Genomic DNA, 144,179 nt, shown 5'->3' on the forward strand with positions numbered 1-144,179 from the left:
CTCCTAAAATATAGAAGGAGCAACAGAACCAACAGATAAGCACCAGTTTATCACAATTTAGGCACAATTTTAGAATTGGCTCCTGCTGCATAGTGGGCCAAATCCGAACCTCCCAGATATCTGAATCCCCTAAAACATCCCAAATCCATGCTTCCAATCAGTATAGCTGCATGATTGTATCTGCAGAGTTGACCAGTACTAAAAACAACCAAGTCCATAAGCAGTAAGTTATAATATTTTTTTTTATTCATGTTAGAATTTCTATCAGTGTTTGAACATTAATATTTAGAGAGTTTGTAAAATTTCCATTCAAAGTTTAAAATGAGAACCACACTAGATCACAAATGGTAACTAAAACACAGTTCAGAATTGTATGAATATTCACACTCTCTTTCTCTCTTAACACTGTTAAACACTTTCTTTTCTGCCAGGGGGTTTACAAGGAAAAGTGTGCACCGTAATCACATCTCAGCAGTGTTCCAAAACATAATGGTATCATCATTACATATAACTCTTTAAAAATATACTTCTGTCAAAAGACTTGATGACTACTATGTACACTACAAAAATAAATTTTCATATAAATAAATTATATGGCATAATTTTATCTTTGTAACTGAAATGACACAAACCCACTCCTACCAAAACAGGCAGGCAATGAGACCCAGTTTGAATATTTTTTTTTCCTTTTAACTCCTTAACGCTAAAAGCTACAACGAGTCCTTAATGTAAATGTTATATACTCTTTCCTATTTAACATTAGTAAGCACTCTATACAAATAAAAATCCATTAAAAAGTAAAAACATAGCTGTAATAGTGTTTCCAATAGAAATAAAATCCCTGCATTTTGTTTGTTATAAACTGGCATGACAAATACTGTAAGAAAACATTCTTATGATACAAAAATATAAATATCACCCATGATTAAAAAAAAAAAAAAAAAAAAGTTTAAGACAAAGCCAAAACAGAACAAATGTTGCCAGCCACTGAGTTCAACCTTGGCCAATGTGACTACTGGAGGAGGCGGCGCACACCGTGCACGAAGCAGCAGCGAGCTCACCCTGCGCGCAAATGCACGGGGGGTGGGAGATGCTGAGGCTCTCGCCGCCGCCTCGCCTGGGAGGAAGAGAAGGGAGGGAGGAAGGCGAGGTGAGGCGAGGCGGCCTGCTGCGGCCATGCCGGCGGCAGCGTCAGTAGGAGGGAGCCCTGCTGACCTCTGACACAGGAGCGCGCGCACTTGGCAGTTGAAGGTAGCTTCCAATTAGTATCATACAGTTTTGTTGCAGAGTTTTCATGATCTGAGGTCACTATGCTGCTAGTGCTAAACTGGGGCCCCTCGTCTTTTTGCCATTCAGAGTTTTCGTGCTAAGACAGTGAACTGGACCAGTAGGCAGTTGCGACATTAACCCTTAGTGTACGTTGAAACAGTAGCTTATGTATCGCGGGAACAATACCAGGCTCTCACCTGCTCTTCGAGCGTTCACATTGGAGATCTGTAAACAAGTGCCTCATATCAAAGTGTTTTCAAGTGAGCAAAAAAAAAAGGCATGGAAATTTGTGCATTCTAGTTATCCCCATTTGCTGCACTAGGAAGGTCTGTGGGCAAAGATAGACTCCCTGAAGCCACTGGAGAAATACCCTTTCCCATCAAAGAACCAGCCACTGCCCTTCAGGCATCGTACTGGAAGAAAAGCCTCACCAGTGCTGTATTCAGAAACTGAATATTGGTTGTGTTTACGTGGCTCCGAACACACGTTTGCGCTTCTACCTGCTCTAAAAAAACAACTTGTAGAAGGGCAGAAAAAAATAATGGAGAAAGCGGAGGACAGAGATAATGAAAACTTTTCTTCTAGTATTTTAATCTAAGGTTCTCCATACTTAGGGTTTGTTTCCAACCAGAACACATATTGTTGTGGTTTTGTTTTTCAGACCCTTCACCTGCAGCAATCCATCTTTAGTTAAAAAATAATAATACAAAAAGCTAAATTAGTTTTGCAAAGAGATCCCCATTTAGCTGTTTTAATTAAAAGTGCCAATGCAGCATGGGAAAATACAAACAACAGAGAAAAGAACACCCCAGGTCTTGTGTGTCATTAATTACAGTCCTGGACCCAATAGAAAGCCATTTATACTTAATAAGTGAAAACAGAAGTTTTATATATATATATATATATATATATATATATATATATATATATATATATTTATCCTTCCATTTGATTTTTATCACTTACTATTAACTTCTTTCCTGCCATGAAAATAAGGTGACAGAAGATACTGCTTTGAATGCTATAAGGACAAAGCTGAGCTGTGGCTCACCATCAGACAACTCGATTATTCAGCTTCTAATGCCACTCATAGTTATTAACAGCATCAAAATACGGCATATGCTCATTGAATTTCTGTAACCACCAGCACCTCTCAATATCCAGCACCTTTGGAAGTGACAAAATAATAGAGTTTTTGCACTTACCTGGCACCTTTTAAAAAAGTATCAAAGCACTTCACGAACAGTAATTAAGCCTCACAACTCTCCTGGAGGTAGGTAAGTATAATTATACCCATTTTACAGAACGAGAAACTGAGGCACAGGGCAGTTAAGTGGCTTGACCAAAGCCACATGAACCAAGTCATTAATAGTGTGGGAAACAGAACCACAACACCAACACCCTGACTCCCTGTCTTCTCTTCTATTTTATCTTGGGCCTTTGTTGATGGCAGTCTATGGTACATGTTGGTAAACAATGCAGCTTTCAGTACTGCCTGCTAAGAGGGAAAGGCAGACTCACATCAGCATTAGTGGGCTTACAAGCCCACTAAAGGTTACCATACAGTATAAGAGAAACTACAGCACATCAGGAACACACATACACAGGCATGCGTAATTCCAGATGCACACATGGATACACACAGCAAAACAAAACCTGCACATAGCTAAATCTATTTAAGCCTCCAAGATTAACGTGCTTTTCTTCATATCTGCTTATTTTAAAGAATTACCACGCATAGCGTGTTTGAAAGTTAACAGTAACATTTCATACTACCACAGGGTTGTGATATGCAAACTTAAAATATTTTAAACAGACATGTACCTTTACAAAAAATCCTATTACATAAGCAATATTTGCATAGAATTATACAAGTAAATTATACAATATTTAAGCAGCAGCAACTTATGCTGAAATTTAGAACTAGATTAAGCTTAGTTGTGGCACAGAGATCAATGTACAATAAGTACAGAGCACAAACAAAAATGTCCCCACTCTATTGTCTGAAGGCAAATGACTCCAGATTATACTACTTTACATTGATTTTTTGTATATTACATATGTGTACATCTTTTAAATACTTAAAGAAATATTTAACAAAATAATACAATAGGTTACAGTAACAGTGAACTGTTGTCCTGATGCAGCATGTCCTTTTCTATAACTTCAAGCAGTTCTTCTCTTCAAGCAGTTCTGGAAATACAGTTTTCCATCTTTGGCCTCTTCTTTGCTTCAGTTATCACGCTCTAAAAATAAAGGGGGGGGGGGAAACAAAACAAAACAAACAAACAAACAAACAAAAATTAAACAAACATTCATTACAGTTCAAGAAAATCAAGCAAATCAAGATAATCTAAAACTCGTTTCATGGTTCTTATGGTTACAGTTAGCATTCAGGAAATGCGGGCTCTTCTTTCATTTTAGTCATGAACTTCCTGGTAAAAAGATACTGACACCAATTAAATAAAATGTGGATGCTTTCATTTCAGCGTGCACAGCTTTAGGTACCTGCCACAAATTTAGTCAAAACCGATGGGTGCTTCAGGGAGTAATAAACTGTATTGGATATTGAGCACAGTTAAGACTCTTGTATTAGCTTGCAGTTAAAGCTGGAAAAGCTGAGCCCAAGTATTTCCTCATTCAATACTATTACTTGCAGTGTTTCTAGACTGTCAGGCTAAAGGCATTCAGGGCTATTTGAACTTTGAGATGCTTGGAGATAAATTTTATAGATCAGAAAGCAGTTTTATCACGAGCCATCAAAAATTTTCCGTCAAAACTCTCTACTTATGTGTGTGCACACAAAATATTCTACAGCCAAAATGAAATGGCTTGCTCTGGTCACACTAGTGTCTGTCCCCCTGAAAGCTCTGAAAAGAAAAGTGAGACAAAAGGAATCCACTGCTAGCAATTTAACACTTCCTCTTCTCCCCAGTAGAGGAAGATTGAGTTAAAATACCGAGACATAGTTTTGAAGCCACAACCGAGTTTTTAAGTAAAAAAAAAAAAAAGTTTTCTACTTAAAAAGTAGAAAGAGTTTTTAAGTATAGAACTCAATTACTTTCTCCTCTTTGAAGCAGCACTCCCTGTGAGATTAGCGTAACATTTTCAAGAAAATAAACAGCATTTTGCCTCCTCAAACATCTGCTAACACATCTTGTCTGTTCTAAACAGCAATATTTCCTGCAACATTCTCTTGCTAGCTTTAGGGGGACGATGATATAAGTTTCAAGTAACACAAACTCCTGGGTGAATAAGGGGAATATTGTTTCATGGGGACACATTAAATGCCCTTGAAGGTCAGCTGTGAGCTACACAAATCTGTGACAGCCACTGCAGCTACCCTGGCAGGAGGGAGAGCTTGGCTAAGGAACGCCTCCAGGCTGTGAACGGGCAGGGCAGGTCCCTGAGCACAGGGAAGGGGACACCCCATAGCTCAGCAGTGCACTAGGCAAGGTTAGGCCTTTCCACCTCCCTCATTCAGCCCATCGCCCATCTCTCTTAAAGTAGGTAGCAATTTTACACTCTCCCAGACAACGTCATTCAGTATTATGTTTTAAAAGGCAGATGATTCAGTAATCAGAAGACAGGATCTGTCAACAGTAAACGTAATCACACAGCTCTGAACATAACACAACGTATCTGCTTCATTTTCCTCATCTGGGAAACTGGGACTGTATTATATACTTACCCCTTCGCAAGGTGCTTGGAAATAACTCATGTCTGGACACCCTATAACTTCTTAGGACTGCAAAGTGCTATCTCATCCGGTGCAAAATGTGCTATCTTCACACTCAGCAGATTTATGATGAAAAGGAATCAAGAAGTACACCTACCTGAAGGTAAGGTACTTCAGAGAACTTTTCTCTTTCCCCTTGCTTTTGCACACCATTGCACAACACAGGCAAAGCTCACAGCTACAACAGACAGACCCACCTTTACACTGAGCTTTTGCCAGCTGTCCTTTCCTCACATTCGACATCTTGAAGCTCTATAACTTCTACTTTAGAATTTCTTCTTTCACACCGCACGTTAAAAGGCACATGGGGGTCCTCGAACATCCCATGGTCAGCTTCATGGTACCCCTCGTAGGATGGAAAGCTTCCTCCCCGAGAGCTGTGGCTGTGCACAGCAGGGTGGACAGCGACAGTCACTGAAGCTGAGGCAGTCACAGTAGTGATCGGCTGGCAGTACGCTGGTCCCGAGGTGCCCATGGCACCGAACGCTGGGCTTCTCATGTTATGAGAACGAGCCCGGTGGCCCAGGCGATCCCTATTGCTGGGTCCTGAATGCCCTTCAGTAGAAATTTCAAAAGCGTCCCTGCGAGGGCGGTAAGGAGGTGGTCGCAGCCCTTCCCTCACTTCCCGTTTGGGTTGCCTGCCCTGACGCCACGCCTGCTGTGTGCCGGCCTCCGGGTTTGATTGTAATCTGGGACTCGACTGGTGCCTCGTCTCTGGCTGAACCACCTGGAAGATAGATGCACAATCAGGCCTCTGAAAAAGCAAGGGAAGCAAATGCCATGCTTGCTTACATCTTACGCTAGGAAGACTTGTAAGACTGCTGTCCTGGCTCTGCAAAGGTCATGTTCTGCAGTCTTGTAACTGTAGACTTTTCCAAACAGTTTTTGTCTGAAGTTATTAAAAACTGGGAAGTATAACACCACACAAACACAGGACTACTGCTGAAAATATTATTATAGGCTTCCTACATACTGATCTGTGTTTTTCAAAAGGATGGATAAGAAGCGCTTCATCTTAACTGATTCAGCAAACAGAATTGCAGGCATTTGGAAAAGGCTCTGTTCCGTGCAGGGTACATACACAGGATGTTAGCAGGGTAGTTTGTATAGACTGTAGGAATCTGTTTTCTGATTTCTGTAAAAAGCGTGAAGCACAGCAGCCACATCAGTCAATAAACCGTGACCAACTTCAAATGTGGCTCTGCTTGTACCTATTTCTAGGCCTCTACTGAACAAAAACAGATCCACATTGCAGCTCAGCATGCAGCATCAGCAGGGGTAGGAGACAAGAGCTTTCTCACTTTCCTTTGAAATTGCAGTTATGCCAACCCAGTAGCAAGATGCAACGGGCCTGAGATTTGGTACAAGCCTGAAACTGCTTTTTTTTCCAGGCTGTATTAATCTTTCTCCCCAAAGTTTGCTGTCAGAGAGAGGTATATGAGGTGGTGATCCACGAGGAGGTGCAAGGAAGAGGTTTGGATCTCTTTATCTCTCCTGGCTCTTAAGAGGTCATCTAGAACAGTCATCAAACAGACTGAGAGCTCTCTCTTGTTGTTACATCATATTGGCACCATCCACAATTGAACATGCCAGAGACCTCAGCTCTGGTACCATCACCTTACACCGAGCTTGATTCTAAAGTGAGGATAAGAAAAGCCTTCAGTCCCTGTTTATAAGCACTCTAAGTTTTGGCACAAAATCATGAAGCATAGTCAGCCAGAAACATTAAAAGCTCTTCCACAAAAAAATAAATACATTTAAATAAAAATCCCCAAACACTCTTCTTGCCCATCCAGCAGCCAATATTTGAGATACTTACAGTAGATCTCGCAAAGACAGGATTCTCAGTGGCTTCCACTACTACTTGATGGACTGGTGCCCCGGGACCTTGGGTAGCCTCATAATGATGGAGCTCTTCACTGATGCCTGACACTGTGGTTTGAGAGCTGTACTCTGAGTCAGAGGAGTCTGATCCATTATTTGTGTGCCCAGGCGGCAGAGCAAACCTCACGACGCTGGGTGGTGGCTCAGGAGATGGTGTGGGTAATCTGTTTCGTCCATTGGCTGGTGAAACCTGGTGATGACAATGCTAATTATAATTACAAGCATTCAAAAAAATATGATTAGCATTACCCTTTTCATTGGGATTGCTTGATACAAATGTTCTTCTGCCAAATATACCTTTCAATGCTCTGAGAACCCTAGCACTAGTTTTCTGATGAACATCTGTACTAATCTGGAAAACATGCATGAAAGTGAGACATGATCTCCACCTGAGGATATGTATATAAACAGGATGACTGAGGTTCTTCTAGGTATTGTTGTTTCAGCACGTGGATGTATATGTACGTGCATGTGCTCTTGCACTTAGAAAGACAGAAGTCCCTCTTCTGTGGGCTTCCCTCCCCCTGCAGCATACACCAACAGTGATTTTATAAATTGTCTCCAACATGTATGTATAGTATAGTTTGCTAAAAGAGACAGGTACACACTTAATAGAACATAGTGGTAATAACATGTACAAACATATTGTTTGAATAAGGGACAGGCTGTGCATACTACTGTGAAGGTAAGAGATGTCACACTTGTCAAAAATGTTTTACTAATTCAAAAAAATACATCTCACATCACTAATGCTACATACATACCTTGTGTTCTACTTTTATACACACAGATACAGAGACAAACGAAGCGTGGCACACTTATTCTACTAATGCATAACAAAGATTACCCTATGTAACACAGTAACTGTGTTATCGAGAGTGTAGGTAATGAACAATCAAATACAAATTTGATAGCTGTGAATCCTTTTTTTGCTGGACTTAGGCTTCGTACTGTAAAGTCATTGACATTTAAGTGAAGCCTTCCATCCATCAAGAACCTCGCTTGAGCCAAGAGCATTCTGCAGGGAGGGGCAACTGGACGGGGGGACCTTTTGGCAGACTTCTGGTCATGGCTATAAAGGTGTGGTCTGTGGACCACCACTGGTGTGTGTTGGCCCACACAGGCCTTCCTGGTGGTCTGCTCAGTTAAATATTTTGAAGAAAGCGACAGAGGCAGTGAGGTAGGAAAGGAAAAGGTATGTGTACAAAAGGAACTGTCTTTTGTGAAATATTGAGGAAAAGCCTAATTTTACAGACTAGTTTGTATATCACGTTATGCTTTTAGAAGTGTACTTAAACCTACATTCGTATCTAGTTTGCTGACAACCTCTAAAACAATACTTATTAAAAACATACTTTAAAAATATAGGAATATTAAATAAATAGGAAATAGCAAATTTAATACAGATTTTAAATAAAACCTGAGCAAGAAACTTATACATTTAAAAATCCCCACAAATTTTTAAAATAAAGAGTTTCTAGAAAAGGGGAGTAGTCCTGGGAGGTGGGGTTGCAAAGACAATGTTATTATTTCTTCTGTTCTCTATGAGTTTTACTGACCTCAGGGTACGGTCCAAAGAATGAAAGAAGAACAGGAAGCAGCACCAATCCATTGAGAACTCCCAGAATGGTTAAGATTGCCAAAACAGCAAAGAAATACCTGAAGTGAGGTTTCAGGGATTGGGGGGAAGAAAAAGGAGCCACAAATATTGTTAGTAATAACGTATTACAAACTACTCTTAAATATATTAAAATAATACATTTATAAAATTAAACCTCAAGTATTACTAATATTGTACTAAATAACTGTATCACTTTCTACATAGAGATATAGAGTTTTTTTACCTTTTGTATTAGAGAAGCTACATTCCGCAACCGAAAGTGTTAGTTCATAAAGGAAAGAAAAAAAATTACATTTGTTAATTTCCCAGAATCTGGAAGCATGCAATGTTATTTATGAATGTGTTACACAAACACAAAAATATGGAATGTGCAGTGAATAGCTGAATGGACTGAAAGCACAAATACAATGAAAAGGGGCCCCCATTAGTGAAAACCCAGCAGAAGCAAACAAATGAAGTGAAGGGTGTAGAATTTAAACAATTTAGCCTAGAAGGAAAAGAAGCCCTCTTCTCGCAGCAGCTAATCCACTGTGAAATGCTTCTGCATCTTACAGCAGAATCTCTAATTAAATCTCTAGTGTATCAGGTAAGGCTTTCCCTTGCTGTTCATTAATCACAACTTTCCGCCTAGAATTCTGTGAGTTCCAGTTTTACCAAATAGCTCAAATTGCAACCTTTTTACAACACAGGAACCCGCTTTCTGCAAAGAAAATGCTGCCCATTCTATAGCGAGCTTCAGCATTGTACTGAGTAAGAGCACTCCACAATGGCAGAGCTGCATTGCAGGCTAATCTTTTGTTGAACAATTTAGCATCTCTGAATACTCTTGTTTTGCGTCAGCCAATTCAAACATAAAGGCTGAAGTACTATGGAAGAAGAGGAAAGTGCACAAGTGGTTGTCCTTTCCCACCATTGAGGGCTAAGGTCTGGGATCCTTCATGAATACCAAGGTAAACCTGTCAGTAAAAGGAAAGCCTTGCTAGTTGGTATTCGGCACAGCTGGGGCTCAGACTAAACTTAAGGCTGTGTTGTAACTAATGATTTCAAGGACTCGGTCTTGGTAAATTCCTGGAGGAGAAGGGCTAGGAGAAGAACTGAGGGCAAGTTTGCTACTAATGGGTCTGCTGATTACATTGTCTAGCTGGCAAAAAACTTTACTGCCTCCGCCTTTCCACATTTGATCAAATATATCAGACTCCTGTAAAACTACAAATATCCCACTATTATAAACATTTTGGAATTTCTGATCTGCATTAGCAAAAATCAGCAAACCAATCTACTCTACTAACATAAACCACCAGAACTTTATACTGGGACAGAAATCAACAACAGGCATTAAAAACATTTGCATCTCATCCATCTAACACTAGGATAAACAGCAGGATTTTAGCTCTGACCACTTGGTGTATACAATGTCTGTTAATTTACTTAATCTTCCACATTGTTGGACTAATCTATCCCCTTCCGGAAGTTTGGGATCTTCTTCACCCACTATAACAATACTTGGGCTCTGATAGTTTATTTTACTGTATTTTTTTTCTAAACAGGGCAAACTAAAGTCAGATTGTGCTAGAAAATGAGAAACTGATGGCCCAAAAAAGTAAAATAACATAAGTTGAAAGGTTGAAAGGCACATTTTATATACTAAGAGAATGTCCAATCCAAATTTGGCATGACGGGCTGCTACAATCATCCATTTGCAATGACACAAAAATATTCTTGCCAAAATCTGGTCTGTTAAGTAGGAACGTAAAACACCAAATGTACCCCTGTAAATTTAGGTTAAATCTGTAAGTAACCTGTATGTCAAACACCTCCACCTCTTACAAGATCAGCTCCTAAAAGAGTAATTCTAACTTATTTCTTCAACACCAATAAAATAAAACATCCTGACCTCAAAAAAGGCCTATTATACTTTAGGAGATGCGGTATCTCTCTAACAATAATCCACATGCAGGTTTCATGAGGTCCAACTACAAGCCTCCTGCCACCTTGCTTTCTTCAGATCTCTTACAAACATAAACAAAAAATCTTAATGAGATTTAGCAGCCATTCTCTCAGTTCCTGCTTCTGACATTTTGTTCCTGTTGTCAAGTGGATGTCAGCAACGTCTGGTCATCTATCCAGCTTACGTCTACCTAAGTAGTTTTGTCAACTTTAAGACAACTTGTATTTGGCCTGGTTCTACCTCAGTTCTGTTTTAGGTCTTAAAATATATTTTTTTTCATGCTGTAGTTTGCCACAAAGAACCTGTGTTACTTCTAAGATTAGCCATTTTGCAGAGTTCCACAGGTTGTTTGGAATAGAATAGGATCTGTTTCACTGCACTTCTCAAATTCCCCTCAGAAGAAAAACTTGCTCTCCTCTCATACTCGACGAATTCACATTCTTAATTAAATCCACAAGAAACAGTCTGCCTGTAGTTCTAAACAGAAGGGCCTTCAGGCTTTGCTTTACAAAATTTTAATATGAAGTTCTGTGTTCATACTTATGGTTCCCTAGCTCCCAACCAGAGCTTTCTTTCTCTCCGCTTTCGGCACTGCTGTAAGCCTCATATAACGACAGAAAGAGAAGGCCCAGAGAGCGACGCTTGCAGCACAGTTGCAGCACGTTTGTAGGTTCATGTGTCCTTTCAACACAAATTTTTGTGCATACAACAAGTCTGGAGGATCTAAAGGTTAAAGGTCAAACCCGGCTAATACCAGACAATACTCGCTATTTTGAACTGATTCAAATCCAGAATTAGCCAACTTTGCTAAAGAGGGCCATTTTTGTTTCCTTTCATGCTGGGAGTCAGATTTTCCTGGAACAGATTTTAATACCAGCAATGGAAACACTACTATGTCTAGCATGCAACAAGGAGTTAATAAAACAGAAGGAAAGCAGGACCATGATGTAAGCATGCTTGACACACCATGCATAGTAATAAAATGACAGATACACTGAAATGACTAAATATTAAAAGCATACTTATTTTTATTTTAAAAATAAAGTCAAGACACACGCAAATGCTTTACCTGACAATAAAATCAAACTCTGATCCTGCGAGCATTAACACTCCAAGCAGAGTGGACACAGCTCCATCCAGCACTGGTGCAAACATATGTTCCAGGGCAAGGACAGCCCTATGGTTCTTGTCTCCTATGGCAGTTAAAAATGCCTGTAAAACAATGAAATTCATTTCATTACACAGATACATACAACCTGTCAAACAGTCTCTCTCATAGCATGCACAGTTTTTTGCCAGTTAATTACTTCAGTCTACAGTTTATGAAAATATCTCTGTAGCTGGCTAACCTTCAAGACAGGGTCTGAATCTGCAGTCATAGCACATAGCTGCTGCTGAAGTTACACGACCAGAGCAAGCACTGATTAAAGAATCAGAGCCCTAGCAATAATTTTTTGAAACAAAGCCTGCTTGCACCAGTAGACTTTTCATGTTGCCAGCTTTGCTTATTTCCACCTGGAAAGAATTCATTTCATGGTGAGAGCACTTCAGGTGTAAAAATTATAGAGCTACTCTTCAAACTCTCAAGGGGGCATGGCTTCCATTTCTATCACGGGAAGTTTGCTGTAAAAATAGCCAACACTGACTGAAGTTTTCCTGCACAAACCTAAGACCAGTAGCCCTTGTTCAGTTACGTCCACCCATGGTAGTATTTATCAGTGAATCAGGTCTTTCCGTCATATGCAAAGAAGTGTCCACTGGTACAGTGCATTTCTTCCTCACAGGTCTGAGGATCAGACATCACAGGAAGGAAGCACCCAACTGATGGAGAATTGCCAGTGTATTCAGTGGGATTGGCATGAAGTAACACTAGACTGTGTGCTGTTTTAACACTTCTGTTTCACTCAAAATTAATGTTTCTTGCAACTTTTACTACTTCAAAGGTAGCAGCCCTATACATAAAATTGCTGTAGGAATAGTACTGAACAGAGTAGTGCATGAGCAGCAATATAACTCATGAAATGTCTTTCTCCCTAAGTCTCCTTAGTGAACAAGCTGCATCAAGAACACTCAGATAGTGTTTCTTATGAATTGGTCTCCTCATTGTATAGCATAACAGTTTAAGAAAACAGCAATCTGATATTCTCCCTGTGATTTATAAGGTCTCTCTCCTAGGTGAATTCTCTTGTACCTACTAATATATGTGCTCACGAAGCTACCTTCCTCATGGTCCTGGTATTTAAGTATCCTTTCTCTGGCAGCTTATTTTCACTCACCTGACAAAATTTGGCTGAAATCAGTCAACATATTAAAAAGTTATTTGGTGGAACAAACAGACCAAAACCAGGTACTTATACATGCGGAGTGAGATTCCCAACCCTCCGTTCTGTAGGAAGCCCAAACATGTAATATTAATCTTTAGTATTGGACTAACAATGGTATATGGAAAATTAATGTGTCTGGGACATTTTACATCCCATATACACAAATGGATCAAGAATCCTCATCAGGGTAAAGGCAGCTGTCAATGAGATGACTCTCGTGAATGGCAACTATGGGAGCTGTGGGATTTAATCCACAAACATACTAACACATTATCTAAACCACATACGTGTATGTGTGATTTTAAAGGATGTATAATACAAGGGTCTACTACTGACTCAGAATTTACTTGCAGGAACTAAAAAAAATGAAGTTACAATTCATAGGTGACAGCAGAGAACTGAGCCACAAGTGGACTGTGAATTACTCTTCAACAAGTTCAATCCAAGTTCTGTACCAACAGTGCTTTTTTTTTAAATGCACGACTGGTGTATATTCATTAAGTCCTGTGAATATACTGCTGACCATCATCGGAGGTCTACTAAGCATTTACGTCAAAGCCTGTGTTGGAAAGATTTTGACACCAGACTCAATGTGAAAAAACACCATCTTAAATTCACTTGGCACTTTAGCTTCAGCCACAAGTGATTTTTATTTATATATAAACAGTAATGTAAATTAAATTGGTTTATTTCCATTTAGAAACAAACAAGTGTTTTGTACTTCTGTATTCTAATTTTCCTGCTTTAAAATGTCACTTCTATGAAACTGTGATTTCTTTCTTCCTCTTGTGCAGCTGGTTTCTAAAACTTCCCAATGTATCAAGTGCTGGCGAACACGTTTACCTCCAAAAGTCTAACTATCCATAGTGTAAGGGGAAAAAAAGCGTCACCACTTCAGGGATCCGGTTGCTCTTATTTAACCTCCTTCCCCTACAACTTTCCTTAAAATTATTTTTTTATCATCCTGCCACTTCTTGTGCCCCGATTTTGTATACATGTCTCCAGTGTGCTAAGATCTCCTTCAGTTCTCATCTCTTTTTGCTGAGTGTGCAAAGTATTGGAAAGTTCAGCGCTGACACTATCAAATGTGAACACAGAAAAATAGCCCTTTAATCTCTTCTTCATCATTAAATAAAGCAAGATGAGTTTTGCAGATCTTGATCGCCCCCTTGCAAGAGCTCTGTCATTTTGCCACATTTGTGCAAATCAGGTTGACTAAGCTGGGTGAATAAGTGCACTCTCAATTTGGACACTTAACTTTGCAAAAGTTGAAAATGTTTATATAAACTGCATTTCTTTTTTCCTCTGCTTCTCCTCATCACATTGGAAAACTATTTTTCTACGTATTTCATACTTGTGCCCAACAGTTAATGGGTTCTGAAAAGAAGGTGCAGATTTTTCATGTGGAATATGAACCTGAATCCATTCGAATTTTAGTGGCTTGGAGACATTAAATGACAACGTGATTTTGAAAATCTCCTTTCAAAGGCTGCTATTCCACAGGATACAGAATGTACACGCAAGAAGAGTTTCTCAGCACTGAGGCAACAACAGCCACACTGCAGACAGTGACCCGGGAAGTCTTATAGTGACCATGAGGATTTGTGATCTGAACATAGCCACAACGTTATTTTAAAGTACTTTGAAATGTCTCCTAGTTTTACATACCAAAGCAACATGAACAGTGAATTCCACACCAATCCCAACAGAAGCAATCAGGATAACCACAGGCACTGCACTCAGTTTTATTCCGATTAGACCCATCATGCCGAAGAGCTCCACAGTCATCAGAGCCAGCACCACCACCTAGATGATTTCAAAGAGCTGTTAGTAACTTCTCATACTCTAGGCAAATGAAGAGAAAGATATTTCAGAACAACATGGTGACTATAAAAGCAGTCCTCTATTGCCAAACACAAAGTAGTTTTCCTTGTTTCACTGTGCTCAATGGCAATGACTTGCTAAAGAGCTGGTTTAAATTATACTTCTAAGAATCAGTTACTAGAGCAAGCATCAATTTTCTGTTGACTACAATATAACAGTGATGTGAAAAATAATTTATTCTTCTTAATTATGGTTACTCATCAAAACCTACATTCTCTTTTTCACCTGGTTCTCCAACTATCTTTCCAGAAAAAGTAATTTTCAACTATCTTTACTGGAGTTCTTTTTGTAGAACTGTGTATGTAAGTGAGGATGGCTCTTGAGAAGGTTTAAAGCCCACAAGAAAGTGAATGCTGTAATCAGCTGATGAAGCTCATGTTACAGAGGGGCTTTGAGCTTTTAAGATACTTGGAGGGATTGACATGAACAAAGTGAACAGTTAAATCTAAGGGAAAGCTTTATTTTTCTTTCATCTACCTTGTAAAAAAATTGAGGAAAAGGGAGGGGAGGAAATCTGTAGAATCAACTTTAAAGTTTCTAAAACCAAGCAAGAAAAAAAGATTGACATACTTATACAAGCAGTGGTAGACTCTGAAAATAAACCTCTTTTCTAAAGGAAAAAAAGTATGCACTACAATAAATGATTTTATAAGTTAATGAATCAAGAATAATAACATAAATTGCTTGATTAAGTGCTATGAAAAATATTCTAGACTAAACATTTACCTTTTAACATACCTGTCGTATAAACGTACATTACAAAAACTAGTAACCATTTTATGCTTTTCTACTTCTGGCATTTTATAAACCATACGATAGTTTATGGAATTTAAACATAGGAACCTCATCATTCAATTTAACTTGAATGTTTACTGTGAGACTTATGGTGCCTTGCAGAAAGCATGGAGGAGTATTCTCTTCAGTTTAGAGTTTTATGACTCCTTCTCGTCAATAGCCCAGTTACACTCCTTCCACAGTGTGCACTGTACAGCCTAACCATTTCAGCTTTTCCAGAAAGACTGCATTCAGAAATTAGGAGGAAAATTTACAGGCAACCTAGTCACAAGCAACCGCCTTGAGAACTAACATTGTTTGATAAAAGAGGAGAAGGAATAAATAATTATAAGCAACTTTAACAAAATTCTTAATTTTCCTCTGTCTTTATCTCCCATGTTAGTATGCATCTAAGCAAGGGCAAAAGTTTATGTGCCTTTATAAGAAACCTTTAAAGCTGCAAAAAAAGTGGCCAAAGGATTAAGGTTATTGAGGTTTGTACCTTTAGCGTGAACCCTACCCCCTCAAGTTGAATAAATATATAATGAATGATGCAATATACATACTCCACCAGAGGCCCAGACATAAACAAAACTTCCCGACTACAGCAAGAGCTATGCTGAAAGGAATTTGACTTCAACAAAGACCCTTATAATAAACTTACAATGATCCCAGCCGTCCAGGGGTTTAGGAGGAAGAGGGCACACACCAGAAACGTGCAAGCCAAAACCACGCTAATGGATAAGAGGAGCCAGTGGCGAAGCCCAATGTACTGCTCCCAAAATAGAAACGGGTAACCATTTGGGTAGCTGGCGATCCCCAGGCTGGTGTAGTTACTACAGATAGCTCTCACTTTCTCGATAGCTTCCACAAAGTCAGAAGTTTCACGCAATCCATTGAGGTAGAAAGGAAACTGAGCGTATTCTATGGGCTCAGCTGCTGGAACTAAGAAAAGGATAGCAATGTTTAAATGCATGTTTGGGAAGAAGATACACTGAGAGCATGATTAACAAAACACTTCATTCTCCATAGAAAAATATTTAAAGGTGTTGAATTTAAATTTTATATCTTTGGAGCAAGCAACATTTTAAAAACTCTAAATACAGGAGATGACTATATGTAAAATTGCAATACAAGGGGAGGAAACCAGTCTATATTAAGTTCCCTAACAATTTTATATAATTTAAGAGCAATGTGTTTAAGCTTCCTCAGTTATATAGTGCTTTTTACTGAATAGCTTGCCAAAAGTCCCTATCTGCAACAGAAAATAGAAGATCACGTCACATTAAACATTTTATCCAAGTGTTTTATGCAAGCGCGGTTCCTTTGAAATCAAAGGTCATTTCCCTGAGATTGATTGAGGTCCACTGACAAAAAAAAATAGAGGAAAGTGATACTCAGTCAGGTTGGTTGGCTTTTAAGATTTCAGTTGAATACTTTGAAATTCAGATTCAGAAATCCATGTTTTGTTACTGATGCAAATGACTGAAAAAAGCCCTAATATAAAAGTAATGGTTTAGTGAGGAAATACATAACCTTTTATCCTTTTATAATTTGACAAACCAAAGCTCTCCATGCTTCTTTTTGAGCTCCGTGCTAAGTCTACTGTACCACAGGAAAAAAAAAAAAAAAAAGCTTCCACAACAAGCATTTCGTTACTGCCGTTGTGTGTTCCAGACCCTGCAGGGTCATTCAGTTGACTTGCTAAACATGATTTGCCCTATTATAATCTCAACTATAAATTTTCATTAAGACAAGACTTGGCTGACTGCCACAAAGCTCTAGGGTTCAGATCCACTGAAGCACAGCTAGCTTGTTACCCAATCACATTTCCAAGTGCACCAGGCCTCCCCCACATGCCCTCTCCACTTCCCCACCGGTGTCCAACTAGCAATCTTCCCAATAAATTCAAAGCTGAAGCAAAGCAATGCAACCTAGCACTACTACTCAGGAAAAAAACAAACAGCATGGAATAGGACTGCTCCACTACCTAAGCAGCTCTTGTACAATACCAGTACTGGTAGCTTAGACATATGAGCTAACTTGATAAAATCCCTTGGCTATTAAAAACTGAGGACAAGCATGATATAATCTGAGTGATAACACTTTGGAGCGACACAAGCAGCAATTTCAAGCAATCTCCAGGTTTCTCTCACAAAACTATCACGCAGCATTAAAAAGCAATTCTTATTACCAGTTTTTAGAGCTTTAAGCTGTTATAAAACTCATTTTTCAACATGATAAAATCCTGCAGTGGCATCACATTTGCAATGGTACATTTGTCTCTCGAGGCTACAGAGTAACACAATATATTGTTCTGTTTATGCTTCTGAGCCCTGTACAGCATCAACCAGCTCGAGAGTTACTGGTCCTTGAAGGAAGGAGGGGGGGCACTTATATAAACTGTAAGACATTAAGATGAAATGTTACTTACTTCTCAGCCTTGTTTCTGGCATATAGTCTGCTTTGTCATGGACCCATTCTGGGCGGTGAGGCCGGATGTTGGCTTGAGAGGCAGCATAGGCCACAGGGTCATTGCTAACCCAGGCTGTCAGGTAGATGTAGAAAGCATTTGGGTTAATGATTCCATCTGCATCCACCAGACGCTGTTTAGTCAACTGCAAAATGGAAAAATTAGAAGCCTTTCAAAATGGGTTTTGTTTTCGGGGCTCTTGCTGTAAAACTTTTAACGAAAAGACACATATATATAGGAGGGGAAAAACAAAGAGCATGAGCTTTCAACTGCAGTGACTTATCAGTGAACTGTTGTTGGGCAATATAGAAGAAACCTAAAAAAGAACTAGTGCCAGTAGAAAGTGGTTATTTATAAATTAATACTCAGATAGAATTTACTATAACCACTAAATCAGCAGACGGTTCCAGAATAGACTGAACCAATTAAACCTGAATTCTAAAAGCCTGCAGCCAAGAGTGAAAAACAACCAAGTTGGAGACACATATTTAAAGAAAGGGAAAGAAAATCTGGCAAGAGTCCCTATACACGTCTGTGTGCAGTTAACCTCTGTTGTTAACACTGAAGGAAATGCCACCCAGTAAATGGAGGAGAGCTATAAAAATAAAACAACATCTGTATAAATTTTGCTAACACTTGCCTCCTATGACCTATGTATTCAGAAAATGCCCAGCATCAAGAAAGCAGACGAGTGCCCTATGCTATTTGGGTCACTGTGGGCAACTGTATCTGTGGGGTAAACAGCAGTGGTACTCTTCGAGGGTTCTGAAGCTAAATGCTGCACAGCTAGGGCTCTGACAGAGGACTCCGTGGATGAAAAGTATTGCTTTTTTGTTTTGTTTTGTTTATTTAAAATTCTGGCTGGGCTCCAGCTTCAGGTCTTTTTAATGAAATGAAAAACAACAGTGACAGCCGTTAAAAAAAAGCTGGATTCCAAAGATCTGGATTCAATTAATCCACAGGATATGCAACAACTGTATGTCTTCAAGCTGTCTTTGGAACTGCATAGTACAGGGCTCAGCCCCTGTGGGTGCACCACACTTTTCTCCCTCCCAGGCACAGGAAATTATATCAGCAGCTGTAGTCCAATCGCATTTGTTCCACCGCGTACCTGGTACACACTGCTAAACAAAACCTCACCAAAGGTTTTCTCTTCAACCCCCTTTTCTTTCCTTAATTCATAGCTGAAGCTTCATTCAGACCTGACAGCATGTTGCTATATGGCCCTGTGTTTTACACACCATAGTAACTTTGAACAATGTACTCTGTAAATCTTTCACCTTTAATGCCAGCAAAAGAGAGAAAGACAATAAGCAGATCTGCCAGGACGCTCATTAGAAAGACTGTTTTTTTGCCTAAAAGCACAGTGGGTCAATAGGGATTCTAGGGCAGGAGAAGCTAGATTATTGCAGATTTTTTTCTTTGAGGTTTTAAGTATAATTTTAGCTAAAGGAGTCAAACCTAATGTGTTTCCACCTACCAATGGCTACAGCAGTTACGTCCTGTGATGACCCTATGAAAGCATGTCAGACATATTCTATTTAAGCAGCTCAGCCAACTGCCATTGCTGGTTCTACTACAGTATATCTGTATTTAGTGATGACAGTACAAGAACGTATTATCATTCATCAACATCCTTCTTTAAAATTTAGGTTTTGAATAAACTGGTAGGAACTAAGCAAATGATTAAAAATGCTAGATGCAAAACCACAGCAAAAGCTGAGCAAAAAATGACCCTGTAAGGAAGTTTGATTCAAACCAGCAGCAACGCCTCTTAATGCAACAAGGCTGATGTTGTCTCTGTGTCTTACATAGGACCAGGCTCCATCTATCTATGGATGCTATGGATGCAGCAACTCCACAGCTCCAGTGAGAAGAGAGAGTATGTTTGAGACGGGAGCAGCATTTAACACAATTTGCCCAGTAATTACCAAGGACAGGCATTCCCAGTGTTGACTTTGAACAACCTGCGACACAGGCAGCTAATACTTAACTCTAGCAAAGTCAGCAAGACCACACAGAATGGTGTAATTGAGGTATTTCAATTCTTAAAGATGAAAAAGCGACTATGACATGCTTTTTCCATCTCTCCCCACTCCTGATGACTTGTGCATTCCTGTATAAACCAGTATGGACTCTGATACAGTACCTGGCTGATGTCAATGGGCTTTGCTCTGTTGCCTGTTTGTACCAAGAGTTTGTAAGCCAGAACAGCATCATCTGATCCGTTTTTATAATTATTGTAAGTGATCTTCCCAGTTTCCCAGTCGCTGTCAAATGCATCCTGAAGTCCTGAAGAGTTAAGAAAGTCAAGAAGAAAACAGAACAAACAGGTAAGAAGTCAATCAGAAACAAATTTCAGTAGAAAGAAAGAATGACTTTTTTCAATGTAAACTTTGACCCTGTATAGCTGAAGCAGGAAGCAAATTATCCTTACTCACTCACTCACAGTCTTGTAAGGTAAAAGTACCACTTCCATGTCCTGTCTTGTGCAGAGAAAGGCAGGAAAACAAGGTGTAAGGGAGAAGCCTCAACACTCTTCCCACATTGTGCTGACCAGCAAAAGTGAATTAGCATACCACAGATGCAATCTGTGCTGGAGTAACCATCCTACCCTCAATGTGTGGAGGAGATCTGAGGTAGGATTAGGACTCTCAGGTCAAGAGTCCTTCTCAGAGACTTTCTCAACTTTGCATAGCCTCACCATGGCCTGACAGGAATGCTAAATGTGACACAGCAACCTCGCACTCTGCTTGGAGAAATATGTTGAGAAGAATTAAAACTAAAATAAAAGTGTTTACCCTCGTGAATGACAATTCCAGAATCATTACACACAAAATCCACAACTATATCTGATTTATTGCCCCCTTCACATACACCCTCCTCAAAACAAAGCTAACAGGGATGGTGCCAAAACAGAAGGGTCCGGGTTCAGCCCTCATTTAACATCACTGCCTACCTGAAAGATAAAAACAGAGGGGCATTTAGTCCATTATCTGGAAGAGAAACACTCTCTGTGCTCCCCCCTCCCTCACCAAAATGCTGGCCAAGAGTATTAAGGCACAGAGGAGGAGGACACACACCACTCTCATTAACTGTTTTGGGCTACTGCAGAGCAGAGGCAACAGCTCCTACGATATAACCAGAAATTCCACTACAAGGGGAAAAAAAAACACACTCAAACTTTCAACTTCAAACAGCAACTCAGCTGCTCCTCGAGCGCAGCGTGAGTGAACATGATTTTGTCAATTTGTTCCATCTGTTCAACTTGTGTAGCTAATACAAGTCGTGGGATCTGCTGCCAGCACATGTAAAGATCACAGCCAACACCTATTCACTCTCAACTGTTATTTTCCTCTTTGCCACCCTTTAAGGGGGAGGGAACACCTCATGGCACAAATTTGGATCAGATTTAGAACAGGAAGCCGCAGCCCGGTACAAGGAGGCTCTGTGCGAACAGATGACAAACCGCATGTCCAGGGAAGGGAAGGAAAAGGCCAGGGGGTGGTGGTGGTGGTGGTGGTGGTGCTGGAAATCACCAGCCCACCTCACAGCTGCAGCAAGGAGCTGTAATGAAAACCATCATTACAGATCTGATAGGTTAGCTACAGCTGTAAGAAGATAAGAGCGCTGGAAGAGAAAACAGGCCTGGCTGACACCGCCCCCGGGCCTGAGTACTTGCTCCCGTTGACAAAACGCTTCCCCCACTCCCTGAGAAAGCTGCCTCCTGTGTTGTCCTGCAAAATTGCACCCTCAAAAAAAAAAAAAAAAAAAAAAAAAAAAAAAAAAAAAAAAAGCCAGAAAGTGGGGAACAAAGTCATGCAGAGGGCCTGGCAAATCTGCTGCTGTGGCACCTGGAGGAGGACGGTTCACCACCAGGCTTCCTGACACTGCCAAAGGAGCTTCACAGCCCTTCTCTAAAAAGCACTGCCTACTGGTGCTCTCGCAGTGAGGAAAATGCTGTCAAAGACATGCAGAAATACAAACCCGTCCCTCCAGAACACAGCTTGACTCTGCCTCGGTCTCTGAGGAAGTGGCGAGGTGAGAGCATTTCTGCTATCATCATCATCGCGTAAACGGAAGGACCACCAAAGAACAGCTTGAATGTTAAGTTACAGCAGAAATGGTTTCCTTCAGAAAGAGGAGCACACGAACTGCTGTGCTAGACAATATTTGGGGTGGAACTTCCAGACCAACGTGCAGCTCCTGTCATGGGGCTACACTGACACGCAATACCCAATACACTCCTTTGAATGCAACATTACCGATTTGTGGTTGCAAGGTATGTTAAAAAACAGGCACGTACATTTTATGTTACTACAGTGGATGGAAATTCAGCTCTTTCAAGTCTCCCCCTTTCCGCCCCTTTGCTGTTCCTACAAGTTTGATCATCCTTCAAAGCCTGTTCCCTGTTATGTCTTTATTACGCAGATGGCTCAACCACCTTACTGCTTGGGCCATTTTATTACTGACCCTGCTGAAACTGAAAGTCTGTGGAAAGAGTATCAAGAAACCACACTCAGTTCTGTCTCATTTCTAAAGAATTTCAAAATTTCAATAATTAAAATTTACTGTAACTCTTTGAAAATAATAGCAGAGTCGCTGCTTACAAAACAAGTAATACATTTATTATATATTGTTTCCACCAATGATTTAAAAGGCCTTTAATCTACTGTAAAGATAACTGAGATTACTGAAATGTTTCTGGTCAGAAAGATAAAAGTAATTTGTTGACACTGTTCTGCAGAGAAGTTTTAAAAAATAGTAAGGGAATTTTAAAAATGCTATATTACGGGATTTTTTCATGTTAGCAATGTCTTTTGCTTAATACTTCAGAAGAAAGCAAAATCCTCCAAAATTACGTGGGATGCTGGAATGCAGGTGACGAAGCAATTCCTACCTACCCATGTGAACAGCTGGCACCATGTAATGTGAGATAAGATTACTCTTTGCAGAAGCAAGCCTTATGTCAAGCCAGGAAATTCAAGCTACCTCATTTACATTCAGTCACTTACAAAAATAATGCCAACATCCCCAGTTTAAATGAACGATCGTATTAACTCTCTTCTGTTGCATTTTCAGTAGCAGAAAATATGTTAATATGACTAGACACCAGGAAGCCAAATACAAGGGAACCTCTGCCAAAGGAAGTGTGTTGGGCTGATGGCACTCAACTGTACAGAAACTAAGTGTATGGCTAAACCAAGGATGCTGTCTTCATAAAAAATGCTTTTGTTCATACGCTGTTGCTTCCCTCCAATACATTCTGTAATCTGCTGGACAAACACATACATGTCAGAAGGCCACCTTGAGCCATTAATCTCACTAGAGTACTCAAGTACTGAAGTACTCCAGTGAAGTCAGTAGGAGTTTGCCATTAAGTTCAAAGTTACCCCTACTTCAATTATTCCACTCTCTCCAGCACGTAAAAATGCAGCAACAGAACTGCTCCCATCCCATAAAGGATCCTCCTTGGATCCAGCTTAGAACTGCACTCTGTCTGCAAATTCTGTTTTCACCTTCCCTTCCATTACTCCCTTGGGTTCAGTACCATTATGACCATGTATCTTTCTGTTAATTAGCGTCTGCACCTCCAGATAATCCCATAACTATAATGGAATTGTTTTACTATAATAGTTTAGTTCCCCTTTTACATTAATGCCCTGTACCCTTCTTCTTTACTGCTTTGTAAATGCATTATCTGTAAAGACAGCCCTGAGTCATTACAAAGCAGCTAACTGTTTTGTCCTAATGATGCCTTCTCCTTCTCAGGGGAGGTAGCGAGCAGTGGTAAGGACACAGGCCTAAGTGCTGAGTAGTAATCATAATGATTAATTTGAAATTTGTGAGCGATCAGCAGGCAAAACAATGTGCCCTCGGTCACAGAGCTGGCACGTCCACTTCAACCACCACAAGCCAACACGTCCATCCTGGGAATGCTCCTGACCATGCCCACGTAACGTTTTAGCTCTGGGCACCCAGGGTAGTAGGACAACCACAGCTCCTCTAATGTGGGAACAGCAGAGGGCAAGGAGGGAGGGCCTGCAGGCTAGTATGGACCAGGAGGGGAAAAGTAACCACGGGCAACATGGAGAGAACAGGAACACCCCTAAGACTAGTGTAGACTTGAAAAGGTCATTTATGAACATGTACATGCAGCACAGGGAAGGAGATGTGTAGGCACTGGGTGGTGGGGCATGCAGGCAGTCCTTAGCACTAGGAGGTGATTATGGAGAGGCAACCAAAATGGAAGAGATCCAGGAAGGTAAGTGGTAGGCCTGGGCGAGGAGGCACACAGCAACCCCTGGAGCAACACCAAGTGGGCTAGCCTCCAGAGTTTCACTGTGAGCAAAGAAGCAGATCCAAGGGCACCTTTTCCTCATTTTATCATTGGCTGGCTATGCTGAGATTCAGCACTAATACATGAAGACTGTGAACACAGTCTTCTCAGATTCCTACCTACCTCACAGGTTCCACAGGGGTGGGACCAGACACATTTTTCCCTAATGTTCTGGACAACAGAAAAAATAACCACAAAAGAATTACGATAAACAGAAGCATTATGAGAGTTTGGAAAAGCATGTAGAAAGATTCTTGCTTACAAAGCTATAAAGAATATTAAGGTTCCAATCCAGAAAAACATATAAGCTATGTTGAATTTTCTTTCTGCTGGTCTTGCCTTCCCTTGCAGCTCAATATGCTTATGTGAGCAAAATATTTCAAGTAAAACTTACAGTACTTACTGTAATGAACAGATCCAATACATGTAATAAACACTAAAAAACAACAGAACTAGTAGCTGAGACCCTGCTCTGCTTGATTTTATCAGTGCATTGAACACCCAAGAAAATTGGTAACTTTGTTTATTATGCATGTCACTTAGATGCCTCTTCTTTTCTAATACTGCCTAGGATATTTTCAGAAGGAAGAAAGTACCCCAAATACTGGCAGCTATGCAAATGTTTTCTAAGCTTCATTGGCTACATTGGTTATCTGTGGACAGTTATGGTTAAAATTTATATTTTCACTAGATCAGCATAATTTATTTTTCTCTTGGCAAAAAGCTTCCTGTAAATTCTTCCAGCAGAAAGGCAGAGGTAGGACAGGCATATTTCTAGGCAGAACGTGTTTGCTTGCAGCACATAACTGTTAAATTTGCTGAGATGTAATTGTACCATTTATTTTAAATACAAAATAGTTATTTGTCTCAACACGTGTAATTATAATATCTTTAATATATTTAATAAGCTGACTTCAATTTAATTATCATCATAGTACCTGAAAGACCATGCCTCCTCTTGTCTCCCCACAACCCTTTACCATTCAGCTCAGAAAAAGCAGCACCACAGAAAGAGTGAGGACACTTGACTGGAAATCTAGAATGTGTGGTGCACTCCCAGTCCAATAAAACGCCTAAGCCACACTGAATTTTCTTCATGCCAGCAGTCCCAGCTGAAGCCAACAGGATCACTCGTGCTGAAAGTTAATCCTGTGCCAAAATACATTGCTGAACTGGGACTTTTCATTTACTGTTCTCAAATCACTCAGCAAACATTTATTTTCCCAAGATACTGGGCTGTATTTAGTCATTAATCAGAAATCAGAACTCCTCACTAGCTGCTTAGAAATTAATGGCATGAGATGGCCTCTCAAGAATATAATCTTTACAGCTTCAAAACTTTCTTTACAGGAAGTAAACTTAGCCACAAAGAACTGAACTTTTGGAGAAACAGCCAGACAGCATCCAAAATCAGATCAGAACCTAGATATGCTCCTGATGCAAGCAGCCTTTAACTGTGTGGTCATACTGGAAGAGAGGAGCATTACTACATTGAACAAGTGGTTGCTACTGTAAAATGAAGAAAGGTTCATGCAATTTTCCTCTTACCTTGCAGCCAGTCTCGAAAGTAGTGCAACCACATTTTGGGAAGCTGCCTATCCTCTTCCAACAAAACGTATGTCACATTGCTGAAACTTTTGTGAAGCTCATAGAGTAAGTGCTGGACATTTGGATAGTCTGCTTTCTGTGTCACAATGTACATGTTGTAGAATGAAAAGTACTTGAACTGTGCGGCAATAAAGTCATATTCCCGTGTCTCCCGTGGTACAATGTCTGTGAGATCTAGTCCATCTCTCACCCGGGTGGTTCCATAAAGGCTGAGCCCAAGTAAACCCAGGAAAAGAAAAATAACCACAATCTGCAAGAAAATATGGAAATGCATTTGGTGTTAGGTTTTTAAAGAAACTAGCAATTCATAACAGCACGCTGCGGAACCAGGATCAAATTTAGCACCCATCACCATACTTTTAAAGTTTCGTTTCTTTTCATATACACATACAACAAGGCTAAACTGTGTTTTATTGAAGGGGCTCTATATCACTGATGAAAAACTTACACAGTAACAAAGTTAAAAAGTGGCTTTAGTTTCACAGTTCACAAGCTTATGTTACTGAAACAACCAACACCCTGAGTCACCAACACCCTCTCTCTTAACTTATACTTAAAAACTATGTCACTACATGGCTAGCAAGATAAAAATTTTAAGGTATAAATACAGCTTTAAATTATTATGAATTATTATTCCAAAATAATTCTATGTATTCCTTATACTTATTATTACTGTCAGGATAATTTTCTTACTAGACAAGACAGAAGTCCATTTTTGAGAAACAGGTAAATTGTTCTCTGGTTACCTTAGCTTTTGGTTTCAGGAGGAACGGAGCATAATGTTTTTCTGCAAAAGTTGAGAGTGTCCACTTTGTACAGGGTGGCTCAAGGCAATGCATACTGGAGTCTGAAAATTGGGAAAGCAAATCCCTCGTCGAGCTTGTGCTTTCTGGGCTCTGGCAGCTAAGATTATCTTGAGTCACTGTCACAGGCTGTACAGATATTTCTGAGCGCGGTTCTGCTGTGGTGTAGTACACCTGCGTATGGGGATCATATTCTGTGCGCAACTGCACTGTAGACTGCATTGTAATCTGGGTTTCATGTGCAAAACTGTGACTGCTGTATGGGGGTGGAGGACTGTAGCAAGTATTGTCATTTTCTGCATATGCTTGAGGCTCAATCTGAATCACTCTAGTGACACAAGGACTGTAAGAGAAAAGAAAAACATCTGTTCACATCCTTATTTTAATCAGACTAGATTGGATAATCTGCTTCTGCCTGAAAATGCTTTTATTACTATTAGATGGTTTAAGTTAATTAAGCGTCGTGCTTTCACATAAATTTTCATCTGCACCTCTACATGCAGACGCTTCTTAGACATGGTTCTAATTGCAGGCCTCAGAGAATATGTGCACGTTTTTTGTGCTCAGCAAAAAAGGAAGCAGTATTTGTCTGAAGACATTGACATCAACTCATATAACTCCATTAATTACACATGCTAATCAGGTCAATAGCTAGGTAGTCATACACAGTCTGAATGCACAATGCATGTGTGAGTTTGCATCCATGTGCCCATGCTGAGAATTAAGCTATTTAGATCAAAATGTAAACACATGACATACTGAGTTCTTCTGTTTAGAACTATTAAAGTAACTGTTAAATAATATTTGGGCCTTCTGGATAAGATCTCAGACTTTTGGGAGGCAGCTTGAAACCTCTTGCCATACACTCACTCAATGTTTTAAAAATGAAGTAAACATATGCAAGGATTAATTTCCAGGAAGGATGGGCTACACAAAGAGCCAAAATTACAGAAGTATTTCTTTGAAGCATTCCCTTTATTTTAGTCTATATGCAAGAACCTAACATACACCTTGTTTATTAAAACAAACAAAAAAACAAACAAAAAACACAGAGACAAACCTCTTCCTTTAATAAGAAATGACAAATTAACAACAGAAAACACTATCAGATATTTTTAATCAAGTGAAAAAAATCCACCAAAAAATGAGGAATTCAGAATGTTTCTTGCCTATACAAAGCGTTAGCTGAATTGCCTCTTATCTAAATGGCCAAATTCTGCAACATTTGGTGCAGCTGTGGATAGGGGAAAAAAGGGAAAGCCTGATTGTCTGCTACTTCTAGGAATTAGGCCTCCAAAATCCAAGGACATTCGGGCATCCAGTGAAAGCATCACTGAATCAGAAATAAAAAGCGGGACTACTCTCTTGTGATCAGTTCCCTGTTCTAACCACTCCTGCAGAAACAAATTTAGGAAACTGCTTTCTCTCTTTGATATCAAAATGAAAAAGCCAAATCATGTCTGCTCCTAGGTGACTGTGAAAAGCAAAAATGACGCAAGGTGAGAAGAGAGAGAGAGAGATGGATAGACTTACTTTAACTTCTCCCCTCAGGTAAAAAAACATAGTAGCAAACACAGTTGAGTCACTAGAAATCAAACCATGACAATAACGCACAGACCCTGCTGCAATGAACTCCCACTATTGACCAGGGAGTTGACTGGCAACAGTGGCATTGACTGGTGACCACAACAAGAACACACCTCATCTATCAATCTATCAAACATTCTCACCTTGTGAAACAGCAGAATATATCCAGCCTCCTGTCTTCTCGACGATAAAGGTCCATGCTCAGGATAGCAGGAAATATTAGCAGAACCATAGCAAAGTTGAACACCACCACAACTGCTGCCTAGAGATCAATCATAAGAGAAGCAGTGTCGTTACTAAGTTCCGTGTAGGGCATCTCCTTTACAAAGCGTAAAACATCCTTTCATTTCTCATCTATCCACCCATTTATCATATCAATCTGTCAGATGCTTTCAAGCTTCTCCCTGAGGGAACTGGGAGGTATATTTTCACTTTCTAGTGCCATTGGGGTAGTACTATTGTTGTTATTTAATTCCTTTTAACATTAAACTTCTTATATTTTAATATGTCTGTGCCTGGAGATGTGGTTGCACCGTGATTTTTAAAGCAGAAAAACAAAGTTAATAAATCACCACTCCTTCGTATGAGATTGTGCCCTATTCAGAGTCTCACGGTAAAAAAAAAGGAAGCAAAAGCAAAGCTGGAACAAGGATTGAAGTTTAGGGATCTGAAGTAATTTAGACATTAGAATAACGTTAAAGCACATTATTAAATCAGTAATGAAATAAAGGTTTAATAAAATTTTAATGAAACCGCTCTATTTAGTTTAATATTATGCACTTGATGTACTTACTTAAAAGTCTAGCCAGAAAGAGTAACATTTTGGGATTATCTGCTATTGTTTTCAAAGAAGAACCAAAATTAATTTAAAAACACATAGTAAATCTATGTATTAACATGCTTAACTGAACTTGATTAATGACCAAGGCTACCAAATGGAGTCTTAAATTGGAACAAGAATACATCTTAAATTGGACACACCCACCTTCAAACCATACTTCAAACCCTTCCCACACAGAGATTCACAGAGAATCTCCATAAACACACATGGTGCAGCTTCTATTATTATTATTAACAGCATTTATTTGTAATGCAGAATTGCTAAGAGAACTAACCCTCAAAAAGAGGAAGCCTGGGCACAGATGGGACTGGAAGACAGTAGTAGGGTAGGAGACACACTTAAAAAACAACATGTATTGAGTCATCATCAGGTTAAAAAAAATGAAATCCTTATATTTTATCCATTAAAATAAGCAATAGGCATCTCAGAAGCAGCCCAATTTCATGTTGGGGAAACCATACAAACTAGCAGTCAAAAAAAACAACAAAAAAAAAGAACTAACATTGGGCTACAAGAATGAAGTGGTGGACCTGACATAAACATGCCCTCCTTCTTCAAAAATAAATAAATGTCTGGTTTTGATGTTGAAAAATCGGGCCTCAAAATTGGCAGCTGAATATATGTTCATGTTTTAAAAATCCATGACTTATGTGTCTCTAAATTAATGCAATTTTGGTTTTTCCTTTACCTTTGAATATCAATTTATTAACCTACTTAATGACTTCGAGAGTTATGAAGCTGTGAAGTATAATTAAAAGACTAGGTACTATTTTCAGTTTTCTGAGAATGACAGAATCACTTATGTAAATATTTTCGTATTACTTCAATCATATTGTACACCAAAGTGGTGTTTACTGGTGTTTCTTTTTTGTTGTCTCCAGACAGCTTAAAGTAAAATTTTGGTTCTGCTGATTGTAGAAATAACTACTAAAACAGAGTTTATCTAGCACTTAAAACCTAATTAGCACTTAACCGTCTTAGAGAGAAAAGATCCGATAACTATTTCATGTTTTATAAATATCCACACAGAAAGGTATGTAAGGTCATAGCCAAGACTGAGATAAAGCAATTTCCTTTTGATCTGCTCCAGAATAAACTGAATCTGTCAGAAAAAACAAATAGCTGTTGTTGCAAGCAAGGTGTTTGCTGGACCTGGTTCACACAAACACTCCTTTTATTTCTGCTAAACCACAGAAAGTTCAGTCACCCATACTACATGAATAATTAGTTGGGTCTAACAAAGATCTTCTATCAGCTGAATTTTACTGAGATGTTCAAAAACCACAGCTGAGGCCCGACTCTAGTTCTTACTTCTCCCTGCATGGCCGAAAAACTAACATTAAGTCCTCCAATCCTTCTCTGTACACTTCTACAAACTTCCTATATATATATATATATATATATATATATATATATATTTTGCAGGCTTTCTCTCCCTCACCCACCTCACCAGCATTTCAAGGTTGCACCAGTGCTCAGTTTTCACAGTTGAAGACAATAGTTGAGATATTGCTCTTCTACTAATTCTTATTTGTTGGCTCAGCAAAAGTCACCCTGGTAAGGTGGAGTGTCATGCCTCCCAGTTCCTGCTGCACATCCCCAGCTCCAGGGGCACCTGGAATAGCATGACACAGAGCAGGCCAAGACAAGACAAGTAGAGATGGACTTAGGGACTGTTGTGGGTGACCCAGTCTATGAAGGTGAAGCACTAGCTATTACCTCACCTTCCCTGATGGCTGGGAATGGGAAGATATGAAAAATGTGATCACGGCAACATCACCTATCTGTAGTGATTACACTTACTGCAAAAGCACCAACAAAAATCTGTGGTAGCAGAGCCTCCGGCGTATGGGCAATCTGTTAGCAATACCCACGCTGAAAGCATGCTTAGGATTTTTTGAAACAGGGCATCTGCTCTTGCCACTTAATAGAAAAATGATCAATTGCAAGGGGAAGGGGCATTAAACTTTCTTCTTGAGAAACCAACAAAGGTAAGATTAGTACTAGAGGGGGAAAAACAGGGCCTACCCAAGGGTGGTAAATGAGGGCATTCAATGAAATGAGATCAGAAGGAATTAAAAAAAAAAATCCACTTATCATGAAAAACATTGGTCGTTTTCTGACAAACCTGCTCTGATTTTGCATCTTTTCATAATGCAGAGCCTAAAAATATGCTTGCTGCTGCAACTGTTAACTGAGACAGAAGAATGGCAGTCTGTGCTGGAGGCAGCAAGGGAGAAGGGAGCCAAGCTGGTAGGCTGGGGCCCTGCTGAAGGTATGTGCTGCTATTTGCCATTCCTGGCAGCCCACCCAAGGAGAATGGGTGTGCTGTATAGCCAGAGGTGATGAACAGACGAGGAGGTCTGTCAGGGAAACTTCCACCCCACTGCTGCCTATCTGCAACTCCCTCCTGACAGCACACAGACTCACTTCCCCCTCTTGCGCCCCCCCTTCTCTTCCCCTTAGGCTTTAATTTTGCTTGTTAAATTCTCATGTCAGGAGCAGGGTAAGCTAAAAGATGTGGGTAAAAGGAGGGGGACAAACAGCTTCAGCAGAGTAAGATAATTGAATGAGCTTAAAAACTTACATTCTTTCTGTCCACAAACCCACCATCAGCACCTGGTAATGCACTTTTACATTTACAAAAAAAATAAAATAAAATAAATAAACTTGTCATTCTTACTGTGAGGAAAAAAGTTACTGCTACGACTTAATGGGCAAAGTTTCACTTCTGCTCATTACTAAATCTACACCACTCCTCTGTTGTTGGGGAGGAAGTTTGTGGTGCAAGCAAGCAAGTTATGTGAATTTTTCATGAAACCATGCCTTCTCTTTTTCTGGGTGGAATTTATTCCACAAAGGTGTCTGGATATTCTGTCTGAGGAAAGAATTCAGACCAGTGGTAGTTACATTCTACCATGCCTCCTTTGTTTACACTTAAAAAAAAAAAAAAAAGTACTATGCTTAAGACATTCCCACAGCAAACTTCAAACACTTTCAGTCGATTTATTTGGTAACCTCTCTCCCACCTAACTCCCAACTTTAAGAGATGACATGCATCAGAAAATTCAGAACCTACTCCTTCACAGTCCTGAGCACTCTCCTACGGGTTATTCTTGAGACTGAATATTTTGGATACATGCAGCTTCTCAGAGCCTAAAACTGCTTAAATAACCGGCTAATGAGATCAATAAATGAAAAAAAATGCAAACGTAAAAAGCTAAAATAGTCTCTATCCACATAACAATTCATTTTTTAAAATCTCACTTTCAAAATGACCGATTTCCATTTTTTTTCTAACTCAGCAAGAGCTAACCCTAGTGGATTCCAAAAACAGCAGCAAACTTGCAGTGCTTAAGTTCCGTGAAGTAAACGAACAACTCAGAGGTATCAATGAACTGCTTTAGCTGGCAGAACAGGACAGAAGCTGAGAAAGAACAAAGCATTGATATGTAAAATGTGAGTTTCTAAATAAAAGTTGGACTTGCACATGCAGGAAACCATTTAGTCTCCTTCAGCAGCTGGGTTATTTTACAGATACTGGGCCTCAAAAGTTATGGAAACTTTGACAATTATCTTGCAATGTCTTAAGGAAAGTGTATGAAGAGCAAAATAAGGTCAAGAGCAATCCTTTTTTAAGCCCATCTGTTAAAAATTCACTATCTAGATGAGAAGAAGGCAGCATCTGTGGAAAGTAAACTGCAGTATTTCATTGCTTTCTAAGTCTTGCTAGGGAGCTATCAAAGACAGCAAAGAGTACTTGTTTAAACAAGGCTGAGTAAGAGGGAGAGGGAGGAAAAAGACTGTAAATAAAGAAATCTATATATAAATACAGACCACTCACCAAAACTTGCCATGGTTATCTGATTCTGAATGTAGTAATTAATGCATAACCTACAACTGATTTTACCTGGTGAAGATGGACAAAACAAGTAGCAGATGCTTTGGGGATGTCATACTAGCTTACCTACATATATTGCTCTATTTCCAATAAACCCTCAGTACAGGTCTCCAGCTACCCTTTTTTTTGCACATTTCTGCATCTTTAATATAGATGTGTGTCATTGCTGTTTGTGACCAAAGACAGACTACAGATGCAAGTGAGGAAAGATTGAGCAACTCAAACATCAGTTTCTGAACACCCAAGTGCTCCTACACAAAAATTCCATATTAATCACTGCCTTAAGAAGAACTTTGATCGTGATGTTTTTATTCTGAATAACGTCAACATGTTCATACAGGAATATGTTGAAATCTCATTGAGAACTTTTTGTTTCTCATTTTGTTTGGTGGATTTTCTGAACTTCCACTGATTCAGCCTACATGGTGGCAGCAGGCAAGATGACTCTTGGAAAGGTATATCTGACTTATATTCAGATTACATTTACAGCTGTTGTCTCCATTTATTTTCCCAGGGCAACCTGTCATGTTCTGATGTGAAGAATGAGAACAGAGACAGGCTGAGCAAAATTTCATCAGAGAAGAAAAAAAATAATTTTGGCGGCTGTCACTTGACAGCTTAGCAGTATGTTTAGGTCAAAATGGTCAATCACTGTTTGGGGATGTCATATTAGCTTACCTACATATATTGCTCTATTTCCAATAAACTCTCAGTACAGGTTTCTTACAAGATGTGTTTAGGCTAAAGTAACTACTGCAAAACTCTGTTACTACAAAGCTAGACAACAGGAAAACAAGACTCCTCCTCAGACTCTTAGAGAAGATCTCCAGTATTCTGTTAACTGCTTAAGGTATATGTGTTGGATGCTTGATTTTGGGCCACAGATTTAAAAGACATAAATCACTTCTTCCAAAATAAGAAGTATTACGCTTCAAAAATATTTCACATCTTAAGACTGGTCTTTGCCATAACATAAAATAATGCACTGTAATGTTGCCTGCAAGAATAGACATTTAGATTTTGGTTAGTCAGCAGAACTAAATACTGCTAACCACTCAGGACCAAAGGTCTAGTTTTAGTTGCCACAGATAACTGCTTCTCAATTGTGCAGCAAACCAACGAGTCCTTTACTTCCTCTATTATTCACTACCAAAATGCCTATTAAGATAAAAGTGGTAAATGAGTTATTAATGCTTATTGGTCATGCAGCTGCAATCATAAACAGTTTACTATTTTACAGCTTAATGTAGGCATACCTAAATTTTGGAAAACAGCAAAAATTGCAACATGTATTGAGAAAAATTGCAGTCCATGCTTCCTCTGCGTAGCCAAGGGCTCAAGGAGAATGAAAAATGACTGGAGAACAAGGCTACATCAGAAGAAAAACGGCTACTGAAAAAGTATGGTTTGCCTGCTCTGCACCAAGGTCAGACAGTGCTATAAATTGCTTGTGTGTCAAAGCAGTGTCTGATGGGAACCTCCCAAAGCCTTCTTCAAAGAGCCCTTGCTTTTAAAGGAAGCTTTCTTCAGCACCCTTAATATTTCATCTTCCTGAGGTTGTATTATCACAAGCAAATACAAGAAGACAGAGGAAAAGGGAGAGAGAGCGATACATGGTTCAGCACATAAAATTCACATTTTCTCTCAAAGCAGTTGGAATATAAAATTTTTGAAGTTTTCTACAAGGCTTTGTTAAAATTACATTGGGAACAAGGCAGTACAAATTAGCTTTAGTAAAAATGAATATGGCAAATGCATTCTTGCTGCTGTCATTGAACTTTGGTTGTAGTTCTGAAAAGCAGCAAATTCGACAAACCTGAATGAAAGGATTAAATTTTCTACTTAGAAATGTTACAGTATACACTAAAGGACAGTCCAATGCTCTTAACCGCCAAAAGAATGCAAATCTTTCTGGTGTCTTTCTTCTGCTTAGATGCACACATCTTGCTTTTTGCACTCAACCCAGTTGTGGTGGGACAGGGTTTTCTTTCACCTGCCAGTATGATGCAAGAGACGCCAGGCATGAGAAATGGGAGCAGCACAATCAAGGGCAGACAGCTGTTGTTATTACCCAGATCTATGGTAGCCAGCGATCACATGTTGGTTCAGTGAACTGCAGAAGCACTGAACATGGAATTCACTACTATCACTAAAAGGTATCATCATCATTAGTCCCATAATGGGACTAATCTACAAGAGCTAACAAAACAGCGCATAAACTTACTTGGAGTGAAAATGCTCGTAAAGCAGGAATAGGGATTAAGGCAGCCATAAAGAAAGCAGTAACATTGCTGATAGATGTAAGGGCTACACTTGCTCCTGTTCGCTTCAAACATTCACCTGTTCTGTCCTGCAAAACAAATGGTGTATCTTAGAAGTCATGTGAATAAGGTGGTGTCCTGCAAATGAAGGGGTCATCCTACAGATATAACACAGTAACAGTGAAAAACTATTACAAGGAAATTCTGAATAAAAGTGTGCATTTCAATAAAAAATATACAAAGTATACTGTCCAGGAGAAAAGAATATGACACATTAAGTGCTGATGTTTTCTTAAGGGTAGAAGACACTATCAAACCTGATTCTACCTTCAGTAGACACAACTAAATTGATACTGACATTACATCAAATAGATTTGTAATTTAACTAGGATGCATTGTCTACTGGTGGAGTCGCATAGTGTTCTTAATATTTTTCAGACAAAATAAGCATGTATTGATAACACAGCTACATAACGTATCTACAGATCTTGAAGATAGATATAACAACAACAACAAAAAAAAACCCAGCAACCCCAAACCCAGGAACCACACACATACGGAAAAAAAAAAAAAAAAAAAGGACAAGTCAACATAAGCACAGGACACTTTCCCAGACCAGTAGGCTATTTTGAAGTAGACTGAGGTTATAGTAATGGTACGCTGAACCAGCTGCAAAGAGCACATGGAAAACATTGTTTGTACCGAACAGGATGAGCAAGTATACATTATTTTTAAATGATTTGTACTTTGGATATGAAACTTTGGACTGAGGATAAAAAAGGTCACTATAAGGAAAAGATCACAGAAGCAATGACATCTTAGATTTTATAAAATGAATATGTTACGCTTTGTAATGTCATTGTCAATAATAAGTAAAAGCAAAGAAAAGCAGAAAAAAAGTAAAATCTCAAGTTAAAAGTCATAACAAATAAATAAAAGTAACATAATACAAATATATATTTTTTCCTTCTCTTAGTTTTCACCCTAAAATGTTTGTGCTCTTCTATTAAAAACACTTATAATTTTAATGGTTGACTCACATTTGAGTATGTTCCCAAATTTACATTGACTTACACAAAAATTTTGTGCAGAATTTGTATTATATAAATCAGGAGAAGATCTCTAGGGAAAAAAAAAAAAAAAAGTGTTTTGTTTTGTTTTGTTTTGTTTTTTTGGTAATTGTTACTAATTATGTATACATTATCTTTTTCTATATGAAGCCTTTTATTTTTACCCCAACTCCCCATTTTGTCAGTACCTCGAATGGAATTCTCTTATTCTGCCCTGTTTCACTGAATGCATGTGCCAGAAGGAAAACATCATCTACACCAACTCCAAGAGCAAGAAAAGGCAAAACCTTGGGGGAGAAACAAAACAAAGAAAAACAAGAAGGTTGTTTCATGGTCTACGATGCAGCTAGTCGTTACATGGCTAATTAAAGTAACTTTAACATTACACTCTGAACACATATCCAAGGGTAAAATAAAAATCAAAAGGATGCAATATAGCTATAAACTTTTATTCTGAAATACATTCAAGAACTTCCAGTATACCATTTATGGGCCCAAAATCTCACTAAAAGTAATTTGAGTTTTGGGTAAACAAAGAATATGAGATAATATTTGAAGTTATTTTCAAAATATAACATCCTGATATATTATTGCAGCTTCTTATACTCAACCAGATACCATCACTTGTATTGAGACACAGAAAAACAAAGAACTCAGAATCTAGTAATTATACAAACTAAAGGATATCTGCCTTTTTCTTTAATATCATTTGACATCATCATTACTTAATCTCTCACAGCACAAGCTGCGAGATAGGAGAAAGACACAAACATCTAAAATCAAAATACTTGGGCAGCTTTTTTTCCTCAAAGATTCAGTTGTGTTCATTCAGTAACGAAGTACTAGTAACATAACGTCAGACTCGTGGCTCCTAAATACCTGAGTTGTGGCAGCATTAAAGGAAATTCCAATCAATGAGCACAGGCCCAATCCTGCAGCCACTGAGAGAGCAACCAGCAAGACTCCTGCCAGCCCCACAGCACCCTGAGACTTGGCACAATCCCACCGCAACATTGTTAAACAGGCGTAGGCAAGCTGAAAGGAAGGGTGGGAGGGTATGGGAAAAAAAAAAAGGCAAAATATCAGAGTGGATCCTTCTCCAACAGCTACCCGCCTTCTTCCCCAAATACACTTTGTTACAGGCACTTTTAAATAGGCATATTAGACATGTTACACAGAGGAACAGATGACAACACTGAAGCAAATGTTTACAAATTGTAAGGGTGAGGTTTTTTAAGTATTCAAAAAATGTTCTGCACTACTGACTGGTAACAATGAAGTGGATATTTAAGCCATGCTCTACTACCAAAGACAAATAAATAAATATAACTTGTTTTATTACCATTAGTAAGTAGCCACTAGCTACTCTGATGACGCTGACATCAGAAAATGACTTCAGGATGTCATCCAGGGTGGTTGTAGTAAAGGAAAGCACCTTCTGAGTAGAGTTTTGTGCAACACTTTGATGAACAACCTATGAAGAGAGAAACAAAAATTGGTGTAACTCATTTGAAAAGTTACCATTTTCTACAGCACGCATCTGAACCTGCTTTTGCCTTTATGTCCCTGTTAAAGCATGCACCCTACACAGGAGATTTCACTGATGCTAAATGAAACAAGCATATTTTATCATTATTTCCTGGAAGCTACTCCTTATCAAACAAGAATTTGCATCCTTCAGGAAAGGCTACTGCATTCGCAGCTCATTTCAAGCATTTAATTTAAATGCTGAAGTGTAAAGGTTTCCTCTTTCTGTAATTCTGGCACTGACTTGCTGCTGTATGAGTTTTGCCTTTAATCTAAGGCCAGCGTGCTCTTCAGGGTACTCCTCTCTCCCCCTCTGCCTGGACGTTTCACAGAGGTCAGAGGCAGCACAGCAGAGGTCAGAGTTTGGGACACAAAGGCCAGGCACTGTCACATGGCCTCCCCACCCGGGCTGCTGCTGGGAGAGCAGTCAACGGCTAGCTAATGTTTTCCAGACACCTTTAGAATAATCACGCCAACCAATTGCTTTTGAATTCCAAGCAGCTCTTCAGTTCCTTCTTGCTCTCAGCAAAGCAGAAATGTGCGAGAGAGCAAATTGCAAAGCCTTTGTGGCTTTTCATATCTGAATAACCAAGCAGCTTCTCAATTAAAAAGAGAATAAATCACCTTTAAAGCTGAGAGGCAAAAACTCAGTTTTAGTTAAGCATCTTCCCTGAAGCAATACTGTAAAAAGCTGTGAGAAGGAGATGTTGATCTCAGTAAGGTTTTATAGTACAGCATTCTAGGTTATTTTCAGTTTTACCTCAACATACATCCTCTGCCAGGCTTCCAGAATTGCTGCTGCCTTATCCTCATTCCAGTTGATATGTGAAACATATTCATACCCCTTGAAGTGTTCATACATTTGCTTCGGAGTCATTAACTGAAACATGGTTTGCAAAGCCTGTGCACTGTAACATGGAGAGAAATGAGAGGAGAAGAGGCATAAAATAAGCATTTTCAGGAAATTATTTTCATGGCATGAAAACCAAAACGAGAGCCTAATAGGAGCTTGCAGGAGTTCACGATTTTATAGGGCACATGTTCATATTAAAATTGAACAGAGTATAATTATTCTACTATGTATCTGGTGCAGCTGTACTGGTCTATGCAGTATTGAGGCTAAATCTGTTTTCCCTGAAGTTAATGATAGTTTTGCCATTATTTTTGGTAGGATAGGTTTTGTAAGCAAAGAATGTAACCCTGTAAATCAGTTGTAAGGATCATAATTAACAGACAGATTACTGTGAAGAGGCCAAAGGAACAGTTATTTCTACAAGATTGTGTAAATGCTGTTGGCAATTTGTCATTTGAAAACCTTGGCATTTTTTTTCAACCCTTGGAAGAAATACCAGACTCAAGTCACGATGGCTGACAAGCTTTGAGGAGTATAGAATGGCAATTATGCATCCGGACTTTCTACAGCATGCAACTTTATCCAACAATTTTAGAACGTTAAGGAACTATTTTATTTTTCACTAAGAATATATTCTTTGGCTACATAAATTTCTTTGGCTAAGTATATTCTTATGATCCTATAGAGGTTAGAAGAAAATTCTTCACTGTAAGGGTAGTGACTGACAAGAACAAGTTGCCAAGAGAAGCTGTGGATGCCCCATCCCTGTGGGTGTTAAGACCAGGTTGGATGGGCCAACCTTTGGGCAACCTGATCTAGTGGGAGGTGTCCCTGCCCATGGCAGGGGGGTTGGAATTGGATGATCTTTAAGGTACCTTCCAACCCAATCCATTCTGTGACTACTTGTTGAAAGACTTATTGCAAGAAATACAGCTTCATGTTTCGTGTCAATGTAAAAAAAGAATTCAAAATCCATATCAAAAGTTCTCTCTATTAAATATGGGAGAATTGTGCTTTGTTTAGCTTAGTGTATCCTATATTTTTTAGAACAGCTCTCTCATATGCTTTTCCCCCACAGAAATTCAGTGTTCCATGACTTCTTCAAGAGGTCTGAAACAAAGGGTTTTGTTTTATCAGTCAAAAATGTATTCAGGATGTAGTAGCCCAAAGAATAGACTTTTCTGCATATTGAGTCTAAACAAAAAGCTTAGTGGAGATTTTTGAATGCTGAGAAACGTTAAACGTGTGAGCACATTACCCATATTATTTTTCCCCTTTTTCCTTTGATCATATTTCAAAACATGATCAAAGTTGTTCAGTGCTTTAAACGCTGTTCAGTGCTTTATGCATACATGCTAAACAACAAAGCTCCCAGGAAAAAAAACTTTTTTCTGAGCAATGTACATTATCATTCTGAGGTTAGAAGCAGGAAGCAATGACACCTCCTTAAAGAATTGTCCAATCACTCGTTTAAATTCTGCTCTCTTGAGGCGTATCCTCCTAAACAACAGTTCATAATACACATGAAAGGCAGCTGATTTTGCATGATACTCCCCCCCGTGTCCCAAAAACCAAACCCTAATGGGGAAAAACCTTAAAATTTTCTTTAACCATTTGTTTGTTTACCTGACAAGTTTACCAGAACTGTTCTTGACTGTACCACCAATAATCAACTCTTCCTGCCAATGCATGTATTTTCTTGACAGTCCATAGCATCCACCACTCAAAACAAGGGCTACATCAAGAGGCTAGAAAAAGTGATAAAGAAGCAATTAACCAGTTGCATAACTTCAGACAAATGCACACCCTAACTCAACACCCTGTGCATTACAGTGAGTGATATTAAAGATAGCCTAGGAGATCCACAAAGAGAAATGTGTTCAATAGATCAAGTGACCAAACAGCATCTTCTCCAAAGCCTGCCTGAGAGACAGATACATAAAACTGTGACCCATTACTTCAAATTCTTCACAAATGTCAACAAAGTTGGCCCTCCCTGAAGGAGGGCTTTGCTGCTGCATGGTGTGAGTGTACAGAGTAGCTGAGCTGTATTCCAGCAGTTGCTATCTCTGACTGATGCATTAAGCCTGCTAAGTGCCTCATCACCACTTTGCCATGCTGGGCCAGCAGCTGACAACTGTACTCTCACTCTAAATACACAGGATTAAGTATTGCATCATCGAATGATGGAAAGTTAGAGAGTCTGGGCTAGAAGCAAATAACAGGAACTGAAAAATGACCTTGGTCAAGAATATGAACTACATACTACTTGGTACCACCTTCTCTCTTCCCTGCATCCCTCCTCCCATTAACAGATAGACAAAAAGATAGTAAAACTTACTTTGGTGGAATTTTTATTGGGAGCTGTGATTGGGCAATCAGGATCAGCAGGATTCAGGCAAGGTCGATCCATATAACCATGACCAACCTCTGCTTTATTCAGCATTTCTTCCCAGCTCTCCACTTGGTAGTTTATTTTCTTTAACTCTTCCAAGAATTCTAAGGGGTCAAAGTTGATCCATTGCAAAGGAGGCTTTCCTCTGCAAGAGAAATCAGGGAGAAATGATTTTAAAAATGGAAGAAAAAGAAGTACTGAAACAAGCATACTTTAAAAAATCGTATTTGCACAAATAATCGAGTCATTTTGTGTTACAAGCTATAACCCTTACTGGTAAGGTTGTTTCATTTAGTGTAAGGTGTGTTTTAATTGCACTTTTGCTTTACGTACTTTTCTTGTAACCCTGTTGTAATTCTAACAAAAATACTCAGTTCTTACAAAGTTATTACATCAAAGGGAATATTCACAGGTTAAAAATCCTTCCATTTGCAAGAAAAGCAAAACAAATTATCAAGCACCTAAATAACAAAACAGCAGCCAACTGCTGCTTTAAAGAATTAGGGGGAGGGGAGTGGGAAAGAACAGAGGGGGCAGAGGAAAGAAAGCATTTCTCATAGTATCAGATTACTTCTTGTTACTATAATAATCATCTTGCAGATGTAATCAATCAATAAAGCTGATGTTTGTTTATCTATAACAATGCTGTGCTCCTTCAAATGCCTTGGCAGCTTGACTATCAACCATCAAGCTTTCCTGCTACTATGGCTGTCACCACTATCACTGTCACGTCTCCCACCCCCCACTTCTGAATTTGTGATGTTGACAGACTAGAAAGGCTTTTGGCTGCCTTATTCTGTGGTTCAAACCACACTGTATCTGCTTAACCAGGCTTAAGTCATTATTCCGAATCTCCCAACCAGAAAACACAAACCCCCTTATTTCCCCATCTAAAACTGTACACTAAAGGTTACGAGATGGCCATTGCAAATTGCTTTTACAGAGATATGCAAACCAGGACAGAAACAATAACTCAAATGCTAACTCTTGCATAATTAACAGAAATGCCTGCACAGATTAACAATTAACTCTTTGAAGGATTCAGGGCTTATAATATCACACTTCTAAATTGTGAGAAACCACCCACAAAAGATACTATATATAGTTTCTTTAATGATCTCATAAGCAAAGGATTTCTTTTTTTGGTCCTTAGGAACACCTGAGATTTAACCCAAGATATTTTCTTAGGAATAAATTCCTTATTAAGAAATGTTTTTTGTAATTTATTGGGGAAAAAAAAAAAGGTTATTTCCAAAAGAAGGATAAAATTCTTTAAGCACGGATTCAGAACTTAGGTTTTCTTTTACACACTAGCAGAATAAGAAAAAAACAACACTGGAATTAAATCAATGCCTACAAATCAACTCCTAGAAGCAGAAATTAAAAAAATAATCCATGCATATTTTCTGTAGAGACATTGTAGTTTTTATTTTTTGTTAAAACTCAAAATCATACATAGTTACACAATTAAAATCAGTCAGACTAGAAAGTTATACAAAAGCGTGCTTACAATAGATAGGCAGTTCCTGACTGTAGCTTTGCTCCCTCCCAGAAGCAGTCCAAAGGAGTGATAATTAAGCAAGGATAAAGATATTCTATGATCTGTCAAAACCAGAAGGGGTAAAAACACAGTTAGACCAGAATACAATGTAATAGAATACAATCCACAATCTAAGCAAACTGAATCATGAGAATACAAAAAGCTTATAACTAAATCCCTGCTATGCATACCTGGTCCATGTAACCTGCTTCTGTGATGAGTTCTCCTGATTTGTAACATAAATGTTCCAATTTCCATTGTCTGTAATAAAGATAAAGAACACATTTTTCTTCAACAGTTACTGAAGTTATTTTTAAAATGTAACATACTTTTAAAATTGCAACTTACATTCCCACATTGGCCTCAAGCAGCAAATCCCTGAGGAGGGCAAATTTTATTCATGATAGATCTATCACACCTCACATAAAAAGCAAAGGCCTTTCTTCTTGCAGTTACAGAATAGATATGTTTCAGTTATTGTAGACTCTCTCTGTCCATGGAGCTGCTTTTGAATGAGCAGGATGGCCCACATTGCTTACTGGGACAGAAATCTGACTTTATATAAATGAGACCACTTGGGATTTCAGGTATTACCCTATGACAACTGAGAGAGAAGTTGTCTTCAGGCTCAGAGGACTAGCATACTCCTAACTGACAAACACGCAGGAGAAAAGAAACCACTAGGATTTCTGCCTTCCTTTTTCAGATGCATTAGAACTTCTAAAAACAAAACAGGAGCCAGGCAGGAGATAATTAGAGCCTTAGCATTAATTCATCGATGTGCTGAAGATATGTCCTGAAAGACACTGGGGTTCATGCCTCAGACAGCACCCACAGACACTTCATCATGTAAGCAGTAACTCTGAAGGAACCACTTTTCAAGAAGATAGCTCACTAGCCCAGAACTGGCACCCTCCTAAGATGTATCTTTAAGATTTTTCTTGTTGGATAACATGCAACTCCCAGCCTTCAGTATATGCACAGACACTCTGAAGGCCAACTCTACTATGACTCTACATTAGCACACAGCTGTTGTTTCACCCACTACCACTTCTCACACAACTGCATTTCCCTTTATATCCAAGCTACTAGAAGGACAGTAAACTGTACTAGTGTTCACAGACGTTATATGCCTCATGACAGTGTCAACAAAGTGATTCATCGCTAATATGGAAGGCTTTTCAACATTAGGAATCCCACAGGTAAGGTCCTATGTTTAGAACACAGACATCACACCTTACTGAAGACAGGTGCTGGATACTGTACAGCTGCTCGTAGAGGTACGTTTTCTAAATCTCTTCCAACTCATTTATCCCATTTTATTTGTCAAAAGCCAGTTCATCATTGCTATCATGCCACAATGTCAAGTATCAAAAACCAGTGACGTTCAAATCAGAAAGTCCTACGGGACAGGCTCTGAAGTGTTAACCAGTTAAAAGCATGGGTAGGGAAGCATGCGCCCACTTTTTCGTAGTTACAGGAAAACTTAATTTTCCCCTTACCTGTTGTACATATAGACATGTACTCTGCTGGCCTGAAGTGCAGAGTCAAGGTGCTGTCGGAGTGCTTCTGTTGTTAGTACATTAGCACCATCTTCCTGTGGAGTCTGAATCATGAGCTGGGGGTTAAACATGGCCTCTTCTCCAATCTTCTGCCGTGTGTAATTTAGCTCCCGGCTCACTCGTCCACCAACTGATGGGAAAAAATCAACAGATTTGTACTAGCCGATAATTGCTTATTCAGGATGCACACAATGAGCACTCTCCAGTCAAAAAAAAGCTCTGCCACACACATGGACTATTCTACCTCAAACTGATCACAGTATAACTAGTAACAAATTTATTTTAGCAACACTGCAACAAAAAATATACTCCTCATAAAGGCACCATTGCCCCAACTGCACTAAAATATCAACGCGTACACTGGAGCTTCAAACAGTTTTTCTATGTTATAACCAATATTCCTTATGTAAAAAGTTGTGTTTTTTTTTTAAAGGAAGAAAAAAGAAAAACCTTTTCCTTGCAGACCAGACCAAATACTCCTATGTTACAATTTCTTACACTTGTATAAACAGTCTGCTCCAATAGCACATTTCAAGATAAATGGCTTTAATTTACACTCTTCTCCTAAATAATTTGGCAACGGCAGAAGGAGAACGTTTCTCTTCAACTAAAAAAAAATGGAAGAGGGAAAAAGTAAGTGAACCCGCATACTTCTCTCAGTCTTAAACAAAAAATAAAATAATAATAAAAAAAAAGTTCACATAAAGAGATGCACTTTTGAATGTAGCAGAAAGGACTGTCTATTGTCTATTTGCCCTAGTAGTTTGGTACCTGCATAGCATGCTGTGATGCAGGAGGTAATTAGTACACAACATCTGTTTCTAAATCCAGATGAGCTGAACAGTGTGCTCCATACCAAAGCATGATTTAAAAAAAAAAAAAAAAAAAAAAAAAGAAAAGAAAAGAAAGAACAAAGGAAAAGGCAGAGGGAAACCACAAAGTAGACAGGCTCTAGAGGGAGCCATATTCAATTTGCCTTGCCAAAAATGTTACGTAAGAATGGAAAATTATCTTCCCACTTACAGAATAGTATTCAGCTCCAGTTCATATACTTCATATAACCTCCCCTGTAGTCTCTCTAACAAGTGCATGTGGGAGGAAGGGTCAATTAATTCAGCCAACTAGCTGAATCAAGACCACATCCAGATGAGGAGGACGAGAATACCACCAACATGTTGTTTCCATCTCTTACAATTTATTACCTTTATTGCTCTGCGAAGTCCAAGCTACAGACCTGCTCTAATTTGTTACATTTTTTTCAGTCCCAGTCACCTTGGCACTGTTGATCTGAATTACTGCCAAAATTTAGCTCTGCAATAGTGTGAACAGAAATTAGACATGCACATCTATCTCTTCCTAGGCCATATAATGGAAGACGAATCTGCAACCTGTTGGCAGGGTGGGAGATGACATTCTCAAGTCTGAACAAGCCAGTGACATATCAGCTGGGCCCTCAACCCACCCATAAAATGCCCTCAGGGCTAAGAGGACCACCAGGCAAGAAGCTGGGCCCCTGCAAGGATAAAGCTGTCAGAATCAGACCCTCAACAGTTAAACTGTATTGTCGTTTTGGCATGAGGCATCACTTAATCTCTAGATCAAGAATTCTTTGAAAAAATAAGTATTTCACCAACAAGCTCCATTTTCTCAGCCTGTCACATGTGGCATTATCTCCTTCACACCCACTAACAATGGCCAGCTCGCAGTAAGAGAAAAATGAAAAGCAAAGTACAACTCCCCCACCTAGATTCCCTTTATAACTTCTTAGCATCCCTTTTACTACTGCATACGTCTGGTAAATAAATAAATGTGCTAACTTATATCAAGAATAAAAGACTGAAACACTTAAGACTTTGCCTCAAATGTTTGACTGTGTATATGCACAGAAACTATAGCTAAATGCAAATTCCAGTCAAATAGCATCCTCCATAACTAAACAATCACTCCACACCGGAAGTTAGTTTGCACACCCCTGTATCATATTCATTATATTTTTTTGTGTGTGTGAATGGCTTATTTATTGCATTTCAGTACTTTCACTCATCAGCCTAATTCATGTCCACCAGTTCATGTCCACTGCTGTCCTTCTGGGCAGTACTCTATGGTATGCTAATAAAACCTGCTCTGTCTTAAAGAAATACAGGGGAGGGGGTAGAGGACCACAGTTATCCTAACCTATGTGTCTTGGAACCAGAGCTTTCTTTTACAGCCCTTTACGCTGCAAGCACTTCAGAAGACAAAATGTCTTTCTCCTTTTGTGTCTCTATGCCAGCCAAGACAATAAAGGCCCAGTTTTATGAGGAGTGTGGAGTCTACCATAAACATCTACTTCTGGTACTATATTCTCTCCCATTCCGCTCAGACTTAACTTTTGAATTTAGCTAGGACTTAAACCAACAAATCACGCGTCATTCAAGACAAAGGACGGCATTCCTATCTCTGCTGAAAGTGACCAACTGTTTACTATCAACAGAAATGATTGCTTCCTAATCAAGCTCCTGTCAAACCACATTAACTTCACTGAATAAGGCAGATTTAGCTAATCAAAACTGCATCACAGAAGTCAGTCATCAGAACAGAAGCTGTTTTTCCCCCCTTTTTCATTCAAAACAGGAATAGCAAAACCATCCAGGAACAGGGGCACATACTCCAGAACTTAACAATAGATCTGCTGAGCATTCTTCTTAAGGCATTACATCATTTAATTGTTTTTTTAACGGGTCCATTACATACATTTTGTCTGCCAAATAGAGTAAAGATAAATCCACAGGCAAACATGGTTACTTTATACAACATAACACTCATATACGAAGAAATTATGAAATTAAACAGCAGAGGAAAATTCTGACTGCCAAAGACTGACTACATGAAAACACAGGGACTAGACCAAAAGCAAGTGGATCACATCAGTGGCCTTGCAATGTATCAGAAGAAATAAAGCGCAAGAAGACAACAAACAAACAAAACACAGTATGCTTCTACCAGTTGTGATTTCATTTATTTTAACAGAAAATTTGCAAAGATCTCCGGAGGCTTCCATACCCAGAGGTCTTAAGCCTCCACAATCAGCAGAACAAGAATGAACATTTTGTTGTTGTTCACTCTACTTGCTTTTTTAAAATCCACAGTTGTTGCCAAAATCTAAGCAAGAAACTGCTAAAAACATCACTGAAATGCACCTAAAGCCTCTAGCCTCATTGTGTAGTGAAATTATGCAAAACTATGCTCACCATTTGCACACTCCACAGAAACTCATTCCTTATACTCATAAGAAAAAAAAAAAAGCATATTACATTCATCATACAATTTCCACGCTATGGGACAAATGATGTAATGGAAAAAACAACCAATGATTAATACGGTGGTCTTTTGTGGTTTTCCTTTATGGACCCTATTTTCTTATATTTGGTGACAGCAACACTCAAAACGCTAGAGTTCAAACGTGTATATGACATTGAATAAAAATGCTTCTCATTTTATTCCATATTGAAGACAGACTGAACTGTTTCCCTTTAACATTCTGGTGACAAAATCCATATATTTTTCTCCTTTTTTGATAGATGAAACGCCACTTGATGGATTTGGAGTCCTTTCTTACATGATTTCTTATAATTTTGTGCCTTGACAGCTGAGTCGGTGGCACAAATGCCTGCAAGCCATAAGACTGGTTTAAATAGCAGATCGGTACGTGGTCGCATGGCCAATGGTAATACAAGGCAGCAGTTTGTACACTATCCTTCAAGTGCTGTCAACAGATTCTGGGTGTCTGTCTGCTGGAAATGAGATACCGTGCCTTCTGTAAAATTTAGCTAACAAGAACATTAAAAAAAAAAAAGTATTAATAAAAAATAATAACATCAGTGTGCTGGCACCATACCTCTGTTAACGTATTGGGTTTCTAATGCTCAAATATGTGTTTGAAGGTGTTCAAGATAGGACTTCTTTGCTGCCAGCATTTTCTTTGCAAAATATTGGTTCTTGCGAGAAGCCCGAGTGGCTTTTTTGGAGAAGAGGAAATGTTTCCCCTTTGCCCCCACCAACACTACATCCCTCCTGGCTCTTCATGCATGGCAGAGCTGGTTTCAGCCAGTCTGCGTCCTGTACCGCTGAGCACGCCACTGCTCCTCCTCAACCTCCCCACGGGCTTACACGGAGGCACTACATCCTTGGCCCTTCTGAAGGGCCTGAGGAGAGCAGAAGTTGTCAGTGGGCCACTAAGAGCTGCATGGGGACCACCGTCTCTCCCTCCCCCAGCAGCGATGAGCAGCTGTCAGGTGGAGACCAGTTTTAGTCACCCTTAACTCGAGGCAGGCCGCAACCCTCGACCCACCGGTGGAAGGCCCCGTATCGCCTTACCGAGCACTTGGGGCACAGTCCCAGGGTCTCCGTCATCAAACTGAAATGCCCTGGTGCATCTGAAGTGACAAGCATGCAGGAAACTAAAACTCCTTCCCCATCGCATACATTTGCACAATACCGATGCACCTTCAGGCAACACAAGAGCGAAACCGTGTTTGTTTTCATCAGCACAATTGCTGATAGATTTCCACTGACTAACCATTTTGAAGTGACTGAGTACTTCAGCTGATGTATTCATTTCTACTGTGCATGTCACGGTATTACCTACATCTTCCCCATGGTTAGCATTCAAAATGTACGTGGTATTACATTAACATGCCTATAAAAGAGCTACGGGATCTGCTGCTGGGAATTGCAGTCCCTTCCATACTGAGCAGTTCCAGGAGCAAATCTGACCTCTGCTCCACTAAGAGACTGATCTCAAATCAGGCGATGAGCGATAGCCAGAAACCACTGCTTGCTAATTTACTGCCCATTTGTTCAAAAGGCATGAAATGTTTCTATTCCAGACTATCTTACAATGTTCCATTCCAAGTTACTGGAATTGCAACATATAGCCTGAGGTTTTGTTCTTTTTTTTTTTTTCCAGACACCAATGCTACCTGTATTAACCATTCAATAGCTACCTTGCTTGTACGATTGTGCTACAACTACCTCAGCAGAGAGCAAGCTCTCTCTAAAAAAGAACATTTCTGAGAGCCAAACACTTGGGATAAAAGCATTTGCCTACCATTGCAGAGCGGTGGACTTTGGGTAACCAAGACTTCCAGAAATGTCTACTGATTTGAGGGCTTAAGTTTTTCCTTGACAGGTTTAACATGCCTGAGTGGTGTAAAATTTTCTGGAGAACCTCCTGCATGAAGACTATGGGCCTTAAGGTGTTTACATGTGAGCACATTTTTCCAGGATTGTAAACATGTGCCATGACAGCATTCCTGTCCAAACTTCTGACAGCGACAACTCAAGGCACTGAGCCGTACCTCTAATAGGCACGAGCACAATGGTTTCATTGCATGAATGAGAAGATCTGAAAAGGTCCCAAAAGACACAGGCCCTATTTTTAATAGATCAGATACTTAGGGGTTTCCCTTTAAGGGATTTTTCCCTTACAATGTCGACATTACTGCCTAAACATTACCCAATGCAGGCAACATCTGCCATTTGTGCTATTTTTTACCGCCACGACAAGACTGAACCAAAAAATAATAACCCTTCACGACTCGGTAATCATATAAAAGCAAAGACCAACAATTATATCCCAGTGTGGTCACCTGAGACTCAACCAACCAACCCAAAGGACAGAGAAAGACAAGAGCAGCAGCAGAAGAAGAAACAGGAGGACAAGAAGAGAGCTGCAGGTGCCTTGCACCTTCGGTGCTCACCCTGTCTCCACGACAGCCTCCTGGAGGGGCTGCTTGATGGGTACCCCACAGCACCTCCAGCAGCGCTGTCTTCCCTCTGCTCCTCTTCCTCTCTTTGCACTGCTCTTATATGCTGTCCCTATTACGTGTGTATAGGGGTGTTACTCAAAACTGCTGATGGAAAAGGGGTTACAGTCCATTACAACGGTGGGCAGAAGAGCCAGCCCACCACAGCCTCAGCCCCCTGTCTGAGTCGTGTACCAGGATTAGAAGTACTCATACCTGTCACACGTCACAGAAGGCACTACCCAACGAAAATTGCACAGGACTGAAACCTCCTAAAGAGAAATTGAGATATAAGACTGGAGTTCTCTGGTATGAAGATTACCCTGCCTCTTATTGGACACAGAAAAATAATGGCCTTTTGATTTAAAGCTTCCTGTTGCTCTCAAGGGAGCCTGTCTTTGTGTTCTCCTGGATGTTTGAGCTTGTGCGTGCTGCTCGCTCATCACGCTCTTTGTCAGCTACAGAATACAGTTTTTCTGCACACAGGCTGTATTAGTTAGCATCCTGATTTTTCCTGACAGAAGAGCCTGCAAGGAAGCACCTTCTTCAGAATTAAGTTCCTCTAGGCCTGGCTGGCAAAGTACAAAGGTACCGGAATTCAGTTTTCATTGAAACTGAAATTTATTCAATATAAGAAATGGGACATTTGGCAAGTTCACTTCTTGAAATGTTTAAAAGGCTGTCTACTTGTTAAGTCAGAACTGTTGTTGATTTACAGGGTCAATGGTGGTTAATTTATTAACTACCAACTGTAAGACATTACATCATGTATTTGATGTATGTAATATTCTAAAGATGCTAAGGATGGATCTTGTCAATCCATCAGGATTACATCATTAAATGTTTTGGTTACCTGCACTGATTTCTTTTTTTCTGTTCATTTCTTTAATAATGTAAATAAAAAGAGAGAGTGCAAGTAATGCAAAAGTTAAGGAAGTACCTGAAACTGAGCTATCAAAAAAAAAAAAAAAAAAAAGGAAAAAAAACACAACCATGAGGAATGACGTGCTTGCATAGTGGTAAGCAGTCAGTGCCTTAAAGAGATTACATGGTCATTCAATGGTCTGTTCAACAGCTCAATGAAAAATGATAATCTTTATCCTGTAATTAAACATGATCTATGCTAGCACTACACTACAGACAGTCAGAAACCCCCTGCTGCATCTAGGCTTTCTTGCAGAGCATTTACTCCACTGAATACACATACGTGCATATTTGTATAGCTCACAGGGAATGGCAACAGTTTTGCCTGCCCAAGTTGAGGCAGCCTGCACTCTCCCATTTCCCTTCCCAAAGTCCAGGCAAACCATCTACACTTCTCCCTCCCCTCCCATGCTGATGTCCAACAAGAGGACATCATCACACCTCAATATGAAGATTTAACCAGCTTCCATCTCTTTTGGCACTGCTGGCTTCAGGTAAAATCTAGAAGCAATATGGCCATCTCAAACATTTCTGTCAGGATTTGAGTTAGATAATTCTAGGCTCTCTGTTATTACTTTAAAAAAAAAAAAAAAAAAAAAGGCTATGGCTTACAAATATATATTAAAAAAAAAATTATGAAAGCCACCAAAACACTTCAAAACGCTGCTTTTTATTTCCCAAGCCATCATACGATATGAGTTAAGTTACTTCTCACACATGCTGGGGAGGACTCCAGTGTTGCTGTTACAAATTTCATTAATGCTGACATGACTATGAATAGCAAAAATAAAAACACACATCAAAGATGACTTTTCATTCTGTCACAGTTTGACAAAGTTTAGAGCAGTGACAAGGACACAAAGCTGTCTGCAGGCTCAGGAAGACAGCCCAACAACAGCTGCCTCAGATTGCAGTGGGAAACTTTCCCTGCAATTTTAGAAGCTAAAACCTTTTCTTTCTGAAAATCAAATAAAAGCTGCTTTTACATGTATGCATCTGTATCACCCATGGGCAGAAAAAAAAATGTTATTACTGATTAGGTACAATACACAGATCACTAAAAAAAGAATATGTGTTTTTTGATGTATTTCTGGCCTCATGTCTTGAGAAACTGGAAAGTGAAATAAATAAATAAAGCCCTAAACTGACAAGTTGAACAGTACAAGCTGGGAAAAAAATATACAAGAAGCTTTGAAACATACAAGAATATACAAAACAGGCAAAACTGGTAGATGTAATTCAAACTTTCCAATTAAACATAAAACGCAGTAGCTGCTTACTGAGCTGTGACACATGTCCTTGGTAACAGGATATGAGCTGTTCACCTCTGGGTCACTGGTTCTAATCCAGCCAGGAACAATAGTGACCACAAGTTGTTTACCATCTGACAGCTGTTTGCTAGCTTATGTGAAATGAGTTGGTGGTCTCCGTCCATTTCCTAATGGGCAGGTGTCCATATTATAGAAAACCACCGTCACAATTGGTATCCTTGTTGACCATCTCAACAAAGAGGCTGAGGAATGAATGGATACGGAGAGAGAACTACCCTTTCTTCCAAAGACGTGGTCCCTTCGGGTCAGAGCTGAGCCACAGGTTTTGGTGGAGAAACCCAACTATTGAATTTTCTTGGTGAGGTACCAAAGGAATAAAGGACTCTACTATTCCCTAGAAATCAGGGAGACAGTCTACAGATAGGATAGATGGCTAATACAGACTGTTGCAACTCTAACAGTTTATGGATCTGTAGCAGTTCACACCTATTGGTGAGCAGAACTGATGTTCTTATTTTTATTTTATTTTAATTTTTTACTTTTCAGTAATTGAAAGCAAACACTTGTGCATGCTTAATAACAGGCCATAATCCCAAAACATACAGAAAGGGACCAAGATTCCAGCAGTTCTGCTGTGAAGGGCATGTATGGGGCTTCAAGATCTAAACCTAAGGACTTTAGAACAGCTGAATAGAACTGTTTTAAGTTACTTTAACTTAAATACAGACTTCTGCTGGGTAATATGTTAAAAACAATTTGCTGTGTTGTTCCACAGCAGTCAGCTTTCCTCTAGGCCCAACTTTTCATTTAACCTCTCAGTGCCTTTTCCTCAAATATGTAATTGTTTTCCTGTGTGGTTAAAAGCAGCATTTTCAAGTCTTTTCATCTGCACTCCTGGGATAGCACAAATTTCATCTGTACATGGAGTAGCACACAATTCGAATGCACTTTTTTTTTTTTTTTTTTTTAAAGGAGCAGAAAACATTAAAAAAAAAACTCTTCATCCAGAACCTTTCAGGAGATACCATGCCCTAAACAGTGCTTTTAGGAGACAGCAGAGCTAACATATAGAAAAATGAAAGGAATGAACATGTTATGAAACAGGGTACAGTTTCTTTCAAGTATTCCCTACCAGCTGCTTGCTGTACCATCTGTTGTTGCCTAAGCAGCTTCCTTCTGAATGGCTCTGCACTGAAGCAGAACTGCTCTCACTGTTGGACACAATCAGGTCAGGTCAGCACTCCCCCCAGCACCGAACCTGCTGCCTGTCACGGCTCCCCCCATCTCGATATTTCTTGCTGGCCACCAGCTCCCACGACAGTGCTGCATCTGTCAAGAGGCCCATTTTTCATAGCTTGCCTGCTATTCACGCCGCGCAGTAAAGCGCACATTTGATTTTGTGCAGGATGCAATCAGAGATTCCTGTCAGATACACTGAGAGCGCGACCATATGGCCAAGTTCATTCTAAAACAGAAAGGACTGGGAAAGAAAGTTAAACAAACGAACGAAACCACGTTACACAGAGCAATCCTGATTTTATACTTCTGGCTAGCCTGGTGGTTCAGAGAACTCTGTGTCATCACCAAGCCTGCTTTCCGACTGAATGGTCTGCGCTCCCTTTAAAAGCAAAACGACCCAAAACTCTGCAAAAAGGAGGAGAAATGCCCCCGCTGCCTCAGTAGTGAGGGATGTGATGCACGTTTTCCATGAGGCCGAGCCCTGCGCCTTGAGTTGAGACCCCCTGCAACCCGCCTGCGGACAGTGCCGGTGCTGGCAGCGTGTGCCTCACAGATCACTCAGCCCCTGCCACCTCCTGCCCCGCTTTGGCCAAGCTGAGAGCACCTCTGGGCTCCCCAGAAAGCCTGAGAGCACCCCTGGGCTCCCCAGAAAGCACTGAGGCCCCGTGTCTGTGGGCTGCCAGCAGAGGCCTTGTGGGGCCCGGCACAATGGATGCCCCGGCCTCGGAGGAGCATCGCGCTGGGCTGATTTATTTCCAGTGCTGCTCCTTCTCTCTGCATCTGCGCAGGGAAACACACATCACTGGGAGCCACTTTCATGATTTTGTTGCGATCAGGATTAGCTGGATTAGGGGTTGATTCATAAGGACCCCCTGCGGCTGTGAGGAAGTTTCATCACAAGGTCAGTGTGGTGTGAACTATATTCTGTCAACACCACCACTCCTTATAGCCGGCTACAAAAAATACAAAAGAAAAAAAAATTGCAAATGTGAAATATATGAATGAACAGTTTACAGCAACAAAGAGATTTACAGATTTCCCCATCAGATGTGTACACTTCAACGCTGTGTTCCTTTAGAACAAGAAACCTGTATTAGTCATTTTTAATTTATAAAGAATTTAGTGGTTTAGGAGGTGGGAGGAACCTGGGGAATAAGTGTAGCAACCCACACACTAAACCACAGAGGAACTTCTGGCACTTACTCTAAAACCAGTCATGCAGCTTGAAGATTGTTGCGCTGTTGAGATTTTATTACATATAATGCTGTCACCTTCAGGACTATTTAATTCCTAGCCCCCGAAGTGCAGTAAGTAACAGAGACATTAAAAAAAAATAAAAATAAAAAAAGAAAATTGTGGGTTGGAATGCAGAAAGGAGAAGCCGAATTAAAGTTTTTTGTTTGTTTTTGCTCCTTAAAGCATAATTACCAACCTCTTACCTCCCCCCGAAAGGGTCCCCTCCCCCCATCATAATGACATCGCTCAAAGACAGCAACACATTTGTAGCCTGCACGATGCAAAATAAAATCTATAGTGAAAGAGGGGCACTTTTGTTTTGCATGTGTGTGTAGGGTTTTTTTTTTTTTTTTTTTTTTAAAGGAGCAGCCCCTCTCGCACAGAACCAGGCTGTTCAATCAAAGCCTTATCTGTTATATTTCTGTCTGTCTTTCTCTTCTGTTTAGCGCATTCACCAACAAGAGAAAAGGGGGTAAAGCAATGGAGGCTTTGACCTGCAGCTGTAACACAATACTTTCGCACAGCCCTGTCGACCCCTGACATAAATTTTACACCGCAGCTGGCATTTACACACTTAACATTACCATATGTATAGCCTACTCTGTGCTAATTATGCTAATCACCTGTCTAACTCTCTGCTGCGAAAAATGGTTGTATTTAGCAGTCCACTGCCTACCAATACAGCTTACTGTGTGGCTGAAATGTACATTCAGACGGCTCTGAATGGCAAGATTTTTCCACGTTGCTGGCTTCATTCAGACCACAGAAAAATTTATTCAAGTCAACTGGTTTCGGTCCGCAACAAAAAAGTTACGAGAAAAAAGTGAGTGTGTTCCTGCCCTAACATTCTAAGTCTGCTTGCAAGCAAAATGATAAATCAATTGGTGTGGGAAACAAAAAGGGAGAAAGATTTCTATTGCAAGCCATGTGAAACTGTAGCCTATTTAAAAAAAAAAAAAAAAAAAAAAAAGGAAAAAAAAAAAAGAAAAAAGAAAAAAAGAATAAAAAGGTCATCCTATTTCCCCAAATCTCCAGAAAGAGCAGTTAATAGATGTTTACTCCTAATCACAATTCTCTCAAGTTGCTAGCTTTTATCTACAATTGGAAGTCATACTAAACATGTTTTAGTTTTGTTTCTTGATCTTAATAATTTTCACTAGAATATCATATTCTCCATCTGCCACTTACACAGCATCAGATGCTAAACAGCAAAGGCTTCTTTTCTGAGTATGGGGAATAGCTTCCCTTTGAAAAAGCCAGTAGAATAAGAGTGGCGTAAATGAAATCAGAATCAGGCCCATGTGGAGAAACAAACAAGACAAATGCAGGAGAAACGCTCTCCTGGTAAAAGTAAACACTTCCTTGCATCAGTTAAGTACATGTATAATTTCTTACCATTACAGGAAAGGGAACTTACAAGGAAAAAAATTAAGTTGCAATGGGTAGAGGGTTTTTTATGTTATCATAGTGTCAGTGGGAAGGGAGAGGTTTAAATGAGATCTTGAAGCTCACTTTTCTACTGGGTATTTTGCTGAACAGATTACACAGAGATCTCCATTAGGATTACATTCCTACAGCTATTTAAATACAATTTATCACAAAAATAAGGTCCTATAACCCCTTTCCTCTCTGCACACACCCAAGGAAGCTATGGCAACTCAACAGATTTGTCAGATAACCCAAACGTAAATCTGATTACTGCATCACCCTTGGCAATTTCCTTTCAGGTCAGATTTGTGGAATCTCCTTTCAACTGTGTTTTCAGTGTTATGAAATAACGTGCACATGAAAAAAAAAAAAAAAAAAAGGAAAAACGTAAAAATAAACCTCCTATATGCACTATTGCATCTAAAGAAGATAAGGACACTGGAAGGATCTTTATTGTTAATACACAGCAAAGGATATTGAATTAAAGACAAGAAGAGTTCCGCAATGTTTATACTCAAAAGGTGCAGCAACACACCCAGTCTTTCCATTACACAGCATGAGGTCAAGAACAACCCCATGTCTCTGCCTTCCCTACTTCCCATCCTTTGTCTGCTTTCCTTCCATGTGCAAAAGACTGCTCTTCACAACATGGTAAAGAGTTTTGCCTGTCAGCAATGGCTTTTGCTTTAATATTTCACTTATTACATGCCTGTTTGACTAAATTAAGCAGCCTCAGCCAAGCCACATCTTGCTTTCTAGTATCTCAATTTCAGTTATTATTATCTGCCAGTCCAAAGTACTAATTTATCAGTGCTCTTTCAGCTCCAAAATACTGGCTGTGCAGCCAAAAACACAAATAACACTACGACTACTGTGCTTATTTCAGAGCATGTGGATTTTTCCCCCTTTCTTTTCTTTCTCTCTTTTTTTTTTTTTTTTTTTTTAACTAGGAGAAGGACCACCCTGCTCTCATGGCACAGAACACTATTTACATTGCAATACTTGACTGTGTAATACATCTGGCATTTTTGGGCAGGATTCCTGAGCTAGGGGCCAGAAGCCCTTAAGCAATGATTTAAGGGGGAAAAAAAAATCATCCAACTTGACTTAACAGTGCTCATTTCTAGTTTGTTGCACTTAGCTTTTGGTTACTGACTGAAAAGCAGAAATGCATCAGACAGGTAAACAAGAGAAGACTGTTTCTTTTAATTTGTCTTACTGTTAGTAAATGAAGACTGTATTACGGTTTAAGGGCTCAGTTCCAGCTTCAGGTATACGCATGTACAACACTGCACATATGCCTTAAAAATACCAGCTTTTTCTTGCTCATGAGCAATATACACATGTTTCAAATATACAACGATTACTTGTGTATTTAAAGCTGAAATTAAGTTCAGTACAATTCTCTAAAGGAGCAGCACCTTTGCAGAAAGAGTCAGGTTATGGTTCTACTCATTCCCTTACCTCTTATATATTTTGCTCAAGGACTGCAATAACTAAGTTTTCACAAAACCAAGCAGAAGTTAAAGCCAAGACATGCATTCTAAAAACCGAAATTAGAATTCTCCATACATCAAAATGTATATATGATCAGCAGTTTCTGTAAAGGACTTTTTCCTTTAGAAAACATACTTTTGCCAAATTCAGGATGTTTATGGCAGCTGAGGTGATGCTGAATGAAAATAACAGAGAAAAACAACAGCACGTAAATTGTATGTATGGATATTAAACATTCCTGACAAAGAAAAAAAAATAAGTTTAGAGAGGAAACAGAAAGAATTAAAAAAAATATTTTATCTTCTGAATTAAAAATTATTCTTTGCAGTTCCACTCCATCTATTTCTAGTGCAATGAACCATGAGCCAAGATTATTCCAAATCAACATAGCCTATCGTATCTAGTACTAATAAATCATATTTAGCACACTGTAAGTAGATAATAAAACAGCACAGATCACGTAGAACAGGAGCAGAACACTTTTCTATTCTTGATCCCTGGACATGGAAATGAAATGGCCATTATGCACAGAAGTGCAGAAATGATACTTCAAAGTGCCGAGTTTTCTGTTGTGAGGCACCACCTCAGGAATCTGCTCCCCCAGTAAATCATCAACAGTAGAAACTCATCCAGTTTCTGCAAGTATGTGGTGGTTTTACACAACGCAAGTTCTGTAGCTGTATCGTTCTGAACTCTTGACACATCTTACTGCAAAACAGTCATTCAGCCATTGAGGGATTTTACTGGTTTCTTCAAGTTTTCCCAGGTACAGTTACTAACAAATACAAACAGGGAAAGACCTCCTGCATACAATGCAGCAGACACAGAGTGATGAGGGGAACCAAAGGCATACTGAAGATAAATAAGGATGACCAAGGAAAATATATCTAATTGTACGGTAGCCACAAAGAAGAATTAACTTTTGAGTAAAATTCTGTAATTCCAGTTTCTGCTGAACTCCAAAAAGAGCAGCTAGATGCATGCACATCCACACCATCATCTGTAGAGAGAAACAACACTGTGCAAAGACTTGAAGACTGAACTTTATTCTACAGACAGGAGAAAATGCCTGACAAGGAACAGTCCCACAAGGTCTATAATCCAAACACTACTTTAACCAATCAGAATATTCTTGAAAAGCTAACCGTGGGGCAGAAAACTTTACAAGCAGAGTTTTACCTGGATGCTCATAGGCTGAAGTGCATAATTCACTGTTAAGTTAAAAGGGGTAGTGCATAAATGCCCATGAGTGTCAAAAGGAGAATATGTTCCATTAGACACCAAAAGGAAAGCTGTTGCAGACACATTAAAACTTGCATTCTAGTGGACACAGCTCCAACAGGTCACAGGGAGGTCAGCTTTGAAGGAGAAATCCAAATGAAATATAAACATGGCATTGTGGAAACCAGACAAATCTCCCATAGCTTTGTCCAGCCAGCACTAATCTAGGCATCAGCTGTGGTGCATAATCTAAACAAAGGGATCAGTCGGTTCATACATCTGGAAGCTGTCATATTTTGGAGCCTCCTAACAGTTATGTGTAACTGAAATATCCACTTGCGTGTAATAGCCTTTAAATTTGTTGTGCGGTCAAGAACGTGCATACACTATGTAGTATTACTACTTTCTGGGGAGTAATATACCACAAATACTATTTAATAACAGGGCTTTGACCACCTCTTCCCACGGAAATATTAAATCATGAAAATAGATGGATTCGGGGTAAGGAGGCAGTTTTCCTTAATGCATTTTCTGTTGAAAGCGAGTTCGAGTACCCATGGCTTTTAGAGTTCATTCTTGCCTGAACCCAGTGTCTGCTGAGGAATAATGAAGAAAGAAGGCCCATTCTCTACCAAAAAAAAAAAAAAAAAAAAAGTCCATTTAACGGGTAACAGGAGGTGGTAGCAAACCAGCAAACCGCTCACCCATACCAATACCCCAGGGGATGTTCAGACTGGACATTAGGAAAAACTTCTCTCCTGTGAGGGTGGTCAGACACTGGAACAGGCTTCCTAGCATGGTGGTCAACACCCCGTGCCTGCCAGATTTCAGAAGCCACCTGGTCAATGTCCTCAATGACATGCTGTAACTTTTGGTTAGCCCTGAAGTGGTCAGGCCATTGGACTCGAAGATCTCTTCTGTAGGTCCCTTTTAATCGAACTTTTCTGTTCTGTTCTGTCCTACGCCTCCACAGAGCACCTCAACTACAGCAGCAGACAGCCCGACGGCTGAGCCAGCCTACTGCTTACCTATACTGCCCCTGTTCCAGCTCTACAGCAGCAGCATGGGGGCCAACAAGAAGGCAATGTGGATTTCAACTATTCTGCTTCGCCCCAGCATTTCTGCATGGAAATCACCAGGCTCTCCACAACTACCGAAATGCCCTTGCGCCCCGTTCACAACCAGCAAAATCCGCGGGGTGCGGGACGTCACTCAGAGCTCAGGAGAGAGGAAGCGAGGAATGGTGCAAGCGAGGCAGCAGTTCAAACAGACATTGCAACAGAGGAGAGCACAGACCCTCCCAGACAAGGATCTACAGGGCGCATTCTGGCACGCACATCAGCCACAGCATGTTAGGTTTGGAAATAATGATGACGATTCGTTTTCTGGAGCCTTGAGTAAATTAAACGCCTCTGAAGTCTGAAAGGCAGAGGGACCCAGGCTACCCTGTGTTTACAGCCTAGGTGGGTGTGAGCTCCCCAGAAGAAGGCCCTCCTCTTGCCCTTCCCACAGCAGGGGCCCTGTCAGCCTGCTGCAGCTTCCTACCAGCACCGGGCAGAGGCCTGGCCACGCTCAGGTTATTCTGCCTTCTGCCACTGCATTCGCTGAGCTCAGGGTTTTGCCCTTCGCCTTCTGAATGACCCCAGATGGTCACTGGCAATACCTTCACTGAAACTCTTACGGGAGTTTAAACACCGAAACTGGTTTGTTTTTGCTTTGGATGCAGGAGCCTTTCAGCAGGGAGCACCAACCCTGAGCAGCGAGTGATGTGGACACCTGTCAAGATGAACGCTGACTGAGAGCCCGAGTGACTCTGATTTCAACAGCAGGCCCTTAAAGGACAACGATCATACAACCACATCACTAAAACCTTAAAATGCCTTTTATTAACATGTAAGCATAAGAAAACAGAGGGGGGCTCACTCCACAGAAACATAATACCCATTGTCCTGATGTTTTCACCCACAAACATCATGTAAAGCCTAAATACTAGGATTTGATGTTGACCTTCAAAACAGAAGCATGGATTGAAATACAACCCCATTTCGATCAGCAAACTTCAAACACAGCATGCGGCCTATAGGTGATGGTTCTACAGCCCTCACGTGGGAACACCGCTGGCACGTTCACGTTTGAGAAACCACACAGTAAATCTCAATCGATTCAAACAAACAAAACAGCAGGCTTGGAAACTTTCCAGATAAGCACCTTTCAATGAACCCTTACGCACTCTGAGGCACACAACACGGTGCGAGGCAGAATTCAGAGACCAGCAAGTGTTGCAGGAAACTGCTGGGCTTGGTGATGCAACGGGACACGACTCCCCACACTGCCTCGCAGCCCACCGAAATCCTGCCCCAGAAGTAAGTGTTGTGGTGGCGTGCCTCAAACAGTACTTAGCACTCTGCTGCTGCGAACAAGCGCGAGTCTTTGCGGAAGAACTGAATTACAACTGACTGGGTCAATTCCTGCTAACTGTATTGAAACCAAACATGTTACTCCGGACCGCTCACATAAATTTGTCTCCTTAAAACAACAAATTCACAAGGATCTGTTTCTCTACTGTTCTTTTTTTTTTTTTTTTTTTTCTCCAAAGAATACTAGTGTAAAGTTAACTGATGCCTTAGGCAGAACTTAAGAATAACTTCCCTCTCCACCTGCACTTGATCTTGCTGGGTTAAGCAAACTGAGAAGCTACGGAAATAATACTGATTCCTGCATCACTCACATGCTTTCCTCTTCTTCACCTCACTCTTGTGTTGCATGGGTGAATTAATGTATTTTAAGATGGGTTAGCCACAAGTACGACAGTAGAGTCACTTGGTTTCTGCCCCTTAAGAGCAAAAGAAAATAATACTACACATCACTCAAATCTTCGTTTACAGTTTGTTGTACACACTTAGCGCTAATTCACTCACAATGAGAGAACGCTTTGTTCCAAGTACCAACACTGATCTTTCTTTGTGACTACTGAGGCATTTTCTCTTCCCTGCAGGTCGTCCTATCCCTGCTTGTATCACGCACCCTCTTGCTTCCAGCTGCTGTAACGAAGGGGCTCTGTGTGTTAGACCTTGGTTAGCTGTGCAAAGAGGACTACCAATACAGAAAACTACTCGCAGAGGGAAGAGTTCAACTGAGCTACAGATAGCACAAAAACTTCAGAAAGCAAGAGAGTAAAGAAAGACCACTGTGATCTTTGACCTCTTAGAGAAGAAAAAGGCATGAAAAAAAGGCGAGGAAAAAAAATCCCAAGACAATGGCAACATGAAATGAAGTATCAAGGAACAACACGAGAGCATCTCTCCCCTTATGAGCTGCTCCAATTAATGCCATTCAAGGCACTGCAGTAGTCAAATTTCAAGCTCCGCTTAGCAGAATCTTCTCTGGAGCCACAAAACTACCTTCTTTCAGGAGGAGAGGCTGTAAATTTACATGTGTGACTGCTGTTCACAGGCCAGGGTCTTAGAGTGCCTATTAGAGTGGCAGCAGAAAACATAACCAGTTATGGGCATGATTTCTTTTCCATCCAGAGCACTTCCTAGTTATGAATGGATGTTTCTAAAACCTCGTCTGTGTCCAACAAAATTCAGTCACAGAGGAAATCAATGCAAAGCCCTTTTTGTTCTCTCAAGGGTGTATGATGTATAAAGATGCTAAACAGTCTCTGCAACCCCAGTGTACACGGACACCCACACATAGCAGTTCAACTAAAGCCTAAGGGCTGTGGATAACATTAAAATGCCAGTCTGGGATTTGTTTGTGCAAGAAACTACAGTGAGCACCCTACAACAGGAAGGTGTGCATGCAGGGATGACAGACCTGCTGACGGGCCGGGGAGAGCCACGTGTGTGGCCCCCTCAAGGGTGCCAGCGAGACAGACCGCAAGACGGGAGCACAGACTGGGAGCACACTGCGGGGCATGCAGCAGGAACTGAAGTGCTCTGAACAGCAGCCAGAGCAGGGCTGGGTTTTTAAAAATAAAAATAGAAAAAAAAAAAAAGAAATGCTACTCTGCAACACATAGTGCCAAGAAACAATTTGAGAGGAAAGCCACTTTGGTATCAGGAGGCCAGGAGTGTTGGCACAAATTCTGAAAGAGAGAGCCTACTACAAGAAAATTGAAAGAATGATGTTTTGGAGATCTGTTTTGCTTTTTCTCTCTTTGAAAGTTTGCCTACCAGGTGGGTTTCTGAACTTCTTATGTAAATATTTCAGCCATAATAGCTTCAGGCCCAGACTACTAAGCATTTATCTTGGAATGTGGATGGTCTTAAAACTCATTCAAACTTCACTTCACTATTTTTAATTAATTGTGTTATAGTTTTAAAGCAGCCGTTTACTTCTAGCAAACTTCAGCGCTGCGTTATGTTCCACGCTCCATGGTATTCAGAAATGCACCATATAAAACCAGTCTCTTTGTGTAAATACTGCCAATTTATTCAGCAGTAATAACTGTAAAAAGCTTCAGTAGCAAATCAAAACTCATTTTATTGCAACTGTGACTCGAAACATATTTCGAGTAATCTACCATATTTGGCCAACGTTGCCCAGTTCATTCAAATTCTTGGTAAACAAAAGGTAAAGGCAAAAAGAAGACTGTTATTTTAATAAACAGTGCAATTCAGACGCTGCTTCTATTAAAAGAAAGCTTGATCTACTGGGCCCCTTAGTATAACAACTTCCACAGAGCGTACTTTAACTACAAGCTCAGGAGGGAGGACCGGGTATCCCTAGCTCAGCAAAGTGAGTTTGGTCACCGCTTTCCACTCCTGCCTAGGAAGAACACCACTTCAGACACCACCTCTCTCTGTACCTCTTCCATTTCAAATGCTCGCCCTGTACTTCTGCCTGCAGTTTAGCCACAGAAACACGCAATTGCTGTTCATTATTGCTGTATTTGTATAACACCCTTGTTCATGACCAGAAATGTACAGTCTCCACAATTTAGCATGCTTTTTTTTTTTTTTGTGTCACGTTGCACTAGAACATGAAGACTGTGAGTTAATTTAAATTAAAACCAGAATATTTTATTTCAATGTGATTAACTAGCCATTTTGCGCAACCCAGACACACAAGGGTTTTTAAATTTTCTCCATTTAAACCAAGTTTTAATATTCGCCTTGTTTAATTCTAACATGGAAAGCAATCTCAAATCGCACGGGTCAGCTCTGTACAACCAGCTGCCTCGTGCATCCACCTTGGCCATAAAAGCCTGAGAGACCAATTTCAGCGAGGTTTCGCGCTCAGGACCTCCCCACGCACCCCAAGGAGCCGCAACGCCAGCAGAAGAGGTCAGGGCAGTAACCGCACTGAGTGGCTATTCCGCAAAAACGCGTTTTTTCCCCCTGACAGCTGGATTTTTCGCTGCTGGGCCAGCCACACGGGCTCGGTCAGCGCGCAGTCTCGCGGCGTGAGGCTGATCGGGAAAGCAGGTGGCGTTAGGAGGGGATCACCCGTCCTGGCAGCGGAGCCGTGACGGGAGAGCAAGGGGAACCCGCCTGCACCCAGCATTCCGGCCTGACACAGCGAGCAGCAGCGCGGCCAGGCAAAAAAAAAAAACAAAAAAAAAACCAAAAAAAAAACCGTTAAGAGGAGCCGTTTCTTTCCAACGGTCTGCGCTGCTGAGGGGCGCAGCACCCGGGGACCGTCACAGGGCGGCCGCAGCCACCCCCCGCAAGGCAGAGCCGTGCTCCCGCAGCCCTGCCGCTTTTTATTTATTTATTTATTTTATTATTATTATTATTTTTTATTTTCCGCCCCGCGACGAGCGCTCCCCCCCCCCGCCGCTGAAAGCCGTCCAGCAGCAGGGACCACACACAGCCCGCCCGCCCCCTTCCCCCCCACACCACCCCCCCTCCCCTCCCCTCCTCTCCCCTCCCCGCCCCGCGGGCGTGCGCACTCCCAAGATGGCGGAGGGGCGCCCCCTTCCTCCTCCTTCCTCCTCCTCCTCCTCCTCCTCCTCCTCCCGCCGCCCTCCCGCACGGCGCCGAGCCCCGCAACCCGCCGCGCGGATCAGCCGCTCCCCCGGCTCTGCGCTTCGCTTCCCGTCCGACACCGACACCATCCCCGTCCCCGTCCCCCCCCCCGCCGCGGGCGGCGAAGTGGTACCGCCGAGCGGCGGTTGTGCCGCCCCGCCAACCGCCCGCCCAACGGCCGCGCCAACCGGCGGCCGGCCCCCGGCACCGGCGGGCACGCGTCAGGGCCGGTGTCCGCGTCAGGGCCGGTGTCCGCGTCAGGGCCGGTGTCCGCCGGCGCCCCGGCGCCTTACCTTCCACCCACAGCTCCTCCACGTTGGTCTCGAGGTTGGCGGCCCGTAATCCGACAGCGAAGGCCCCGAAAATGAGGAGGCCGACCACCAGGAACTTGCCGCAGTTCCTCTGAATGTAGCAGCCCAGTCTAAAGAGCAGTCTCTGAAACTTGGCTCGCAGCCACAGCGGCGCCTTCCTCCCGGTCGCTCTCCCCTGCAAGGCAAGAAGGAGGTCAGTCGGTACCGGGGCCACACCGGCACCGCTCGCCACCCGAGCCGCCCTCCCCCGGGCCCAGCAGGGAGCCCCCCCCCCCGCCGGGACTGAGGCGGCCGGGCCGGCCGGGAGCAGGCAGCCGGCCCCCCACACCCCCTCCACACAGCCCGGCCGGCTGCTGGAGGCAGCACCCACGCGGTGAGCAGCGCTGCGCGGCCAGCAGCTCGTTCCCACAGCGCCGTGCGAGCGGCCATCTGTAAGTCACGGCAGCGCCTGTGAGCGGCAGAGGGCAGCCACATGGATCTCTCCCTTTTTATTTTTTTTCCCTCCCCCTCTTCTCCTCTCTGCCTCCCGTTCCCCTCCTTACACAGCCCGCAGATCCGCTCCCTGCAAACGCGGCGCTCCCCGCGGCCGGGCAGCCTCCCGCGGCTGCTCGCTCCCGGCGTCTTTTGGGGGCCGGCAGGGGCCGGCGGCCGGCTCCATCCCCGCCCGGCCCGAGCCGGCAGCCCCCCGGCCGGCGGGGGGTGGCGATGTGCTCGCGGCTCTGCCTCCCCTGCCGGCCGCGGGGGGAGGAAGGCGCTGCGCGCTGCCCCCGCCCCGGGACCCCCCTCCTCCGGGGGCAGCCCCGGCGTTGCGTGCGCTTGACAAAAGCACGGCTTCTGCCAAGAAAGCGGCCGCTCGCTCGCTCGCTCGCTCCCCCCCGTCCCGTCCCGGTGCTCGGGGCGCTGCGAGGGGACGGGGAGGAGAAGAGGAAGCGCCCCGAGAGCCCCGCTCGCCGCAGGAGCAGGCACGGGCGGGGAGGCAGGAAGGGAAGGAGGGCACTCTCTCCCGCACGAACAGAGTCACAGACGTCCCTCTCTTTTTTCCCAGCATTTTATTGGTGGCTGTTGGGTTTCCATCTCCTCCTTCCACCCCCGCGGGAAAGCACGCCACCCCCTCCCCCGCCGAAAAAAAAAGAAAAAAAAAAAAAAGAACGAAAAAAAAAAAGGCAGCGCTGGCGCTCGCGCGGCGCTCCGGGGGGACGAATTAAAAAAAAAAAAAAAAAAAAAAAAAAAGAGAGGGAGAGGAGGGGAAGCACCTTTGCGATCTGCTCCAGGGCGAACGCCGCATCGCAGTAGCTCGGCCGCTGCAGATACTCCCGGTCGGGCGCCGCGGCGCGCCGGCTGCCTCCGCTCCTCCGCCGCCTGCCGCCGCTCCTCGCCGCCCGGCCGGGGTGGCCGCCGCCGCCCGCGCTGCTGCTGGTCTCCGGCTCCGAGGCGTTAGCGGCCGAGGCCATGTTGCCGCCGCCGCCGCCGGCGGGACGGGGGAGCTGCCGCTGGCGCTGCCGCGGCGAGGCCCGGGGGGCCGGGGGCGCGGCGGTGGCCCGCGGGGCGCGGCGGGGGCCGCGGGGCGCGGCGGGGGCGCAGGGGGCTGGCGGCGCTGCGGGCCGCGGGCTGCTGCTGCTGCTGCTGCGGGGGCTGCCGCGGCTGCGGCTGCGGCTCCGGCTGCTGCTGCTGCGGCTGCTGCTGGGGCTGCTGCGGCGCGGCCGCCTCACGCGGGGCGCGGGGCGGCGGCTGCCGCCGCGGCCGCTCCGGCCGAGTCGCTCCCCGCGCCTCCCATTGCCACATCGCACCCCGAGGTGCCGGCGGCCGCTCCCCGCGCCCAGCGAGGTGGGGCGGGCGGGCGGGCGCGACCCCCGGCCCCCCCCGGCTGCCGCCGCCGCCGCGCTGTGCTCGGCTCCCGTGGAAATCGCCTCCTCCGGCCGCCGCTGCCTCCCTCCGGGGAGCCGCTGTCCGCGGCGGCGCTCAGCGGCGGCGGCGCGGCGGCGTTGCGGCGGGCCGCGGCGGCTGCTGCTGCTGCTGCTGCTGCTGCTGCGCTGCCCGGCCGCGCTGCACCATCCTGCCTCAGCGCCGGGCTGCTTCCCGCGGGCCGCGGGGCCGGCGGGGCTCCGCGCTCGGCCCCGCCGCGGCGGCGGGCGGGCGGCTGCCTGGCGCTCTCCCCCGGCGTGTGCGCGGCAGCGGCGAGCTGCAGCCCCTCGGCTCAAGAGATGAGATGAAGAAGAAAAAAAGGACTCTCTCCATTTGGATAAAGAGGAGGAGGGGTGGGAGGGGGGGGAGTAAGAGAGGAGAGAGAGCGAGAGAGGGAGAGGGAGAAAAAAAAAAAGAGCTGAAAGCCCGCCCCTGGGGCTGTCAGATGGCTTGGGTTTCTGCGAGGCGATTGGCTCGGGGAGGGCAGAAATTACTCAGCAAACATGACTATTATTAGCTGCTTAGCAACAGCTCACCAAAGTAGAGAGACCACCCAGGCAGGCAACCCTTGTGTGTGCATCTCCAGCTTCAGGGGGAGCCTTAAAGAGATCCAGCCTTCTTTGCATGCAATACTTCCATTAAGGAATGCCTCCCCCACACCGCCTCCCCCCCCCCTTTCTTCTTCGTTTTCTTTTCAAGAAAGTTTTTTTTTTTTTTCTTTTTCTCTTCTCCCCCCCCCCCCCCCCCTTTTTTTTTTTTTCGGCCGGGATGCTTGCAGACAAATGCACGCCGCAGAACTTTCTCGCGATCGACACACATAAATATATATATATTTATTTTTTCCCCTCTCTTTTAAAAAACAGAGGGAAAGGGGGGAAAGTAGCATTAAACGATTTCTAAAGCCCTTAAAAGAAAATCCTTTTAGAGGCACCTTGGCCTCAAGCTGCAACAAATACTGGGAGGTCCGAGCTGAATTCCCAGGCTTGCAGAAATAATGACAGGGTGGTGGATACTGCGGTGGAAAGTGCCAGATTTTTCTCCCTCTCTCTTTCTTTTTTAACTAAAGAGGAGACTCGGTTCCATGCAAGAAAACCACTCCGTCCAGTTAGAAAAACACAATGAAAACTTAACACTTGAGGGATTTAAAGCCGCGCGGTAGCTAGCCTGTTTCAACTTAGGGCTCATTCTTTAACTGAAACCTGAGGAAAGCCACTTTTAATATGTTTTTAGTGTAAAAATCCATGAAGCGCAGGCTGCCTGGCCGCGCTAAACACTTCTCGCACTATACGTGATTGTTTACTTTTTTGGCACGGCTGCTCGCCGTCTCCGCTCATTGAGGACCAGCCATTAATTGCGGCCGCTACAGCTGCGCGCCTCCCCCGCCAGCCGCGGAGGGGCTCCGCGCCCCGGCGCGCTCGCTGGGGACGGGGGGACGGGGGCTTAAAAAGTGGCATAAAAAGAGAAAAAAGGCCCCTGCGGAGCCTCCGTGGTCAAACCGGCGGGGACACGGCCGGCCCCGGGCGATGCCGTGGCCTTTCCCCCCCGCGTCCCCGCAGCCGCCTGGTGGCCGCGGGCGGCGCGTCCTGCCCCGTGGGGCCGTGCCCCGCGTGGGGCTGTGCCCTGCGTGGGGCTGCCCTCAGCGGGGCTGCCGGCAGCACATGTGGGCGCGCAGCTGCGGGAGGGGGAAGCCCACGGGGCTGGAGGAGGCTTTCTGCTGGGGGCTGCAGCCCACACCTGGGAGGGAGGGAGAGAGAGAGGGAGGGAGGGAGGGAGGGAGGGAAGGAAGGAGGCAGGCAGTTAGCCGCCTCTAACTCAAGTTTCAGCCGTGCATCGCGCTGGGAGCCGACGTGCCACCAGGTCTGAGCGGGGCTGGGGGCGCGGAAGGAAGGGGCCGGGGGAGAGAGAGGCGTTTGGCTGCAGCCTCCCAGCAGCCTCCCAAGCCCGGGAGGACTGCCCCGTCCCTGCAAGCACCTCCAGCCCCCGGGGCTGCCCCCCGCCTCCTGCCTGCTCGGCTCTGCGCAGCAGCCCGGTGACCTCCGGTCCTCGCTCCTGCTCCCAGAACCCAATCTGAGGACTCAAATTTAACAAGCGCTATCTTAATCTCCCCTCTCTCCCTGTGGTCTGGAGGGATTTTTTTTTTTTTTTTTAAAGCATACACAAGAGATGAATTACTGCAGGGATCTAATTGGCCTTGTTTCTGTGTGTGTGTTTTTTCTTTCTTTCTTTCTTTTTTTTTTTTTCCTCAAGGAAGAAGTGTCAGTGTAAAAGTCTCCACTTGGGTGGTCAGAGCAGTGGCTGCCCCCACTTTGCCTCATCGCTGATGCCTGCGTGCTACATTCCCAGCGATAATGTTGTTCCTAATCAATCTGCCCTTATTTACATTTGTAAGCACTGCTGGCTGTGATATGCATGGGCCTTGTGTGCAACTGCTCCTCCACACCAAGGGCTGCTTCTGCCTTCAGCAGCTCGCCTGGGACCTGCAGATGTCTCATCTCGGACTTGCCCTGTGGCCAAGGCCCGGGAAGGTGTCCCCGCGGGTGGAGGGGCTGCAGCCTGCAATCTGACTGAAATACGCCTGGTCTCCCCTGCTCCTGGACCGCCAGGGCTGGCACGCAAGAATCCCGGGGCTTTGGTCAGAGTGGCTTCATCTTACAAGGCTTTGCCTCTTGCTTGGGTCACCTTCGTGCTCACCGCAACCCCACACGCCGCACAGCTCCACGCTCCCCGCAGCCACGCGAGGGACCAGCCCCGGCAGGGTGTGCAGCGCCGTGACCCTGCTTTACTGTAACGCGTCTCTGCAGGTTGCCCATCACCTGCGGACCGCAGCAGCGCCGGGGTGCGGGGCCTGCCCTTCCCCTCACCCCACCCCACGGGGGGGCTGCGGAGCCCACCCGCGGGGAGCTGCCTTCGCGTGTCCCCCCGGCCCCGCCACCGCGCAGGGGCACGGAGGCGGCGGCACGGAGCCGGCCCGCTCCCCCTCCTCAGCCCGGCAAGCAAAGGGAGCTGCTCGAGCCAGCTTGTCAAAATAATGCGGCTAATTACCCCTGATCTCCTTTAATGGAGAGCCGCTCTGCACGCCGCAAAGGAGCAAATGAGGGATCTACAGCGCCGGCCCGGCAGAGCGGGCGTTTCTCCCCGCGGAGGGCTGCGGGAGATGCGCCTCCCGCGGCCGCCGGCCCTCCGCGCTGCCCCGCCGGGGCCCCGGGAGCTGCGGAGGGCGGCGGCCGCAGCTGCAGCCCCGTCCCCGCCGGGAGACACCCGGCGGGCATCCCGGCTGCAGCAGAGCTTGTCCTGCCCGGCGAGGGGCTGTAGCCTTATAAACCCAAGTCGTCTTTAAAACAGATTTTTTTTTTTTTTTTTTCCCCGTCTGGCACGGTGCCCTGCCACTTGCAGGACTTTAATGCGCACGCAGGGGGGAAAGTTACACTGAACAGTTTTTAGCCAGCCCGGACAACACAGAGCCTGTGTAGCGATATAGCTCAAGTCTTGCATTTGGCAGAGGGCAGGGCATTCATTTTCATGATCTCTGCCATCGGGTCTCGCAGAAAAAAAGCTGAGCGACACGATCTCTTTGACCCACTGCTGGAGCAACAAATTTATTAGAGATATAGGCGTGAGAAATGAAAAGGAAGTAAAACAATTCAGGCTCATTGTATGTCTTTCTTTCATACTGCTAATCCGGTTTACACATCACGCCTACATGTCTCAATAGGGCTTTATACACTGTGGCAAAGGCAGAAGAAAATAAAAGGTGTGTGTGTGTGAGTGCGTGCATGTGTGTGTGAAATAAGGATAAAAACAGAGAAGCCCGAGACGTTTTAATTCAGAGTCAGCTGCCAGTTTTATATCTACCGGCTCTTGAAAGCAAATAGATTTTAAAGGATTCCTCCTTCCCCCCCTCCCTCCTCAGCCCTAGCAGCGTGTCCGCAGGCACAGTGTCGGGTGATAATCCTGCCCCGCCGCGGCTGTAGCGCGGCCCCGGCCGGACACCAGGTACACCCACCGGGACGGTGCCCAAGCGACGCGAGAGACCCCGGGCCACAAGCCCCACGCCGGCTGGCCGGGAGCCGGCACAGACCCACCTCGGCTCAGGCGCGCCCCTTAGCACCAGCCCCCTCCTCGCTCGGCCCCCCGCCGGGGGGAGGCATGTCGGCGAGCATCCTTCCCCCCCAGCCCCGGCACACGGCGGGCAGGGCCGGTCCCCGCGCCCGCAGCAGGGCTGCCCGGTGCCCGCAGAGGTACCGCAGCCTCCGGCGGGGCCGCCCGGCGTTATCGTCCCCGTGCCGCACGGCCTGGCCCCGGGGGGGGCTGGATGCTGCAGCGCGGCAGGTTGGCGGCGCCGCCGCTCGCACAGGTGCAGGGGATGCGGGTGCCGAGCACAGACCCCCGCGGGGACGCTGGAAGGCACCGCGGGGACGGCGCTTCCCCGGGGGGGGCTCCTCCGACGGGGGCAGCCGCCGGGGTACGCACAGCGGGGACACGACGCCGAGCACCCCCCCCCGCTGCTGGGCAGGACGGGAGCCCCGGCCCCGCACGGCCCCCGCCGCCCCCCGGCCCCGCACGGCTCCGCCCGCCCCCTCCGCCCGGCCCCGGGCCCTCCGCCGCGGGGGTCCGCGCAGCGCCCCCGGCACCGCCCCGGCCCCCGGCCCACGGCCCACGGCCCCCGGCCCCTGCCCCCGCGCCCGGGGTCGCCCCCGGCACCTACCATCGCTGCCCGTGCGCTGCCGGAGGGCCGGTGCCGCCTCGCTCAGCGCTGCTGGCGGCTGTCGTGGGGCATCAGCCTCCTCGTCCTCGGCCCCCCTCGCGTCCGCTCGGCTCGCTGCTCCCGATCCCTCTTCTTTTCCCTTTTGTTTCTTTTTTCTTTTTTCTTCCTCTCCCTTTTCTTTCCTCGTCGCTTTCTTTATATTTTTTATCTTTCTTTCCCACTCTCTCTCTTTCTTTCTCTTTTCCTTGCTTCCTTCCTTCCTCGTTTCCTTCCTTCCTTCCTCCCTTCCTTCCTCTCTTCCTTGCTTCCTTCCTCCTTTCCTCCTTTCTTTCCCTCCCTCTCTTCTTCTTCTCCTCCTCCTCTTCCTTCTTCTTCTTCTCCTTTTTTTTTTTTTTTTTACCCCAAAGGAACCGAAAATGTAAAAAAAATAACCCTCCTAGGTTGCAGGCATTCTGCAGAGTGCTGGAAAGGCTCACAATTACATGCCTGTTTCTATTAAGCAGCTCCATCGTCCTCCATGTGGGTGGTCTGGCTCTCAATAGGCAGGACCTGTCAGGGTCACGTGACGAGCCCGCAAACTTTACCCCTTTACAATAAACTCCGGGAAAAAAGCAAAGGAAGCAGGAGCCCCGTGCCGACCGCCCGGACCCGGCCCCGCTGCCCCCCGGCACAGCGCCCGGGTCTCTCCCCTCGGCCCCCCGGAGGATGGGGAGCAGGGAAGGTGCCCGCCGGTGGGGCGCAGTCTGCCGGCCAAATGTGCCAAAATCTGGGCGAGCAGAGGGGCGCCGAGATTCCTCCCGGCGGCTCTGCACCCCGCGCTGCCCCCGACGGAGCGCGTTTGTGCCCGAGGTGTTGGTGCCCGTCCTGCTCGGCGGTGCTAGAGGTCACTAGAAAGTCAGCTTTCAGGTGGCGGAGCAAGGCAAAGCGAGGAAACCAGCTCCTGTGAACAAAACCTGAGCGCTGCTGTCACTGGGAAGGAGCAGTGTTTTTTTTTTTGTTGTTGTTCTTGTTTGTTTCGTTTTTCACTATCTTCTTGGATAGTTCCTAGCAGGAAACAAACTGCGCAGAAATTTGCTACCACCTTTTCAGGGTCTTGCAGTGGCTGAGTATCATTACAGGATCTGGGAAAAGTGACTTCAAGAGTTGCTCCTGGATTAGCACACGTTGCAAGGAACAAGTGATGTGTCTTGGAAGACATGTCGCTAATTGCTCATGGAAGATCCTTTTATTCCAGTCAGTCACGCTTGATTCGCTGTCAGATCTGCAATATCTACAAAGTATTTTGAGAATAAAGTACATTCCGTATTGCTGTAGTCTTGTGACCAAGTTGCCCAGAGACTTCTGTTTGTGTTATGTTTAGAAAACATACTTCATGATTAGGTTCAGTGATTTCATGGCCTTTTTTTTTTTTTTTTCCTCTATATTTTTAAGCCATGTTTTATTTATATTACTCCTATTACTGAATTCCAGTAGCGGGGAATAATGCGTATCTTAGGTTTATATATTTGCTTTCAAGAATGGAAAAACTCTATAAGAAGAAATGTTAGGGAACATCTCATGATCAGATTGCATTATACAGCCAAACTCCATTCTTATCTACATAAAGCCAGGCTAGACAACAAAATAATGAACAAGAAGGATATTTTGCCTACAAAACTGATATTATTCTTACATGACAGAGGGGCTTGTGTCAATGATAAAGAGTTGGAAGAGCATGGGAAAAGACATTTTACAGGATTTTTAAAGAGTGCGTGAAAAACATACATCACTTTTTATGGCCTCACTGATCAATCACAGAGTTAGATACTTAGGCAAGAGACAGACAGCAGGGATACAGGGTGCATAGATGTCATGGTTGTAATCCTTCAGTCTGTCCTCCCACCCAATACATTCAACCTTGACAATTTTTCCAGAGAAACTCATCATAACTCCTGATAATGAGTTCCAGTGCTTTCAGGCTCTGCATATCGGGCAGGATAAGCCTCTGCAGTGCCTCGCTTAGCTATGCCATGTAGCCACAGAGCTGTTCTTTGAACAGGTGGGAGGCAGAAGAGCAGAACAGCCCCATAAAGAATCAGCAGCTGCCCTGCTAGGGAAGGGAAGGGGGGTGAAGTAACACAATGTGCGAGTACACGGTTTTAGAAAGAGGCATGAGGTATGGACAAAGAATGAAAACAAAACAAAACAAACAAAGATAAAAAACATAAAAGAAGTGGGTTGTTAGTGTGAGCTAGGAAACGTCAGGGAAGATAACCTGAGAAATATGTTATAAGCCTCCTCACTTGCTTGTCATCAGAAGTACATCTGCGGTAAATACCATAGCTTTCATTGCCTCTTCCATTTGTCAGCCCAGTTGCTGCAGTTTCTTCTTTCCTTCCCAGCAAACCTGAGTCTTCTGCACCCCATGGCACTGAAATTCCTAATGTGTTCAGAAAAAGTAACTTAATCAGACATTAACTGTCCAGACGTGATAGAAAGGAAACTAAAAAAAATTAAACATGGATGGGCATCACCCAGAGTTTGTCAGAGGAAGCCAGAGGTAATGGTGGCAGTTTCTTCATTCTCTCATGCAACAGTTTAAGCAAATATGTAAATACAAGTGGTTATATATAGCTGGAAGATTAAAGCAGGAAATAATTATTTCATAACCATCCTATTTTCTATACTATTTCCATAAACACCTCCTCCTAGACTCTGTTGGAGGCAATATGCTGGTCAAGCTGGGCTTTGCAAAACAAACTGTTTTTATTTATGGTCTTACATAGCAAATTATTTGATATTTTGTCCATAGCTTCACTAAAATCTTCTTTACTTATAGCAGTTATTACTAAGTGGCAAGTAGCCATTTGTGTCTGCACATAGATCCAGTTACTACACAGCCTGTACTCTCAACAGGAGCAATGATTATAATCCATTGACAATAACATTTGAAAATGGTGGGGAACAAAATTAATAGCCTGGCAAACATGAACAATCACGCTGTCCCGAATAAGTGCAAGTGACTGCGTGAGTTCCCATTTGCAGATTAATTGTAAGAAGGTGGTTACTCAAGCGTGAAAGCTCAGAGGCTTCTGGTAGATGGTTTCCAAACCTCACACAGCTGCCTAGCACAGACAGGTAACCCCACAGTGGCCAGTGCTGCAGCATCTACTCTACCAACAATCACAAACAATAATCTGGAAGTTCACTCTGACTGGATCTCAGTGCTTCGCAAGGGAATGGAAGGAAGAAGTGAGAAAATTAACCTGACTTTCCTAAGGTTTTGCTGCTTAAAAAAAGACATCTTCTCTGTAAGTGGCACCATGCTGCAGGATCTTAACCTTTTTTATTCCTAGTAACTTCTGTATTAAAAAAGACTGAATTTCAAGCCTGTTCTGTACTTTCTTTCACTTCTGAATGTGTTAAGCTCAAGCTGTTTTGGTTGTAACTACTGACAGCACTGCCAAGAAAAACATTTTCAACATGTGACAATGCCATAGTGTCAGTGGCTCTGTGTCACACCTCCCTTGGGGGACACAGTTAAGGCAGAGGCCTGGCTAATACTGAGAGGGCTGTCTCCCAGCCTAGCTATAGTCATGGCAGTCTCATGTCTGGATGAGTGAATCTGGTACCAAGTACCTGCTAATCTGATGCTGTAATGAAGTGAGTTTCCAACAATCTTTTTATTAGAAGAGTCCCTTATTAACTCAGTGCTGACTCTCACTATCAAGAAAATGAGTGTGGAGTCCTCATCACCCACTACTGTTAAAGTCCTGTGGTTTTCAGCCTAGTGTTCAGCTCTGGAGCAGAAAAAGGAGAAAGAAGAGGTGGAGGAAGAAGGTATTGACTGCTTTGATTTCATTTATTATACAGAGAAAGAACAGCTGTAGTTATAAATTTGTTAGCCCTTTGGTAAGGTACCATGAGTATGTTAAATCACAGATGGTGATTTAAGGAAGAAATGTTCAAACTGAAAGAAAACTTTCAGGAAAACCCACTAGAAGTCTTAGATCCAGCTGTGTCATCTGGTCCATCATCCTTTCTAAGACAGGGTTGGTCCATATGACATTTCTGGAAGAACAGAGTAGCTAGGAAGTTTTAACCAAGGTCAGACCCAAATGTCCTTTTCTATAGCTTAGACTTGTCTTCTTTACAGTGAACGTAACATTTATTTTCTTTCTGTTTACACTAGAATAAGTAAATAACAAAGAAAAACAACAAAAACCCTAAAGCAAGCCAAAAACCTGTCCATGGTTTTCCTTAGTTTTGAGTCTCTAGACATTTCATTTAACTTTTCCCCAGAAGCATATTTTCTGAATCTCTAATCATTGTTATTTTTCTCTCCGTTATATTTTACAGCTGGTCCAAACAGTGTGGAATCACGACTTGCATACAGTAACTCTCCATACCCTATTTTGCACTATCCTTCCTTGAAGTCTTCTTTTTAAGTATGTCTATATATCACCGGAAAACTGTCCTATTCCTTTTTTTTTTTTTTTTTTTCCTAGTATTCAGCTCTTATGAAATCTGATTATTTTCCTGTCCACTTTACTTTGGTATCATAGAAAGCTTTCCATTAAGAATGTGGTGAACATTACATCAATGAAAACATTAAATGTTTTACCCTACCTCTGGTTGGTCTAGTTCAAAAAAAAAATAATCTTGTTAATCATGCAAGGGAAATCAAAATTCACTGACTTAATTTAAAAATATTGCTTTATATATTTGTTTATTTATTAGGGATACTCAAAAAAATTGATAAGTCTGGAAACTCTTCTGCTGGGAATTAGTCTGTCTTCTATAAGCCATTAACAGTATATGATTTACATCATTTATTTGTTAACTAACTAACATTGATGGTTTAGTTTCAGAACGACATACCAAGGATACAAGATCCAATGTCATATCAATGATTCCTTCCATGCTAACAGAAATTTACAAGTAAGGGAAGCTCTTTGCAGAAAGCAAATGATCTCTGGGCTGCACTCTTTGGCCTTCCCTGGCCCAAGAGGTTTCCCAGGCTTACTGAGCTAATAAACCAGGCCCTTAAGTTCTCCTCTGTGTTCATGAAAGAAACACAGTGGACTCCTAGACAGAATGCAAGTAAGAAAGCCAAAGAGGCAGATCTTCTACATGGTCTCTTCCATCAGCCTCAAAGATAGAGCTGTCAAGTTTCCCATTGTGCCTGCAAGTTTCTGTGGCCTTTTCCTAAGCTGATTTGTCAGCCTAGAGGTGTGGTGCAAACTGTCTCTGCAGGACCAAAGATTTGATATGGTGCAGAAGAACAACAGAAGCAGCACCATGGGTGTGACTGGTCATTAGCAATTTGCTTGGATTGAGCAAATGGAGTCACAGTTTGTACCTTCTGCAGCCTTGGTGATCAAAGAGGACTTGGAATGTACAGTTAGAAGGACACGTCAAGGAGTGTGTCAGCCTGTAAAGGTCCAGCTCCTACGGCAGCATTTCCCAGATCCATGCGTTGCCATGCCATAGGGACTTGTAATTCGGTGAACCACCCATCCTTGGGCATATAGGTGCCTGTAGTGCTTGGCAAGTCATGGGACTCTGCATGTGTTTTATTCACAGGCCTGCTGCACAAGGAAATGTTATAGAAGGCTAAGCAATCCACTCTTCTTCCCACGGTGTGTTGTAGGACATTGGAGGCTGTCAGGAGCAAGGAGGTTTCCTTTGTCATCGTGTGCCATTAACTGAACTTATCTCTACTTTCAAAATGGAGTGATAGTCATGTTGGGATCACATATGTAAAGATATAACAAAAAGGCAGTTTTATTTATTTATTTATTTATTTTTAAATTGGAACAACTGGAGTTGTTGGGAATCCAGGTAAACTTGTGGGTACAAAAGCCTTTCTTCAGTTCTGAAAGAGAAACATCAAACTTCAAAGTTACGTGCAAGTTAGGAACAGTGCCTGTGTATTTAATTATACAGAGCCTCATCAGAAATGAGAGGAAAGGTATTTGAGCCTCTGCAGTAGCGTGAAGGGGTGCTAAGAACTGTTATCTCGTAAGATAGTTGATAAACAAGTAATTTATGGCCTAGGGAACACACAGAGTTCTTTGGAGGGAGCTGGAGGAGAAAACGGAAGAAAGGAAGTATGCCCTAAAACCGCTGATGAATCCAGGGCTTCTACTGTCTGCTGCGGTTATGAGCTTTAGTTCCCAGGTGCATCTTTTGAAGGGAGTATTTAATAACAGAAAGGTTTGTGCACCTAAAAGTTATCCTTTTCCCTCCAGCTGTACAAGTTGGACTAATAAAAGATATTATCACCACCTACACATCTTCTCATTTTCACAAACTGGCAGTTCATCTTCAGAAAAGCCCAGCGGGTCTGAGTGCCAGACTGTTCAGACGAAAGCCTCACTTTGCTCTCCTCTTCAGACATTTACTTTTTCAACTATAGATGGCAAGACAGAAATCTGCTTTGTCCCTTGCTGGTGTGTTTAGGCCCTGAAGCATAAGAACTGAAAGGCTATGCTTCGCATTTCATCCCAGCTAAGTTAGCTGCAGAATTTTTCTCCCCAGATAAATGCCAGCTATTTGCCTCAGTAACATTATGAAGTTGCGCATTGCATGGTTTCTATGCCTTTTCATTTTGTCAAGTACTTTCATGTTTCAGAGGGGGAAGAGCAGCCAGTTAGTCTTCTCTACAATATTTAATGAGTCTGGGTAAAAATACTGTATTATGAACTGTAACCCAAGACACTCTTGTGGTAGAGTATTTCCTCTTAAATAACAATGGAAAAATTTTGTCTTTTATTTTGTAAAGTAGGGAAGGAATGCACAGAGAAACTCTCTCCCGCTTCCCCCAAGAATCGTGCATCACAATACACTTTCTACATTTATTTTGGCAGTTTCAAGTTCTTTATTAAAGATATTATTTAATCTACTAACAAATGAGTTAATGAAGTCTTAGCACTCACTATGCTATTACCCTAACATAAAACTACATTGTAATGCTTTGCTACTAAATCTTTGCTGAATGTGAAGCGTAAGAAAGTACCCACGTTAGTTAAGTTCAGCAACATATGCTATTGAGCATTCTGTACTCATTTGTAACAAATTGACTGGGCAAATAGACTAGGTTTCACTAAACTAACTACTCAGAGACACAAACACATGTTTACAGTCATTTATAATGCTTACTCATTTCCCTGTATCTCGTCATTACTACTTGTACAACAGTTGAACTTTATTTGGAAAAAAAAAGAAGTTTTTTGTCCTCTGAGGAGTTGGCTGGGGCTTCTGCCATCTTGCAAATGGCTATTTCCACCTTTTGCTGACAGTAGTGGTAACGGTTATTCAGTTCGTTGGGGAGGTATGACTTGCATTTTCTGTTTACATACATTATTCTTCATTTTGGGAAGCACTTAATTTCCTCCACTTCAGAGGCAGTCTGGAGCCCCTCCTCAAATACATAAACAAACAAGAACCCACTTCAAAAAAATGGGACCTCACATAGCAGAAGTGAGTGTTCGTATCCTGGTAAAATTCGTGCTTCTAAAATACTCGTGGTGGTATCTTTTCTGAGCAGTAATTCAGTTGCAAAATGAGGTGACATGATATCTGGATGGAAGAGCTTAGAAAAACACAGCCTTTTAGAGCTATGGGCTTATATCCAGCTGTGTTGACTTCACTGAGAATTAATTGCTCTTGAATGAAGTAGTACTGTTGATTTATTCAGCAGAACTCTTCCATCTGGGTGAGTCCTAGTATTATGAGCTAGTTAGAGAGTTCATTTCTATTTTCAAAATCATGAAAGCTGCTCATTTTGGCCTACTCATGTGTTATGAAAGAAACCATCTCAGTTCAGACTTTATGAACAATTAGAAATGTCTATTTCTTCTTCAGCACTTTATAAAGAACACCTTTTGCAAGCCCTGTGCATGTATGTTAGCAACAGAAGTTATCTGTCTAGAGTGAAGTCTCCTGAAAATGCAGCAAATAAAGAGGAGCAACACTTTCAAATCTCCAGCTAGCAGCCTTTCTAGCCTTTTATATTTAGTTTGAATATCCTATATGAAAGCTGTGTGGGCTGAGTGACATGAGGTTAAATTTAGAGCCACTGTACAACGAATTATGCTGAACTGTACTTTGAAAACTGTGTCCTTGTCTGCTGACCTATATAATATCATTAAATCTTCTAACCCATATTTTCTTGGCATGTTACTTCAAAAGAATGCTTCAGAGCATGAATTGCTTTAGATAATTAAAGAGAAATGAAATTCCCTTTTGGCACAGGGCCACGGAGTACAGCTTTGGTTACAGGAAATAAATTCCACTCTCAGAATTGACATTTCTGATTATGGCTGCCATTGATTTGGCAGTCCTGTGGCCTAGAGCAGGCATCACAGAAAGCTTGACAGATTTAGGGAATCTGAAGAAACACCTCTTGAAGTGTGATATCAAGAGGAAAAAAGTATGCTTTGATTATCACTATCAGCACCACAGAGGCTTGTCGGTGAGGATTATTGTGGTATAGAAACGGGAGATTCAAACCCACCAGGTGTGACAAAGCCTCTGCAGTCCTGTAGCTGCTAAGTGTCTTTTGATTTGAGATTACAACAGTCTGATAGCAAGGTCTGTGCAGCTGCTGCAGGTTAAAGGAAAACCGTACCAAACCACCATTACCACAACAATCAATTCCCCTACTCCCCCACCTCAAAACCAAAAAAAAAAAAAAAAAAAAAGCAAAAAACAAACAAAAAAGGTTCCCCACCCCCTCTAAAACAGCAACAACAAAACCACAAGGCCTTGTTGTTAGAAATACCTCTAGAAAGCAAAAAAAAAAAAAAAAAAAAAAAAAAAAGGAATGGTGTCTCATTAGTGGTATCTGTCAGGGAAGCACATTTTCCTTTGTTTTATTGACACACTGCTTTCCTAAAAGCAATCACCCTCAGCTATAATGGATTACTCCACCAGGAGGAAAACTAATCCTCCTCTTTAGCTGCCAATCAGGGCTGAAGAGTGTTCCAAGAATTCCACAAGATGACACTCTTAGCAAAATAAGAGTAGCTTGGGGAAATCCTTCCCGTTTGTTGTCTTGTGAGGGAGTCATGATTTACAGAGGTTTCACATTGGTCTGGAGCTGTTACTAAGATTTCAGCACCTGTGTCATAACAGCAACATTTTTTCTTCTTTCATTAAGAATAAACTGTTGACCCATAATCCCAGCAAAAGTGTCATGGAAGTTATATATGTATCACTAGGGAGTAATTGTTAATTCTTGCTACATAATATATGTTTTTTTGGGACTGACTTTTCTTATACAAAACAAAAAGTAGGATATATACCAAATAAAAATGAATTCATAACTACAATTGCTGATATTTCCTAATTTTTAGCCACCACCGTACATAAAAACCTCTTTGGCTGATCCCTTGGATTACCCTGATATTTGCAAGACCACAAGGAAGTTGTTCCAAACTTGTGTTTTCTGAAGTTAGTTGGATAAAAAGAAAAGAAAAAAAAGTAGGAATCCATATTTTTCTGTTGAAATTCCTGAGAAATTTGAATACCACAACAGTGATATGAAGAAAAAATTAAGTAAAGTAACCTATTATAATTTTTTTCCCATCCCTTCCTCTTCAAAGTAGAAACAAGTCAATGGCAGGACCCCACCATCTTCTTTCATGCAGAATGGTCATTGGCATGGAAATACTGAGTTCACTAGAGCAACTTGTAGAACATATCTCTTAATCCACTGTGGAAAATGAAATTTAAAAATCAAAGGTTGCTTTGATTGCCATAATTCTGAGTTTGAATGTTGAGGTCAAAAAGACCTTGGTTTGAACAGACAGGCACAGGTGGGAGACAGGACACGGGCTTTTGGACAAGTTGTGATTCTGAAGGCTGCATGTTTAGCAAGTATTACAAGAAGATGTCATGCCAACCAACCTTGCAGGTGATTCTTTTTTTATTTTTCTTCTTCTCATGCCTATTCTCCAAATGTCTCTTCCAGTTTGCTGCTGCCTTTCCTTCCACCCCCCAATGCCCTTCCCCCCCCCGCCAAAAAAAAAGAAAAAAAGAGCAAAAATAATTTGAAAAAAAAAAGGTAACAAAAACATCCGTGAGTATACCTGAGCTTTCTGAAACCTTCCAAACCACTTCCTCAGTTCTGCTCTTTCAGTTTTTGCTGAACTTCAGTTTGAAATCTGAGCTGTTGAGACAGTTTTCTTTTGCACTAAGAAAATGTTCAAAAAGAGGAAAGATTCTGCTGAAAGTGAATTTCTTTAGTAGAATGTTGGCCACCTCTATTAAAATATATTAAACATAAATAACTTCTATAAATTGAAGTGGTCAGATCATATGAAAGGTTGTCAATTCCAATTGAGAGAATACTAACAAGAGCTAACTCAATTCCAATAAAGCCAATGGCACTGCATAAAATTTAAAAACAAAGCTGACTTCAGCATGGTGCTCAGTCTCCAGAGGACATTATATAGAGCTATAATACAGGGGGGACTTCAAGACCTCTAGAACTCTTCTGCTAATCTGATGGGCAAATGGTGTTTAAGTGAAAAATGTTTAGTTTTCATGTGTTTCGTGAGATGGGTTTGAACAAACATCTTTGTGTTTAGGTACTAAATTGAAGTGTAGGATAGGGACTATCTTTTAGGAGTTTGATAACACTTGAAAGTGAATTCAGATGAAAGGATCTGAATTCATGGCATTCCAGTTATTTCTGGCTTACTTCAGATGTGAGCAATCTCAGTGGAAGGTAAAGGGACCTTGCTCAAATGTTTACTCATTTTCGGGATGAATTAAAGTATCTTGAAACATTGTGATCTTGCTTGACAATGAAGTGGAGGGTATTTGGGGATATTTATTCCTCTTTATATGTAATCAAACTTTTTATTGTATATCTACTTTAAGAGGGTTATGATCCTGCCTAATGCTTTTTTAAGCTATCACAGGACAAATGACATGCAACACCTTTAATAAAGTCCATTGATAATCTGAAGCTTAAAAAAGAAAGTCTCTTTTGCACTCTGCCTAACCTTATGGCACCTCTTCTTATTGCCGCAGCATAAATAAATAAATAACAATAATTGTCATTTGGTGTGAGGATGTTGATCTGAAACTTTGACTGTACTCTTCAGTTTGTACAATTGGTTTGAAAACCTCATGTATACAAAAGTCCTCAGGAGATTTCTAATGCTTCTGAGCAGGCTAACAGTCCTCTGTAAACAGCTGTTTTATGGCATTTCCTCACTTCCACTTCCAGTCCCTGCAGCAATCAGAACATACAGCGCTAGCAGGAAAAAGAGAGAGAGAGGGAAACAATGGAATAAAGCAATTACACTCTTTCAAACTGCCAGCAATGCCTGCTTTAAGCTTGTATTTGTTCTGAAATGATCCCTCCAGCTCTGCTTACAATTTTGGGTGTGACTCAACTGAGGGAGAGGGGGAGACATCAATTGTTTTCTGTGGTGAAGAAGGCTTGGATTCCAAGAGCAAAAAAATAAAATAAAATAAATAAATAAAGTAGAGGCTTCACAGGGATCACGTTAGGGATTAGGTCCTAACTTTAAGAGGCAAATAGCACTGATCAATGGGTATATTTGGCTAGTACTGGTTGAGTGGTTTTCAATGGTTGCCTCTGCTTAGCCCTTAACAAAACTGAGCTGCAGCTTTGTAATGTAAAGATTGCATTTAAAATAACAGTCAGTAAACACAAAGCACTACAGAAATAAGGGATCTTTACAATGAATTTAGGACTCATGAAACATCATAAAAATTATTCTAAATCTTTTCTTAATAAATCTCACTTTTGAAGAGGAATTTTTTATTTTTTATTTATTTATTTTTTTGTCTATATTGAAGAAATTCACTTATAGGAATACCTTTGACTGTAGACAATTGCATAGAAGAGTATTGGGTTTTCTGGTCTTTAATGACAAAGCTCAGTCTTGTTAGTAAAAGTCTATACTAGGTTCCTTTCTGGGAAGGCTTTTCTTTGCATGATAAGTCTTGATAAGACTATTAAATATGCTTTCAAGATCACTAGTAGCTTGCACACTGTTGTGCAGAGCCCAGATTGGTATGGTCTTAAAGTTAATACCTACATACATGGTTAGACTGAAGTCCATATTTCAAAAGATTTGAACTCCCTGTATTTTCTTCTGACTGATTATTGAAGCTGCTGTAGGTACCACCCACTGCAGCACTGGGTGGTTAGCACTTGTAAAGATCTGGGAAGCCACTTCCACCTCAGATTTTTAAAGATAGAAGGAAACTTTTAACAGATGCATAATTGCAGAGGAATTTGAGCGTTTAATTTCTTTTTTAGTCAAAGTGTGGCATCCTAGTTTGCCTTTTATAGGTTATAAAATAAATCGGTTGAATAAGACTTTATTCCATTGGGCTGAGAGAATGCAGGACATATTTAATCTGACAATTTTATTCTGAATCTAAAACAAAATGGAAAGCTCTGAATGCTGAAATTCGTAACTCATTCACTTTTGCTTCTCTAATACTTGCTAGAGTTTTCCTCTTAAATAATCGAATAGGTGTTTAACTTAAACAGATGATGATATTCTTTCAAGCAATCAGTTTTTGGCTATATAACACACAGACAGACCTATATAAGTCCTCCAAATTTTCTGGTGCTCCACTTAAGCCCTAATAAATTGGGAATAATTATCAGTTGCAGGGCTCTGGATGGCAGATTTAACAGTGAAACTCTTGAAAATCTGTCATCAATACTACCTGTAGTTTGGAACTATTTAAAATTATATTTTTCATTTATCCCCCTTTAAATTACAGTAATGACTGTGGTATGTACAAAATGCTATTCAAACACTACCCAAAGTGTTATAATACATTATTTTTATTCAAGATTAGATAAAGTTAGGATTTATTATTTTTTTCATGAGAAAGTATGACAATATTTAAATCAGAATTTGTGTGCACTTAAATGTCAAGAAGTAAAATTGAAAATTTATACTTAATTTTGGCACTTCCATATCTTACAATCCCTGACAATACACCTCTAAGATGTTTTTGATATGGCTTTTTATTTATTTATTTATTTGCATGTTCATACAATTAAATTAATATTTTATTATTATATATGACTTTTGAACACCAAAGCTGAACAAATTCTGAGTGTGCTGCAGTAAGATTACAACAAGAGGTTTGTATCCTACCAGCACTGTGTTCTAGAAAACAATCTCCCTCTCAAGAAAAAAATAGATCTAAGCAGAGGTAATGAAGTCTGCATCCACATCCCTGCAATTGGTTTCTTCTGCTCTTCCACCGGTGGAAAAGTCATTTTACTAGCATACTGAGGGATAGATATAAGTGCAAGCAGTTATGTTTAAAAGGGAGATTGAACAATAAAAGTTTGGAAAATGATGTTTGTATAACTCTGCAGTATGTGAGCCAGTCCAAGGTCATTATCTGATTGCTCTGCATTGGTGAAAGCAAAGTAAATGAGGATGTGTTCCTGATATACAACTCTCTAGCATTTAAACTGGATTAGGGCTGTGAACTGGTGAGAGTGAACCAACTAATTTAGGATGTTCTTAAGGACTGATAACCAGTCTTTTCTCTTCTGCTACTATAGGTCAGAGGTAGAACTCGATGATCTTGAGGTCTCTTCCAACCTAAAAATTCTGTGATTCTGTGATATTAGGTTTCAGCCAGCCTGCTTTCTTACTCTATTTCACTCTATTTCATGCTGTCAGGAACCGGCATGCCAAATGGCCCCCAGCAAGGCTGGAGACCTCTGAGAGCTGCCCTGGTTGCACATCCTCATCATAGGGACAAGCAGCCGTGTGGCAGGAGAAAATCTGAGTGCTTGAAGGACTGAAATGTAGTGTGACGAAAGAGCAATGTGGCCTTCATTATCTACAACTAACAGCTGAGCCAGTCCTGTTGTCCTTAAAATACTGTTGTTCTTTTGCAGTGTAGACCAACTGATCAAGTGGATTGTGTCCAGAAATGGCAAAACAGCTGTGTAAAATTCTGCTATTTTAAATGTCAAGACTGCATAAAAGATCAATTGCTTTTCACTAAGGACTCGTTCTTATGTCTAATAGTTATTCAGAACTTCACTATCCCCTCATATTACTTCACCTGTCGCATAGCTCAGAACTGAATCATTCATTTACTGAGATTTGTGTGCTAGTCATTAATACTAGCTACTACACTTCAGAGATTACCTAAATGCTAATGCAGAAAACCTGGTATATTCTGCTCACTCTTGTCAGCGTATGTCTGTCATGACTTGAGGGAAGCAGGGAAGGCATGTGAAAATCAACACTGCTCCACTCAGACCCCAGGAGACAGCAGAGTATTAAGACAGAGCATTTTGACTCTTGGGTGGTATGACTCTGCAACTGGCAACACAGAAACTATCAAAAGACAAGGAGAATCCTCCAAAGGAAAAGTAAACATTGTTGTCACTATATCTGACAGAACAGAAAACCAATGCAAGCAGCATAGTGTAATAAATCAGCAAGAAACTTTTCAGGCTATTCTGAATCCTTGACCAGAGCAAGTAGTTGCACCTTTATATCTCTTTAAAAAGAAAAGAATATATGCACTATTTATTTACCACCCACAGAATCTGTAGAGTAGCATGTGTAGAAACTATTTTGCCTTCCCTATGATTTTCCTGAGTCTCAGTCTCTACAGCTGAGAAGCAAAACTTCTTTATGTCTCTCTTATGACAATGTCAGATGGAGTGACAAAAGAGGTGACTTTGAATATGGAAACAAACAAACAAAAAGTTGTTCTGTTCAAACACACTAATTAATTTGGTTTCCCAGATGTACTTCAGGCCCTTGCAATAACTTTAGAAATGTCTTATCTTTCAAATCTGGTTAAGATCAGTGAACAGCCAGAGTACTTAATTCCCTACTTCCCATTTTTCTCAGAAGAAAAATGCTGAAATCATGTAGTCATTTGCTTGAAGACACAGGACTGTGTAATATTAGTTTTAAGCAATTCAGTCCTTGACAAGAAAGACAAATTATTAGAGCCATTGTATGTGTAGAATTGTATTTATCATTTTTGCCCTTAGCTGCAATACCTCAGGTCTGTGTTATTCAATAGTATGCCTGAGAATGGTTATATGTCCTTTTACAGCCAGTCTGTACCTACAGAAGCATGGTAACTCATTAACACCACTTCCTCTAGCTGCCAGAATTGTGGATTACTGGAGACACCCATACTACATTAGTCAATAACAATCAGGTGAAAAGGAAGGTATACATGCTGAAAAAGTCAAGGTATTTTATCATGTGACAGCTTGCTATTTGTGAATGAGGGTTTCACAGGTGTTTGGAACCGGGATGTGCCAGTGCCATAGGACTTTGGATGTTTGTACTTGATCCACTCGTTCTGAGCTTTTACTCTGCTTTCCCAAACACGACAATGTACTGTGGTAGCAGTTCAAAGATGGGGAATAGGAATGGTGTGCATCTTACAGAAACCACAGGTCTAAGGATGGTTTAATGGGCAGAACTACATTTTAGACAAGCACACAGACAACTCTCAAGTGCAGTTCTTGCCAGAGGATGCTTATTTCTCTTTCTGTATGTCTGTCTATTTAACAAGCTGCGGTGCGGTACTGCAGAATTCTGTTTTTCTGACAGCTAAGGCTGTGTTGACAGCATCTCATCCACATGATGAAGTGGGCCTAGATAGCCCCATCTTGCCTGAGTTGCAGCATTTTTTTTTTTTCCAAGACTATTTCCACATAATATAAGTTGGAAAATCAAAACAAACAATTAAACAAAACAAAACAAAACAACAACAAACAGGAAAAGGATAGTATTGTGGGCAGACTGTCTTTTGGGAGCAAGATAACTTGTTGCTGTGAAATAAATATGGTGGAGTCTGCTTGAAAAACAAACAGAATATTAAGCTACAACAGGTTGATATTTAGACATCTTACAAGCTATGTTTCTGTTGACACTCACTTGTCAATGAAAAGCTGTGTTGGGACTGGTTTGTCTTTTAAGCAAAGCAAATCCCTCATACATAACTCTTTGGACAAATTACTCTGAAGAGCTTTAAACTACTCTTTTCCAAAAATTGCCTTAACATTCCTTGTTTCCATGTACTTGATCTTAAGATCTGGTGCCCCAGACCTCTACTGCCCCAGTGCAGCCCGTAAGAGAGAACTGGGCTAAATCTTCAAGACCTGACACTTCACATTTTTCTGTGTGGATGTAAAAGTATCCAGCTTTGAATATGGAGCAGGAAAGTCTCCAGTGAAGCTGACTTTCAGAGAACATTGCAGAAAGCACATATAAATAATGTATTTCACCCTCCCTTCCCTGTCTTGCCTTTTATAATTGGTGTAGCCTAACAGCTTCACTTCCCAATTATGTCTAAACCTCTGCTAACTCTCTTCTCTTTCCAGCTTTACATCCAATATGCTCTACTGTTTTTTCCTGCCTATTCACTTGAAATTGGACCTTGAAAAGCAGAGGTTATCAGCTCCTAAAACCTCTTTGCTGAGGGATCTGTAAAGTTTCTGAGGAAGAACAGCTGCTTGTCATGCACTCTCATTACTTTGGCATGTAAATACAGTGAGGGTGACCAAGGAAAGAGAGAACTTGCAGACTTCAGACTTCCTGTAGGACCCAGGGAGCACAGGATGCTGTTGGGTTTGGCTACTCAATTTGCACGATAGATTAAGAAATTAGGTGCAGTGCTCTGTTTGCCTGGTGGCTCCTATTTTGCTGACCACAGAACTTCACAGTAGGTGTATTACCTGTGTCAGGATGTACAGGTGTGCCCCAATGCCAGCTTGCCTCAGACCTGGGTTAATTTTCTCTGTACTGGCCCACATGGGACATGGAAGGATTTTTGGAAGTTAATAAGTCCAGAGGAAATAGGCAGGCTCAAGGAATTAACTTGTGAATGTAGCACTACTTGAATCATTCAATTTCAGCACTCTTTTATAACACTCATTTTCTTGTTGAGGAGTTTGAAAGAATTTAATCAACGTGCATTTCTGCTCCTATTTAAGCAGTCACTCAGCTGGCGCACTAACTGCATGATGAATGTTAAAACACTAACACACTAGTCACAAAGAAAATATGCAAAACAGAAAGCAGGAATTGATCCTGGAAACATTTTTTCTCCAAGATAGACTTAGTGAAGACACTCTTTTTTTGTTTTGTTTTGTTTTTTAATTTTTATTTTCTTTTTTTCTTTTCAGAGCTATGTAATTAAAAACAAAAACCAAAATCCCCAAACACCACATCTTCTGTTAATAGCTTCTGATTTCCAGTGTATTATAGACTTGGTAACACAAGTTTCTGAGTTATCAGACTGATTTGCCAGTCTTGAAAATATAATTAAACTGTCTTTTTTTTTTTTTTTTTTTTTTTTTTTTTTTTTTTTGTCCTTTGCCACCCTCTCAGTGGTGTCAGTGTAAGTGTTCATGTGCTTGTGAAGCCACAAAATAAAGTACCCAATGGATATACCCAGTTTAAAAATAATCTTCCTTTCTCTCTTTTTTTGGTCTCTCTCCTTCTCTCAAGTTTTAGTAAGGATGATTTCAAACCTGTCTCCCTCATTGGCCCAGTCCATCACACGGTCCCGTACACCGTAATACCAGCACAACCTGTGCCAGGTGTAAGGGGGACATCTCTCCAGATGCCAAAGGATACACGCACACTGTCCTTTACCTCACACTTCCCCGTCACTGGGATGGTGCAAAGCGACTGCCAAGCACAAAATGAGCTTTTCTCCGGCTAAAGTCACAGGGCAGAGCAAGGGGCAGTAGGGTTTCTCTGAATGAAAGCCCCACGCAGACAAGATTGTATCTTCTGGTGAAACCCACCCACAGACACTGCTCGTCCCCTGCAGTTTGTGCTGCGTGCCGGAGCAGTCACCTCTCCAAAGTCTGCAGCCGTCTGGAAGAAGGTTTTTTAAAGCAGAATTTAGATGCGGAGCCCCGTACCCAGCACCAAATGCTTTCCCAAATACTAAGTGCTATACATGGCAGTTGTTCATGGCAGCTACATTTTTATGCATTTGCAGGAATAATATAGTAAGCATAATGTAAACATGCATCATTCTTTTGGCTCAACATTCATTCATGACTGCTCTCATTGCAGTTGTAGAGCTGCAAAGCAGTGCCTGGTTTTCTCTTACAGACACCTCTACAGTAATTTCCTTAGGAAGTAAGCTCACTCTCCCCCATGGAAGGGCTCTTAGAAAATGGGGGAACTCCTTTTAGTGCCAGCTACACAACACTGGATTGAAGTACATGCGTTCTTTATTTATTTATTTTAAACACCGAAGTATTTCTCTGTAACAACTTGTCAGCTAATGAGTTCTTTTTAAACAGGGCTCCTAAATAACGTACACAGTATTGTTTTACTAATAGTCTCCAATTAATAGGCACTATAAAAATATAAACAGCAGGAATGGAAAAATCATTAAAAGAGTGGCTTTTGGCTTCTTTCATTCAAGCGAAATAAATGGGTTATATTGCTGCTGTTATTACCGATACTAGACATAAAGCAGATTAAAACAACATATGTTTTCAGTACTAAACTCTGACTTGAGATGTGCATGGATGCAGGCTGAAAACAGAAGAAATATACTGCTGTCAATTTGGCAAAACGACAGCTGGTTCGACAGTCCTACATCACAAAAACCAGGAGACACTGTGCCCCGGGGACTGCGCAGACGACCAGGGAAGCGCAGGAGAGGTGTGACTCCAGTTGTAAAGGCCGGAACAGTCATTCCATTCCTCCAAATATTTTGGCTCCATCTATGCCATCTATTTAAATAACCTTTTTTCCTCAGAGTGGGAATAAACAGTGCTGTGCCTCCCAAAGAGCATTTATTTACTCAGTGATGTATATCCGCAGCTACCAGGGAACGTGAATGCTTCATTCAGGCCAGCGCTGGTACCTCAGCTACAAAGCCACTTACACACTAACTGCACTGCTCAATGTGTTTATCACGTCAGCGTAGCCTGGAAATAGGTTGTGCAGCACACTGCTGTCTTTCATGAGAGCTTCTAGATCTGTGGGATATGGTAAGGTGGAGGGCAGGAGGGGGGGGATAAAGCATACCTCCTAAAGCCCACAGGACATCACCTCAAAGACAGTAACGCTGGTGGGAAGTGCCTAAGAGGTATCCCAAGCAGAGTCAGGCCAACCTCAGACATCATTTTGTAACCACGTGGAATTCAAAGGCCTTGTCTCAAAGAACCAGCTTCAAAGACGTGAGTTTAGTTGAGTTTTAGTCTTAAAACAGCAGCAGGACTAGTACAGTCAGTAACTCAATTGCAATAATGCATAACCATGCCTTTCAGCAAGATATGCACCTTAAAAAATAGTCCTGAACTTAATTGCAGAGATAGAAAGCTAAAACACCTAGAAATGTTTGTCCCATGAGATAAGAGGTGCTAACAGCTGGCTGTCCCAGTAGCAGGACCTGGCCCAAATTCAGAGGTTAACTCCCCAAATGGAAAAGGTCAAAGGATAAGATGTAATGTGATTTGCAGGCAGGACAGCACAAAATTGGGGAAGACCATCCCCATGCAAACTACTAGACAAACTGCTGGATGCTAAGGGTGGTTGGTCTTCTCCAGCTTTGCCACCAAGCAGGAGTTGTCTGGGCTACAGCTGATTCTGGAACTTGGAAGTCTTAATGTCCCTCTTGTTACTGATCTTTTCTCGTCTATGATCAGTTTTTCATGCCTATTTCTCATTAGCTTTGCTTCTTTGCCTGGCCCACACTAATTTGCCTATGGCCAATTGGAAGTCTGCAGGCAGGCCAAATCTGCAACAAAAAAAGTTTTGTTCAACAGGAGTCAGTATCTTTTGCAGCCCTAAGTTTACTGCTTCCTGAATTCATGAGAGATACAGCTTCTTTCATACTGTAAGAACAGTGTTTAGCTTTCAGCTGATGAATGTATGCATATGTGACTGTAAAAAGGGGCATTGGGTTTCCCCAGGCAAGACATCCTCTTAACAGAATGTCTATGTCCCTTTCAGTCCATGCATCTCCTTCTGTCAGGTTTTGTCTCCCCTGCTTATAATGGGGAAAAATGGAAAAGACTACCTTCACACTCCCTATATATCTGCTTGTGCAAAATAGAATAATGATATAATTGTAAGCTTCCAGCCATGTAAGTCAGCAAGCTGTATAAATCATGACTTCATAGCAGTGTGTTAGGTAAATATATAGTCTGCAGTTAGAAAATGTACTTTAAACAAAAAAACTTTGTTATCAGTGTTTGCTTTTATTCATGAAAGGATGTTTCTGGGAGGAGAAAAGTAATGTTATATGGACCATTTCAGATCTGTAAACAGATCTTGAAATTTCAAGCCAAAAAATAAGTGTGCCAAGAGAACAGATCAGGTTTATGTTCTTAAAAATTTCAAAGGTCATATAGTAGGTTTTATTTAATTACATTTTTGGTTGCAAAGATTTTAACACATGTTTTTTAGTCATGGTCTAGATTTGACTCTCTAAACTGAATAAAATATTAATGTCATTTTACCCAAGTATGTATAAAAATCTACATGTATATAAAATGTAAAACTATTATATGGTAAATACTATTCCAGAAAAAAAAAAGTTTATGAAAAAATGATAACCAGTTGAATCTATAGTATGAGCAATAACTATCTTTTGAAGTTTAGACTTCGTAAATATCTATAATTTTTTATTTTCTTAATTAATTTGTATTTGTTAACTTAATTAACTTTTGATTTTTTTACATAGTATTTTTCAAGATTCTGAGTTATAGAAATGTCTCCCCTCAGAAACCTCTACAGTCTTAAGCAGAATGAAAAAATACGGTCCCATTTTAAAAGAATAAACTACAGTGAGGAAGTTACTTGTAGAACAGCAGCATTTCAGTGTGAAACTGCCAACACATTTACTGTCTAATGCCTATATTTAATTAAACCAGCCTGTGAGCATAACTGAGAATGCAACTTCTATGTTTTTGAAGATGGTCCAGTGTGCATTCCACATGGACCATGTGTGTGGTCTTTTCATGGTCAGAAAACAATATTCTTCTCATGTCCCATGTTTTCTGTGGTAATCTTAGTTGGCTGTGTACTCCATCCAAATGCTGAACAGTCATTTACTTGCAGATTCACAATGAAACCCTACAGTGTCCAGTATTGCATGCAATAAATACTCTACACTTGGTATTATACTGTAACTGACTGTGAAAGCTCTGTAGACGAGCCTGTCATATCCACCCTTTAACATTAGTGGTTTTATTTTGGTGTGGGGGAAAAAGTGGATTTAGCAATGATTTACATTTTTCTATTTGTGCTCTAATTCCCATATTTGTACTAAGTTAAAACAGTTTGCTCATTAACTGTTTCAGTCTGGTTGTGAGAACATTGACTACCAGAAGAACAGAGGAGAGCTAGCAGGAGATTCTGTGCCATCAAAGAAGGAATTGAAAAGTTTAAGGCATTGTTAAGCAGTCCACTTTTTTCCAGAGTACTGAAGAACCATAAAATCTGAGAAAAGACTGAGTAACCTCTTAAAAGTCTGACAACTGCATAAATAATACTAATTTTGTTATCAGCTGACTCAGCCCATATTTTCTTGAGATGCTAGAATTGGGATCTTTGATGTTTGCTTTTCATAAGACTTCGAGATATCTTCAAGTGATATTTACAGTTTCAGTAAAAGACATCTTGATGAGGGGTCTCAGTTTAAAAAGCTCTGCCTGTGCCTTCACAAAGAGTTCAATTTAGTGTAAAAAGAATACAAGAAAATTACAAACAGAAATTGCTTTTTTTTTTTTCTCCTGAATATGGGACACAAACTGACAGCTATGTACTTCTCATACTATTATACACTAACTTGGCCAATATCCTGGTTTCAGTCACGGCTCCCTTACACAGAGGGAAAAGAGTGGAAGAATGGAAATGGATGTTTGAAGATGCAATGCTGGTCTTTCTGGACAGTCAAGACAAAGAGTGATAGCTGGGTATTCATAACTTTGGAGACTGGTTCATCCCTGATTCATACAAGCTGTTCCCTTCAATGAAACAGGAAGAAGCCAGTACAATAGAGGTTTTTCAGAGTGAAGAAACAGGGAAGGACTTAGCATCACAAAGTAATAAAATGCTGTTATTATGAAAGATGTTATGAAATAGTTTGTGGTTCTAAGATTAATTTTAGCTTAAGCTTCAACTTCAGAGCAGTTGCCAGTCACTGACTCTTAACCATTCCTTCTCTCTGTCACAAAATTAGGGACAAGCAGAGCGCTAAAACCCTTCTGTAAACAGCTGCACACATGAGGCATGACCCCACTGAATCCAAGTGGTCCAGTCTACAAAGGCTCTTGAGACTCCTTGCTAGACACAATGTGCTCCAGATTTTATAGAGTTTTTCATAGTTTACAGTCAATTTCCAGTCCAACATGAAGAAGACACAGGACACAGTTCTTTCCACTAATTTTGTGGCAGAGAGACATGTTAATTCAGGTTTAGTTGTCTGAAATTTTTTTTTACTGTGAAGGTAGAGGAAGACTGTAGTAAAACATGTTGAATTTCATTCTGTATGTATGCCATGCATCCGCTCAGTCATATACCCAATCCTGGGCTGCTCAGTTCATACATAACTTATTGATTCTGGGCTGTTCGAGATTTTGCACTTCAGGTGTAGCCAGCTTCTTGTGGCAGCAGTCACTGTGGTATCCAGCATCTTCAGAATCTTTAAACAGTACTAAGACATCTTAAAAAGTCTGTTCTGTGTATAATTTTTTAATTTTTGATTTCATCTTTGGCTATAGTCCTGTCTGTAGCTCTAGTGAGGTTGAATGTAGAATTAACGCACTTCTCCACTCCTGCAAGTGAACAAAGACAGGTAAACTATCTTAGAATTATGTTTAGAGTTTTGTTGTTGGTGGTGGTGGTGGTGTTTTTTTTTTTTTTTTTACCACGCCAAGACAACAGGGCACTCAAACACATTTCTATAAATATACATTAATCATAGAATCATAGAATGGCTAGGGTCAGAAGGGACCTTAAAGATCATCTAATGCCAATCCCCTGCCATAGGCAAGAATGACACCCTTGATCAGGTTGGCCAAGGCCCCACCCAGCACCATCCAAGGCCTATGGGACCCACACTTCCAGGGATGCAGGAGCCACAGCTTCTCTGGCCAACCCGTTCCAGTGCCTCACCACCCTTACAGTGAAGAATTTCCTCCTAATGTCTAGTCTAAATCTACCCTAATTTAGTTTAAGACCATTCCCCCTTGTCCTATCATTATCTACCCAAGTAAATAGTCCTTCTCCATCTTTTTTGTAAGACCCTTTTAAGTAGTGAAAGGTCACAATGAAGTCTCCCTGTAGCCTTCTCTTCTTCAGACTGAACAGCCCCAGCTTGCTCAGCCTTTCTTCATAGGAGAGGTGCTCCATCACCTTTGTAGCCCTCCTCTGGACTCACTGGAACAGATCCACATCTTGTGCTGGGGCCCCCAAACCTAGACACAGTACTCCAGGTGGAGTCTCACAAAAACAGAGCGAAGGGGGACATCACCTCCCTCCACCTGCTGGCCACTCCTCTTTTGATGTAGCCCAGGATGCAGTTAGCCTAATGGGCTGCAAGCACACACTGCTGGCTCATTTCGAGCCTTTTGTCTACTAGAACCCCCAAGTCCTTCTCCACAGGGCTGTTCTCAATGAGTTCTTCATGTCTGGCATTGCCCCAACACTGGTGCGGCACCCTGCACTCGGACTTGTGGAACCTCGTTCACATGGGCCCACTACTCCAGCCAGTCCAGGTCCTCTGAATGGCAACTCTTTCTTCTTTGGTATCAACTGCACCACTCAGCTTGGTGTCATCTTCAAACTTGCTGAGGGTGCATTCAATCCCATTGTCTACGTCATTGATGAAGATATTGAAAAGCACCGGTCCCAAGACAGATTCCTGAGGGACATTGCTCATCACTGGTCTCCACCTGGACATAGAGCCATTGACCACCACTCTCTGGGTGTGGCCATCGAACCAATTCCTTATCCATCAGACAGTTTACCCTTCAGATCCATATCTTTCCAATCTAGAGATAAGGATGTCATGTGGGATCTTGTCAAAGGCCTCACAGAAACCTAAGTAGATGACGATCAGTATTTCCTTGTTGACTGATGCAGTCACTCCATCACAGAAGGCCACCAGATTGGTCAGGCATGACTTGCCCTTGCTGAAGCCATTCTGCCTGTCTTGCATCACCTCCTTGTCCTGCATGTACCTCAACATTGCCTCCAGGAGGATTTGTTCAATGATCTTGCCAGGCACAGAGGTGAGACTCATTGGTCTGTAGTTCCTCTAGGTCTTCCTTTCTACCCTTTTTAAAAATGGGAGTGATGTTTCCCTTCTTCCAGTCACTGTGGACTTTTCCTGGCTGCCATGATTTTTCAAATATGATGGAGAGAGGCTTGGTGACTACATCAGCCAATTCCCTCAGGACCCTGGGATACATGTCATCAGGACTCATAGACTTTTAGTTGGTAAGCTGCATTAGGAGGTCCTAAACTTGTACTTCACTTACAGTGGGAGGGACCCTTCTCCCTCAGCTCCCACCTACAGGTTCGGGGACTCAAGAGATGTGGGAAGCCTGACCAGTAGTGAAGACCAAGGCAAAGCTGTTAAGTACCTCTGCCTTCTCCTCATCTGTCATTACCTGTTCTCTGTCTTCATTTTTCAGAGGCACTACACCCTCCCTGGTCTTTCTTTTGTGGCCAATGTACCTGTAGAACCCCTTCTTGTTATTCTCTGCAGCCCTCACCAGATTTAGTTCTGTCAGTGACTTGGCTTTCCTGATCCCATCCCTGCACATCTGGACAACATTTCTGTACTCTTCCCAGGGAACATGGCCCTATTTCCACCATCTGTGAATTTCCTTCTTTTGCCTAAGTTTGACCAGCAGATCTTTATTCAACTATACTGGTTTCCTACCTTCCCTGCTTGATTCATTACATATGGGAATAGAGAGCTCATGAGCTCCAAGAAAAAAGTCCTTAAAGTGTTGCCAGCTCTGATCAGATCCTCTGTTTTAAGGACAGTGTCCCATGGGATCTCATCCATTAATTATTTGAACAGCTGTAATTTGGCTCTTCTGAAGTTCAGGGTCCTGCCTTTGCTTTTAGTCGGGCCCATATCCCTCAAGATCACAAACTCAATCAGGGCATGGTCATTGCAACCCAGGCTTCCTCTAATCTTAACCTCTTTAATGAGCTCAAATTTATCAAATTGTTCATTTGACTTCCTATCCGTTCTTAAAAAATAACAATAAGAAAAAAAAAATAATAACTTGGAGTGGTATTACCTAGATCTGTTACAGAGATTTTTTGATATGACAGACTTCCACCTGCCAGTGCACCTAACTGCAGTCTTAACCTTGGCATTTTGTTCATCTGCCATATCAGAAAGAAATATTTTTTTGGTGTAGATGGCAGATTTTGTATATCATGCCTCGGTAACACTTTCCAACCATTTTGGCATCCGGAACAAGCTACCTTTAAATACTACAGAAGCCTGAAAAGAATGCACCCACACTTCAACTGTAGCTATTTTCTCTTGTAAATGTTCCATTTTTTCTGTCCCTCCCCCAAATTCTTTTTGATAGGGAAACAATAGGATGAACCATTCTCCATAGACATCATTTTGTTGCCAGAAACAAACTAAGGAGTAAAGTTCATGGTAGATAAATACACCTGTGGCTATACGGACCAAGAGGAAAAACAAACAAACAAAGAAACAAACAAACAAAGAAAAACAGTATGAAGTAGAGAGCCTCAATATCTTGTTTTCCATTTGTCACAAAGAAAATGTAATGACATCAGTTTTACAGAAGTGCCGTGTAGTAAATAAAATATAGTTTGGTGTAAAGGACAGGACTCTGAATCCAGAGCAGAAATTTCAGAGAAGTGGGCAGGTGGTAGACAATGATAATAGGAATGGAGAATAAGCATGCAGAAGAAGGTCAAAAACCTGAGGATAAATAATTGTTTTCTGTCTATTTGTATTTTTGTCATAAGATGGGGGAGCAAGTAGTGACATTTCATGGAAGAACAGGCCACTGAAGGAAAGAAACTCAGGGGAGTCAATAATTCCAGAGAATCAGGTCCTTATTTCCACTCTCTGCTTCTCACCAGTCTTTGAAAGGAGAGGGAGCAGGTAACATGAGGTCTGTAATCTGCTTAATGACCATGGGAAACTGTACCACACTCCTGATGCTGTGGTCCTGGGACAGCTGCTATATCCTTTGGGCAGGACAGGTGTGATCCATGGGTGCACCTTAAAGCCTGCTCCTCCACAACAGAGGGACCGTGGCAGCAACTTAGGACTCCTGCCTGTCAAGTGCTTTCCTTCCGAAGAAAACCAGAAAGAGAATACTGTGTGGTAGCAATGTACTCAGATCTCGACCCAGTATGAAGCTAGGAGGCAAAGAGGAGGTGGACTTCTAGACAGAGGGTACTGTACGCAATGCAGGTACATCAGTTCTAGACTGTGTACAGCCACTCTGATTTCAGGTTATATATGACAATTTTTGTATTGAAAGATGATAAGGTTCTCCATGTCCCCCAAATACAAGAAATATTGCATAAACAAAGAGCCAAACCCTCATTTGCAGCACAGATGATCCCACTCAGAGCTCTGCAGTTGAATTTTGCATATTCCAGAAGTAATTCAAAATACACATTGTAATTGTAAAATCATAGCAGATTCAGATTGCTCTCCTGCCCAGTCTACACAGTAACATTTCGGAATTAGATGTGCTTTGTCCATATATAATTAGGCAATTGTTTTGTAACTGAGTTTGCACAGATGGTGAGAGATCCATCAACACAACATGAAGACTATGTTGTAAGGCCTCTGGAGACAGGACCACCTTTTAAATCAGTGTTTATATAATGCCCTGCACCATGGGAAACCAAATCCTCTTTGAGTTCCTAGATGCCATCAAAATGTGTCTCTAAGTGTATATATATCACCCACATGTTACTTATGCATTATAGAAGGACTGAATGACAAGTAAATAAAAGACAGATTCCTTGCTGCTATTTACTTACAGTGTGATTTTTGAGGACTGCTGAATCTCTGGCTGAAATGCTATACTAAAAGGCTAATTTATTAGACAATAAGTGTAAAAAGCCCAATTTTCTGGAATAGTTGATTTCATGTGATGATACCTACCCAGATCTAGTTGTGTCAGGGGCTAAGGCAAGGTCACAGCTCTGCTATAAAGCTTGCAGAAAGCCCTTTGGTCAAGAATATGTGTGGCTTCATAATCTAATAATTGTAGATCTTAGACTGAGATGAAACTATTTTCTTTGAAAGTCTTTCAAATGATACCTGGATGCACAACTTACATGGAGTTATGAGAGAAGTGAAGGCTGGTGTACCACAGGATCTAAATGCCCCTTGCTGACTGACTGGATTTCTTTGGACCCAGGCATTTGAGAGCAAGATCTGTGATCTGATCCCAAAGGACTAAAGTAAGATTAAATCTCAGAAGAATGATCTGTTCAATAAAGATCATAGTCTTTTAACTTGGAAGCAGTGATTTGAATAGTAAGCCCTGAGGCACTGGTAAAGAGAAACACATAGCAAAATACATTCAGCTATAGAGACTCTAGAGACTCTTAGGAATGAAAGAGCTGTTTTATTTTTTTGTTGTTTATTTGTTTTTGTTTTTCTCTTCATACTTGGTATATATATATGTATATACCACATATATATATGTATATCTGAGTATGTGTATACACACATGCATATCTTTATATGTACATTTCAAATTCAAAAAGCCTTTAAGCAAACTAAAACATTTTTCCTTGATCTGATTTCCTAGCTTCTGTTGCAGCCTAATTTCAGAGATTATATAGCTGAAGGACTCTGTGATAGATATCAGAATGAGAAGTATTTAACAAAGACTGTCTTCACCAGCTATTTCTCCCTTACTAAAATGGAACACATTATGTCCGAGGCCACCCTGGTTTTATTGAACTTGAAACCACTACAGGGACTGAAAGTGACTGAAGCTGTGAGCATAAACCTTCTTTGTTGTGTATGTGTGTGTTAGCATGTCATCTTTTGGGATAATTGTCCAAATGTGGTGCCTATGGAGATGTGGCAGATTCAATACTTGTGCTCCCGGGTGGTCAGCCTGTAATTTAAAGATTCACTGGCCTCATGAAGATAGCCACAAATGGAACAGTAACCATAATTACAAGAGGCTGTTCCACTAATCCATGGTTAACAAATGTTAGTTAAAAGATAAATAAGCCTTACGCAAGCATTTCCTGGAGGTATATGAGCCTTGTGTTTTCATTTGTTCTGACTTCCCTCTTCTTCAGAGAGGGGTACAAGAAAACAAAAAAGATTTTGTGATCTAATTTTGTTTCAATTGTTAGAAAACACAGGAAATCTCTGAAGCAGTTATCTCTCTTTTATATATATGTATGTATAATTTAAAATAAAATAAAATAAATAAATAAAAAAGCCACCACCAAACTATTACTTTTTATTTATAAAACTGAGAAAAAAAGTAATTCTTTTCCAGGCTGAACTTCTCTTAACAGCGTTGTTTGTTCTATTGTTTATCTAATTTCTAATCTTTGCTGTTTATAGAAGGGAACAAGAGGTTTATACTATCTAGCACCAATCAAAAGTAAATGAATAAATAAAAAAGGGGGATGATTTTCCTTTATGAGAAAAGAAGGGAGTATTTGCTCTACTTTCAGTATATTTGTAATATTTAACCTTAGCACTTTTTCTGCAGTATCTTACTGTCTCAGTTGTTCTAAATTATACGTACTTTTCAAGACATAATTGCATGCATTTTCTTTTAGGTGATATAAGTTAAGTTTTAAAACTTAATGCAACTGAAACAAGGTTGATTACATGACAATGAAGGAATATAGGAAATATATTACTATTTCACTAAGCTAGCCTTCCTAAATAGAATGCATATATCATCTTCCATTCCTGCAGAAAATGGGATAGCAAAAATATGCTATAACCTACTAACTGGTAAAATTTTTTACTTAGCTCCCAACCGGATAGTGTTTGTTTTCAGACTTTAAGAATTAAGATTTATTCCTTTAATTTTTTTTTGGTCCTGTTTAATGTAACTTTGGGTATTCTCATTATCCATAGAAATGTCTAATCCTTTCTTGAATCCTGCTAAGCTCTTGGCTGCACACACAATTGGTATTCTGCCATATCCAAACATTGCTCATACCACCAAGGAACTATGCAGTTGTGCAGGAGGGATATAGAAGCAAAGATTTTGCCCCTAAAAAGCATCTAAAAGCAAATAAAGGGGTGTAATTTATTGAAACTAGTCAGTTGTTTAGGTCTTCTCTCTTAAACTTATAAACATTTAAAAATGTTGATATAAACAGTATACGATGAAGATAAGTCTAGTCAATATACTGTTTATTCTTAACATAGAGAGATCCTTTGTTCGCAGAAGACTATAGGAAGAGGTCATATCTTGTTAGATGAGATGCTATAGGTGGAAAAACAGACAAAGCTTTCAAGTCCAGCATTCCTCCACCAAGTTTGAAAAGAAGCAGGAAAGTCTAACCTAAATACAAGTTAGGTGTAATTGCTTTTAGTTAACTATGGTAATGTTGCTTAATTAGAACACCTGAGAAAGGCCGTTAATAACAGTAAGCAAGAGATGATTGTTCTGAGGACAGACAGAAATTGGAAAGTTGAGAGATGGTGGAATAGAAGGAAAAAAGTTGTTAATGCTCATGCAATGGGGAAGGAGTAGCGGGAGTTTTATGAAGTGCCATAAAATTGGTACATCTGTTGAAAAATGTGCTGTCTTTTTTTCTATAAAACTACAAGCTTTTTACACTTTTCTTGAGAGACTGAAGTGGAACTATGACTGTGAAACTTGTTCCCCTATTGGTGCATGGTTCCTTTGACTCACTGCTGTGTATTCTGGTCAAATGATATTTGCTTCCTCCATTTCTTTTGCGTCAGATCTCTCAATGTACTGAAAGAAATAGATTGTTTCTTGGTCTGAAGGTATGGGATTCATGTAGGGTCTGGTACATCTGCATGTTTTATTTGGGTGGTAGGTTCAGAGATGTGATCTATTTCTCTGGATGTGAATGTGTGCATGTGAAGATCATTTTTAGGCCATGATATCACACGCGTTATCCTCAGAGCAAATGCAAATGATATTTGAGAACCTAGCTATATGCTGTAGATTTCTTGGGCATTTGGCAATTTCTGGAAGTGAAAGTATTGGCCTATTTGCCCTGTGAGCACTGGTCTGTTCCCATAACCTTCTGTTTTTCTTTAGGTTTCTTTATAAGACAGAGTATTTAAAAGTAGCTTTAACATGGTGTAAAGATTCTTCAGGAATTTCTTCAGGAAAAAAATCTAAGAAACAACAAATGGCAACAAGCCACTTTCTCTCCCGTCCACTACTGATACAGTAAGGATGGGATATGATATTCATGAAGAAAATATTTCTTCTTTGGACTGGTCAGAATAGGTATAACAGTATAAAAACAAAATACTTTATTTTCTCTGTGATAATCAAGTGAGCATAGGAATTACATTCATTTCATTCTAGTGTCAAGTTTAAAAATGAGGATATACTTTTAAGAGGGCTTGGGAGACTTACAAAGATCTTAGAAGAAACTAAGGTGAGAGTTTTATTGCTTTAATTTGGAATTTGAAAAAATAATTCCACCAGAAGAATTGGTCATGTGCCATTAGGAATGTCCCTGGAAATCATGGTCACTTCTTACATTACTGTATGGGTACCGTACTCCAGATGGGAAGACAAGACCCCCTGAGAAACCAGAACATGGCGTGATTTGACCTTGGAGCAAGGCAGGAAGATCTGTCGTATTTTTTTACTCAGAGGTAAAATCCAAATGATATTGCTGTAGTGGATCATAGCAACAGCAATGATAAATATCTCCTCCAAGTGTCTTTCATATGAGGGCAAAATATCATTCTCATTAACAGAGCAGGGATGCCCCATAAAATACCAAAAAAATAGAAATGGAGATATCTCTGCCAGCTGAGTCAATCAAAATAACAAGCTTATATTTTCTTCAAACCTTTTTTCAAGCAGCAACAATTCATGATTTTGAAGGATATAAAGCCCTCAGGGCTCCTAATACTGAGCAGTACCTCTTCTTCTCCTTATGAATATGCTTTCAAATGCCTCCCCAGCCATTTTTTACCATTGCTCAGGTGGGTTGTTTTACTTAATAATGCTCTAGCAACAGACGGCTTCTCCTAGTCTGACTTTCTCTAGATTAAAAAAAAAAAAAAAAAAAAAAAAGGAAACAAAATTCTTATTACTTATAAATAAATGGCACTTTATTGTGTTAGAGAGAATCTAAGATTAAGTCAAGGTTTTCAACTTTTGTTTGAGATCTCTAGTTTCTTTTACTAAATCATGTGCACCAGCATAGGTGGAATATGCAGAGGTGTGCACAGCATAAAAGAATGGAGAGGGCAGCAGCTGTTTCTGTACAGCTGTGCTGGGGGCAGAGTGCCTGTTTGCAGCAGTGCATGGGGACTGTCCAACGTAATTCTGGAGATTTTAGTTAGACCAGTCAGTACAGAGTACACTATGAAACTGATTTATCACCAGAACTCCTACCTATTCATTGCCCTCCAAAACAGAGGGGGAATACCATGCTTTCTTAGAGGTGTAATCTTTTCCTTTTGTTCTGACTGTGAAAGGACAGTCATGTACATGGTAGGTTTGTTGTACCCGGTCTGTTAATGTATTTGTTATCTACAGCATCATTGTGCTTCCAGTCCTGGGTCTGTCAGAAACAGAAATTATGTTGAATTGTATTAAATTCTGTGGTGGTTTTGTGATGTGGACAACTGCCAATTGCTGCTACAAGTCTTTTTTTATTATTCTCATCCAAACTACATGAAGACAAGCAACAGCTCAAGTATTTGGTTACCTTTATTTATTCTTGCCTGCTCATACTTCCCTTACACAACCCAACTCCATTTATTATCATTTCAGACTGACTGACAAAGCTGGGAGAATCTGCACATGATGCCAGAAAAAACTCCAGTCATTAATGCTGTGGTTGGAAGGTCAGATGGATTCAGCAAAACACTTGGGTGGAAAATCTATAAGACAGATTTAGTTTTGGTCCAGCTTTTTAAGTATGCATGAGGGAAAAAATGAAAAATAATAATAATAATAGTAGCGGAATATCTAGATTGGTTTTCTGTTATGTTCATTGTAGGCCAATATTTTCATGTTCCACAGACACCCTGTTTTTCATTTTGAAAGGAATCTAATTCTACTTTATCCTACAGTTAGAATTTTGAGAGGAAAAACTTAAGAATATCCTCCCATTTTGTTATCTGTTCAGCACTTAATTCTGCTGTTTTTCTTGTCTCTATTTACATGAGAAACTCCAGGGCATCCATGAGATTAGACATTATTTCAGTTTAAAGTCTTCTAAATTCTGAAGTCTCCTAGTGTCTGTGCATACGTTTCATTAATCTGTTATATTTTACATGAATGTAAACCAGGGTAATTTATATTGCAGAAGCTTTTCTTTTTTTTTTTTTTTTTTTCAAAGTGGGAGAATATCATGTACTGTATATGGAATGGAATGAAAAGTACAGCTTTTGCAATTTCCAATTCAATTATATGTTAGTAGCAGCTTATTATTTCAAACTGTAATTATAATATACTTACAATAAACGATATAACAAATGAGATTATGGAGATTAAAGACACAAAAGCTAGTTGGTCTTCCATTAAAAGGTTGTTAGTAATTAACTGTTTTCTAATTATAAAAGGAATACAATTATTATGCTACTGTATTCTCATGAAAAATACATGTCATAATTAAACTCAAGTTGATTAAATATCTGTATTATCTGAAACTGTCAAAAAATGACAGCAAATGCTAAACGACAGGTTTGTATCTAAATAAAGCTAAATAAAGGCTTGTACTGTATTTTCAGTGAGGGCAAGTCAATTTTGTTGACCTATTTATAAATATTTACTTTGCATCTATGTTAGCCTAGAAGGGTATGAAAGAACCTGAATGAACATTTAAACAGAATAACTAAAAGATGTACTTTCTATTACTGAAGGCAGTAATATTTCCTACTAAGGACATTGTAACTATCCATATCCACTTTTAACTGAAACCGGAAAAGAAAGATCATACTCTGCTGGAGACGATAGCCATGCAACAATAAAGAAAGGAACAAAACCTGAGAAGTTGCTATTGTTTACATGATCTTTTGTTAAACATATACCTGCAAAAACTGTGGGAGAAGGATGGGTAAAGTTCTCCACATGAGCTCCACAAGTGATAAAGAATAGGGAGAAGGATGAAACTATTTCCTTGCAATAGAAGAAAATTCTTTCTCTCCATTAGCAGACATTAATTCTGGTCAGCAGTCATGTTTTTGCAGCTGTCTTATGACAGAAGTCTTTTTTTTTTTTTTTTCTATCTCTGCTGTCTGACAGAAGTCTTCTTTTTTATTCCTAAACTCCACAACAGCATAAGAAGGAACAATATCTTCCAGTTACTATTTTCACAACATCAGCTGTCAAGCTCAGATCTATTCAGACAGTGGCATAGCCGTAGAATAGCCATAATTTCTCAAGCTGCCTTGACAATTTTGGTAATACACAAGAAGAGCTTGTGTTTCTGCATGCATGCAAAGCTTTCCTCATCCAAACAATAAATGACAATATTTCTTTACTGTCCTTGATTGGCCTGTATGCTTGTCTTGTGCTCATGCCCATTTTGTGGGACACTGAAGATTCAGAAGAAGATTTGTTGTTCCAATCAATCTCTCACTCAAAATGCATTAGTAAATCGGTTGGAGAATAATTTAATCAAGAAAGAGAGAGATGAGACCTAAAAACAAACAAACAAATAAAACAACATTCATCCACAGAAACTTAGATTTTGAACACAGTCACAACTGTAAAGGTATTTTAGGACACTTCTGGTATGTCAGACCTCTCTATATTGAAGTAAGACTTAGAGGTTAGAAAGCTGCTAATGAATTTGACATGAAGTACTGTAATTTTCACTTCAGTTTTCTAAAAGTCAGTGTACCTTGCTGTCTAATTTTGGCTATTAAATACAATAATACAATGATGAATATAAACTGAAATGTATATTGTTTACCCTACAATGTACAACTATATGGATCAAGAGATAGAGCCTTATGCTCTTGCTTCATTAACTAATCCATTTTTAAAAGTTGCTTCTCTTTTAAAGAAGGAGCGGAGGGGAAGGTTAAGGCCAAAGAAATCTGCAATTTGTTCCAATGAAGATGTCCGTAAAATATTTTTTTTTCTTATATTATTGCTGGACCTTTGCAAAATATTTATTGAGTAATATACTTTTAAAAGCCTAGAGCTGGTAATGTATGGAATAAGGAGTGCTCTAACATAATCCATATACACTCAAAATGATATAATCCTCAGTACTATTACTAGTTTGCTGTTGTAAATACATCTTAACTTTTATATACTTTTTTTTTTTTTTAATAATTAAATATGCAATAGCAGATCATATATCTACTTTTAAAGTTGTTCAGCTCATCTGCACTATAAATACAGATAAGAAAAGTGCTATGAGTATTGGAATTTCTTTCCTTGGGAGTGAACAAGTGCACACAACTCAAGAAAAAAATCGTAAGGTCAGATTAAAAACAGAACTCAGGTAGATGTACATGTATATCAATCTACACATACTTGAAAGAATTACATAAGTATTGTATGTTGATCATACTTGCAGTTATAGTAAGAGTCACAAAAATTGTCATTGGATCAATCTGTAGATGCGAGGATTGCAACAAAATGCATAGTCAACTAAACAGACACAGTATTAGGGGTAGCTTGTGGCACCAAAAGGTATTTTAAAAAGATAGTCAACCTAAAAGGAAGTAGGATTTAAGCAGGTAGAAGTTCCAAAGTTCCCCAGCTGTAACATACACTGAAGTATACAATTAAATAGATATTAAGTAGACAAATGCACTTCTTTCCACTCAAAGGTGCAAAACTGTATCTCTTCCATCTTTTAAAGGTGCTGCTTGATGTGACTTGTTGACATGGGTATCCAAGCTGATATTAGATCTACTACTGCTGAGTTCAGGAAAACTCCACTTGCACAGCTCAGGTCTTTGTCTTGTTATGGTCTTTTGCTGTAGTCTCTCCAGCTACAAGACACTTCTGGGGGTGCATGTGCATGCTCTCACATCTGACCTGCTTCTGTGCCCAATCTGAATTTCTCAGTATGCTCACTGGGGGCAAGAGTGGACTGTGTTTTGTTCTGTTGGGCAAAGACTACCTATTTTGACTTTCCGCTAGTCATGGAAGCATCTGCTCAACCACTGTAGGCTACCAAACATCTTTAGCTCTGATTTGTCTGCCCCAAATGATTTTCAACCCACTGTTACAAAGTTAGCACAATTCTGTGCACTGTTTGGTTTTACTACAGCTGAAGGTTTACCTGCGAGTGTAGAGGTATTCCTTAGTCACCTTGATTATTCTGATAATGTACTTTCTAAATTAAGAGAACTGTGGTTTGGAATGGTTTGCAGGAAAATGGAAAAAGAGAAAGTATGGCAATGAAAACCACGCTAACCACCATATTAACTATAACATCACCCACAGCAATTTATTTTCAATCCCATTGTCACTCTTTCACATTATCTCTTCAGACTCCTCAGTGACTCTTTCTCCTTTTATAGTTCAGTCCTGGTGTTTAGCTAGGTAATGGGATTTATGATGTTGTTTATCCCAGTCGCCTTGGTGACCCACCACAAAGGATCTGTTGCCTGGTAACTTGGCATTGTGGAGCTGCAATGGAGGGTGCAATTTTTTGTCTCTCTGGAGGGAGGGCTCAGGGAATAATGAAAACCTCTGCTCATACTTCTCATGAATGCTTTATTTTCAAGGTCAACCAAACTTTTTTATTATTTTTTTCAGTAAAGGCTGATGCACTTTTCTTCAAAAGATGCACCATAAAATGTTTCTCAAAGATTATCCTGTCTCAGAGTGAAGGACAACCAACATAAGAAGTTTTATTCTCCCCACACTGTTGCAAAATAAGGTTTAGAGTAACTGTGGGGCAGCCATAATGAAGCAGGTCTCTTATTTACCAGCAGTTCTGCATTCAATTACAAATGAGATACTGTACATTCAAAGCTATCTCTGATCCCAGAAAAAACAGTCACTTTTCTTTACTGAATCCATAGCTGAGTAGCTGATTTTCTAGTTACAGTAGATTTATCTCTTATTTCATCATATATACATTTATTTATTTATTTATTTTTATTTTTTTATCCAGAATTTAACTTACGATGTAATTTACAACTGTGAAAATTAGGTCTTACTCTTTTGCTATAATGGTAAATTTAAGAAAGAAATTTACTTTAAAATTGAGATTTGCAAGATTGACTTGTAGTTTAAAAAGTTGCATACATACTCGAAGATCTGCACTGTGTGTTTCATTTTCATGTGATGTATATACTTTATTATTACACTTATATGTATACTTAATTATTAAATCATCTTTAGTAGATACAAAATTAACCCTGTGATGGTAAAATCTGAAACACAGATATTGGGCTCCTGCAATGCTTATCTGCCTAACATTTTTCGTGATATGCTGTATCTGTTTTTAAGCAATCTCCTTTCTTGAAATATTTTTCTGCTTATTCTGAGGTTGCAAAATTTTCTCTTTAATATTGCTGTTTCATAACTGAATCAATATATTGCTTATAGGCTATTTTAATCCTGGTAGCTGAGAAACGTGTATTATTCTTAATTGAATTTATCACCAAAGTAGGATAATCAAACAACTTTGTTTTGACAGATTTGGTCCACACACAATACTTGTAGGAGCACACAGAGATAACACAATCTTTTGTTCATGGGGCTCATGCTAACTTCTTGTTTACTTCAGAATATTTTACATAAAGCCCAAACACAGCTCTTTTCTTCTTACCCAGAGCGTAGTTGTGTTGCTTCTTACTGCTGCTGCTGCTTCTCACAAGGTGAAGAACCGGGAAGAATACTGCTGGGCCACCCCAACTATGGGCCTCCCCTTCAGTAGGATGGACTCCGCTTGGAATCACAACCAGCCAGACTGTGATAGCTGTTTTGGTAGGGTCTCATAAGAGTGGAAAATAGCAGAAGTAGTAAAGCAGTTTCGAGCATAAACATTGTATTTTCAGCTGAGAGGTACAGAAGAGACAGATGACTGTAACAGTGTCTTGGTAGCAATTTCAGTTCTTATCTAAATAGTCACGGTGCTTTCTCTCACATAAAAATGAATAAAGAGAGCAGTTGCTATAAACAATTGCTCAGAAGGAGTGAAATTATGCATATGACTTTGGGAACTACTCTAAGCGATGTGCATTTTATATTATTTGTCAGTACTTTGAACTTTTCATTCTTGTAAATCTCTTTATGGGGAATCAAACTTCTATTACTAGAATCTAAAGATGAGAGAAAAGAAAAGGACACCCTCGTTTGAATAGTGTTGCTTTTAATCAATACAGAGGCATCCGAAAATATTGCTAACATCAAGGACATAAAAGAGAGATAGCTTAGAACAATGGCCAGAGTATGGCTAATACTCTAGTTCCATGTAAACCTGATATTGAATGCCTCAGTATCTTTTACAGTGCATGGAAGTCCTGTGCCATTAAAAATCTACCTCATCCTGGAATTCATTCTTGAAAATCATATGAGCCTCAGCAGCATGATGGAAGTGTGGCTAAATTCTGTTCTCTGCAATGGAAAGACTGTTCCTCCTGTTGCAAACACCTTGTGCATCCTCTACCAAACAAAATAGAAAATATTTGTTGCATTATACAGACAAACACATCCTATAAAGTTCATAAGACCCTTGACCTGTGTTTGAACACTTTACAAGCACAAGTCATGCTTTTTTAAGCTTTCATTCCAACATATTCCTCTTATGGAAGAAACAGATGAACCTCATTCTGTAGTGTTATTTTGCAATGAATCACAGCTTTGTGAATCTAAGCATAAGGCAACAGTCTAGTGTGGCAGCAGCAAAAAACAGCAAAAGAGTCCTTTAGCCCAATTCCAAGTCTTGGAAAGTTAGTTTGGTACAGCTGTGGCCTCAAGAGGGATCTGAATCAGTGAAGCACATCTCCAGAGCATAGTGGTCACTTTTTCTAAAAGAATATTCAACAATCCTCATCCTTCCAATATTTCTAAGACCAACTATAGTCACTCAACTCTACAAAGTTTTCCCCCAGCTCTTCTCCACTCTCCAGCCTTTGGCATAAACAGGTTACTCTTAACTTTTATTCTATGCTCCAATATTACATTTTGCCTGCACAACACTCTCTCTATCCAAGAAGTACAGGGTAATATCCTTGGTTAGATGTTATTAACTACTTAGTAGTTGGTAGCTGTGGAGTGGTTCTAGATTTCAGAGTATGAATTGTTCCTATGGTGTCAGAGACTATAAAGGGGCTTAGTATTTGTCGCTAATTAGACTATACCTGATGAAACAGTGGCAAGAATTTGCCTAGAGATTTGTGATATTTCTTCAGAATTCAATGATCCCTGAAGTTTTTGTGAAAGACTATTATTAAGGGATAGATCTGGGCTGATATTATTTCCCCATTTTGCTACTCTCCTAGTATTCAAAAATCAAATATATAAGGAAAAGAAAGATTTAACATTTTTTTCCTTTACCTTCTAATTTTTATCCCTTTACCTTCTAATTTTTTATCAGCAGATTTTTCTGCAAGTAAATTTCGATGGTGCCTTGTCTTGTTAATTGAAGAAAACAAAACTCTAGTGTTATAACATTCACTGTGAGTTGCCAGCACTGCATTTATTATGCATACATATGTATATGAGTACACTAACTGAGGTCACACAGAGAATCTATCTGAGTAATCTAGCTGGATGTCCTCCTTTCCATTCAGAATGGAAAATTTTCATAAACCAATTGTGAATGAATTCTATTTCTTCTGAGGTTAATGACTGATTTTTGTAGATTTTGTCTCTCTTTTTTTTTTTTTTTTTTTTTTTTAGGAATATCAGGAGGGGAAAACTTGCTTCCAGAATTACAGAGGATTCTGCCACTTGTTAAAGCCATTTTTAACAAGTGAAAATAAAAACAAATGTTGAAATTATTCCTTTTTTTTTTTAAAGGCAAAACAATTATGTGTAGCTTTTGCGAGGCCCCTATTGTGATAAGTTTTATTGCTGTTTCAGAAGAGTTAAAGTAGTAAAATTACTTATTTCAATTCCTCTAATCTCTGCCAACATTTATATTATTTTTTTAAGTCTGAAGATTGGTGCATTCCTGATCTTTCTGGCAGGTTGGTTTTGTTGTTGTTGTCATTGCTGGTTTTTTTCCTTTTTTTTTTTTTTTTTTTTTTCTTTTTTCTTCCCCTCCCCCCCCTTTTCATGGTGGTATCCATCAACCTTTCATTGAGAGTATAACTGCTATCATAAATGCTTTTTATATCACAGCATCTTTTCTCTTTCATCACCTTTTTCTCTGCAATACAAGAGCTTCTAGTATGCTAAGTAATTTTAAACTACCAATCTTATTCAAAAGCAGCTCATTAGTCTATGGTGACTAACCAAAGCACTTAACAGTTTCAGTCTCAGCTGGCAGATCTATTTTTAGGAAGCAGCTCTCTAAAAAGTAACTGTTGCCAGACATTTTGGCAATGTAAGGTGATGCTATGCTTGCCCGGGTGTAGAACTTCACATCAGCTTTTCTGTGTTCAGAACAGTGGAGTCCTATTTACTAAATGACCTAACTGTTGTGCTTACCGCATTCCTTAATATCATTTGGTTTTTATGATTACAACATTTCTTTAAAATGAGCACAAAGTTGGTTGTGTGTTTCCTTTCTGATTTGCTTGCTTCTTAATTTCACAGATCTGCTTCTAATAAGTACTTCAGGAAATACATATTTGCTTTTCTGAAGGGACCTTCCCCTCTTACAGTTTACTCCAATTAGCAATGCGGCATTAACACAGCTAGATTCTTTTTTTGGTCATGTATTAGCAACACATTTGCTCAGCCAGACATCTTATACTGAATCTCAGTCAGCACAGGCACCAAAGCTTTGCATACAGAATCTTTGTTAAAAACGGTTGCTTTAAAGGGGAAAAGAGAAGAGCTGAAAAGTAGTTTTAAACTGGCTTGAAAACAGAGCCTACTGATATGATCCTAGTTTAAAATGTATTTCAGTACAGGTCCAACATAAGCACTGGTCACTAATGAACAATGAAAAAAGATATTCTCTCTGAGAATGAAATGTTGTCTGGCCTTTTTCATTATTATCTGGATAATATACTGTCTCCTTCTCTTAAAATACCCCTCTTTTATACACATACATGTAAATACATATAAGGTTCTTCATATTATCCATATTGAAAGACAGATTTCATAGTAAAAAAATAACTGTATTATTATTATTATTATTATTGTTATTGTTATTATTATTATTATTATATTTATTGAAAGAAAGGACAAGGTTACAGCTTATCTTTCTGTATTTTCTGTGCCTCAGAAACAGGCTGACCCAAGAGTGGTATAGTGTTTTGTAAATCAATCAGATATTTTTAAGTAAATGTGCCAGATTACAAACTGCACCCTCTCCTCCCCCACACCCACAGATTTCTTTCTTGTTTTAACTTTCAGTCATCCTTCATAACTTTGTGTGTTTGTTTTTTTTTTTTTTCTTTTTAAGTGGGGGTGAGAAGCGATTTATTTTGTTTCTTTTCCTTTTTTAGTCATGAGGTTAAACCTCCTATAACAAATATCAAACCAGGCTATTTACAGCTATTCTAAAAGCTTGCTGAATTTATGCATACAAATATTCACAACAAATCCCACCTGGAGAGTTTTTGCTGCCAGGAATTTCTTACCTCTTCATTATCTGTTTACTGTTAAATACTAGTGGTTACACACTGTGATGGACTGACATTTGTCTTAATGCATAACAACACATCAATATAATGTTTCTGTATCTCAGAAAAATAAGTTATTTTTAATTTTCACTTCAATTTCTATTTTGGAAGTTTTCGTTTAATGCCACCTCGATTTAAGAGTCTTTATTCCATGCTTTTACTTCTGAAGACTTAACACTCAAGACTTTGGCTCCCTTGAAACACTTAATGATACTGCTAATGATGACAACAGAGGAAATATTGAATCTTGAAATGGGACTTTGGCAAATACATCAAAGTAGAACAGCTTAAAAAACTCACGATGTTTGGTTTAAAAATGTATGTGCTAGTAATTTTTCAGCTTACACTTCTGAAGAAGAAAGCTCTTCAAGACCTTATATGCTCAGAAAAGACAGCTTTCTTCTAAATAACCATATCCACCTTCTTGGTGTTAGCAATCACTTTCCATTCAGAGATTCTCTTCTGAGGAAAGGATCTCATGGAGTATCTCATATTATTATATGGCTGAAAATGTACCAGGTAAGCTGAAATTCTTACTTCTTTCATGCAAATCACTCTGAAGTTACGTATAAGCTCACCTGTAGCAATTTAACATCCACCAGCTTCAGCAGAAACCTGATCTGAACACACCAGATCTCATGGAAATCTTTGAGGATCAGAGGTTTTGATTGGGAGAAATTGGAGTGGAACTTTCACAGAAGACTAAATTTCATTACATCTACCTGCACCTTCTGACTGGGGCATCTAGTGACATTACTGATGATTTAGTAGCTGGATAGCAGAATTTGTCAGTTTTTAGTGGTGTAGCCTTACAGAAATGTATAGAATGGTAAGGTAAGTAAACATGCTAAGAGCAGAGTTTGTATGTTTTGAGAAAAAAATAGGGGCTTGGTCTTTCAAGAAAAGTAGGAGTGTATTTCTAGTTACCAAGTCCAATAGGATCCTGTTGACCACAAGAAGCTGCCTTCTGTGAAGTAATTATTGGGCTTAATGAAGACAAGTCATCAGGACATAAGGGATCATCAGGATACTTCTAGCACTTTGAGATGGTAGGCAACCAGGAAAAAATAAAATATGGGGACAAGTCAGTAGAATGAAATTAAAGACAAAGGCAAGCCAAATGGAAGGAGAGAAAAAGAGAAAATTTCTCAACGGTGTGACCTGCATGTCTCTGGAATGGTACCTCCAGGAGACCCATGGGAAACCTACCAGCTGAAACTAGAAATTGGGGTTTATTAATGAAAGTACTACATAGTACTTTCATTAAAAAAAAAAAAAAAAAAAAAAAAAAAAAAGGCAGAGTTCTTTTTCTTACTAGTTTTAATTCCCAGGAAGCTGAAGGTGCTACTGAAAAAAAATTAAAAATTCTATGTAGCATTTCAAAGCACAGGATGATGAGGAAAGGGAAGGGAAGGGAAGGGAAGGGAAGGGAAGGGAAGGGAAGGGAAGGGAAGGGAAGGGAAGGGAAGGGAAGGGAAGGGAAGGGAAGGGAAGGGAAGGGAAGGGAAGGGAAGGGAAGGGAAGGGAAGGGAAGGGAAGGGAAGGGAAGGGAAGGGAAGGGAAGGGAAGGGAAGGGAAGGGAAGGGAAGGGAAGGGAAGGGAAGGGAAGGGAAGGGAAGGGAAGAAGACTCATTCTCTCTGTTGGATAAGAAATTAAACATGGATGCAGTCCTGATGGCATGGGGATGAATCTTCTTGATGGACTGGGTTTTGTTTCCAAAGCATACTAAAAGGATACTGACCAATCAAGAATGTCAAAATTTATTGCAGCGTAAATCTCTACTCAGCCATCCCTCTTTATATCTTCCACTGAATCATCCTGCAAGGTAGCTACCTTTGATGGGGGGGCTGTGGCTGGAGTATGTATGCTATCAATATAAGAGGAGTGCCAGTTCACTTTTTTTTTTTTTTTTTTTTTTTTTATGAGAAATCTGTGTACAGCTTTGTCGTTTGCTTCTTTTTCTTCTCTCTCTCTCTCTCTCTCTTTTTTTTTTTTTTTTTTTTTTTTTTTTAAGAAATACACATTTTGGTGAGACTTTTTGCCTCCCCCCTTTTTTTGGAAGGACAATATGATAAAAAGTTAACAACTTGTAAACAGATTGTAGCATGGTTAAATGTGTTAGCCCTGGAAACAACTCTTCTAGCCTTTCTAACTTTAAACTTCGCAAATGTATTGTAAAATAATGGGGAAAGTTTTGCTGTTTGGTTGTGTTTTTTTCCCATTCCAATTCTTCTATTTTTGTTCTGAATTGTACTGTAGTTATTTTTGTAATCACTTTATTTTCTAATAAGTCATGCTTTTTGAAAACAGTTTGTCAAACAACAGTTGAGGAGAGGTCTCTAAGTGTTACGCATGTTGTGACTTTGACCTGTTGTTTCTTCGCATAATGTTCCCTTCTAGAGGCATATTGCCTATCCTGCTAAGCTAGCTGTACCTTCTCATCTGGTTTCCAGCAGTTGGAGTTGGTTGTGTTGTTGTCTCTCGGCCAGCATACATAAACAGTTCAGGACCGCCCACCCACATTTGCTGTGAACACAGGTTTCAGACATTCGCTGGGACTCAGCTGGATTTTCTTAGCAGTTTTTTCTTAACATTTGCTAAAAATGAATGTGATCTGTTTAATCATAATCAAATGTCTCACTATCTGTTCATCTGTACATAGCACATAATTGCAAACACAATGATGCGTGCTGTGTGCATATACATTATAGGGCCAGATTTTCAAGCATTTGGAGCCGGCATTTGGGGTCAAATGTTGTAAAGAGCTTAGCTCCCACTTAGGCAAGTGAAGTGGGATATCTTTTGGAAGTACTCAGAACTAAATTGGCTAGGCTGAGACATGTTATCTACAAAAAAAATGATTCCAAACTTGGATAATAAATATTTTGAAAATCTAGGCCTTTGTATCAGTGTATATTTGTATATACGCACCAGACCATTGGCAACGGCTACTGTACATGATACAACCCTTTGGAGCTCTTCTAAATTCAGGCCTATGTTTCATCCCAACCACACCTTTAAAAATCCCTCATGGAGTAGCCTATTTCTCCCCCCACTCACAGCTCTAATTAAAACAGAACTTTAAAAATAGTTATGCTTTTTACAAACTTTCAAAAGCATAGATTTATTCTGTGCTCTCTGTAGCTGTAGATAACAACAGAGCCACCATAATGACATGCATTTACTGTTTCTGGCATGCATCACAGGCACATGTGGAATATGCTTCTAGAAGCTCTGCAAATAATTCTTGTGAGGGGAACACACTGGACTCTGATTTTTTTCTTTCCTAATCTGCAAAGTGGAAAGCATAAAATTACTATATCACAACAACACATCACATGAAATATTTGTGTTTTGCAGCTGTAATACCAAGGCTACCTATTGGCTTCCATGAAGGTTAAAAATGCACATTAACTTCCACTGCAATTTTGCACGCTCTTACTTCCAACAAAACTGTGACTTGGAAACTGCTCATGCTTTCCCTAAACATGTTCTTTTCTTTACTTGTAAAAGTTTAAGCTCTCTGGTAAATATATACATATATATTTTTTTAATGATGTAGTCTTTGTAGTTCAAATTGTTAATAAATAGTGGCATACTTTGCCTTGTTTGAAACAGAATGAGACAACAGCAAAACAAATAACCAGTACTGGCTTATTCTAATAGAGGGACTTGGCAAACGTAAACTAAGGTTCTACCAGAGACATTTTTTTTTTTTTTTGAATACCATGTAGCAAGTATGGCAAGGTGAATTCTGCATGTAAGGTATGCCCAATTTCCAATTTTAAAGAAACACTCCTGCAAGCTGCAAGGTGGAATATTTCATGCCTGGGGAGCAGGAGGATGTGACTGAGCAGACTGGAGCACAGATTAAATGGAATATCTGCAGGGCATGCATGTGAACTTACTGTGATGACCACCAAGGACATCACAGGGACAGTCAGCACAAATATCCACAGAATTTCTCATTTTCCTTTAAAGAGTGTTTAATTGCATCTTCTAGGCAGCTGATAGTTGTAAATTTTGCAATGTTCTCCAGTGAAACAAAGTGGAATTCAGTCTGAACAGCAACATAGAAATGATGTGATTTGGAGGAGAGTCCATTAAAAATAAATACATGAATAAATAAATAAATAAATAAAACATTGTGAAATATTTAAAAGTTTTAAAGAAAATATTAGGATTTTTTTGATAGAAAGTGGAAAAACAATTTGAAAAAAAAAATTGCACTAACTAAACTAGAAAATAGAATAAAAATATTAAGATGTTTTGATTTCCTCTTGAAATCATGCTATGAGGCTGAAATTATATATTGAAATTCTTTTTTTTTTTTAAAGAAATTTCTAAATATAATATATTGATCTGAGTTAAAACAAAAACAAATTTTGAAATAACCTAATTTCCAGTTCCCACACAGCTCCTCTTTGAAGTCTTCAGCTGTGAAGTCAGTTAATGACATAGATAAATACCAGATGGCCTTTGCCAAGTGGATGCTTTAGGAACTGAAATTATCTTTTCTCTTTCCCTTTATATTTTTACTTTATTTGTGTAAAAGCAAAAAAGTCAAATTCAAGTAAAGGAATTATCTTTAGTCATATAAGTGAACAACATGGGTATACAAATTCAAGAAGAAATCATATTTCTTCCTAGAGAATGGTGTATAACCTTCACCAGAGTCTGGACACCAAAGATGGAGGATACTCAAAAAGGCTTTGAACTATAAGATGCTGAAACACCGAATCCACCCCTATTGCATCTTGGAGCAATCATAAACAACACATAGCCCCCAGAAACTCTGTTTGACTCCTGGGTACAGTGACACCAAATCTGGGTTCCCTGTCTCTCTCCACAGCCCTCCCAGGAATTCCTGTCTCTCTACAGATTCTTCTGGCCTCTGGTGGAGGCCAGAAGAATCTGAAGCTCTCTCCCCTCATCAGGTGAATCCTGAAACCCATTCTCTACTTGCCTAGTAATGTTCAGGAGAGTAAAGTGGTCAGAATAGTCCTAAATACACATTACTCGTTGTTACGTGGAAGATTTGAAATACAGAAGAAAATAATGTGTATATAGTATAGGCAATCAAAATAAAACAGTCTGTCTTTCTAGTACTATTGACTGAAAGTAGTGAACAAACCAAGAGTCAGTTCCATTGCTGAAGCACATACTTGACATAGTTTAGTGGAGGACTTGTTAGTGTTAGGTCAGAGGTTGGACTCAATGATCTTGAGGTCTCTTCCAACCTAGATAATTCTGTGATGCTGTGATTCTGTAAATTCTGTCTGAATTCTACTATTGTTGACATTTATGATCATATGGGACAAACTGTTTAAAAGTCTGTTGTTTTCTTTGTAGCCATGATATTTTTGGACAGTTTGATAGCCTCACATATAATTATACTGCACAAGAATTAAAGTTTGTCCTACAGATCTCTAGCTTCTGAGGAAAGACATATTTAAATATGCCCTCCAATACTAAGGAGGTCTTCACCTTTCTGAGTGAATTGGTTTTTCTGTCAGCATAGCAATGTGGATCACATGACTCCAGACAAAGTTGATCAGAGATTTCACCTGATTTGTTTTGATTTTTAGAATGCACTGAAGCAATATATATATGTGTATATATATATATAAGCCATTGTTAAGTCTTCATTTAGTTTCCTAGGGACCAGGTTATTTTTGGCTTAAGATACTATAAACATCTACTTAACAATATTATATTAGTAATGTAAAGTCATACAATCATATAATCATAAACCCTGAGTTGGAAGGAACCCGCAAAGACCATTGAATCTAACTCTTGGCTCCACACAGGACCACCCAAAAATCGAATCCTGTGTCTGAGAGCATTGTCCAAATGCTTCTTGAACTCTGGAAGGTTTGGTGCTTTTCCAACTGGCATGAAGGACCATGACCCTGGGGAGCCTGTCCCAGTGCCCAACCCCCTTCTGGGTGCAGACCCTTTCCCTAACCCCCAGACTGACCCTCCCCTGTCGCAGCTCCATACCATTCCCTCGGGTCCTGTCGCTGTCCCCAGAGAGCAGAGCTCAGCGCCTGCCCCTCCACTCCCCTCATGAGGGAGCTGCAGGCCGCCATGAGGCCTCCCCTCAGTCTGCTCTGTTCTGAAAAAACCAAGGGACCTCAGCTGCTCCTCATACATCTTTATGTTTATGTATAAGTTCTGTTCAATTCTGTTCTGCTTGGTATATCCAACAAGATGTCAAGTTCTTTCTCATGTCTCAAATTTCTCTCTGTCTTGGAAAGCTCATAACTTTTGATGGCTAGGAATCATACCTTATTTAAATGGCCCTGCAGGAATTCCTCAGAACTTTTTTTAGGCTTCCAGTCAGTGACTACCTGGCTTCCAGTGGTTAAGTCTATACAAACTGTTTATCTTACTATAAGGACTGGTATTCCTCAGAATCAAAAGGGGAGCAATGATACTGTTTCTCATTTCTAGATCTGCAATCCAAATGTAACACCTAAATATGCTTTAATGTTCAGTTTCTGAGTTGTTCTGTTGATGATTCACATGTTTAAAGTTAAGTGAGTTTGTAACACTCATGTTCAAGTTATTCACTGTATGCTCAAATTAGAAACAGTTTTGGGGATGTTTTTAGGAGTATGCTTCTCCTTTCAAACTGCTTACTGTGGTATCAACGAGGAATGATGTATACAAAAGCAAAAAGTTGCATTTGGATAAAAAGACAGCTTCAGACATAAATACTTACAAAGAACAAAACCTCACTGCTGTCAAAAGCAGATTGGAATCAAGAAGTTTGCTGTAAAATTTTCTTCTGCCTAGGCATAGTTTTGATGGAGATTATTTCTGCTTGTTGGAAGGGACCTTTGGAGGTCATCTAGTTAGTTCAAGCTGACCAAAGCAAGTTTCATAGTCCTTTGCCAAGAAGTTTTCCTTGTTTATATTTGCTCTGCTAAAGTAGGTACAGAAGCTTTTATTGTCACCTCTTTCTAGTTACAGCTCTACAACTTGACTCTGAGCTTTGGGTTCATCATTTGGGTCATCACTGGGTTCATCCCAATACATCCCAAACCCATTCATGTGACATGTACCATCCCTGCATGTCACAGGCAAAGTTCCTCTGCTAGTTTCTCTTTTGTAACCTGTCCTGGTATATAGTTTGGAATCGTAAGAATAAGGAGTAAATGTTTCTAAAAAAGCTGTACAGTTCTACAGAGTTGAGATGAATGGATAAGTATAAAAACATGCAATGCCTGTTTTAGTTTTATATTATTTCTCTATGACCTATATGGACCTTCCATAAGCACTCATGCAACTGAGACATAGCAGCCCAAAAGAATTAATTTAGCAGTCTTATTCATCTATTAAAGATGATGAAGAGTTAAATTAGGAATTTTAAGTATACTTGTCAAAAATATTGCTGCATATTAATGTAGTCTGGGACCAGTAACAATGTGACATGAATTAGCTGAAACTAACCAGAATACCAGAAATGACATAGCTCTTAGTGTGTGGTTCATTACTGAATAACTCAAAAACTCAATTGCTCACAATTAATATGTATTTTGTAAAATAGTTTAATGCCTAAAAAAAAAAAAAGATTTTGAGAAAAATAGTTGGAAGACAAATACAGCTATTTGGCACTGATATTATGAAAAAGACATCACAGAATCAGAAGCAACAGTTCTATCAATATACAGGAAGCTTGCTCAACTGGATATTATTTATGTTTGTATTATTTAAAAAAAAAAGGTTATCATAACCCAAGTTAAACACACATTTGTTGTACTTCTTATTTGCTGAATTACTACAGTGTCTGTTGTCATTTACACATCATAGCAGTATCAGAATCTAGTATTTTCACTATTATGTCATTTATGTCATTTATAAGTCAGAAAACCATTAGATTAGCCAAAGGAGTGCAACATTACAAGATGTTGCACTCCTTTCACATTCACATTTTTGTATAAGCATGAAAAACTAATGTTTTTCACATTTGCTAGTTAACTATTCACTAGGCAAATAAATTTCTAGCTGACAAGGGGATGGTTGGTACATTCTGTCAGCAGAATTGCAGGTCTGGTAAACTCTGGCATAGAGATGAAGGCAAAAAAATTATGGAGTGGAGGCCATCTTTGATTTGCATAACTAGATTGACAGAAACTATCTTTGGTCTTAATCTGAAAAACCTTCTTAAAATAAACTTTATTATGTTTAAAATAGATCATCTTGAAAATATTAAATGGCATTTATTAGCCTGCAAAAAGAGTAGAAATATAAAACAGAGGCATGTATTTGCACATGGAGATAATTATGATTTTTGTTCCTTCTTGTTCTGCTTGGAAATAAGATGACAAGACTGAAAAATAAATATCAGTGGAAATTAAAATTAGAGCACCAGAACCAAAGAGAATTACAGTTGTCAGTGACTCGAGACTCACGGAAATAAATACCTTTATTTTGTTGATAGACAATAAACAATTGGACTTCTCTGCTTTCAATTCACTTTTTCCACGAAACTTTCAATTTTTTATCTGGCAATATTTTAGAAGTGTTTTTTTGTTTGTTTGTTTTTTTTCATTAAAACTTATATATTGATTTTTGCCAGGAAGATAAGAATGACTTATATTGATTTCTAGCTAGCCAGCTGTGACCCAGTGACTGCAGGAATCAAAACTAGCTTTGCAGCTTTGCCATATGATGTACCTTTGCCATATTATTTTGTCCTTGCTCTTGATAACACAAAACAGGGTTAATTACCGTCATCTTCAAAACCTTCATTTTGCTTTAGAGCTCTTATTGAAATTAAGCATTTTTTTCTGGGTTCTGAAGTACTACTGCAATGGAAACTAACTTATTTTACTTAATAAAATTTGTACCAGAGTGCTGAGCAGTCATTTATAAGTTTTGAATGATGGGGCACTTTCTGAAGTTGACAGAAAAATAGACTGATGGGATGGGTGTTGCTGGTTTTACCAAATTAATATTTACCTACTGTGTGAATTATCAAAAAACAAACAAACAAACAACAAACCCTCTATTTCTACATAGATATATAACTTAGAGTATGCTAGGGGAGAGAACATCCATCCTAAGCAGCAGGTTCTCTTGATAATTTCCAAATGATATATTAAATAAAAGAACATTACCAGATAGCACTGCCAGATTTATTACTAGTGTAAAAGATTTAACAGTCTTCATGGAGATTATCACCTCCACAGTCCCTTCCAACCATTCCAAGTCTTGTCTCTCTTTACACAGCCAGGAAGAAATTTTGGCAAGAAACAGCAGACACTAAGTAAAATTGACATTTTTTTTTCTGGTATAAACTAGTAATGGACATTCTGGGGAGACTTCATTGCAGCTTTTCAGTACTTACAGGTGGCTTAAAAAAAGATGGAGAGCAACTGTATGCTCAGGCAGATAACAAGAGGACAAGGGGGAATGGCTTTAAACAAAAGGAGGGGAGAATTAGATTAGATATTAGGAGGAAATTTTTTTTCCTTAGGCATGGGAACAAGTTGCCCAGAAAAGCTGTGGATGCCCCATCCCTGGAGGTGTTCAAGACCAGGATGGATGAGGCCCTGGGCAACCTGATGTAGTGCGAGGTGTCCCTGCCTATGGCTGGGGGCAGGACTAGATGATCTTTAAGGTCCCTTCCAATACAAACCATTATGTGATTGTATGATTCTATGAGCCTATGAGTCTATGATTCTTACCTCTCCTGACAGAAAATATTGTTTTGATTCCAGTGGAAGTAATTTTTTTTCCTAAAATAATTAATCTGAAAAGCAAAATGTCTATTCAAAAGGATGATGATATAATTAACCTTTTAAAATCAGTACAGAATAACATGCTGCATTCACCCTACAGAAAAAAAAAAAAAAATCCCACTGAGTAGATTCATCTCACCATGAATTTAGTTAATTTTTTTGTCCCTCTTAAAGCTATAACTTCAAGATCAAGCCCATTATTTCCCTTATCCACTGCACACTTCACAGATGTCAGTGTGAGCTCTGAAAATGCAGTAAAGGCAGACTCAAGTCTTAAAATACACTGCAGCCATTATTTGAATCAGATCTCCTTTTAAATTCATCACTTGTTACTTGAGTCACACGTTGTGTCTCAGTCCTTGAATTTGCTATGGATTTGCCCTAAGAAAGGCTCTTGTACTACAAGAAGGTCATGCATTTCAGTCACAGTCGCAAATATGATGTGGTGACATTTACTCTTTTTAGATTTGACTGCAATTCTTTAATGGTGTGTTAGCATGGAACACTTTTTTATTTATTTTTTCCCAGTCACGTATAACCACATATTTTTAGTCTGAGATAATTTCCTCTAATTTCTAAAATAAAAGGGTAATGGAGAGCTATTGATTAATTCTCAAGCTAAAAAAATGAACTTTCAGGCTCTTTCCTTTCAAAGCAAGTGATTTCTCTTCTTCTTCTGGTAATAGGAGGAAAGCTCTGGCTCTTTAAATGTCATAAACATAATCAAACTGTCATCCTACTGCTTGTGGCAACAAACAGAAAATGCAGTAGAGACAGTTTTGCACTGCAGATTAGTGGGGTCCATTTAGCCCGAAAAGCCATTTATACAAATCCCAGCTGAAGCATAAGGCATCTGGGAAATGTGTTTACAGTGAATCTAGAATCCCCTCTATTCTCACTGACTTCTTGCCAGTGGGTCACGGGCTGGAGTTTGATTTGAACCGAAGCAAATATTTAAAAAAAAAAAAAAAAAGTACAGCTAACAATTTATTTATTTATTTATTTATTTTATATTCTAAAGAGAATATCAGATTAGCAAAGTAATTAGCTAGAAGAGTATGGCCTAATGAAGCACAAACTTCTTATACTGGCCTCTTAGAGGTGAAGCCTGTTGTGGCTGACTTCACGTAGCCCAAGACATGACCAAGTTCAATCTCTGATAAATTTACCTGGGACTGAAAAAATGAAGTCTTGCTGCTGGTCTTTGTCCTGGTTATCACCACAGGGCAACTGTAGGCAACAGCCTGAATATGTTATGTCAGGATATAACACTTGCAGATGAAATGGTGTCCAACAGCAAGGAAATTTTGGCTTACTGTGCTCTAATACACGTAAAATCAATCGGATTGTTACTGATATCTTACTGTCAGTAAGATGTCCACATCGATTACAGACTGCGGTAATGGAAATTTCAGCCTACATCTTGCTGATGTGGACACACATGGGCATGCATAACTGGTGAAAAAGTATAATTAACTCATAATGTTCTTCCTGTCCTGCCAAAGAATGCAAAAAAATATATTCTACATCACATGAAGTGTTCAATTAATATTTGTGAAGACATAACAATAAAAGAAAACTACTGTAGCCATCATGGTCTGTTTGGATCTGTTAAATATAGAGAAGGTATTCTGTAAACTGAACTGTATTTGATGAGCTGATTAGGAATAAATAACAAGTGTGTCAAAAAGGTCTCAATCTTTTTTTTAATGACTGGTCTAATACATGAACTCGTGAATTAATTATGTTTCTAACTCTCTAGTTACCTAAATTATAACTTGCTGCTCATAACCTGTGCACCTATGAGCAAGCTCCTCACCTTGCTGATGATGAGAAGGCGTGTCCTTCCTCCTCCACCATAGTGCGGGCATTCCCTGCATCATGCCAGGAAGCACAAAAATCTCACCAGTACAACTGCTGTTGAACTCACTTTAAAAGATTTTTGGGTAAACTGACATATTTATACCTTCCAGTCTGGAATTTTGGCCTACACCAGCTCCATGAGTTACTAGATTCTGATGAAACTGACAGGGAATTGATATGGAAGGATGAAGGATGAAGAACACAGTGACCTGTAGGTGACAGCAGCTGTGTAATGACCTTTAGTTCTTCCAGGCCTTCATGTCCAGCCCACTTGTTGCTATCACTTTGAGTTAATGGAGCTGCTCAGGCCTTAGGATGAGTTGTGTATTAGTCATAACCTGAGCAGATGCTGGGTAAACAGTCACAGGCAACCTACTTGGAGAAGACAAGCACAGAACTACTCCAAACTTTGTAAACTTGCCAGGTGGCCTTGGAAAAACCATAGCACTTTCCTTGTCTACTTATAAAATTTAATAACATGCAATAGTGTGTATTGTAGCCAACTTCACATTCAAGTGGCCCCACCAAGTGCTAGTATAATAGAAATAATAACAATTTGTTGTAAATATTTCCTTCATTTGCAGTGGCAGCCACTTTGGAGCTCTGCAAGTCATTAGACCAAATTCAACAATGGTGTAAGTGGGCACAACGCCTCTTGATTTCAGTAGAAGCCAAATGTTTACATGCTAGGCTGAATTTGTCGACTTCTGTCCATAACCAACGTCATGGCTGAGATTTTTTATAACTGGAACTATAGTTTGATACTAGAGAAGAATCTTAACTGTGAAACAAAACAAAACAAACAAACAACAACAACAACAAAAACACAGTAAACTTTGCTATACTTTCTGTGGGTTCTTTTTTACCCTTAGACCAATTCAATACATATGCCTCTAAAAACTGTTCTCAGTCAGTGCTTGAGGTAGGACACTTGGTAAAAGAAAGATATATTTATCTTGGAATATTAACACACCCATGAGGCTCTCAAATATTTTGTGTTTTGTGGTCTTTGTTTTGGCGCAGCATGTCTGATGCAAACACAGAAGCAACCAGACACAGACACAAGCATATGATTAAATTCAGAGATCATAATTTTCTTAAAATTATATGATCCTTAAGCCCACACTACTTGTCAAGAAGACCCAGCACCTGGGTGGCTCTGAAGGCAGTGCCCCCACTCTCCTCTCAGGAGCTTAAATACTGTCTAGCCGCCTGACTTTTTGTCATATAAAGGGCAAGATAAACAAGAGAAGGGTAACCTCATAGTGCATAAGACATGCAAATATACTCTTTCACTCTACACTGCTAAAGTGAGAGACAGTGCTACAGCATGTCCTGGGTAACTAGCTGGACTGTGCCCCTATCTGCGCAGGACACTACTGCAGCACCCGCACTTCACAGGCAGAATGGACAAGGTTCTGGGTTGTTTGTTCATTTGAGAAAAATCTTTTTCAAACCTAGTCCCCCCCTTACCAGCTGTCTAGTAACTTAATGAAGGGCGAGAGGGATGGGGCTGAAACCAATTGCCACAACTGGCAAACTTCTTGTGGTTTCCACTTTGGCAGCAAAGCTGGATGCAATTCCTCTTACCTGCTACTAAACGGGAATTAAATATCTGGACCTGGCTTCCTCCTCTGTCCAGCAACAGCTGTGGTGGGTGGGAGAGGATCCAGACCGCAAGGCTTTGAGGTAACACATGACCTTACTTCCCCTCAGTCTGCAGAACAAGCAAAGGTATAGAGAATTTTGCCCAACTTCTTCAGTGAGGTTTTCTCCCTCTTCCACAAGGATGTCTCCTGCCTTAACAGAGCAACTCTCCATTTACAAGAAGGCAGTCTTTGAAAGAAACTGATCGTAAAAAACAACCAACCAACCAACCAAACAAACAAACAAATAAAACCAGATCATAACTTATCTCTCTGTCTGTCTCCCTGCAGACCTACCTACCTACCCATTCACCCAACAACATTCTTCTTTCCCTTATATTCTGAGATTTTCTACTTGGTATCTGTATCTTCTTCATATTGTTGTACCTAGTATATCTCTATGCAATTGGACTGTCCCTCCTACCGAACAATTAACATTTATTTTCAACCCACCAATGATATTCCTCATAGGATATGGCAAGCCAGGAGAAGGAATTAAAAAGTGTTGGTCTTCTTCCTGTGGTTAATTCTTCTTGTCTTTAGGTCCTGGCAAGATGGCTCGTAACTCCTGAGCCAGATGCTATGGGACAAATGCAGTCCCAGTATAACTCTACTTACTACGCTGGAATCATGCCAGCACCAATTTCTTCCTTTTTACTTGAAGATCTACTGTTCCAAGGTATATAACAAATCTGTGCCTCACAGACAGAAAGACAGTGTGTTTGTAACACTGTAAAACAACAAGCAGATTTGGACTTTGTGCTGCATGCACATGCATATGATAAAACCTTGAAGCAAGGGGCATATTCACCATTGCCTTTGTGGGGGGATTAGGATTTCTCCCATGCTGTTCAAGTGGACATGAAATGGCTACACAAAAATAATGATAAGAAGGAGCAGAATGCTAGAAATAAAAATACAGTGAAATTGTTAGGAGTTCACTGAATTATTGGTTTCAGTAACCTGAAAAAATATGGGCACTTACTTGTCTAATTTGAACATATATTCATTTATTTTTCTCCACTCTGTTGTAAAATGAAATACAATAAAGCTTAATGAAGATGATTACTAGAAAATTTTACCTTTTATTGAGGGAGAAGTAAGGTGACTTAAGACGGATGTACAGTCCAATCTACTTAGCAATGAAGAGTCACTTAAATTGGTATAATAGTTTTTGATGTTGAAAGAGTACAGAGAGGTAACAGAGTTCCTGTCTTTATCTTGAGCCAGAAGCTGCAGCTCTCTGTGGGAGGCACATATGTAACCTTGGAAAATGGCTCTACTGTTTTCTTTTGAATGTTTTTTCACCAGGTGCAGATGCCAGATGCACGACCTTCTGCACTACAGAAAACTCTGGATCACTTCTGTTGTGCAGTGACTTTTAAACATTAGTATCATAGTCAAAGTAGAACTCAGTATTTCATCTTTCAATAGTCTGTGAACACTGGTGGAAAAAGGGATGAGAAAGCTACTGCAGAAGGTTCTTCATGATCACTGTTAATTTAGAAGATAATTTGCTAATAGTGTTTGCTGGACTGTGATGTGATTTAATGGTGTGAGCACAGATCTAAAAACTATAAACTTCTAACTTGGCTCTGATACATCATTGTCTTATGACCCAAGCCAAGTTACTTAACCTTTCTTCACCTGTCAAATGGGGGTGTTAATATACATGTTGCAGGGCCATATGAAAGATGTTTTATCTTAGTTTCTGAATTAGTTCAACAACAACAACAAAAAAAAAAAAAAAAAAAAAAAAAAAGGAACTGAAGATATCTTTTAAAAATGTAAACAGTTTCTTCAGTTCATGTGAGATCTTGAAATTCTGGTGATTTGCCTACATTTATCCAAATTTCATTTAGAAGTTATTATCTTATTGTGTTTTATTAAATGGATATTCAAAATTCAAGTTAAAAAGTCTGTCCAATTCTTTTCCAATAAAATGATGTATTTTCTTTCCTTCCAATGTATCATGGATCCCGTTCTTTTTTCTCTTGCTGCTGTTTGTTCTTTATTCAACAACCTAAATCTTTCCTGTGAATCTCCTTTCTTTTCAGAAGAATTTTTCCTCCTCTCTTTTTATATTTTCTGCAAAAGATTGTCATATTTATTATTCTTTACTTAGTTCAGGATGGAGGTGATGTTAATTGTGCAGGATATGTTCAGCTCTGGCAAGCCCCAATACACCTGACAGGTCTGATTATTTTTTTGTAAGCAGTTAGGCTGACAAACACTGCCAAATCAGCCAAAATCTTGTACAAGATAAGGAGCCACAAAAAACTGTCAGAGAGGCTTCTTCCACATTAGAAAGGATCTTGAAACTGATAGTGTACAATGACTTCAGTCAAAAATGAATTCTAAAAATAAAGCCTGGTTTGAGGATGGAAAGGAGATTTGGTTTATTTTGTTCGCTTCTTTTAACTTTAAGGAAAAGTGTAGTAACTAGCTGCTCTACTTACCTCTAAATGAATGGTGATTTCGTTAGAGAGGTAACTGCAACATCAGTCATTTAGGTCTGAAGATATATGGAGTAAAAAAGGTCAAAAAAAAAAAAAAAAAGGAAGACTGCAGCAACATTCAAGAATAATCACAAGTAAGGTTAAAGAATATGATTTTAGTGCATTAATTGGACTTTAAGTTAGATATTTTTATACTTTTTTTTTTTTTTTTTCCCCTAACATGGAAACATCTTAAGAATATCCTTTCTGGAGTGAGAATAGTATAGAACCAAAAATAATAATGCAAAACAAGATTCAAAACACATACTGACTCCTAATTAATAGGAATATCCTTAATTATTTCTACTCTGGTAATATTCTTCAAATGTCCAGTGTTACAATTTCTCATTATTGACCCCAAACACATTCAACACCTAAATAGACATAAAATCATGATTCTCTTACAAATTATAAGGTAAGCCCTTGGGAAGCTGTATAACTTGCATACACTGGGCTACAATTACTTTCTACTATTGCAAATGTCAAAACTTCTTTTCAATCTCTGCAGGTGGATTCAGTTCCTATTCTTGCTAAATAGCAAATGAAAAAAATCATGCTCATTTGTTTATTTATTTTTAACTACTACTGTCTTGTTCTGCTGTAAGAAGAATATGACATTATGTTTTAACACAAGACCACTTCCAAGAGGAATTCTGTTTAAAAGGTGTCAGGATCAGACATCCTTTTTAAAATGAGGGCAAGAAGCAGGTCTGTTAAGTCTTCCAGAGAACAAATTAACAAGTGGGAATGATTAAGCCAGAAATGACTTGGTATTCTAATTGAAGAAGTCATGCAGCATGATGTCACCACCTCCCCCTCCCTCCCCCCCTCCCTGTTATTAGTATTTAATTGCTTTCAGAGAGAGCTCAGTGTGTCTCTCTTCTTTCTCCCACAAGAAAACACTCTCAGAATTTAAAATGCATCAAGTTATAGAAGAATGTTGCTGTTTGCACACACTTGGTCTGTTTTAAGTTCAAGTAATTAAATTAGCTAAATAAAAAACACAGAGCTGTTTATAGGCTTGGCTATGGATTTTTTGTTTTATGCATCCAGGTCTGTTTCCAGTCTCATTGGTTGGTTTAAGGACTGTGTTTTCAGTGTGCCAAACAAAGAATAGTCACATCCTGTGAAAGCACCTGGTTTGCTGAACTGTTTGAATTTTTCTCTGCAGAGTGTCTGTGGAGGTTCATGGTGCTGTGGAAAATGAGAGGGAGAGGAAGACAACATGCTCATTACTTATCCACACATATGAGGTATTCAAAATATTTCTGTCATCAGTGTTGGGACAGATTAATTCAACTTTTACATTAAAGCCAAGCAAAAGCTTTACTATTTGTTTCTATCAATTGCAGATCTTTTAGCCTGCATCAAATTATCCCAACAGAAATATACCACAAAGAAAGTAAGTAAGAAAGAAAGATTTAAATAAATTATATTTGAAAGAAGAGCATTACACATGGCAGACTAGTTTCTTCTTCTTGTTCACACTGGTAGCTGCAGCCAGGGCAGCAGAATTACTGAAGCATCATTGTTCTGAGATTTGTATCTAGTTTGTTTCCTACATCTGTGATCACTACTGTAATACACATAGCATACTAAGTCAGCTTTCAACATTTTCACTAATTGAATAGTGTTGAATTCAGGAAATAAATTTAAAATAGATTTTTAAAATTTTGATGGGCCTCTTCAGACTTTGTCACTCTAGACTCTTAAAAAATGACTGTCCTGGGAGATGTTATACACCCTTGACACCATTCCAATTGCTTTGGAAAGAATGCCCAACTCTTATGTTTTCTGCTGGACTAGTTGTGGGTTGAAAAACTGATTTCTTAAACACTGCTGTAAGGGACTGAACTGTGTGGGTTTTGTCCACAATTGTCCATCTAAGCTCCAGCTTCAGAGGGAAAACCAAAATCGCAGTTGGGCTTTCTGAGAGAGAAGACATGCCTAAGGGTTTCTCATTCTTATGTCCAACAGATTAAATATGAGGGAAGGAAAAAAAAAAGTTGTTTTTCTCCCAATTTTGGGATGGTTGTCCCACCTTTGGGCAGCTGGAAACCACAGCCTTTATAGTGTCTGACAGTTTTTCTTCTTGTATCCTAGTAGGTCTCAACTGAAAAGGTCAAAGAGGTGAACATCAAAAAAATGCATGAAAAGAAACATTTGTTTCTGGCTCTTGTGTCCAGGTGATGGCACAAAAGGTAAATTTCCTATCCCATTACAGGAACTAATTCCTTCTAACCATAGATTTTTTGTTGTTTTTAATTGGTTCTGGCAAATGAAAACAGAATGTATTGCACCTCACATGGACAAATAAGCCATTATAAATTTACTGAACTAGAACTGCTGTTTGATCACATTTCCAGTTCTGGATGTCAAAAGGCAGTTTCTGCGTAGTTTCTTGTCCATAGAGATGTTTATGCTATATCCCCATAAAATTACAAAGTGGATGATATGCCTGAAGAAGTCATTAGAGTGAGATATATAAAAACACAGTTTCTGAAGTTCATGAAACGAAACGAGAATCTTTATCCCAGAGGAGCCTCATACAAACCCAGGAGCCTGAAGTGCCATGCATTTTACCCCTGCTATGGGTTTGACTGCCTGTGCTCAAGGCTAGTGGTGATACTGTGCAGCTGCATAACCTGGGGTCAAACTGGTGTGAATAGTGCCATGAAAGAGCAGTGAGAAGCATCAGCAGTGCTCTTTGCTTTGCTTAGGAGCAGCAGATAAGGTCAGGCCTTCATCCGTCGCCTTGACCATGTATTTTTCTGATTGAACTTGGCTCCATCGTTTGACTTTAGATCTTTCTCATCTGGGAACTTGCCTTGTAACTGTTGAACTCATGGCTGACCCTGGTTACCAACATCTGATCCTCAGGAGGCATGTCCTTACTGTGCAGGTGAGGGAGCACAGGCGCAGGCTGCCCACATCAGCAGTGCAGTCTCCTCCTTGGAGAGCTGCAAAAGCCACCTGGACATGGCCTTGGGCAGCCTGCCCTGGGTGGCCTTGCTTGGGCAAGGGGTTGAGCCAAGTGGGCTCTGGAGGTCCCCACCAACCTCAAGCATCCTGATCAGACTTGTTCTGCTCTTCTTTTTCTGGTAACGTGGAACTGGGCCCCTTGCCAGTAAAGCTACTATCCCACCTGCCTTGCTGCTGCTCTCAGCTCTGGGCTTGCATTCCCATAGGGGTCAGCTCAGCCCTACTGCTCTCCAGTGTGTTTTTTGCTCATTAGGTATGGCTTTGTAATGCTTTTAGTTGGGTCCATCTTGTTAAAATCATAAAAGGAAGGAGATAAGCTTAAAAGAAAATTTAAGATAAGAAGTCAGAGGAACTGTTTATCAGTACAGTAAACTGTACTGCTGTAAAGCTGTAAAGCACATTGGTATTAGAATATTATTTTTATGTATACCTTTTTTATCCAGCCAATACATTTCCTCATGATAACAGCTTTTCTGAAAAATAAAGTTTCTTGAATAAAATTTTTGTGTACATAAGTAACCTGACTCTCTCTTTTGGTCTTTTCCCTCACCTTCCCTCTGAATTAGATCTTCACTGTTTGTTGTTCAAACCCATCTTTTGTAACACCACACTTCACCTACTCCATGTGAAGATTAATTCAACAGTCTTGATCTAAGAAGGTGGTTTTTTTTTTTTTTTTTTTTTTTTTTTTTTTTTTTTTTTGTTTTTGTTTTTGTTTTTGTTATGTTTCCAGGATGTTTGTGGTACATTAAGATTTGTCTTCAAGGAATTATAATATAGTATTTACATGAACAACATCACAGGTTAGAAGAACATTTTCATATTAAGAATGTTTTTGACCCATTCTATTTCTCTTGAGAAATTCTAGTATCATGGATATTTTTCCCCAGCTGGTGTGACATCCTCAAGGTCTTTATTAAAAATGTTTGAAGGGAATCAGTTAAATCTTTATACTTGTGAGAAGGACTAGACCTACTCTCAAGAGGTCTATTTTTGAACAGAAGTGTTTCAAATAGTTTAAAATTTTTCCATATTTTTATTATTATTAAATAAAATAATGATGCAAATATTGTTTTAATTAAGCATTGCTTTCAAAAGTGAGCCCTATTACTGTTTTATGTTTGTCACACAATGCAGACATGAAGACATTCTGTACTTTTAACAGCAGGACTATAAAAGATCAGGGCTTCACTGGCTGTCCTGTTTCCTATCATCACGAAAATGGACACTTCAAATGGACACTTGGCTGTGGATGTGGCATTACTGTTATGGAGAGATCTTGTGACATAATATATTGTACAAAATGAGAGACCAGAGGATCTGGGAAAGAATGAAAGACAATAATAATAATAGTAATAATGATAATAATAATAATAATAATTATTTTATCTCAATGAACCATTTTACACTGTTTGCCACACCCTTGATAAAAATTGGTTGAACAACGTAGGAAAGATAACTAACGATATGAACTTGGTAGCAGAGACTGGACATTGCAGACTAAGAAAGGCTGAAATAAATGAGTTATCAAGTATCATTAAACTACTCTTTTCCCTCTCTTCAAATTTATGAACAAGGCAAACAGGTTTTTAGTATAGTTAATACAGGAAAAAAATGTGACAGACATTGTAAGTCTACACAAATATAGTATATTAACAAATGTTCAGCCTCCATGGAAATACACCTGTGTAAATGGACCTGTCACTATCTGGAAGCTATATATAAGTGATGTCAAGATATGATTTTTTTTCAGCATAGAAATAATATTCAGAAACCAAACAACTTCTTCAGTTGAAGGCATAGGAGGTGCTGGACAGCGAGCAGAATTATGGGAGAAAGATGTATAACCTGAAGTTGCCTAAAATGTGCACCAAGATAGGTACCATGAATCATGAGACAGTGGAGGCTGCTGTGTAGACTGGTTGCTTCCCAACCTCCAAACCACTGCCTCTGGAGTTGTTCTTTAATTTTTTCCAAGGCAGTGTCTTTGAGAGGAAGCGATTACCTAAGAAGTAGGTGGACCAACAGCTTGGAAAAGTGGTTTATTTTGCTTTAACATAACACTTTTCTGCATTTGAGAGAAAATGGCAGAAAAAAAATCTGGAAATCTCCAGGAATGACCAAATAAATGTGAGTTATATAACAAAATGTTACATATAAACAAATTCTTACAGTTTCCTCAGTGTTTTTTGTTTTTTGTTTTTTTTTTTGTTTGTTTGTTTGTTTGTTTGTTTTGTTTTTTTTTGTTTGTTTTTTTTTTTTTTTAATCTGAATATTTTGAGTGACCTGTATGTGTAAAGACAGATAGTGAGTGATTTAAAGGTATATGGAAAACATTATTTGTTCTACGAACAAGTTTTTGCATTACTTCATTAACATTATTCTAAATATCAATGATGAAAACCACATTTTCTTCAAATCTATTCATCTCAGCTACTGCTTTGACTTAAATGTAATCATTTCTTAACCTTTTTTTTTTTTTTTTTCAGGTCCCTTGTCCTAAAATTGATAGGAACCAACTTCATGCCCAGAATGTCTAGCAAATCTTGTTCTGCTTGATGGCTGACAGTAACATAGGAAGGTCTTTAAACTAAAGTTCCTTTGCTGGGGATGTGAGAAAAGAAAATCTGAAGTATTTTATTTTGGTAATCCTATGAAAACAAATTTTCTGCTGCAAAATTTTCAAAAATTTGGAAATCTTTAACGCCCATTGTTGTCTTGGAAAGGATAACAGACTTGCTAAATACCATAATTAATTCATATCACACAGTACAGAGCATATCACCGGTTCTCAGCATACATGAAAATCACGGCAACAAGTCAGCCAATGCACAAGTAAAGTTTGCAAATGAATCAATCCTTTCTACTAACTGCCTGAAAGAAAGAAAACCCAAGAAGGGAAATAATTGCTTCTATTTTCTAATAGCGTGATGACTGAGGCTCATAAATGCCTACTAGTAGGAGATACACACGAGGTATTACAGCTACTTAGAGTTGAAAGCATTAATCAGTGAGGGCAGAATCCTGCCCTTTCTGTCAACCACAAACTAATTTCACTTTGCAGAGCTACACAAAAATGCTACCCTTTACTTAAAGTCCTACCTGAATCCTATACCATTGCAAAGGATTATTCACTTCTCAGTGGTTGTACTTGAGCTTTCTGAGAGAAGAGTTCTCTTCCACCAAAACACTTTTAAGACTCAAAATTCTATTGGTAAATCTGGGCAAGTCTCTGTTACAGGTTCTTTTTACGTTTGGCAAAACTTCTGGTATTCTTGAATCCTAAAGAGAGTTCCCTCCCCACTTAAATTTGAGGGTAGTAGTGCCAGCTTCTCACTCCCTTCTTCATATGCAAGGAGATATTTTTTCAGCAATCAGCACTGGTAAGCCAAGGATTTCATAATTTTTGAGCCAGCATTCCATCAGTAAACAGGTTCCTCTTTTATATTAAAATTTTCTTTGACTGCAGAGCTCTTTTACAAAGATGAGAATGCATTCTGTTCTCCTTCAGCATCTTTATCAATTCCACTGCCTTTTACAATACCTTAAGATTCAAAAAACTCAGGGGGAAAAGTAATCTTTATGTTTGTGAAATAACAGATGTCTTCTGTAACCTTACATAGCCTTTTCACTTATAATTTTATATTTGGCTTACATGAAATATTCATTCCTGACAAGACTAATCTGAAGTGAACAGGTTGTGTGCTAAACCCTCTTTCACAAGGGACTGGTGTGCTTTGTGTAGTATCTCTTGCTGGCTTCCTGCATTCAGCAAAGAGCACTGTAGCTTCTTCGTGCAGGGAAAATGTAGTTTGGCATGGCATAAAAGCATGCATCCTGCAGCTAGCAAGGAGAGGCAAATTTTGTTGTTTTATTTCTGGTTTCAAAGCTTTTTATTTACTTTTTTATTCTACCTAAAACTGGAGCAGCTTAAGCATAAACAATGGAAAGCCCTATTCTCTGAACAGCATAATGGCTACTGCAGGTCTTTAAGTGTCCCTCTCTCAATTTTGGGAGTTGGCATAGGAAACCCAGGCACACAACCAGGACAACGAATTCCAAGAGCTGGCATGGTACCTAATAATTAGGTACCGCAGCAATCACTGTGCTGTAGACCTAAGAGTCTCTAGCACTGCTAGAGATCTCAGTGTGAGAGGACACTTACTTTTTCCAAACACTGGCAAAACTGTTGTGTGTTTGTAGCATGCAGAGCCCTGTCAAATTTATACTGCATCAGGCAAGATGTCCTCTCAAACTCCCATTTGGTTAAGATTCCCCTGCACTATCCCTTTTAGTTTAGCCCATAGCAAACCACATATCAACATCCCATTGAGACTAGTGAGAGATTTGCTCGACTAAGAAGTTTTCTAAGTGCTGAATAGGGTCCATTTGTGGGTTCAGCTTTGTTTTTTCATGTGAACATTCTGAAGGGGAAAAATATTGTTTTTTGGTGTTCTCAGTAAAGGTTTTTGTTGAGAAAATTATTATAGTTTTCTTTTTTGAGGCTTTGAATATGCCTGAGTAGTATTTTTCACAGTCTTTAAAAATCCAGTAAAGGCAAAAAAGAAAAACATAAAAGAGAATACACCACCTAATCAGATCTCTCTGTAAGCCAAATATACTTATGCAAGGAAAAAGAAAAGAGTTACAAGAAATTTTCTTCGTCTTTTGATGTAGGACTGTGTCTTGTAAATACATAATCTCTGTGTGACAGTTTTCTTCCAGCTTGAAGGACCACCAGCAGTACAGGCTTTTGCTGACACTTCTTTATACATATGGCAAAACCATGTTCATCAGCTCTTAACTACTTTTAGCTGCTGGTGACCAATGAGTACTTCCCTCTTGAGAAAGCTGATCAGTCCAGCAGGTGTTACATGGTGTTAATGTGGAAAAGAAAATCTCCCTTATTCTGCTGACATATATTTGGGAAGCAGGTTGATTTGTGCTTGCAGGCAATGCTTAACTTTTGGCATTAGAGTGGCAGCTGATAATTGCACTTTTCCTGGAACCATCTTTTTCATCCAATAAAGGATGAGACACACTTCCGACATGTTGCACTAAAACCATAATCTATTTCAACTGTATAATGTATATGGCACGTTAAGAAGGATATGGAAAAAAACTTATCTCTGTGTGCTTTTATTTATTCCTCAATCTGCCTCTGTATTTTTACAGAACTATAATCTCACCTTGAGAATTAAAAGTTGTATTGGCATTGCAGGCACCTCATATGTATATGAGGTGCATACATGTCTGTGATAACTGGCCACACAGTTTAAAAATGTTCACTAAAGTTACTGTTTAAGTCCAATATTTAACTTGCTATAGATTACAGTACACTGGCTCCTCAAACTTCTGTCAACACATAGACACAAATTTGTTGATGGAATTTGATTTCCAACTGCAACCATTGAAATTTAGATGGCTATTAAGTCTCTTTTAATATTTTCTACTAAATAAACATGGAATATGAAAGTAATTCATTCCAACTATGAGATAAGGATGTTTCTCTAGATACAAATAGTAAAATAGAATGGTCTTAAAGTGTCAGACAAATGTGAGCTTAGCAATTAAGACATGTTGGGGTGTTTTTTTTCCTTTCAGTTTTGTAATGAAAATACATCCACTTTGTGATAGTTAGCTACTTGAGACATCTTCAGATCTGAAAACACTTAAAGCACAAACACATAGAATCCTAAGACCCAGTCATACAGATAATATGAGATCTGTGCTACTCTGCAGAACTGGAATCCTTGTAAAACCTTGCACTCGACACCGGTGAATTTCACAGATTCTGTTCAGTTGCAAGGTCCCATTTTAGCCCGTATTTATTTGGAAGTGAGAAATAGAATATTGCCATACTAGTTAGTCTTCAGACCAGTCTAGGAACAAACTGAGCTACTGAGCTGACATAACCCTCCCCACCTCCCCCACCTTTTTTTTTTTCTTTTCAGGTTTTGGCATGGAAAAGCAGCTTTATGTTTAAACTACTCTATTTTCCTGATCTTTGATGCTGTCTAAAGCCTGGTGCTTATGAGACAAATGAGAGAAAACAGAAAATTCACTCAGTAGATCATTTCATTCCTCCAGTGTCCTAGAGGATAACTTGTTCTCTATCAGCAAATATATTGGTTGGAGACTGGAAGAGAGCTAAACAGAGGAAAACAGGGTGAGGTATTCTGCAGGACTGAAACCGTTCAAAAGACACAGGAGTCAAAGGCTATGTCATAGGTGCTGTCTTAGCAGTGTGAGACGTGGCAGCAAGAAGAATAGGTATTAACAGAGCCTTGAGAACCAGATGACATGGGTGCTGTGAGCTGGAGACAGATTGCCTCTGACAACTAAGCTACCTCACTAAAATTCTGCATGTGGTAACTTCACACTGTGTTGTGGACTACTGTACTCACCATGACACCTCTGCCTCCATTACAGTTAATTCTGCCTCCTTTTCCTTTGGACTGGAAACTATGTGACCTATTCTCTGGTTGACAGTCACCCACCACATAGCTTGCCTGCCTGTAAAAGGAAGCTCTTATGCTGGGCATTTGGAGTTACCACCAGGCTATATTCCTAGATGTTTCTGAGCCTTTCTAGCTATTTGCCTTGCCCTGTACTTGGTGAGTTTGCAGAGACACTGTAATTCCATCTATGACCCATGATTTTTTCCACACAGCTTTTTTCCTTTCTTTTGAGCCAAGCAAAGTAAAACAGTAGCCATATGAACTGCAGGGAGATTTCCCAATGGCAAGGCTCCAACTACAGTGCCTTGTAGGAATAACACAGACTCAAGCTAGAATCACTGTGTTGAAGATCATCTATAATGATATACCTTTTTTATTGAGAGCTGTTTCAACATAGACAATGTTAATTTTCTTTCCTGTCTCCAACTTAACACGCAGGAAATCCTCAACTGAGATATGAGTTCAGTGAGAGATGTGGAGTTCAGTGAGAGATGTGTTACATTTCTGTTATGAACCCTTAGTTTTCAGTTCAGAGAACATTTATTTTTTTATGTTATACTTAAAAAGAACATATTAGATCCCAGTATTTCAGACCAATGTATATTTGATATGATGGCAGATGGAAACTTCTAGCCTGCAACTTTTGATTTTGAGTTCCTCCACTTCTGCATTACATTTCAGACTGTTTGTGAACTTGAGAGCTTAAAATGTCCTGCCTGGTTAAGCACAAGTTTGTCATACTGACAACTACAAAAATGATTGGCCATACTTCAAAGTTTCAAAACAGTGAAGAATGCTGACCTATGAGGGATAATGATGATTTTTTAGGGAATGTGTATACAAACTTTTCCCTGTGCATACACAAACATGAAAATCAACTTTTCTTTTGTTTCAGTTTCTGAATTATATTATAGAAATGCTGATCATAGCAACCATATTCAGACTTTGATAAACATCAACAATTTCTTTGTTGTTGTTGCTACACACCTAAATTTAAATGAAAAATTTCAGTGTGACATTAATGTTTACTTTAGCCCACATACATAAACATGACTCTCTGATTGTGGTCTGCAGATGACTTCTGCATAGGAGGCAGAGTGTGTCACTGAACTCCCTCAGTCTGGAATAGAAAAACAGGTCTCATGGCTTTTTGAAAATACCCCAAAAGCTTTTCAACACACAAATGGCTGGTGATTTCCCAATAGATAGCATGTTGGTGGTCCTTGTGCTCATAGTCAACCGGTCTTGCTGGAAGAACAGCAGTTTGTTGTCTGCATTTGCAATGATCAGACAGGGGGACTGTCTTCTCTGTAGGCACTGCTGAGCTGCTGAGCCTGCAAGACAGTCTGTGATGCTTTTTTTTTTTTTTTTTTCCCCAAAATGGTACTAAGCATTTAATTTTCTAGTGACTGAGTATGACACAGATTTCTCATGAGGAAAACAAAAAATACAGTTGCATTATACTAGGTGTATCCGGGATCCATCATGCTTTTTTTTTTCCCAGATGTTTCTGGACCTTTCTAGGTAATTGCCTTGCCCTGCATTTTGTAAGTGTGCAGAGACACAGTAATTCTGTGTAATTCTTCTCCACACTGCCTTTTTCCCTTGCTTTTAATAAAGAAAGCAAAATATTGCAGTGAGATATTTGTAAATAACACTCATCCTGAGCTGTTCACAGGTTCTTCTGGACACATGAGATTGTTTTTATTCCATGTTTATGAGCAACATCGCAGCTCCGTATTAGAAAGATCTTGCACCCTGAAATGGCTAGTTTGTGGGCATTTAGCAATTAAATAAAAATAATCCAAGAAGGAAAAAAATAGTTTCAAGTAACCGCAACGTAGACTGTCAGCTTGACTGCCAGTTAAACCTAAACCTTAACATTCACATTGCAGCAATAACAGACAGTAACTATAAATGGTTCCAAAGTAGGAGGCCCCCAACCCACTTTAAAATGTTGTAAATAGAATCACAACATTTAATCTCTTTTGATTTTTGTCACAAAAATAAAAAACAATGTTAACACTTTATGAAACCAGCTCATGAACTGGCCATACATCACACAAATTACTTTGAAACTAACTTGACATTTAAAAGGCTGAGCCAGATTTAAACACTTTCAACTGTACTGACAAGTGGAAAAGAAGAAAATGGGGAAACATATAGAATGACTGGTATTCTAAAGCATACTTTGCTAATTCTGTCTCAATTATTTTCATATTAAATTCAACTTACAAATTAAAATGTATTTATTGTGTCTTTCAACATTGCAAACCACTCGACAGCTTCACAGCAGAATATTTTGACATTTGCATCATAACTAATAATAAAACTCTCTGCAGTTAGATGTCAGGAAAAAATATTATTATTGATGAATAATACAAATTTAATCTATTTATCTTGCTGTCTACTGTCTGCAGAGCTAGGATTGATTTTATAAGTGGTAAAAATCTTGGAAAATTCAGAAAATTTACATTTACCAGCTACTTTATTTGCAATTTAGATGCTTCTGGTTTTTTGGTGCTAGTGGTGGTTGACTGGTTTATTTTGCACTTATGCTGAGAATACTCAACTGGCTTTGATTTTTCGTTAAATGAATTTTCTAATGGGATGTCTGTATAGTGGATTTATAAAAAGAAGAATATTAATTTAATCCATACAACATTTATTTCTTGTTTTGCATATTGGGTAATCATATGCAAAACAAGAAGGACTAGATGTTTTTCAGGTATTGGAATTCATCATAAAATTGAAATTTAGGCTTCTATGTCAATGAAATAGTTAAAGTATGTCAGCATACACTGATGTATTCACTGTTCTAAGAAATGACTGTTCAGGGTTATAAAAAGCTTGTATAAGATGATGAATGGCAAAGCCAGGGGTGTTTATTTGGTATTACTGTGGCAAACATTTATACCCATTTTGCTTATCAATAACTTTAGTCACAGGAGACCTCAAAATAAAGTACCATTGTATAAGTCTAGGATTTTCATAAAATTTTATGTTCAGATGAAAATTAACATGAAGTATTATTTACTTTCAGAATTGGGATGGTAACTTGCAACTAAAGGAAGAATCTGGTTCATAATAATGAAGAAGTGAAGGATGTGATTTTTGTAGAGGTAGTATTGACAGCACTGTAGTCAAAATGGAAAAAGAATTTAATTTTCTCCTGTACAGGTATCAAATTATTTTTCTGCTGCAATCTATTTAATTAAAGAATACTTACAAAACAACTCTAAAAGGAGATGTGATTTCTGTATGCTTATTAACTGTAAGACTGAGCTTTTTTGTTTTTGCGAAGTAACATTTATCACTTTCAGAGATGTTAAACAAACCATTTCTGTTAAACACATGTTTGTGAGTTTACTACAGCAGGCTATTGGTGTAGCGGTCTTTGTTTAGGTCAGACAGTTGTAGCAGAATGTATTATTAATTACCTGTTACAGTTGCACTACTATCGGTGTATCATAGAATAAAAGTATACAGATTTCAAATTATAATGAGTTCATCAAAATTACCCAGTGGGGAAAACCATATCCTTACACACAAATAATAAAAAATGAAAGCAGTCATCAAGACATCGGCAGTCATTGTCTAGGGTCCCTCATTTATTATTTTTTATTCTAGCAAACTCCCATTTTGCTAGAATGGAATGTCAAATTGTCTCAGTGTCAAATGTTTTATCACAGATTTTTTTAAGCAGCATTCATTTTATATTTTATGTTTTCTTATTTAACTCAACTGTTTACATTAGGAAATATTAACAGAATAAAATATCTGGGAATTAAATAATAATTTACCAGTAGTCCAATCTATGAATATTATCTATAGTGTAATGGATTTCTTTGTGTATCATAACAACATAAAGAATTGTAAATTGTATCATGTGCAAAGAGGGAAATGTTAGAAGAGCTTGAATCTACATTATATTGCACTTTATCACTTACAACGATGTTAATGTAATAAAAGGTTTTATTTTTGTAGTACCTCACAATCATTGAGTAAAAACGAAAGTAAGTCACAGTAATGAAAGAGCCATCTCCACAGTTAGTAACAGAGACATAGAGAATGTATTGTTTACTCATTTGTTACAGAGGTTAATGGTAGTGCTTATACTGATATCAGAGTTAACGTGGCAGCTGAGATTATCCTCACAGCATAGGAAAAAAAAAAAAAAAAAGCTGAAACAGAGATTTTGTTCTTACAGTGAAGAAGATGCAGTGAAGAGATGAGATTCAAGCGCTTTTATTAACTGTTGCTTACATATCTTGAATGACTAGTCATTCTTGGGCTTTAGAGAAAAGTACATATTCTAATAAACATGTCAGCATCTACCATTTTCTTGTAAATCATGGTGATTTAACCATAAAGCATGAGTTCAGAAATTTGAATATATTTTACAGAAAAGTTATTTTCTCTGTTATATGAATGATTGATGTAGGATAAATGCATAGTAACAATGTATTTCATTTTGCAACATTTTCAAAGCTTTTTGTACCATATAATTATAATTAAAATTCTAATATTCATCACTGGTCTTGTTTTTATTCATACAAGAATTATTTCAACGAATAAGGAACTTGTATTCCACATATCAAGAAAAACACATTATACAAAATCCCTTAAATTAATTCCATTAAAATCCAGTCTTTTTTTGCCATTCTAAATTGCCAGATTCTTTTTTTTTTCTTTTTTCCCAGTAAACATATACAAAATTTGCACTTTTCTATGGTTAAGACTTTAGAATAGTATGAAATAATTCCACATGGCAAAATTTTTGTAGTAGAATTACAGTCTAGGCAAATTAATGACAAACAGCAAAATTCTCCAGGGATGCAGTAGAATTGTTCTCATGATAACCCACACCCTCTATTTGCTTTATTCCCTCTGTCTCTTGTCTGAGCTGTATTTTTACAGAGAACTGTTGAGTCTATCATTAAAACGTAAAGGTTTACAGAAGGACTTTGGAAAGGCTTAAAGTTAATTGATGTCCAAACCCTCTCAGTCTGCAAATCAATAACAAAAGACATTTTGCCTCCTTTTTGCAAACAGAGCAGACGTCTAAGTAAAATATCACCTCTGGAACAGAAGCAACTGACTTTTATGTTCTCATCACAAAAATGGAAGCTCTCCACTGGTGGCCTTTCCTATTTACACCACACACATGGCAATCTTTGACATTCATTTCCTTGAATATAAACAGAAGATACAGTCTCCATCTACTGAAGTTAATGAATTGAATGATTAGGCCTCACCATGTACCCCTTTTATTCAAATGCCTAATGACTTCATTGTACTTGCAGAGTTCTAAAAAATAAAAATAAAAAGTGCATTAAAATTAATTTTATATTATAGTGAAAAGCAGATTATTGGTGAAATAGTACTTACCTGCTTAGCGTAAAAAGACCTTTTCATATGAAGCCTTAACCCAAATTAGATACTGCAATTTTCCTACTTCCTAAAATTAGGTTTTCATTTGGATAAAAGCCAGCTGAAATGGCTAATGGAATGGGGCTCAATTTTTGCAACTAGTCTACTGGATCCAGTAACATGGAGAGGATACTTAATATAAGGACATTAATTATATTAAGACTCAACAGACATCAATAATGAGATTAAAAACTTCACGTGCTTTCACTAGAACTAGTCAGATATTTTCAGGTGAACTGGTATTTCATCAAAAATTACAAAGCAGGAAACTTTCAAATATATGCCATTTTTTGACAAAAAAAATCAAACAAAAATACACTACTGAAGGAAAATATTCAAGGAACTTACTGACAGTGTCAGTAACCAGCCTGTTCCACCTAGTTCAGCTGAAGAATTTGAACCATGGCTTTGGGCTGAGCAACTATACTGTTGTAAATTATACTTTTCACCATTCTGCTTTATCAATAAATACCTAAAGGTCCTGGGAAAATCTGCATACTCTTTGTTTGTACTACTGTGAGATGAGATTTTTTATTTAAAAAAAAAAAAAGTTTTGTAAAAGGGAGAACACAGCTTCTTGTTCAGATCTGTTATTATCATATGCTAAACTACTGTTCTTGAGACTTGCATTATACAGCAGTAATGCTATATGCATTACTGACATAACATTCTTTTTCCCGTAGAATCTTGAGTTCCAAAACACAAAAATGAGTGGGGGAGGGGAGAAAGGGGAGGAGGAATGGAAGACACCTCCCCAAAAATGAATTAAAAAAAAAAGATATCATATAACTTTTATACCAAGAGTGCGAGAAACTGATAGGTAAATATATTCATCTTATAGGATGATTTTATTTATTTATTTATTTATTTGTCAGAGTATCTTATGATTCCCTAGTGGAA

The 144,179-nt window shown here is 40.0% G+C and overlaps 1 protein-coding gene and 1 long non-coding RNA gene across 5 annotated transcripts; one reads left to right on the plus strand and one right to left on the minus strand.

The window, feature by feature from the left end:
* Positions 1-602: 602 nt before the first annotated feature.
* On the minus strand, positions 603-72,056 carry PTCH1 (patched 1). 4 transcript variants are annotated; one of them, XM_084505144.1, is made up of 24 exons: positions 71,700-72,056; positions 65,075-65,267; positions 44,145-44,334; positions 42,834-42,903; positions 42,613-42,704; positions 41,049-41,247; positions 40,334-40,455; positions 38,615-38,762; positions 37,670-37,801; positions 37,207-37,362; positions 36,516-36,614; positions 35,221-35,346; positions 28,398-28,516; positions 26,611-27,010; positions 25,805-26,114; positions 20,066-20,208; positions 17,878-18,061; positions 16,108-16,388; positions 14,454-14,591; positions 11,531-11,673; positions 8,452-8,551; positions 6,828-7,082; positions 5,206-5,735; positions 603-3,515 (listed from the first exon to the last, which is right to left on the minus strand). In XM_084505144.1, exons 1-23 carry the CDS (start codon positions 71,700-71,702, stop codon positions 5,208-5,210), a joined length of 4,131 nt encoding a protein of 1,376 aa, XP_084361270.1. In that variant the 5' UTR covers positions 71,703-72,056; the 3' UTR covers positions 603-3,515; positions 5,206-5,207. The 4 variants fall into 4 exon arrangements, 3 of the variants coding, with proteins under 3 accessions (XP_084361270.1, XP_084361269.1, XP_084361271.1); XM_084505143.1 differs by lacking the exon at positions 71,700-72,056 and adding an exon at positions 66,346-67,352; XM_084505145.1 differs by lacking the exon at positions 71,700-72,056 and adding an exon at positions 65,635-66,119.
* LOC311427639 lies at positions 65,147-70,634 on the plus strand. The gene is made up of 2 exons (XR_014687459.1): positions 65,147-65,285; positions 69,242-70,634. It is a non-coding gene; the product is annotated as an uncharacterized lncRNA (long non-coding RNA).
* Positions 72,057-144,179: the final 72,123 nt, after the last annotated feature.

Source organism: Aythya ferina (genome assembly GCF_964211825.1).
Source record: "Aythya ferina genome assembly, chromosome: Z".
Lineage (NCBI taxonomy): Eukaryota > Metazoa > Chordata > Aves > Anseriformes > Anatidae > Aythya > Aythya ferina.

What these genes read in the sequence shown, in the direction of transcription:
- PTCH1 (XM_084505143.1), bottom strand. Translation starts at nt 66,543, where the DNA reads ATGGCCTCGGCCGCTAACGCCTCGGAGCCGGAGACCAGCAGCAGCGCG. An exon ending in CTTTCGAGACTGGCTGCAAG is followed by an intron (nt 20,209 to 25,804) that starts GTAAGAGGAAAA and finishes TTAACTCTTCAG; the next exon opens with GACTTCAGGATGCATTTGAC. An exon ending in GCCAGAAACAAGGCTGAGAA is followed by an intron (nt 16,389 to 17,877) that starts GTAAGTAACATT and finishes TCCTTTTCTTAG; the next exon opens with TTCCAGCAGCTGAGCCCATA.